The sequence below is a fragment of the Salmo trutta genome, chromosome 38, assembly GCF_901001165.1.
Source record: "Salmo trutta chromosome 38, fSalTru1.1, whole genome shotgun sequence".
Lineage (NCBI taxonomy): Eukaryota > Metazoa > Chordata > Actinopteri > Salmoniformes > Salmonidae > Salmo > Salmo trutta.
Genome location: NC_042994.1, coordinates 11,866,835 through 12,011,013, shown reverse-complemented (window position 1 = coordinate 12,011,013; position 144,179 = coordinate 11,866,835). Strand labels below are relative to the sequence as shown.

The following is a 144,179-nucleotide window of genomic DNA, read 5'->3' as shown; positions in this document are numbered from 1 at the left end:
CAGGAGGAAAGACAACGTAAAGAGAAAAGCCCTGAACACACACAAGACAAAGGCTGTTCCTCCTCACCGCCTCTAGGTATCAGTTATATTTACACTGTACCCTCCCAGAAGAGAGAGAGAGAGAGAGAGAGAGAGAGGGATGAGAGGAAGAAGGATAGGGTAGGTAGGCAGGAATGGCTGCAGGAAGCGCCAGGGAGGGAGTTTATTTGAGATTTGAATTACACCGCTAGAGCAGAGTCGCCAACCCAAATTAAACCCTTAACGGCCATATTAACACCCCTCCAAATACATAGTGGCTGGATGGGTGATGGTGTGTGTGTGTGTGTGTGTGTGTGTGTGTGTGTGTGTGTGTGTGTGTGTGTGTGTGTGTGTGTGTAAGGGTGGTGAAATAGTTTGATAAGATAGATGTTTAATTTGATAAGACGTATTTAAATAACGTACCCCCTTGATCAGACTTCAACATTCCTCGGGGCAAAAACTTCAGGACAATCAGATTTGTCAATGACAAGTCATTTTATGTAATTACTTGAGCTTCAATATGGACTACTGTATAATTATTATCCAACATTCATTCATGCAGATGAACAAATTCCTAAAACACAATAAACAAGGTAAACCATTGAAGATGTTTGTGTCCATTCAGTGATGAAAAAATACAGTAGTGCTCTTTTTATGACACGTGTGTGTGTGTGTGTGTGTCACGTGTGTAGGTGCGAATTTGCATATGTGTGTGTATGTATGTGTCACATGTGTGTGCATTCACAGAACACGCATGATGCATTCACATTGTGGGAAAGCTGAGCGTGAGAAAGAGTGCAGACAGCAGACAATGCAGCGGCGAGGGACACCCCGGCGAGGGACACCCTGGCGAGGGACACCCCGGTAATGGGATAAGTGGTGGGTTGCAAACGTGTTAACTAGACTGTGACCACTGTGTTAAGTATGCAAATGAGACGCCAGCTAGGGTCCCGGCATGGGCCATCTAGCCTACCACTGTGACACTGTGTGTGAGTGTGAGACAGTGTGTGTGAGAGAGGGTGAGGGTGTGTGTGTGTGTCACAGTGAGGGTTAACATACAGTAGCATACTATACGGGAGAGAGAGGTTTGACCTTGATTGTCTGTGGTTGTGCCAGGAAAGGTTGAAGGTCAATTCCATTTCAATTCAGTTCAGTTAAGAGATTAATTGAAAATGTATCTTCAATGAGGTTATTTTCCATGTTTCAATTGAAGTTTCAATTCACCTCCTGGATTGTGAAATTGAAATGGAATTGACCCCAACCTAACCCTGGTATCCAGTCAAAGATTATAATGGAAATACATTCAACCAACAATGACCTCGTTCCATAGAAATTGAGTTTTATGAATAACTTAAAGTATGTCTGTCGGTCTGGATACTGCTGCAGCTGTCCAAGTTCTCCTGACTTCACAATGAGATACACTATTCATTAGTGAGTATTGTACAGAAGCTCCCCACATCTCCATGCTATCCAAAACCAAACCGTTCCGACACTGTATCGTAGCCTTCAGTCACACGCTTGTGATATTTCACAGACAAACCCAGGATATTCAAATCGTACGACTTTGAGGATTCTCCTCTGGAAATACAATGCAGCCCTGATGCAGCTCCGATTGTAGGCTAAAATGGCTGAATAGGACAGGCAATTCAAGGCTGATATATTTTACGATGCCATTCACATACTCCCTCTACATCCCTCCTAAATCACAGGCAATCTTGGCAGTGGTTTGTGTTTTGTTCTGTGTTTGCATAATCAAAAACGTAGGCCCAATGACATCATTGTGGCTGTTCTGCATTGTGTCGATATGTCATGTTGTTGTGTGAAGCCTGGTATCACAGTGCAACATTACTCAGTGAGCCAATTTGCACAGTGTCTTTTTGATCTGCCAACCTTACAGCAGGGGAGTTTGTTTGTCCCTTTGTCCATAAACAAAAAAGACAAAAAGGGGACATTTATGGCGAGTGACTGAAAAAGAAAAGCAAGAAAGAAAGCAACAGCTTCCTAATGAAAGGGCCGCGACTCTTTTGAAGAAAAGTCAGGAGCACTTAAGGTTCAGAAGGAAAAACCTGAATTCTCATCCTCCTCCAACACATTTTTCTTTGTCCTTTCAGCCCTCTCTACCTCACTCCTCCATCCTTCCCCTCTCCTCCTCCTACCCCCCCTTTCTAATTTTCCCGAGGACCGAGGAGCCTGGCACATGACATTGATTTCCATCAGGCTTGGAAATAACCTCCGCCTGCCGTCCGCATTTACCTTTTTGCGTTTTTGCATATTGCTGCAAGTTTTCCATCAGCATTGGAGCGGGAGGCTGAGGCTGGGACTCATAAAGCAAATCGTCGGGATGACAAATGCGCTCAGGTGGGGCGGCGATGTGATGGCAGGGCTGGGGGGAGAAGGGATGGATGAGAGAAGGGGCAAAGAGAGAAATATAAACAGATGGGCATACCAGACAGGAGTAGGGGCGCCACTGCAGCTCTCTATTCTGTCATAATGTGTTGGTGTTTGTGTGTGTGTGTGTGTGTGTGTGTGTGTGTGTGTGTGTGTGTGTGTGTGTGTGTGCGTGCGTGCGTGCGTGCGTGTGTGTGTGTGTGTGTGTCTGATGGCCTTCCATCTGATTCCGGGGTGAGAGGGAGGAATAATAAAACACCAGAGCTCTGACACCAATGGACTGCAGCTTCCTAATTAACTCTATATAAGACAAGAGGCAGAGAGGCAGAGACTGAAAGTGAGAGACAGCGCGTGCGAGAGAGAGACAGTGAGCGAGAGAGAGAGCGACAGGGACCGAGAGAGAGAGACAGCGCGTGCGAGAGAGAGACAGCGCGCACGAAAGAGAGAGAGAGACAGCGCGCGTGAGAGAGACAGCGCATTCGAGAGAGATAGACAGCGCACGCGAGAGAGAGACAGCGCGAGAGAGACAGCGCGAGAGCGAGAGAGACAGCACAAGAGAGACAGCCCGAGAGCGACAGCGAGAGAGATAGACAGCGCACGCGAGAGAGACAGTGCGCGCGAGAGAGACAGCGCGCGCGAGAGAGAGACAGCGCAAGAGAGACAGTGCGAGAGCGAGAGAGACAGCGCAAGAGAGACAGCCCGAGAGCGACAGCGAGAGAGATAGACAGCGCGCGCGAGAGAGATAGACAGCGCAAGCGCACGAGAGAGAGAGAGACAGCGCGCGCGCACAGGAGAGAGAAAGCGTGAGAGAGACAGCGCGAGAGAGAGAGACAGTGCGCAAGCGCGAGAGAGAGAGACAGTGCGCACGCGCGAGAGAGAGAGACAGTACGTGTGAGAGAGAGCACACGCGAGAGAGACAGCGCGCACGCCCGAGAGAGAGAGACAGCGCGCATGAGAGAGAGCGCACACGAGAGAGACAGCGTGCGCGTGAGAGAAACAGCGCGTGCGTGAGAGAGTGAGACAACGTGTGAGAGAGAGACAGCGCGCGAGAGAGAGACAGCGCATGAGAGAGAGAGAGACAGACAGTGCGAGAGAGAGAGACAGACAGTGCGAGAGAGAGGGACAGCGAGCACCAGAGAGACAGGGCACGTGCGAGAGAGACAGCGCAAGAGCGAGAGAGACAGCGCAAGAGCGAGAGAGACAGCACGAAAGAGAGAGAAGGAGAGAGTGTGAAAGAGAGAGCGCTAGAGAGAGAGAGACAGCGCGCGTGAGAGAGCGCACGCAAGAGAGAGACAGCATGCGCGCGCACGAGAGAGAGCGCCCGCGAGAGAGAGCGAGAGAGACAGCGTGAGCGAGACAGAGAGCGACAGCGCACGCAAGAGAGAGAGACAGGGACCGAGAGAGAGAGAGACCAAGAGAGAGACAGCGCGTGCGAGAGAGAGTGAGACAGCACATGAGAGATAGACAACATGAGCGCGAGAGAGAGACAGCATGAGAGAGAGACAGATAGCGCGAGAGAGAGAGACAGCGAGCACCAGAGAGACAGGGCACGCGCGAGAAAGACAGCGCAAGAGCGAGAGAGACAGCGCAAGAGCGAGAGAGACAGCGCAAGAGCGAGAGACAGCACGAAAGAGAGAGAAGGAGAGAGTGCGAAAGAGAGAGAGAAAGAGAGCGAGAGAGAGGGGGGGACAGGATTTGTGATGGGATTAAAACAAGGGCGCCGATACCTCTTCACGTCATCCCAACACTAACACATCACCACATCTCATGTTACACCTCACACGCGCATCTCTTCAACTCTCTGGGGATTGAGTACACCATGTTCCTCCACTCTCTGGGGATTGAGTACACCATGTTCCTCCACTCTCTGGGGATTGAGTACACCATGTTCCTCCACTCTCTGGGGATTGAGTACACCATGTTCCTCCACTCTCTGAGGATTGAGTACACCATGTTCCTCCACTCTCTGGGGATTGAGTACACCATGTTCCTCCACTCTCTGGGGATTGAGTACACCATGTTCCTCCACTCTCTGGGGATTGAGTACACCATGTTCCTCCACTCTCTGGGGATTGAGTACACCATGTTCCTCCACTCTCTGGGGATTGAGTACACCATGTTCCTCCACTCTCTGGGGATTGAGTACACCATGTTCCTCGTCTGAGGGATAGCCTGCAGTAGCACTGGGCTGTTGTTTTGTGTGTTTGTGGTGCCCAGGTCATCTGCAGTGACGAGTGACCTTTGAGTCTACTCTGGGGGTTGATTACATTCATCTACTGTTGTTGGTCATGTCATACATTGGTCCAGCGTGGAGGGTGGGTTGTGGTGGCAGAAGGGTATGTGTGTGTGTGTGTGACAGGGAAACAGAGTGGGTGGGGGTAGGGGGGGCATAATGGGGTCAGTGAGCCAGCGGAGTGTCAGCCAGAAGGGCTAGTGGCGGTTCACTCGAGGCAACCTGAGAAATCCCTTGACTTCTTCACCTTGTATCAACACCCCAGTCAAAGTGCAGCCAGGGAGAAAATTAATTTCTTATTACCTGATTATATTATTGGGTTTGGCTTGGAGTGTCTGTTAAATATTCCACATCAGCGTTTCATCAGTAGCAGGGCAGACCAGGGCTGAGGCTAGGAGGGGAGGGCTGTAATCACCTGAGCCCTCCCCATGAATATAAAGACTGGCGTTGGCAATATGCTGGCAGAAAGTCATTTTCTACAGTGCTATTCCCTCTAGTCTACACTTGGCAGGCGCGCGCACACACACACACACACACACACACAAATCAATGCCCATTCTTTCACAATGGGTCCGGGGAGTTCAGCTCGAGCATCGAGGTGCACACACCCACACGGACACACAAACCCACACGAGCCGTGGGATTTCTTTCAAATAAACTTGAGCCGACTGGATTCATCAAGCCAGCCCTTAGTCCTCTTTTCGTTCTTTCATTTCCCCCGCTCCTCTCCTCCAAACAGCGAGGGTTAAAGACATGTGCCTCTGAGCCCCCCCACCAAGATGCTTGCCAACATTCCACAAACACACCACCCTCATGACGGAATTTAGAGGGCCATTAGAGAGGAGGGAAAATGAAAAATGATATTTTGAAGACCGCCCCTGGCAGCAACAAACCAACAAAATAAATAAATATACACAGCACAAGAAAGATGGACATTTCTAGCCCTAAATCAAATCTTAGGTTATGTACCCATGACTCACAATAGACTGCTAAGAGCTTTAAGGGGGGTAGGGTAAACAAAATGTATCATTACCAAATTCATGAGGTCCAGAAATCCCAAACGTGGGTCTGCATCTTCCTACAGGGCCATGTTATTATTTTTCTCTACCCGGGAACAAATCTGTGTGCTCAGTGACCAAGTCTCGGAAAAGGGCACATTTGCATACAGTCCATAAGGAAGCGAAAATCTGATCATATAAATGTAAATAAGGTGAGCTTAACTTATATTTTCCTTGAAAAAACAGTGATAGGATGAGTGAGAGAGGGGTGGATGGAGTGGAGAGGGCTCAGAGCGGGATGATGAATCAGAACATGCATTATTGTCAGAAATAAATTAGCTCTAGCCCATGGTGAGGGTAAACAGGCAGGAGGGTGTAATACTACCGACATACAGCAGGGGGCAGTGTAGCAACACCATCAGCAGAGCAATAGCCTATACACATTGGTACTGGAACGCATGAGCACGGTCAATAAATGAATCCCTACCAAAACATAGGCTGTGAATTCTTAAAATGAATAACAACCTGTCCATTTCCCCCCAAATAAACTACATTCACAGATTCTGCTCCAAAATAAATATTGCCGCAGCAATTTGCCTTAGTTTCACAAAAAGAACAGAGTTGTACCGTGCCTTCCTGAGCTACAGTATGTGATGTGACTGCCCAGAGAAAAACATCAACCTTCTCAGAAAATTAAAGGAAGGACACAGCCTGAGGCACCGCTGCCCATCTTAGACGGCAAGAAACAAAAATACAATCTGTGTGGATGCCAACCTGGTCCGTCCGTATAACTGCCTGTTTCATTGACATGACTTTCACGACACCATTTCCTGTTTTTTTTTGTCCTTGGTCTATGTGGCCACCCTTGGCTTGCACCTGCCCACCCCTTACCAACCCCCTACTCCCATCTCAATACAAACTGCCTTGGTAGGGTTGGCCCCTTGTCTCTCTACTTTCATTGTTTGTGATTTACTATGCATCACCATCCCCCCCATCCTGAATACATTCCACTGGAGCTGGCTGCATGCCAACAGTCCCACCCTCCTACCCTCACCCACCCCTATGGCCTTACAGTGTGCACACCCACCCATACATCACCCACGCCCCCTTAGGAGACCCATACACCCCCACCTTAGCCCTCAGGGACGGCAAAGAGGACAAACTGAGGAAGACAATACAAGCTCTCCTTTACTTGGCTCAAGGACGGTAAAGCGAAAGTTTCACCTGCCAGTGTAGCCAAACCTGAGACCTTGCAAAGCGTCTGTGACATCACAGAACCAGCGCATTCTAGCGTCCGTCTGTGTGATTTCACTCTCAATTTGTCTTGCTATCGTCACACAACACATTGCTACAGTGTTAGCTTTACCCTCCAACCAATGAGCCAGTGTGGCCCATTAGTCCCCAAAGCAGGCCCTGGGCAGCTCTTTTGTTCCACTCTTTTAGCTCCCTGTTTCCATCTGAAAACAGCAAACACTCACAACATTCACTAAGCTAAACAACCCTCCACCTCCCTGGAGATGCAGCATGCCTCATCCTTGCTTCCTGTGTGTGTGGTGCCAAGTTTAATCAAATATGCAGCTGTCTTTTAATCAAAACTAGGGTAATTTGTATACCGGCAGGGCGGCGGCGGCAGCCCCTCCTCTCCGAGGCCCGTCTGAGGGCTGGCTATGAGCCAGGAGATGGAAACCAAGGGAGTGTCCTGACGTGGTTATGAATGCCGGTAATGAGGTGTGTGTGCATGTCAAAGGGTGATAACATGGCTGGAAACAAGCAAAATCAGAATTAAGCAAACGAACAGATAGACGATGGGGCATTAACATAGATCATTAACATAGATCAACAACAAACAGGGGTACGGAACGCTCAGCTGTTCGGGGAGCGGGGCTCTCAAGGGTAAAGTGGGCAGAATAAGGGGGCGACTGGGTGTCTGGGGGGGGGGGTCCCGCTGCCACCAGACGAACCGGGGGTGTCGAAAACCACCCAAAACATAGATTTTCAAGCAGCTTATTAACAAACGGCGAAGGACAGAAAAACAAAACATTCATGCATGCTTTAAATGCGATGCCATTAACAATCCCGCAATTAATTAGCAGACAAATTACCTTGTGTTGATTATTTGCGTCGGGCGGGGGAGAGGAGCGGGCGGGGCTGGCGATCTTTTGTTTTGGTGGCGATGGTTTGTTTTGGCTTGAATGGGCTGTTTTTCACAGACGACGAGGACGGGGAGTAGTGACGACAGACTGACTAGACTGACTTCTCCTGTGCTGCGTGTCTGAGCCTCTCGAAGAGAGACTGAGGATGAGACTCACTGAGGAGGATGTGGGATAGTTAAACATGGGAGAAAAGAGAAGGAAATTTCCTCTGGTGCAATATTACCAGTACAGAATGTGTATCAGCCTATCAACTCTGCCTAGCAACGACACAGCGAGCAATCAGTACGACTACATGCAGAGTGATTGTAGAGGCACCAGACAGTCAACACTGTGACTGTATGTACGCCATCTTCCCTCTCTACCACCCAAACAACGCTTCGTCTCTACGACAACACGTCTGTGTATATACGATGACGGGTTTCAGAAGCGAACCTTCTCGGTGCCAAACGACCACGGCACAATGCCACGTTAAAGCAATACATTGTGAATACGGTGTGGCTGGCAGTCTGGCACGCATTGATGCGGTATATGAGTCCCTACAGACCGAACCCGCTGTTACACTTGGCATGAGTACCAACGTTGACTCAGCACTGGAGTGAAAAGGTGTGGCTTGGTCAGTTCCACTTCCTGAACGCCACCCTCAGCTCGACATTGGCGCTCAAGACGCCATCCCTCACCTTCCCATTGCATAGTTTCTCATGACAGACTGACTGTTGACATAAACGTGAACAAAATCAAGATTTCGTTCTGGGTTACCCAAGATTACCCATTGCATTTATGTTGTAACACAAGTATCAATTTCAATGCTTTATTTATGAGCAAAAATACTGAGTTATCCGACTAACTCCCATCCACTACAAAAGGCACAGATGGTCAACCACAGACCACACACCCTGTCAAAAAAAGAACTGAAACCCTATTGAAACGCTGCCAAATGTGCAATGTCGACGTCTGCTGCCCCCAGCCTCCAGCTTATGTACATTAGGCTGTGTGATTGTCTCATTAATGCAGACCACCCAGTGTTTCTCAGTGTACAACAGCATGTTGATTCCCCTGGTGCCGTGTAAAAAAACAACACTGGTACTGCAGCAACACGGGGGCATCGCCCTGACACACACAGCGCCAGAGAGAACTGTCCGGGAGACAAGACTAGGGCTCCCTTGAGCGCTATAAGCTCAATGGGGTTTCTCGCGCTGTCTGACAAGGGTCGCAGATACATGGTGGAAAAACAAACCAATCTACAGCTGTTTGATTACTAACTAACAAGTACGTCGCTACACTGCCCAGCCTCTCGCGAAGCACAAACACACACACACACACAAACACTCCATCGGGTCTCTGCGCCTTAAAAGTTTCACTGAATGGCAAATTAATTTAATTACACAGCGACACAAAAGCGGTGCTTTGACAAATAAAAAGTTAGGGGAGGAGGGAGTGTGTGTGTTTGGGAACTGAGTGAACACTCTGCTGCTATGGATGTGAGAGCAGCACGTTTCTCTCTCCCTCTAAGGGATACGCCGGCAGTACTGTGCTGGAAAGAGTGTGAGATAATGAGCTGCTCTTTACCTGGCAGTGGCAGACAGAGCAAAATCCAAAACGTACCAGCCAGAGGAAAGGGCGTGAGAGAGGGATAGAGAGCGCCCACCCGGCTGGCTGGTTCAGAGAAAAAGGTGAGAGAAAAAGCCAAGGCGGGCGCCATTTTGAGTGCTGCCGACCCCGACGTCTCGCCATTTTACAAGAGAAGAGAAGAGAAGGGGTATGAAAAGTCCCTGACCCACACACACTTCTAAACAAAAGCATTTGCATACCAACACAATAAGCTTTGCTCTTCACTGCCAAGAGGATTCCGTTAATTAGCCAACAGACGACTTAGGTTGAGAACAGAATGTTTTCAAGGTGTCCGTTAACGATGGTTGTGGAGTGGTTGAGATAACTACTATGTTATTCTGCGTTCATAACAAGTGGGGGAACTAAAGGTAAACTGGGAGTTGTGTGCGTTCACGTGCTTTGAACTGGTTGAGAATGCCGTTTGGCTAATGGCAAACAGGCTCCGCCAACTACAAACCAAAAGTACAGCTTTCGTGCTCGTAAACAACTTACAGTGTTTACATACACTATAAATAGATTGTCATTTATTTCATGAATAATGTTTTGTTGTTCCATTTAACTGCTGAAAATGCTGTTATCAAGGTCATTTCCTTGGTAGCTGAAGTCAGAGCTCAGCATGTGGGAGAAGTTGGAGATTAGAGAGGAGACAAGTTTCCACTAGTAATTACGAGTTAGAGGGGCATATGCTCATACCTGCGAATTTACGAGATGTTTTAAACACAGCATTAGGTACCATTCTGGTAGATGTACAAATATATCTACGATATGGCAGGTGTCATTCGTGTATACAACATTTACACAGACAGCACACCTTATTAACTTGAACACAATTGTGTATAACCCATAACCCACCTCTTTCCCCTAGTAGTAGTCAGCATCTGCATCAATGTCAGCAGAGTAGATGATTAGGCTTCTTCAGTTTTCAGGTAGCTCTTTCAAAACTAGCCTGGGAGGAGGCAGGGAAAGGCAGTGAGCGAGTGTGAGATAAACCGACCAGCTAGTTAAACATGCCAACATGGATTCAGGAACTGATGGTACTTGGCAGCCGAGAAAAGATGACAGGAGAGGTATGAATGAGTGTACCCAGTGTTTTGTGAACAAGGTGTGATTCGTGAAGCTCCGGTTTGAAGCGTTGTAACCCCGCAGGACATGACCTGTCGTGAGCTAGTTGCTATTTCCCCCACTCTACAAGCCTGTCTGGCGTTGACAACTGAACAGTTGTCAGAACTGTAATTGTATAGGCTACTGTGAAATTAATAAATCCGTTCTAGAAAACAAAAGGTAGCCTAATGTCTTCTGTTGTAGCCTATAGACCTACACTTGTTTGCCTTGGAAGATTTTGGAATAACATTGTAGCTTCTCTATTGTAGTGTATTATCCAACATTGTTTATTAGGCCTATGAAGCAGTTAAATACAAAGACCACCTTCCAATACTAGAATGTTCCCATAAATTATATTCCCCAAAGATGTGACTGATGTTTACTTACAACGGTACACCTACATCATCACCAAACTAAAAATATTTAGAAGTTGTTTACTTTTTCATTGTAATTTGGTAGGCATATTTTACCCCCATCAGCCCACTTTCCAGTATCATATTGTTTGATTGTTTTCGAAATACCTTGTAACTTGCTTCTCCTCATTACGACTTTGAAAAAATACTTCGTTATGACAATAAAACAGAAACTTCAATGGTAAAGCTTTGGTAAAAAGCCCTTCTGGTAGTTTTCGAAGTGAACTTGTTTCGCAGGGTTTCAGACATGCCAAATTGCGAATGAGGAAAGGGGCTTTTGTGATTGGTTGAGTCAGGTCAATAATTGGTCATCAACACTGACTAAGTGTAAACAATAAAAGTCTTTATTTCTTTGAGATAGCATATCAAAAATACATCTTAACCTATCATACCATAAATTACATAACAATAAACATTGTATTAACTTTTGTCATTTATGTTATGTGAGCTACATTGCTGAATGAATAGTACTCTTGGTTTTGACCTCTGTCTATGAGTTTTTAGCTGAGTGATGAATAGTAGGGAAGATATGGGAGATTGACTACACCGGGAATGCAAAACTGTCAGGGGAACTAAATATTATTTCAAGCTGTGTATATAGGCAACATATTCAACCTACCTGTAGTCCTAATCTGTATCATGTCCAAAACGACAGAATATAAATCTAGATTCATACAATTCCCTATAAATAAAGGGGAGACCATGTATGAGGGCAAGGGGATACTGCTAAATACAACCAACGAGGGTCTACATAGGTTTTCCTTGCCTGGATACCCAGACGGACGCCAACGGACGTTAGTTTCTTCTCCGTAGCGAACGACAGAGCAGGAGAATGTCAGGAGAACAAGGGGTGTGTTTAGAAGCTGGTAGCCTTCATCTAACTCAACTAAAAGAGAGTACATAAGAAGCATAAACAGAAAGGGCATGTATTTGGTTTACAGAAGAGAAAACGCATAGGGAGAAAACAAGTGTGTTCCCTACACCTAAATCTAGCTAAAAACAATGCAATAATATTATAATAACAACAACACAACAGTAAATGTCACAAATATGACATTGGCATATTGGTATAGACGGGATCATTTGGCAAGAGGTCTTACTGCTCCACACTGCATTGCTGTTTTACTGTGCAGTGCAGATGTGTTAAAATTTACAAAGAACCTAAACCCTGCCTCCCAATATCTAGCAACACTATACAGCACAACACAGACGTAGACCAGGACATTTTGACCAGGTCTTTCTAGTTTAACTAAAGTTTGATCTGCTAGACTTAAATAGCTGGTCTGTACACATCTGTATGTTAGAATAACATGGCATCCCATCTCCCTAGGGGACATCTTGTACTGTTTACACAACAGCTCTGACCTACAACGACCTACACTAGAACTTCCAGGTAACAGAAACTCTGTTTCGGCAGTTGATCATGAAAAAATAGTCATACACTTGATATTGGTATGTACAGTCCTTTATGTCAAGTCAGCCAGTGATGATGGGGAGATGTCGGAGCAGGCTCAGTGTGAGTGGATGTGTGTGTGTCACATTAGTTGCCAGCCATTAAAGTGATGGGTTGTTCCACAAAATGAGTCCCCTTTGCATCCTTTTGATATTTAAAGTACAAATTGTGCACCAATTAAAAAAGCCTGTTTAAATGAATTAAATAAAATGTTATTTTTTATATGAATAAGACTTTTGACATGTCTCACTGTGCATCCTCTGTGATTTCTAGAAAGATTTGAACATTTTTCAAGTTTTCACTATCATTGTAAAGGCCTAGTTATTTTGTTGCTTTGACAAAGTCATTTCTAAAGAGTATTATTTATTTCATGTAAAGGCCTAGTTATTTTGTTGCTTTGACAAAGTCATTTCTAAAGAGTATTATTTATTTCATGTAAAGGCCTAGTTATTTTGTTGCTTTGACAAAGTCATTTCTAAAGAGTATTATTTATTTCATGTGATTCGTGATTCATTTTAAGGGAGAAAAATAATAATAAAGATAAACCCTGTTCCTCGTTTTAAGGTCAACCCTGTTACGTAGACTGAACTCTCATTTTAATGATGAAATTGTTCATTTTTTTATTCAACAGAAACATTGAACATGAATAAGCTGAGCGGGTCGAGTATAACACGTAAACCCTTTTACCCACATATAGACAGGCAAGAAATGTTTTAACACTAAAACATGTTTTGTGAAGCTTGCACACAAGCTTCCATTCCCCTGTTACAAAGAGATTAATGGCTGATTTCAGATGAAATAGTCAACCCTGTTATGGCTTTTAATAGGCACTTACTATAGTCATTTTTTATTTAACCGTTTGAGATGGGGTAAACATGCTTTTTAAATGAAGTTGAACATGTGCTCTTTATGACAGAATGTTAAAATGAGGTAAAATAAAACTCTTCACCAAGTCACAATACCCAAAAGGGTCTCATTTTGTGGAACAACCCATGTGTGTGTGTGTGTGTGTGTTTCTGGGGTGGTTAGACGTCTACATCTCATGGGTCAGAACAGTGCTGCCACCCCGTTGGCCTGCTGTGGCTGTGGGTTGGCCAGTGTGTTGGGTGGCTGGCCATTGGGCTGGGCGTTGGTCTCATTTAGCCTGCGGACGCGGTACACCTCGTAGTGGATGCTACTGGTGATGTCCTTGATGTTCTGCATGTGGGTCCTGACAGAGAAGAAACAAAGATGGGATTTAGTGAGAAATGTTACCCAGAGAAACATCAACCCACTGGGCGCACTGGTTGAATTAACGTTGTTTCAACGTCATTTGTCAACCTATTGTGACGTGGAATCTACGTGGATAATACCTTTGGATTTTCAAACAGTACGATTAATTTCAACCAGTGTTGTAAAAATGTAAATACAATTGCTTAACCCGACTAACAGGTTGTTGCATAAATATTTCAACATAGTTTGATGACTATGTATACGTTGAAATTAAAGTTCAAATCCACATAGAAACGTAAAAAACATTTTTCATGCTATATTCAATATATTTTGGGTGGTTGAAATGATGTTGAATTTCATAATTTGATTTGAAATTTGATTTGACCTTGTTTCAATGTTGATAGTAAAATGGTATGGTATGTTCGAATCAACATCATAGTTTCAAGGTCACGCCATCAACCTAAATAGAGGTACAGCATATTGAAATGAAATGTGAAGCCACAGTCCAACGATTCCTGCCTGAACAGGGACTCCTACTGGTATATGAGGGGTAATGCACTTCAGTGAGAACGAGTCTACCATCCAGATGCCTGCCTGTATGTACCTTGCTTAGCTATGGAAACAAACTGTGTTGGTATTAGCTGAGCTATCATGTCATAACATTGATCAGCTTCCATACTCATTTGCGTAGACTACCTAGGCTACTTTGAACTATTCAATGTTACTTAACTAACTTTTCTTACACAAGCAGTATGTGAAAGTACATTTGGAGTGAGGTTGGGTTTACGTAGGCTATTGACATCTGATTCGCCCAAAGCTATACTATCATTCATCCATGGTTGATTGAAACTTTGGAAGTTATCATTAGCCCTATGAATAGGATGCCATATTCATGATATTAAAACTAGAATCCGCAACCCCGCCTCTGTTTTGATTAAAAGCTGAGGGATGGGCCTCCAGAAATGTAATCACTTTTAAATTCATAGACCGAGCTGTGGCTTGCAAGGACGTGCCATCCATTATATCAAAATTATAGTTTTAACCATGTTTTGAGGCTATACAGTGCTTGCTTAAATTTACAGTGTATACAAATATTGGAGTAAAACAATTTTAGATGTAGGGTTCTGATGGGGTACAACAGTTGAACTAAGCTCATGAGGCATTTATAAGTTATATTCTCGAAGAATCAAATTGGTATATATAATTTATTTATGAGTCCAAAAATGTATTAAGCAACTGCAGATTACCCCTTTAATATTACACTTTTACCTTTAGATAGTATTTTATGTGCATTCAGAAAGTATTAACACCCCAACTTCTTCTATGATGGAGGTGCAGACGTGCCCAGAAGCTCTCTTCCTCTCATTCACTCCCTCCCTCCCGTCATAATAGTTTGTAGCTCAAAGCGTTCAGATTCTACAGGCCGAAGTCGGCACAGTCAGCACAGACTTCAGACGAGTCCCCGTGAAGCTAGTGGGGGTCGTGAAGCTAGTGGGAGTTGTGAAGCTAGTGGGGTCGTGAAGCAAAAAATGCCCAAACTCTTTGGACTCTGCAGACGTTTTAGTGAGAAAAATAGATTTTCGGGGATGTCTCCTGTTCTGACAAACACCGCTGTAACTCTGACACCTTCCAGCGCAGATGCGGAAGGACGATTGAGAAGCAGACGTCTAGCTTGAATAGAAAGATGTGTATTGTTATGCTAATTAGATTGAAGCACAGGCACGTCAATCGAATATGGGGTAGGAGACCTTGACAGTTCCAGAACAGGAACTAAGTACTAGAACACTAGAAAGCTATGTATGCTAAGCTCTGGTTGGTTGGTTCTTTGAACAGACCTAACAGGAACAGAGGTCCAGAATAATAGAGTTGTTCTATACAAGTGTGGAGTGATGAAAGGAGCATTCACCAAGGGCCAAGAGGGGCCCCCAGGTGCAATCTGGGAAGGAAACAGTCGGTCCTCCAGTGAACGAGGAGGCTTGCACCCTCATGCCGTAGACATTACGGTTGGCTCTCTCAGGCAGGATGAAAACGACTACATCGACCATGTCCTTTGCTAGTTACGGTCACTTTCACCGTGATCCTTAGCTGATTTCTTTGTTGTTGGTGCCGTTCAGTCCCATTCAGAAATATGGCGCGCTTCAAATTCGGATATTTCCGGCCTCATGCGCCATCGGGAGTTTTCCATAGGAGTACATGGATGACGTCAGCGCTATCACCATCTACTGGTTGGAATGTCTATGACAGACACGGGTGTACTATACTGTAGTTGAGAGCATGCGTGCACTCACGCACACAAAATATCAAAATATGTTTACGTTTTTTGGGCTGCGCTGAGCATTCTTACTGCCAAGATTGGGGTCGTACCAAGTGAGCGTCCTTGACTCACTGTTGGGGGGGAATTGGGGGGCGGGGATGATGAACAAACAGGAGGAGGAGGTCTGAAAAGAGAGAGGAGGGGAAAGAGAGGAATGTCAAAGCACCTGTTCACTGCCGGCCCGTCATTGGTCTGTGTCAGCACCTGGTCCTGTGTGGACAAATGTAGTAGTCAGAATGGATCACTACATAAAATATATATCTCGATTTGTTGCAAACTTTAAAATAATTCCCGTTGGGGTTTGAACTTGATCATAAGTGTCCGGTCTGGAGCGAGATGTCATGAGCTCTACTGGTCGGCTACTGCATAGCAACCTAGCGCTGCCAAAAGCCCTGGTCTGCCGTAGAATGCCTATGTAAATTACAACTGCCAGGACGACCCCCCCAAAAAAATGTTTCAATGTCATTTTGGGCTCTAATATGTGTTGACATATTAGAGCCCAAAATGACATTGAAACATTTTTTTGGGGGGGTCGTCCTGGCAGTTGTAATTTACATAGGCATTCTACGGCAGACCAGGGCTTTTGGCAGCGCTAGGTTGCTATGCAGTAGCCGACCAGTAGAGCTCATGACATCTCGCTCCAGACCGGACACTGGGGGCCTGGTGTCTGTGCACACTTTCCCCTATTGCTCCCCGGATTCAGACGGTTCGGTAAATCGTCCTCCTCGCGTCTATTACTCCTAAATCTGTTTAGTCAAAGACAGACCAGAGAAACGTGGATGAGTTAGACGACAGATGTTGAAATCAGTTGGCTGGGATTTAAACATGTACTGGCAGGAGTAACATGCATGATTGATCCGCTGTACTGTGCAGTCCAGTCAGGCAACGGCAAATCTGTTTCAACCCATGACATGACTAGTTTGACAGGGATAGTAATGGTTGTGTGTGTGTTGAATTACCTTCTATGGTTCCCCACTTTGTTTTTCTGCCCAGAAGCCTCTTTCCATTGACCTGGTACTCCTGGTCGCTCCCCACCACAGCAAATGGGATCATCTCCTGATGACACACATACACGCAGTTTAAGACCAACAATGCTTTGTAATGAATCCATGCGTCAGTGGGGTGTGAGTGTGTGTGTGTGTGTGTGTGATTCTGCATGCGTTTACACACTGTAAACCCACCCTGATCTTATCATTGATCATCCTGTCATCAGCGTCCTCGTCAAACTCTTCCTGAGGGTAGACGTCGATCCCGTTGGCTCGCAGTCCTTCCCTGATCTGCACAAACAGAAAACAGAAACAGGTCACAATCTGACACCAGGTTGCAGTGTTACATCAATGTACTGTAGGACAGCAGTCAGGGCAAAACAATGGCCGTTTCCACCTCGTGTCATCTACCAAGTCATCCTGGTAGTCCTGGAGGTGGAGGAGTGTGTGTCCTGCCCAGTACATCACCCACCAAAGCCTTTCACTCACCACCAGGGGAAAGCCCGGGGGAAGGGAAGCTGAGACTTGTATCACGTCAGAATCCAGCGACAGTAAATAAGCCTACTCATTCTTCCAACTCAACTTTCACTGGCTGACTGCCAACAATAAAAACAGAGGTAGGCTTTGTGACATCATAAAAATTCTTCATGTAGATCTCCAGATACCCTGATTGTTTGGACCAGTGTAAGGTCACCATTACTGAAACGATAAATATACAAGTGTTTAATCTCAGAGAATATGAAATGATTGACTACATTTCGACTGTACTGTAGCTCACTCGGATTCCACCATAAATACTCTATCATGCTGTTAAGGTTGGTGTTGACCTTAAACAATCTATACTGTTCCCTAATATGGAGACGTAATGTGGAGGTTAACAACCATTAAACAAATATACAGCCAGACACAAAATGGCCGCCTTCTTCATAATGACAAAAACAGACAGGCTTCTTCTGCCAGCGGTGATGGCCTTTAAATGAATGAACGTTCCGCTCACAGTTTACACTTGGTCGATGATCAAACAGATTTTCTACATTTCTCTGTTAATACTTCTTGAAAAGTTTAAACTTGTAACTTTTTAAACTTTCTCAGCCTGAGGCCTACATTATAGGAGGAAATGTAAACTAACTACATTTATTGAAGCTACAACAGAGCACACACCCACACACTGTTGGACACAGATGGCAAAACCATAATAAAAAGCTCTCTGGTTCCCTTTGCTTGCATGTCAACTGCTGCAGGGAACAAGAAAAAAACGTCAAAAAAATGTTCAGATCACAATCCCAGGGTTGTACATTGCCCAGCCCATGCAGCCAACCAAAACAAGCAGGGTTACAAGCCCCAGAGCTTCCACCTCACTCGGCCTTGTTCTCATTGGCCGTTGTCGTGGGAACGGTAGCCAAGTCACCCAATGTGTATCCTCCTCCAGAATTAATAAAGCTGTCGCAGGATGCCAGAGTGGAGACTAGCGTCCCTCTAGAGAGTGTGTGTGCGTGTACATGTGCATGTTCCTTTTCTTCTGTGTGTGTGTGTGTGTACGTACATGTTCATTTTCTTCTCCCAGGCTGACCACTGGCCAACAGAAACAGAGGGAGGTGCAGAGGCCTCTTTAGACTGAGCTAAGCAGGTAGTTTAGGCCTGTGTATCCTGGTATGGTGTAGAGTAAACGTGACAACAGGAAGAGAAAGCAGCATTTGAGAATTCCATTGAATTCCAAACGATATAAACTTCCATTTAAATCGGCAAAGGGCCTCTAGGCTCTATACCATAAGCATGATTCAGTCATCAACAGAAAGGGTTATGCTTTCTATCATGGAGGAGTAGCTACCAGACAGCCTCTACCAAGTAGGTACCAGACAGCCTCTACCAAGTAGCTATTAGACAGTCTCTACCAAGTGTTGCATAAACCTTACTCTAAATTCTGGAGGGGAACTCCCCATCTGAGGTCCTGTGTGGTTTCTCCATCTCCTGTACCCAGTAGCTTATTTCTAATAAGAGACTAGCCTGCTACAGTAAACTGGCATCTGTGCAGACGTCAGCTGCCTCAGAGGTTTACAGAGAGCTGCAATACTGTAAATAAATCACTTCTTAAAATGCTCCTTTCTGGCTAAAAACATCCGTTAAGTTTTCTAGGGTTTCATACCGCTACTCCCCAGACTGGGCAGAGTACAGTAGTTTATCCAGATGGCTGCTGTTTGTAATGCCTGGCATGGCTTCATACCGGCCTGTGATCTTACCCTCTCGTTACCCTGTGTGTGATCTTACCCTCTCGTTACCCTGATTTTACCCTGCTGTAAAGGCCCAGGTCAGGTTGTTGTAATGCAAAAGGGACTAGTTTAAAAGCAAATCTACAGATCAATGTCATAGGTTTTTTATGTACACACACGTGCATGTATACACGTCACACACACGTGAGTGCACACAACTTACCGTCTGTTTGAAGAAGTCCCTCTCCTCCAGGGTGAGTGTGTCTGCCTTAGCGATGACAGGGACTATGTTGACCACTTTACTCAGACGACTCATAAACTCCACATCCAGAGGCCTCAGACTGGAGAGAGACAACATGGAGGGAGAAAGATGTTAATAAGGTAACTTCAAGAGAAAAGGAGATATTTTCTGATTGGTAGGTTATATTGTAATGCAGAACTGTGGCATAATTGAAAACATGTCCAAAACCTTTATTCAATCACAAAGGACATTTCTTTTGATAAAGCAGTTGTGGGGCAATAAATGTTACATCCACTGAAGACTTTTCAGTCATGGATGTTATGAGACAGATATACCACTAGGGGGCAATGATGGTCCATTGTCTATCATTTTCTGATCGATGACAATGTGATTGTGCAGCAGTGTGCCAGTATAATCCTACCTAATTCTCAAATTGAAAAGACGAATCACAACCTCTTTCCAAGGTTAAACACAAAATGTTTAAGAACTGAAACTGATATAAGCCTGTAAACAGATAATGGGCCTCAAGATTTGTCATGGATGGCAGTTTTAGGAGGTAAAATGTGGGGATAATGCAACTGAATACATATCTATATTGAGCATCATGTGACGAGAGATATTGTCCTCAACTGACCACTCACACAAAGCTTGTGCATCCTACTCTAGATCTCAAGTCTTAGAGCTTCACTACTCTATCCTATAAACCTTCTCTTTTCCCATTCTCATCTCTTTCTATCCTGTATACACTCTCCTATCTGTTCTCTATCAGAGGGGAACACATGAGAATGTTCAGGCTATAGGTAGCCTGGCAGGGCCTCTGGTTGTTCCATATGGAGTATGTCTAGAGTCTGAAACATTCATTTATTCAACATGAAAAACGACTCTCTCAAAACCACCCTTTTTGATGTTGTTCATTTTAAGACATATCGTTTGGAACAATGCACTGCAAGTACATCCCATTTACAGAGTGGGCTCTCTGATAATTCTGAATTTCTTATCAATTGTATGAGCACCACCAACACAGTGAAGTGAACGGTAAATGGATTCAAAAGGGAACTCCGTTTGCTGGTGAGTTGCTGAATGTTTAATCCTAAAAGGTGGGATGTGATTGGTTAATGACCTATAATGTTAATTTCCATGTATAAAATGGGTCGTACCAGAGAGCCCACTCTGGAAATGGGATGTGTATGAAGACTATAGTGTTCCACACAATAGGTCTAAAATTAAGGGATAAAAGCTACATCAAAAACGGTAGTTTGGAGATATTCATATTCATGGTTTTAATGTTGAATAAATGAATGTGAAAATGTGTATTTCAGAATCTGAACATACTCCATGTTAGAGCCCATTACAAGGAGTATAAATGACTCCAAGATGCCTGTATCATGGACGGTTCACAGATCATTGGTCTTACAGGAGGCATGTATAGGTTTAAACATGGCCTAAAATGGCCACTTTCATCATGATTTCCTAAAAATAAATAGTTTGTGATTCGAATGTAAAAAGCATTTCAACTTTCCATTTGGGATGCACCCATAGTCATGTGTATTTATCTCAAACTGCTCCAGCTAGAAAAAGGAAACCTTGAAGTAAATTGCTGACACTAAACCAAGGCCTAATCAATTCAGGTTGCAGTCAAGAAGCTTGACACTCAAAACACAAAGCCACAACCATTGGGCTGTAAAACTTGATGTCTCTGCTATTATTTGGTGATACGGGACATCAGAATTACTGAATATTCAGCGTAGTGTCTACCATCAAATATTTTTTTCTGCTGTGATTTCTCTATTATGGACATAATGGCACCAAAGCATGGAGCTGTCCTAGACACATGGGTTCGTTCCCAAATGGCATCCTATTCCCTATGCCTTGCAAAAGTATTCACCCCCCTTGGCATTTTTCCTATTTTGTTGCATTACAACCTATAATTTAAATGGCTTTTATTTGGATTTCATGTGATGGACATACACAAAATAGTCAAAATTGGTGAAGTGAAATGAAAAAAATAACTTGTAATATAAAAAAAATGGAAAAGTGGTGCATGCATATGTATTCACCCCCTTTGCTATGAAGCCCCTGAATAAGATCTGGTGCAACCAATTACCTTCAGAAAACACATAATTTGTTAGACTTTATTTATCTGTGTGCAATCTAAGTGTCACAAGATCTGTCACAAGCAGGCCCCAGAGTCTGCAACACCACCAAGCAAGCAGCACGATGAAGACCAAGGAGTTCTCCAAACAGGTCAGGGACAAAGTTGTGGAGAAGATCAGGGTTCTAAAAAAATATCCTAAACTTTGAACATCTCACGGAGTATCATTACATCTGTTATTAAAAATGGAATGAATATGGCACCACAACAAACCTGTCAAGAGAGGGCCGCCCACCAAACTCACAGACCAGGCAAGGGTATTAATCAGAGAGGCAACAAAGAGACCAAAGATAACCCTGAAGGAGCTGCAAAGCTCCACAGTGCTGGGCTTTACAGAAGAATGGCCAAAAAAGCCATTGCTTAAAGATAAAAATAAACACTTTTGGTGTTCACCAAAAGGCATGTGGGACACTCCCCAAAAATAATATAAGGTACTCTAGTCAGATGAGACTAAAATTGAGCTTTTTGGCCATCAAGGAAAACGCTATGTCTGGCGCCATCCCAACACCTCCCATCCCCACAGTGAAGCATGGTGGTGGCAGCATCATGCTGTGGGGATGTTTTTCCATCGGCAGGGACTGGGAAACTGGTCAGAATTGAGGGAATGATGGATGGTGGTAAATACAGGGATATTCTTGAGGGAAACCTGTTTCAGTCTTCCAGAGATTTGATACCGGGACGAAGGTTCACCTTCCAGCAGGACAATGACCCTAAGCATACTGCTAAACAACACTCAAGTGGTTTAAGGGGAAACATTTAAATGTCTTGGAATGGCCTAGTCAAAGCCCAGAACTCAATCCAATTGAGAATCTGTGGTATGACTTAAAGATTGCTGTATACCAGCGGAACCCATCCAACTTGAAGGAGCTGGAGCAGTTTTGCCTTGAAGAATGGGCAAAAATCCCAGTGGCTAGATGTGCCAAGCTTATAGAGACATTTCCCAAGAGACTTGCAGCTGTAATTGCTGCAAAAGGTGGCTCTACAAAGTATTGACTTTGGGGGGGTGAATAGTTATGCACGCTCAAGTTTTCTGTTTTTTTGTCTTATTTCTTGTTTGTTTCACAATAAAAAAATATTTTGCGTTTTCAAAATGGTAGGCATGTTGTGTAAATCAAATGTTACAAACCCCCCAAAAATCAATTTTAATTCCAGGATGTAAGGCAACAAAATAGAAAAAATGCCAAGGGGGGTGAATACTTTCGCAACCCACTGTAGTTCACTACTTTTAACCAGAGACATAGGGGCCCTGCTCAAAAGCAGTGCGCTACAGGGAAAAGGGTGACATTTGGAATGCACATATGGCTTTGGCATCGTGTCTATGTAATTGATTACAGGCCCTTGTTTCAAACCTCAACTGACTGACGATAATCCATTTGTGAAAGCAATGAATAATGAGGGAAGAAAAAGGGAGAAAGAAGAATGGGGAGTATTTGGGTTTTGGGGAGACATTTTGAAATAGCTCCAGAGCTTCTCAAGTCTAGACCATGAACCAGTTCCACCCACGGTAAGATGTATATTGCTTATAGAACACCAGAACACCAGGATTCAGAGTTATACCCTCATATTGCCCTAAAGAGCAGCATTGGCTACTCAACACATTATTTCAGTGTCTCTCCCCTCATACCATCTGTTTTTTCTGAGTGACTAAGTGTGTGTGCCATGTTGTTTCTATTCATGTGTGTGCCTCAACACCAGGAAGGCCCAACCACCACTCACCCCTGTCCACACTGCACCAAAATATGTGGCTTCCGGCTCAACCTCTACAGCCATCTGAAGACCCACAAATACTAGACCCTACGGACATGTGTGAGACTAACCAGGGTGCACACAAGGACACTTTCCTCCCTGTTAAATGAATCTAACAAACTGCAGACGTGAGTAATGGGAACATTTGCTAAATCACTAGCAGAGCGGCATGAGGCAATGTGGTTGGTATTATTAAGACATTAAGAGTGTGTGTCTATGCAAACGTTATGAAAAATTAACAAATAGCCACCACCCGGGTGTTTAATCCGACTATATTTGCTGCCAGTTGCTCACTAAATTAACTGTGATGAATCACATGCATGCTGATGTTTTAAGGTTTAATTATCCATTCCTGAAATCACAAGAAACAGCACATTTTAAACATTAAAATGGTTGTGGCCCCATTCCTAGTCATTGTTAGGCACCTCACACACTATTCCCACCTGAACATATTCAAACGTATTCTAAATGCTTTGTCATATGCACTGTCTCAGTCTCCCCGTCACTTCCTGCCTAATGTTTTCTAGACTGGGTATATAGTCTACAAAAGTATCTGCAGTCAAAGGAGTCTTTGTGAAACTTGATTCCTAAAGCGATACCCCAGTGTCTCTGTGGACAGAATGAGTTCCACATGTGGTCGAAAGAGAGAGGGAAGGAGAGGAAGGGGAAGAGGATAGTGTAGGAGTGAAGAGGGAGGGGAGGAGAAGGAGAGAGGGTAGGAGAGGAGAGGGAGGGGGCAGTTTAAAGGAAATGGTGAGGAGCATCTAATTTGTAAACATTTCTACGGTATTAAAGTTATAACTTTTTTCAATTCCACAGGAAATTAAGTTCTTCTCTTTCTTGTGATGCAAGTGTCGAGACGATGCGTTAAAGCAACAGAAAGACAATATTCGTTTTTAAAAAAAAATATATATAAAAAAAAAAAAATTGTATTTCATTGAGTGTTTAATGACCTGTCACAAACATTTCCGCAGTCATAGCTTTAACGTGAAAAAAACTACAGGCACAAGCAAGAATTTGAAAGAGTCGCAGTAGTAAAATTGAAGCAATCAATCCATCAAGATTTAAGTGACAATTGGATTTTGCACCCCTCAAACACAGGAAATAGATGGCTGAAAAGGACAGATCCTCAGGTGGACAGGGAATGTGCATTGCTAGTATAAGATTTATGCCATATTTCATTGTAGCCAACATACAGTATGTATATCTGTATCAACATTTGAGAATACTTTTCAAAATTACCTGATCCGTGACTTGGAGGTGGGGAGAGGGTATTCTTGGCAGGGGTGCCCTCTACCCAACTCTATGGTGACGTGAGTACGGAGGGCACTCGTGGCAGGTGTGCCCTCTATATTACTCAGGAATTTATACGGGCAGCCATTGAGGGTGGCTCCTTTTTAATCCGGGTGTTTCGCCCAGAGAGAGTTGAGCAGTTGAAAATGCCAAACAACTCGTTCACAAGAAACATAAGGATATTTGCATAACCCCGGTTCATTGATATTATGAGTAAGACATCTCAGTGGGATTCACCAGAATCTAAGTAGCTCAAAGGACCAATCATACACATCTGTCGGAGACAGACAGGTCAAGTGGTGAATGAGGGAGCCCCTCCCCTCATACTACAGAGCCACTCGCCTGCCCTCTGATCATTCTTGAGCGTGCCGAACTTCCTCACACTCGGGCGAGTAGGGGAATGTGGCGAGATGTCTCTCATAATATCAGACAACCGGGGTTACGCAAGTAACCCTAAGTTCTCTTTAAATGATTTGATTTGACATCTCATCTCATCTCGCTTTGGCCAACTCCCATATCACACATGCTCTCTGGAGGCAGGGAGTCTCCATTCCCTTTGATGGGAATTCCCTCTGGACAATACATCTGCTCCTATGTTCAGTACGCCCGGAACATGAGTCGGTGGTAGGGACAGTAGGTGTGACCTGCGCCACAGAATAATCCTGATGGATAATCTAAGCGCAGGGAGCGAGTGCCACCCAGGCGCATAATGTACTCCACTACAGTCGTGTTGTCCGTTCTAATCAAAACATGCTAATTCTGAAGGGAGGGTAAAAAATGTTTCAGTGAAAGAAGCACCATCAGCAATTCAAGGTAATTTATGTGAGTAATGCGGATTAGTGGGGGTCCATATTCTGTTTATTACATTTCCCTTGTGAACTGAGCCCAAGTCCGTGAGTGACACATCTGTCGTCACCACTTTCCTCGTTGCCACTACCCCTAGGGGAGTGCCAGAAAACAAAGATCAAGGGGCTCTTCCAGTGACTGGGAGCCAAGAGACATGAGGATGTCACCTCTATCCGGCGATTGACAGAACAGGCAAAACCCTCAGTAGGCCGAGTGGTACTACTGAGATTGTGGACGCCATCAAACCCAGCACTTGGGGGAACGTCTCGAACACATCTTGAACATGACCAAGCGCCCCTGTGTAACAGGGAGAGGCACTGTAGGAACGAGGCGATGCAGTCTTCTGAGTGTTGCCCGATAAGAGAGAGTACCCAGCATTATGCCAAGGTATTCTATTCTCTGTGTTGGCACCAAACGGTTCTTTTTCTGAATCAAAAGTAACACTCAGTATCTGGTGTGGCCACCCGCTGCATTAAGTACTGCAGTGCATCTCCTCCTCATGGACTGCACCAGATTTGCCAGTTCTTGCTGTGAGATGTTACCCCACTCTTCCACCAAGGCACCTGCAAGTTCCCAGACATTTCTGGTGGAGAATGGCCCTAGCCCTCACCCTCCGATCCAACAGGTCCCAGACGTGCTCAATGGGATTGAGATCTGGGCTCTTCACTGGCCATGGCAGAACACTGACATTCCTGTCTTGCAGGAAATCACGCACAGAACGAGCAGTATGGCTGGTGGCATTGTCATGCTGGAGGGTCATGTCAGGATGAGCCTGCAGGAAGGGTACCACATGAGGGAGGAGGATGTCTTCCCTGTAACGCACAGTGTTGAGATTGCCTACAATGACAACAAGCTCACTCCGATGATGCTGTGACACACCGCCCCAGACCATGGCGGACCCTCCACCTTCAAATCAATCCCAGAGTACAGGCGTCAGTGTAACGCTCATTCCTTCGACGATAAACGCGGATTCGACCATCACCCCTGATGAGACAAAACTGCGACTCGTCAGCGAAGAGCACTTTTTGCCAGTCCTGTGCGGTCCAGCGACGGTGGGTTTGTGCCCATAGGTGACGTTGTTGCCGGTGATGTCTGGTGAGGACCTGCCTTACAACAGGCCTACAAGCCCTCAGTCCAGCCTCTCTCAGCCTATTGCAGACAGTCTGAACACTGATGGAGGGATTGTGCGATCCTGGTGTAACTCGGGCAGTTGTTGTTGCTATCCTGTACTTGTCCCGCAGGTGTGATGTTCGGATGTACCGATCCTGTGCAGGTGTTGTTACACGTTGTCTGCCAGCTGTCCGTCCTATCTCCCTGTAGCTCTGTCTTAGTGTAACAATCTTCGTCGTCTGAAGAAGATGAATCATCGGACCAAAACGCAGCGTGGTAAGTGTTCATGATTATTTTAATAACGGAACACTAAAACAAAAATAACAAAGAGAATACTGAAACAGTTCCGTAAGGTGCAAACACTAAACATAAATTAGCTACCCACCAAAACCCTGTGGGAAAAGGCTACCTAAGTATGGTTCCCAATCAGAGACAACGATAGACAGCTGTCCCTGATTGAGAACCATACCCGGCCAAAACAAAGAAATACACAAAACATAGAAAAGGGCACATAGAATGCCCACCCTAGTCACACCCTGGCCTAACCAAAATAGAGAACAAAACCCTCTCTATGGCCAGGGCGTGACACTTAGGCATCTCAGAGTACGGACATTGCAATTTATTGCCCTGGCCACATCTGCAGTCCTCGTGCCTCCTTGCAGCATGCCTAAAACACGTTCACGCAGATGAGCAGGGACCCTGGGCAGGGACCCTGAGTCAGTAGAAAGGCTTCTTGTGTCCTAAGTTTTCATAACTGTGACCTTAATTGCCTACCGTCTGTAAGCTGTTAGTGTCTTAACAACCGTTCCACAGGTGTATGTTCATTAATTGTTCATTGAACAAGCATGGGAAACAGTGTTTAAACCCTTTACAATGAAGATCTGTGAAGTTATTTGGATTTTTACGAATTGTCTTTGGAAGACAGGGTCCTGAAAAAGGGCCGTTTCTTTTTTTCCTGAGTTTATTTAAGGGAGTGGGCGAGGCACAAATCGAATCTCCTTTTAATTGTATTTTCAACCTGTGTCTGTGGATGCCTGGATACAGGAGAGGCTTTATTAGTGAGAAAAAAAGAGTGAATGCATCAAAATGGGTCGCTGCACAAAGGGAAGTGTTTTAGGAGCACAGATGTGCCCCTCCCTCATAGTGGAGTAAACTGTTGGTTGCCCCTCTCTAGGGGCCCCTAGGTTGGGCACCCATTCCCCGCAGGGGAATCAAATGAGCGGGACCTCGATGTGGCTGTAGGGAAGGAACGTTTTCCCCACTGTCAGCCCCTGTTAGCGGATCCGAACTGTGTGGTCAAAGACCGCTGTGTCGCTGGGGGCTTCTCGCAGAAAGCTCTGGTGCCAGCAAATTTCCCTCTCTCTGGCACGAAGCCTTGGCTTCTGGAGGGGGTTGGCCAGGTAACCACGATTCCCAGATCTACAGAAGTTAAATGCTTCGCTCGCTTCCTTTGGAAGTTTGCACTTCTTCCGAATGATGGCGACAGGTGGTCCAAACAGTCCTTTCATCTCGACAGCGTTAAGGAAATGTGCTTTCTCCTTATCTGTTAGCCAGAGTGCTCTCTCCCCTACCACAGCAAGGCTCATGGCACAACCACAGGCTTGAATGGCACCCCTGGAGGCTCGGAGGTTGAGATTTGTGACGACCCATCTCTTCCCAAAGGTTTGGGTTAGGCTTGCCAATCGATAGGAGATTATGCATCTCCAGCATCAAATTGGCCTGGTAAGCCAGTAGTAGGGGCGTAACGTTCAACGCCCGTAAATAATGTGCAGCAGACACTTACACATTTTGGTAGATAGATGCGGAGAAGCTGTTCGTCTTAACAGGGAGAGAAGTGTACATCTTTGACGAGGTACTGGGGTTGAAGTGGTTGGCCAATGACTGCTCAACCACCGGTGGCTTGTCCTTGACATTCATTTTGGCAAAAAGTCTAGTTTGGACATTGCCAGTCAAAGGTTTTCAAAATTACATTTGGCTTCAGCCATGCACGCTGAGAGGAGTTGTTTTCCTGGGACGGTGCTAGAGGGGAGTTTACTCCTGTCATACCAGTCCCTCTCTGATGCCACCCCCATGGGTTCAGGCCACTCAATATGCTGCCCGTTTGCTGACATCAATGAGTGAATATCTCCTCCGCAATCGATGCCCAGCTAAGCTAGCAGGTTCTATGGCTCCAAAAAACAGCTAAAAAAGTGAAACGTAACTAGCGTTCACCACTTGGGCAAGTAGCCTAGCTAGTTAAGACAGTGCTGGCCGGAAAAGCTAATCCTTTTACAATGTGAACGTAGCTAGCTTTTGCCATGAGGGTTAGCAGCCTAGCCAGTTAGCACAAAGTTAGCCAAAGGAAGCTAGCGTTATGTTGGTCTTGCAACGTACAAAAGCGTGGCTCTCGACCGATAAGCAGTGACACTAGGATGGTCGTCTAGTCAATGCCGATGAAGGGTCGAACTAAACGAGAGAGCAAACTAGTAATTCAACCCTTCCAAGTAGAAAAGCTATTTGTAGGATAACTAGCCTTGCAGCTAAGCTTGCCATGTCTCCGCAGTTAGCCGTGTGATGCTAGCTACAAAAGGAGACAAAGGAATAAAGGCACTGAAGCTAATTCTAACCCGAAAATGTCACTCAACACAAAAGAGGTGAGTTGATAAGGTTACGCCACCGAGTGCAGGGTTAACGGCACATGTGAACAGTTAAACAGGAAAAAGTATCAAGTCGCGCTGATGAGAGCCAAGTAGAACTCTTCTGTGAGGAAGAGGGCAGGTGAGTTGCTCTTTGGTATGAAGGGGAAGGGCTCCCTCATTTGCCACTTGACCGGTCTGATTAGTCCTTCAAGCTACTTATGTCGAAACAAATAATTGAAAGAGAACCAGTGTGCGTCTTTGACATTTAAGTACCTGCCCTTTTATCATGTAGAAGAGGATAAGAAGAGAACTCCCTCACCAATGTTGTTCATAGGCCAAAGAGCTACAGTATATTTTCCTCTCATCCAACAAATGTAAACAGAGTTTGCATGGAGTTAAACTAGAATTTTCAAAACAACATTGGCATTTAGTAGAACAGGCGCTTTAGTCAGATGACATGAAAATAGAACTCTTTGGCCACGCACAACAGTGGTGGGTTGGGCATCGAAATGAGAATGCACGAGCAGAAATGAATCCCATACCTACTTTAAAATATAGTGGTGAATTTTACTGAACCATTATTTTATCAGGGAGTCATACTGAGACCAAGGCTTATTTTACAGATGAGCTCTGAATTACATAAATTACAGAAAATAAACATCAATATAAATACAAAATGCAAGAAGGTCATAAAGGTCATAAAAAACAAACATATGAATCAGTAATAATGTCCTCAATCAGCTTCCTGACTTGCCCTTGAGGCACCACAACATCACATTTAAGAACATTTTGAAGATTGTTCCAGAAATAAGGTGCAAGAAAACTAAAAGCTGATTTATCTAACTCAGTAGAGAGCAAAGGAATTTCCAGAGTTATCCATCCCTGAGACTGGGTGTTGTAACTCGTATGTCTAAAGTTTAGTAATGATGTTAGGTACAGTGGGACCTTTTGTAAAAGGCTTTATAAATGAAAACATAGCAATGCATCAACCTACATGTTTGGGCCATTATGCTTCCACTGGTCCTGGGGCCCTTGTTAAGCTCAACAGCATAGTGAACTTTACCCAGTACCAGGACATTTTAGCCAAAAAGCTGGTTGCCTCTGCCAGGAGGCTGAAACTTGGCCACAACTGGCTTGTCCTGCATGACAATAACCCCAAGCACACATCAAAATCCACAAAGAAATGGTTAATTGGCCACACATCTCTGGACTTGAAACCCATTGAAAACCTGTGGTTTGAATAAAGAGGGCAGTGCATTGGCGCAGACAAAGGATATCAAGGATCTGGAAGGATTCTGTAAGGAGGAATGGTCTAAGATCACTCCCAATGTGTTCAATTTGATCCCTACGTTTTTGAAGAAAAAAAAGTATTACTTGTTAAACAAAATCTCTTTCTCTGAGCCATTGTATTAGTATAAAACAATATCATTTCAAACATGTTGAACATACAATATAGCTCAGTATTAGAATGATTTATTTTATAAAGTAATTTTTTGCTTGTCTTTATCAAGGGTGTCAATATTTCTGGGCACCACCGTATGTGTGTGTTACCGTGACTGATGGACTTGATCTCGATGGTCTTGGGGATCCTCTCCTCGGGGGTGGACACCACACCCAGGGGTTAGTTAGCTATAGTTTTGGACGGACGGACGGACGGACACACACACACACACACACACACACACACACACACACACACACACACACACACCCTTATTTTAAACAACATTCCCCAATCACTGTTTGTAATGGTTTAGGATCTCCTCAGAACCCCTATGACATTTAGTATGTATACAAAACACACTCCCGCAGGGCTCCTATACAAGCACACTATGTGTGTGTGTGCGTGCATGTGTGCACATTCTCTCTTCTCTACCAGCATCCCCACGCAAACATAAATACATGGCTAACGGTACCGGTGCATCAAGTCTGACACCAACAGGCTCCTAAACAACTTCTACCCCCAAGCTATAGCTAACAGAATGAATTGGCCCTTGTATTTAATTTATTTTTTCACTGACTCTACACACTCACACTCCATCACACACAACATGCACACACATTTATACCAACTCCACACACCTGACATTAAAACTTAAAACACAGTGATATCTAAGCTGGGAAGAAAGACTCAAGGTCTTTCAACACGCTCTTTGTAGCTTCAATCACTTCTCAGTGTGTTCTCATCCTCCTAGATCCATCTGCTGGCTCAGGCTCTGCTCTGCACACTCTTGGGTTGCATTCTACCTGGCAGGTCGCTCCTACCAGGTGACGTGGAGAGGATCTGTGTCTGCACCACATGTGCTCACTACCGGTGTCCCCCAGGGTTCAGTTCTAGACCCTCTTCTCTAAACACCAAATTACTCGGCTCCATCATATCCTCACAGTTGCACCTATCAACTTTTCTCCTTCCCACCCCTTCTGACACACAGGTGGCAACATGCATCTCTGAGTGCCTGGCAGACATCTCAGCTTGGAAGTCGGTCCACCACCTCAAGCTCAACAAGAAGAAGATTCTCTTCCTTCGGCGGGGAAGGCCTGCCCGCTCCAAGACCTCTCCATCACAGTTGACGCCATGGGGTTTCCCTCCCAGACTTCAAAGAACCTTGGTGTGACCATGGACAACAATCTGTCATTTCCTGCAAACATCAAAGCAGGGACTCGCTCTACAACATCCATAGAGTACGACCTTACCACACACAGGAAGCGGTGCAGGTCCTAATCCAGGAACTTGTCATCTTCTGTCTGGACTACTGAAACTCTGTTGGCTGGGCTCTCCGCTTGTGCCATAAAACCCCTGCAACTTAACGCTAGAACGCCGTAGCCCACCTTGTGTTCAACCTTCCCAAGTTCTCCATTGTCACCCCGCTCCTCCACACACTCCACTGGTTTCCAGTCGAAGCTTGCATCCACTGGTAATTGCCTACGGAGCAGCAAGGGGAACTGCCCCTCCCTACTTTCAGGCCATGCTCAAACCCTACACCCCAACCCGAGTACTCCATTCCACTACCTCTGGTCTCTTGGCCCTCCCACCTCTACAGGAGGGCAGCTCCCGCTCAGCCCAGTCAAAGCTCTTCTCTGTCCTGGCACCCCAATGGTGGAACAAGTGTAACCGATGTGAAATGGCTAGTTAGTTAGCGGTGGTGCGCGCTAATAGCGTTTCAATCAGTGACGTCACTCGCTCTGAGACTTGAAGTAGGGTTTCCCCTTGCGTTGCAAGGGCCGCGGCTTTTGTGGCGCGATGGGTAACGATGCTTCGTGGGTGTCAGTTGTTGATGTGTGCAAGGGTCCCTGGTTCGAGCCCAGGTTGGGGCGAAGAGAGGGACGGAACCTACACTGTTACATTGATGCTGTTGACCCGGATGATTGGTTGCTGCGGAAAAGGAGGAGGTCAAAAGGGGGGTGAGTGTAACCGATGTGAAATGGCTAGTTAGTTAGCGGTGGTGCGCGCTAATAGCGTTTCAATCAGTGACGTCACTCGCTCTGAGACTTGAAGTAGGGTTTCCCCTTGCGTTGCAAGGGCCGCGGCTTTTGTGGCACGATGGGTAACGATGCTTCGTGGGTGTCAGTTGTTGATGTGTGCAAGGGTCCCTGTTTCGAGCCCAGGTTGGGGCGAAGAGAGGGACGGAACCTACACTGTTACACAAACTTCCACCTAACATCAGGAAAGCAGAGTCCCTGCCCATCTTCCGAAAACGTTTGAAACCCTACTTCTTCAAATTGTATATGTCACTTGCGCCGAATACAACAGCGTAGACTTTACCGTGAAATGCTTACTTATGATCCCTTTCTCAACGACGCAGAGTTAAAAAGAAAAATTAACGAAATAAAAAATTGAATAGTAACAACAAAATAGCAATAACAAATAGCTACTCAGACGTATAGCCGTTCCCTAGCCTAGGGCTCTCCACCGGGACACACTTAACCCATACTACAACCAGAGTGCCCCAACTGGGGGATTTTATTTGGCCTCCCAACTTTGTTATTGGACATAAGACTAAAAACACCAGCAAATCAGCTCCAAGTGATTTTAATTCAGGAAATGTGTTAGGAAGTATTCCCACGCATAATAAAAATAGATATATGCAATCGTATACAAATGTAAGCAAGGTTTGAAAAGATGTTTTAGTCAAATATTATATCCCTTTGAGCTTTTTGCGGTCAATTTGCAGTCTACAAATTATTTATAATAATGTTCCAGCCCCCTGACCATCCACTTAAAAAAAGTATAATTGGCCCGCGGCTGAATCTAGTTGATCCTGGTCATACACATACGCAGGCGCCCACACACCCACACAAGAAGTGCATGCAACACTTAAAAAAAGCGATGTTGTAAGAGCCCCTATCATGTGTGTGTGAAGGGCACAGATTTGGTGGTGGCTTTTAATTGGCCCTTTTGAGCTGTTGATGTTCTCTTAACGAGAGTCTGCTGGAGCTTGTTACAGTATGGGCATCATTACTCCACCATATCTCTGCCTGACAGCTTTCTTTCATCTACTGAAGGATGCATGCCACAATGCGTAGTGTGTACCAATCTCAGGAGCACTCGGGTTAAGGGTTCCATGCTAGTACTCAAAGAACAAACTGGAGTGTGTGTTTGTGTGTCTACGTGCATATTAAATGCCACTCACCCACAACTAGGTCTAACAAGTGTCCAACTGTAGCCACAGGACTAAACACTCAAACTCCAACACAAAACATTGAATGAAATTACTCAGACCCCCCCCCTTTAACCTACTAAAATGGAAGATTCCAGATCCCCGAGGGATCAAACCAAGCCAACAACCTGCAGAGAACAGTAAATCACACAGAGCAGCTTACAAAACACATCCGCTCCCTAGCGACGCATAAATCTGAAGATATATATTCAACTCGTCATGCCTTACAATAGCCATTTATTTTGTTTGGATTCAGACCGTTGCATTCCCCAGAAGAACATTTGGTGAACAATGATGGGAAGCTGTAAAGTGGACTGTGTGTATGTGTAACTGGCTACAATGTGTGTTGTGGGTGTGCGTGTGCGTGTACACACGTGACTGTGTGTGGCACTAGGTGGTGGAGCAACGTCCCCTACTGCAGTGGTTCTCAAACTTCTCCTCGGGAACCGCCAGACGTTTCACAATTTTTTTGTAGCCCTGAACTCACTCACAAGTCAAGGGCTTGATGAATAGTCAACAAGTTGAATCAGGTGTTCTAGTTCTGGAATAGTTCTAATACACGGAACGGCTGGGGTCCCCGGGGAGAGGTTTGAGAACCCCTGCCCTACTGTGCAGGCAGCCTCACTGAAAACTGAGAAAGCGACAGGATACAAATAGGCACTAATGATGATATTAAAGTTCAATCTATAGCCCTGGATACCACGACACTGCCAGTCAGCTCCCTCTGTGCCATCTACTGGGTTGTGTGACATCTGTGTTCTCCAAGAACACACTTCACACATACACACAATACTGTATTCCCAGCCCTGAACGTTCAACTGTCTATGGCAACGTTTCCCAAACTCGGTCCTGGGGACTCCAAGGGGTACACGTTTTGGTTTATGCCCCAGCACAACACAGCTGATTGAAATAATACAAGTTTGATGACGAGTTCATTATTTGAATAAGCTGTGTAGTGCTAGGGCAAAAAACTAAAAGTTCACCCATTTGGGGTCCCAAGGACCAAGTTTTGGAAACGCTGGTCTATGGGCCCTTGGCCATGAGCTTGTAGACATGAAAAAACATTGGCATTTAAAGATCCAATCAACTGATTAAAATGGACCAGTGAAAATATGACTACTACTCATTCTAAACTTAACTCATGCTAATGACCCTAATTTGATGTAAAAAGAAAAACTCCAATACACATTGTATTTACCTCAATTCCCCCACAGATTGTTTAAAAAAACTTGTAGCTTGGTCTTCCCCATTATGACTTTGCAAAGACACTTTGTTATGACATTAAAACCCAAACTTTGATGGCAAACTTTTCGCACGGTTTCAGACATGCCAAATTGCACTTGCGCAAAGGGGCTTTTGTGATTGGTTAAGAGAGGAGTCACCTGCACAGGTGAAAAGAATTGGCAATCAAGACAATTGTAAACAATAAAAATATCAATCTTTATTTCTTTGACCTAGCATATCAAAGATAAACCATACTCTCATCATACTATAACAAATTACACAATAACTATACAACAATAAACATTGTATTAACTTTTGTCATTTATGTTATGTGAGCTACATTGCTGAATGAATAGTACTCTTGGTTTTGACCTCTGTCTATGAGTTTTTAGCTGAGTGATGAATAGTAGGGAAGATATGGGAGATTGACTACACCGGGAATGCAAAACTGTCAGGGGAACTAAATATTATTTCAAGCTGTGTATATAGGCAACATATTCAACCTACCTGTAGTCCTAATCTGTATCATGTCCAAAACGACAGAATATAAATCTAGATTCATACAATTCCCTATAAATAAAGGGGAGACAATGCATGATGGCAAGGAGATACTGCTAAATACAACCAAAGAGGATCTCTGTAGATTTTCCATTCTCTCTGATACAACTACTCTCTGAGAACAATGGGAGTGTGTAGGCCGACTGGGAGTAGGCTATATGAATATCAAAACTCAATTAAAAAGTGAATACATAACAAGCATAAATACCTATTTATAAATCAATTCTATATATTTGCTTCTCTTTAAAACAGAAAGGACATTTATTTGGTTTAGAGAAAGGTCTGAGAGCATCTGTTCCCTGCATCCCCACCATCCAGACAATAAACAATAATATAACACGGCAGTAAAATGTAAAATGCACTATATGCATGAACATGACACGTTTAACAACATATGACATTGGCATATTGGTATAGACAGGATGGTTTGGCAAGAGGTCTTAAACATATGAAAACACAAAGGAAAAAGACAAAGGGATTTCAAAGCTGCTCCACACTGCATCGCTGCTTTTCGGGGCAGTGCAGATGTGTCCAAAAATATACAAGAACCTAAACCCTACCTCCTAATATCTAGACAACACTATACAGCACAACACAGACGTAGACCAGGTCATTTCGACCAGTTATTTCTAGTTTAGCTAATTGATCTGCTAGACTTAAATAGCTGGTCTGTACACATCTGTATGTTAGAATACCGTGGCATCCCATCTCCCTAGGAAACATCTTGTACTGTTTACACAACAGCTCTGACCTACAACTACCTACACTAGAACTTCCAGGTAACAGAAACTCTTTTGGCAGGTTATCATGTAAAAATAGTTATACACTTGATTTTGGAGTGTGTACAGTCCATATCAGCCAGTTAGGATGGGTGTGTGTGTGTGTGTGTGTGTGTGTGTCACGTGGTGTGTTTGCATGTGGTGTGTCACAGCCAGCCATTAAAGATAAAGAGATATATGTATGTATGTATGTATGTATGTATGTATGTATGTATGTATGTATGTATGTATGTATGTATGTATGTATGTATGTATGTATGTATGTATGTATGTATGTATGTATGTATGTATGTATGTATGTATGTATGTAGATGGTCAGACGTCTACATCTCATGGGTCAGGACTTGGTGCTGTGCTGCCACCCCGTTGGCCTGCTGTGGGTTGGCCAGTGTGTTGGGTGGCTGGCCATTGGGCTGGGCGTTGGTCTCATTTAGCCTGCGGACGCGGTACACCTCGTAGTGGATGCTACTGGTGATGTCCTTGATGTTCTGCATGTGGGTCCTGACAGAGAAGAAACAAAGATGGGATTTAGTGAGAAATGTTACCCAGAAAAACATCAAGCGTCATCAAAAACACTGGTCAAACATAGTATCACCATCACTTAAAACCCAGTTAATATTCACCTGATGAGAAGGTCTCGCAGGTAGGCAAACTCACAGTGCGCAATGTTCTCAACTGCAAAAACAGAGTAAAGAAAATGAAATTGCATTCTATGGGATAAACAGCAAGTGTTTTCTGATTACAGTTACTCAAATAATATTCAATACAATAGCCACGTAGCATATATTTTGTGTATCAGGGTGTGCGTAACAAGTTAAATGCCATGTGCTATTCTACACTCTGCCACAAGATGGGAGTGTTGCGCCAAAGACAGGTCAAGGAAGCCCATTTAACTTGACATCTGCAGCAAATACCTTAAATCAAGATTACACTTTCCACTACAAGTAATTTAATACATCTCAGCTCCCTTGGCAAGTCAGACAGTTTAACAAACTCTCCATGTTTGAGTGATCGATTATGTCAAGTCCACAAAATGAAAAAGGAGCGCTATTTATGTGAAATCGCAGCACAGGAAATGAAATTCCATTTCATCCCTCTTAAGGAGGGGCGGGGGAGAGGAGGGTGCTGCTGTGTAACCACCACAGTCTGTGGGTGGGTGTACTGATTCATGTGGCGGTGGGTCTCCCTTCATTTAAAACCAGGCTGGTTTTAAATGTTTCTCTGAATAACCCGTTCCTCCACCCATTGCAAACAGGGGATTAACACGTCAAACACACAGAGACAGACACGTTGTATATGTTGCTGTATTGGCACCAGCCCTCTCTGACTTATGGAACGAGAAGGAGGGGGAGGAAGAACGGTCGATAATGAGGAAGCGAGAATGACATTGGGGCAGTGGTAGAGGAAAAAGAGAATGTAAGAGACGGCAGAAAGAGGAGAGAGGGAGAAAAAGTGAGAATGAGTAAGAAAATCAGCGAGCGAGAAAGAAAGGAGAGAGAATGAGAAAGAGGAGAACGAGGTCCTGGCTATGAGAATCCTGGGCCCACAGGCTCCCTCCTCTTGTGGCCTAGTTTATGATATCGGTGCAGACGTGCCCAGCAGCTTCCTCTCTCCGATTGCTCCCTCCCTCTTCATCCTTTCCTCCCTTACTCACTCCCTCCCTCCCTCCCTCCTTCCTTCCGCCTGAGCACACTGACTGCCTGGCTGGGTTAGAGTCATTGTTCCCTCAGCCAGGGGACAACCACATTACTCACTTATCACACCCGTGCTCCCAAACACACCTTTGTCTTAGAGTTCAATTACAGTCCATGGGTGTTTAAAGAACACCTTGACAGTTCCAGAACAGGAACTAAGTACTAGAACACTAGAAACCTATGTATGCTAAGCTCTGGTTGGTTGGTTCTTTGAACAGACCTAACAGGAACAGAGGTCCAGAATAATAGAGTTGTTCTATACAAGTGTGGAGTGATGAAAGGAGCATTCACCAAGGGCCAAGAGGGGCCCTGAAGGGGGCAGGTGCAATCTGGGAAGGAAACAATCAGCCCTCCAGTGAAAAGGGTCTCTCTCTCTCTCTCTCTCTCTCTCTCTCCCACTGTGTTATGGATAAAGATGGCTCAGTAAATCCTCCTTGGGTCTGTGAGTCAGAAATGTCTTGAGTCACAGCCCAGAGAAATGTGGATATGAGAAACACGAGCTCATAGTCACAAAACACTCAATCATTTGGCTGGGATTTAAACATGTACTGGCAGCAGTAACATACGTATGCATGGTTACTGTACTGTGCAGTCCAGCCAGGTAAATCTGCTTCAACCCGTTTGACAGAGATAGTAATGGTTGTGTGTGTGTTGAATTACCTTCTATGGTTCCCCACTTTGTTTTTCTGCCCAGAAGCCTCTTTCCATTGACCTGGTACTCCTGGTCGCTCCCCACCACAGCAAATGGGATCATCTCCTGATGACACACACACACGCAGTTTAAGACCAACAATGCTTTGTAATGAATCCATGCGTCAGTGGGGTGTGAGTGTGTGTGTGTGTGTGTGTGATTCTGCATGCGTTTACACACTGTAAACCCACCCTGATCTTATCATTGATCATCCTGTCATCAGCGTCCTCGTCAAACTCTTCCTGAGGGTAGACGTCGATCCCGTTGGCTCGCAGTCCTTCCCTGATCTGCACAAACAGAAAACAGAAACAGGTCACAATCTGACACCAGGTTGCAGTGTTACATCAATGTACTGTAGAACAGCAGTCAGGGCAAAACAATGGCCGTTTCCACCTCGTGTCATCTACCAAGTCATCCTGGTAGTCCTGGAGGTGGAGGAGTGTGTGTCCTGCCCAGTACATCACCCACCAAAGCCTTTCACTCACCACCAGGGGAAAGCCCGGGGGAAGGGAAGCTGAGACTTGTATCACGTCAGAATCCAGCGACAGTAAATAAGCCTACTCATTCTTCCAACTCAACTTTCACTGGCTGACTGGCAACCATAAAAAGATAAATTATTCATGCAGATAGCCAGATTGTTTGACCAGTATGAGGTCAACGTGACTGAAAATATAACAGAATCGGAAATGACTGACCTCAATTCTAGAGTAGCTCACTCCGAGTCCACCGTAAACACAGCTAAGGCTGGCGTTGACGTTAAATGATCTTTAATGTTTCTTAACATGGAGAGTTGATGTGGAGGTTAACCACTATTACAAATATACAGCCAGACACTCAGGTTTACAAAATGTCTGCCTTCTTCTTCTTCTATGTCTTTATAATGGCTGGAACACAGACAAGAGATGAGAATGACAGGCTTCTTCTGCCAGCGGTGATGGCCTTTAAATGAATGACCGTTCCGCTCACAATTACTACTTTGACAGTTTCCACTTGGTCGACGGTGAACAGATTTTCTAAATTTCTCTGTTTATACTTCTGGGAAAGTTTAAACTTGTAACTTTCTCAGTCTTAGGCCTATATTATAAGCCAACAACAGTCGGGGGAATGAGACCAGAGCACGCACGCACGCCCGCATCGAACTGTGGACACAGAGGTTAAAACAATAAAAAGCTCTCTGGTTCCCTTTGCATGCATGTCAACTGCTGCAGGGAACAGAGAACAAGGAAGAAACGTCCAAAAAAAATGTAAGATCACAATCCCAGGGTCGTACATGGCCCAGTCCGTGCAGCCAACCAAAACAAGCTGGTTACAAGCCCCAGAGCTTCCATCTCGCCTGCCCTTGTTCTCATTGGCCGTTGTCGGGGAAAACGGTAGCCAAGTCGCCCAGCGTGTTTCCTCCTCCAGAATTAATAAAGTTCTGTCTATGGATGCCAGAGAGGGGGAGACGAGCGTCCCTCGAGTGTGTATGTGTGCGCGCGCATGTTCTTTTCTTCTGCCAGGCTGACCACCAAACACACACTGGAGCAGAGGGGGGGTGCAGAGGCCTTTTTAAAACTAAGCCAAGCAGGTCATTGAGGCCTGTGTATCCTGGTATGGTGCAACTTTCAAGAGAAAGCAGGAAGAGAAAGCAGCAATGCAGAATTCCATCAAATTCTAAATCAGCAGAGATGTCCTCTATACCATAGACACTGCGCTTTCTTTCATGGAGGAGTCGCTACTGACAGACCTCCACTAGACAGCCTCTACCGAGCAGCTACCAGACAGCCTCTACCACTAGACAGCCTCTACCGCTAGACAGCCTCTACCGCTAGACAGCCTCTACCGCTAGACAGCCTCTACCGCTAGACAGCCTCTACCGCTAGACAGCCTCTACCGCTAGACAGCCTCTACCACTAGACAGCCTCTACCACTAGACAGCCTCTACCACTAGACAGCCTCTACCACTAGACAGCCTCTACCATCTACCGCTAGACAGCCTCTACCACTAGACAGCCTCTACCACTAGACAGCCTCTACCACTAGACAGCCTCTACCACTAGACAGCCTCTACCAAGTAGCTACCAGACAGCCTCTACCACTAGACAGCCTCTACCAAGTAGCTCCCAGACAGCCTCTACCAAGTAGCTACTAGACAGCCTCTACCAAGTAGCTACTAGACATCCTCTACCAAGTAGCTACTAGACAGCCTCTACCAAGTAGCTACTAGACAGCCTCTACCAAGTGCTGCATAAACCTTACTCTAAATTCTGTTGGGGAACTCCCCATCTGAGGTCCTGTGTGGTTTCTCCATCTCCTGTACCCAGTAGCTTATTGCTAATAAGAGACTAGCCTGCTACAGTAAACTGGCATCTGTGCAGATGTCAGCTGCCTCAGAGGTTTACAGAAAGCTGCAATACTGTAAATAAATCACTTCTTAAAATGCTCCTTTCTGGCTAAAAACATCCGTTAAGTTTTCTAGGGTTTCATACCGCTACTCCCCAGACTGGGCAGAGTACAGTAGTTTATCCAGATGGCTGCCGTTTGTAATGCCTGGCATGGCTTCATACCGGCCTGTGATCTTACCCTCTCGTAACCCTGTGTGTGATCTTACCCTCTCGTTACCCTGTTTTTACCCTGCTGTAAAGGCCCAGGTCAGGTTGTTGTAATGCAAAAGGGACTAGTTTAAAAGCAAATCTACAGATCAACGTCATAGGTTTTTTATGTACACACACGTGCATGTATACACATCACACACACACACGTGCGTGCACACAACTTACCGTCTGTTTGAAGAAGTCCCTCTCCTCCAGGGTGAGTGTGTCTGCCTTAGCGATGACAGGGACTATGTTGACCACTTTACTCAGACGACTCATAAACTCCACATCCAGAGGCCTCAGACTGGAGAGAGACAACATGGAGGGAGAAAGATGTTAATAAGGTAACTTCAAGAGAAAAGGAGATCTTTTCTGATCAAATCAAACTTTATTTGCCATATGCGCAGAATACAACAGGTGTAGTAGACCTTACAGTGAAATGCTTACTTACAAGCCCTTAACCAACAATGCTTTAAGAAATGAAGAAGAAAAATGTGTTAAGTAAAAAATAGATAAGTAGAAAAATGTTAAATAAAAGTAACAAATAATTAAACAGCAGCAGTAAAATAACAATAGCGAGGCTATATACAGGGGATACCCGTACAGAGTCAATGTGCGGGGGCACCGGTTAGTCGAGGTAATTGAGGTAATATGTACATGTAGGTAGAGTTAAAGTGACTATGCATAGATAATAAACAGAGAGTAGCAGCAGCGTAAAAGAGGGGTCTGGATAGCCCTTTGATTAGCTGTTCAGGAGTCTTATGGCTTGGGGGTAGAAGCTGTTAAGAAGCGTTTTGGACTTGCACTCCGGTACCTCTTGACGTGCGGTAGCAGAGAGAACAGTCTATGACTAGGGTGGCTGGCATCTTCAACAATTTTTAGGGCCTTCCTCTGACACCGCCTGGTATAGAGGTCCTGGAGGGCGGGAAGCTTGTCCCCACACACTACCCTCTGTAGTGCCTTGCGTTCCGAGGCAGAGCGGTTGCCATACCAGGCAGAAATGCAACCAGTCAGGATGCTCTCGATGGTGCAGCTGTAGAACCTTTTGAGAATCTGAGGACACATGCCAAATCTTTTCAGTTTCCTGAGGGGGAATAAGCTTTGTCGTGCCCTTTTCACAACTGTCTTGGTGTGTTTGGACCATGATAGTTTGTTGGTGATGTGGACACCAAGGAACTTGAAGTTCTCAACCTGCAGCCCTGTCGATGAGAATGGGGGCGTGCTCGGTCCTCCTTTTCCTGTAGTCCACAATCATCTCCTTTGTCTTGATCACGTTGAGGGAGAGGTTGTTGTCCTGGCACCACACGGCCAGGTCTCTGACCTCCTCCCTATAGGCTGTCTCATCGTTGTTGGTGATCAGGCCTACCACTGTTGTGTCATCTGCAAACTTGATGATGGTGTTGGAGTCGTGCCTGGCCATGCAGTCATGAGTGAACAGGGAGTACAGGAGGGGACTGAGCACGCACCCATGAGGGGCACCCGTGTTGAGGATCAGCGTGGCGGATTACCTACCCTTACCACCTGGGGGCAGCCTGTCAGGAAGTCCAGGATCCAGTTGCAGATGGTGTTTAGTCCCAGGGTCCTTAGCTTAGTGATGAGCTTTGAGGGCACTATTGTGTTGAACGCTGAGCTGTAGTCAATGAATAGCATTCTCACATAATTGTTCCTTTTGTCCAGGTGTGAAAGAGCAGTGTGGAGCGCAATAGAGATTACATAATCTGTGGATCTGTTGGGGCAGTATGCAAATTGGAGTGGGTCTAGGGTTTCTTGGATAATGGTATTGATGTGAGCCACGACCAGCCTTTCAAAGCCCTTCATGGCTACAGACGTGAGAGCTACGGGTCGGTAGTCATTTAGGCAGGTTACCTTGGTGTTGGGCACAGGGACGATGGTGGTCTGCTTGAAACATGTTGGTATTACAGACTCTGTCAGGGACAGGTTGAAAATGTCAGTGAAGACAATTGCCAGTTGGTCAGCACATGCCCGGAGCACACGTCCTGGTAATCTGTCTGGCCCTGCGGCCTTGTGAATGTTGACCTGTTTAAAGGTCTTACTCACATCGGCTACAGAGAGTGTGATCACACAGTCGTCCGGAACACTGATGCTCTCATGTTACTTGCCTCGAAGCGAGCATAGAAGTAATTTAGCTTGTTTGGTAGGCTCGTGTCACTGGGCAGCTTGCGGCTGTGCTTCCCTTTGTAGTCTGTAATAGTTTGCAAGCCCTGCCACATCCGACGAGCTTCGGTGCCGGTGTAGTACGATTCAACCTTAATCCTGTATTGATGCTTTGCCTGTTTGATGGTTCGTTGGAGGGCATAGCAGGTTCTCTTATAAGCTTCCGGGTTACAGTCCTGCTCCTTGAAAGCGGCAGCTCTACCCTTTAGCGCAGTGCAGATGTTGCCTGTAATCCATGGTTTCTGGTTGGGGTATGTACGTACAGTCACTGTGGGAACAACTTCATCAATGCACTTATTGATGATGCCAGTGACTGATGTGGTGTACTCCTCAATGACATCAGAAGAATCCCGGAACATGTTCCAGTCTGTGCTAGCAAAACAGTCCTGTAGCTTAGCTTGGTAGGTTATATTGTAATGCAGCACTGTGGCATAATTGAAAACATGTCCAAAACTTTTATTCAATCACAACGGACATTTCTTTTGAGACGTATGATAAAGCAGTTGTGATGTTATGAGACAGATATACCACTAGGGGGCAATGATGGTCCATTGTCTATTATTTTCTGATCGATGACAATGCGATTGTGCAGCAGTGTGCCAGTATTTCAGTATCTCAACTTTAAAAGACTAATCTTTCCAAGGTTTAACACAAAATGGTTAAGAACTGAAACTGATATAAGCCTGCATATATAAAAGGTCCGCTCAAGATTTGTCATGGATGGCAGTTTTAGGAGGTAAAATGTGGGGATGATGCAATTGAATACATATCTATATTGAGCATCATGTGATGAGAGATATTGTCCTCAACTGACCCCTCACACAAAGCTTGTGCATCCTACTCCCAAATTTATAAGTCTTCGAGCTTCTCTACTCTACTGTCCTCCTATAAACCTCTCTTCCCCATCTCTTTCAATCCTGCATACACTCTCCTGTCTGTTCTCTATCAGAGGGGAATGCATGAGAATGTTCAGGCTATAGGTAGCCTGGCAGGGCCTCTGGTTGTTCTGTGTGTCTACATTCTGAAATACACATTTTCACATTCATTTATTCACCATTGAAAATATGAATATCTAAACACTACCCTTTTTGATGTTGTTCCTTTTAAGACTCATCGTTGGGAACACTACGCTCTACAAGTACATCACATTTACAGAATGGGCTCTCTGCTCATTCTGAATTTCTGAAAATTGTATGAGCACCACCATCGCTGGCCTGGCAGTGCCTCCTCCTCCTCCTTATATGCTCCCTCTCTTTTCCCCCCAATCTCTTTTCAGTCTCTCTTTCTTTTTCGCCCACTCTTTCTTTTTCCCAAATCTCTTTCTTATGGTATCACCACTCTCTGCATGGCTGGCAGTAGTGCCTCTGGTTGTTCCCCTCTCCAGCTCCTCCTTCTGCTCTCCTCTCGCCTCCAATTATCCCAGCCATGCTGGGTCACCCTGGTTCACAGACCTGGGGCAGCTGGAGTATAGAGGGGCCACCTCAGGAGAGAGGAGATGCATGCACACTGAACGGGGCGGGAACAGAACACTACACGTGTCAATATACGTCATACTACCCTCCAAGGGTGTCCGAGAGAGACCCACGTGACACGGTAAGAGAGAGAGCGAGGAGCGAGAGGGGGAGAGAGCGAGGAGCGAGAGGGGGGAGATAGCGACAGAGACAGACAGAGACAGAGACCAACAGAGAGACAGAGAACACCACTTCATGGTAAAGGGAAAGAAAAAGGAGTGTGAGAGATCCCCCCATAGGTCAATGATCCCTTGCTGCAGCTCTCCTTGGCTCCACCTATAATTTGATCTCCTGTCCCCTCAGGAATCGTGACCTCAGCTTTGTGGACTGTAAGTCAGGCACACATGTGTTTCAGGTGCATCAGTGGTATGTAGGCCTACTGTACACTGTACACAGGTCTGTAAATACATACCGTAGATGTTCGACTATGAAAATGTTCACACGCTTCGGAACAAATAGATGAGACCCGAGGTTCAAATTGACACACAGCACATGTGAATCACATATCGGTCAACACACACGCACATACCACAGATAGACATGCACATGTGCACACACAACATAGCTATACTCCAGTTCTTCACTTAAACAGGAAATGATCAACAAAAAGGTCAACACACACAAAATGCACTCCTACACACTAAACATATGTACTGTACACAGAGAGACGCCATATGCTCAAATTCTCCGCTTCAAAAAAGGAAATAGTCAACTTGGTAGCTGTGTCTGCAGAGGGAGGGCTGAGCGGTCACTGCTAACTCTCTGAAAGCTGTTCTGTGGTCAAAATGGAAGCAACCATGTAGAGGAAGGGGGGTGACCGCACCGTACACTGCTCTCTTCCCTCCACTTTCTCTGATGCCTTTAAAATCCCCTCACGGGTCAAGCGAGTCCAAGTGCAACGTTGCCTGGCGTAACCGTGGGATACCCTGGTAGTTCTCAAAGAAAGCATCCTTCATGAGGTAACAAGAGGACAGCCTAGAGGGAAGGAGTGCGGTCAACCATTCAGTCAACGACTGCTATGCACTTCCATTGACTACAGGTACGACCAAAATGGCATCCTATTCCTTATATAGAGCACTACTTTTGGCCATAGCGCACAGAGCATAGGGTGCCATTTGGGACGCATCCTACGTCGATGGAAAACCGGTCGAGCTACTAAAAGAGACCTTGAAGCAAATTGCTGACACTTAAAGTACTCCTACTAACCCAAGGCCTAATACCTTCAAATTTAAGTTTGACAATAAAAAGAGCCACAACCATTGGGCTATAAAACTTGATGTCTCTGCTATTATTTGGTGATATGGGATACCAGTATTACTTAATATTCAGCCTAGTGTCCATTACGGACATAATGGCACCAAAGCATGGAGCTGTCCTAGACACATGGGTGGGTTCATTCCCAAATGGCATCCTAATCCCTATGTAGTTCCCTACTTTTGACCAGAGACATAGGGGCCCTGGTCAATAGTAGTGGACTAAATAGGTAAGAGGGGGTCATTTGTTACGAAGCCATGGCCTTGGCATGGTGTGTTAGTAATTGGTTCCAGGCCCTTGTAGCAGACCTCAACCATAGAGAAGTCATTTGTGAGAGCAGTGAAGAGGAGAGAAGAACGGGAGTAGGGAGAATAGATCCAGAACTTTGAGCCAGGTTCAACCCACAGTCAGATCTATAGTGCTGTAAGAACACCAGGGTTTCATCCTTAGATTGTCCTGTAGAGGAGCATTGGCTACTCAACACATTATTAGTGTCTCTTCCCCCAGCCCCTGTCGTCCCATCTGCTTTTGCTGACAGTGAGTGTGTGTGTGTGTGTGTTTTATGCATCCCTATGCCGGTTGCTTGTGTTCTCTAGCCCAGTGCCAGGTTGTAGCTTCAGCCCCACAGTGAGTGGTGGTGAGTGGAGGGGTAGGACTTCCTCTTTATGCTCCTGCTCTGAAGTCTCCTGGTGGCAGTAAAGAAGATCCTACTTACTGCTCCCCCCGTTTCCAGTCCTGATTAAGAGGTCCCTAGAGGGGACAGGTGCTTGGAAGTTTCCAAGAGAGCCTGTTTGGGGGGGTGGGGGCGCACTCGAGGTCAAGGGGGTGAGAGAGGGAGGGGATTGGCAGGGGAAGAGAGGCATTTTAGCTTTTGGGACAAGAGAGAGAACGAGGGAAAAAGCCTTGGCTCGTGCTTTGCGAAAGAGGGTCTGGACAATGCACTGACTGTAGAGCTGCCACATAGGCAGACACACACACACACACACACACACACACACACACACACTTTGCAGCTGTGGTGTCATAAGGAGGAGGTGAGAGTGTGCGTCAAACAGTGGGATACACACACTCAATACACTCCAGAGAATAACTAGTGGACAAACAGCCACCTGGGTGTTTAAAACTATTCTGTTAGTAATGCAAACACGTCTAGAAGACTGCAGGACCTTGACAGAATCTTTACATGCTCTGAGACATCCTGAAGCCACTTAACGATTTCCCAGTCGATTAGAATAAAATGCTTTTAACTTTGCATGAATGTCTAGGATTTTGATGTTTATATTTCAGTTAGTTAATATGAAGTAATTCTCAAAAATGTACCATGGTCGCGGTTCCTGGTCAAATATACAAATGTATCCTAAACGCTTTGTCGTACATACATGGTCTTAGTCTCCATGGCACTCATCGTTTGCTTTCACAGTCTATACGATTGGGTACTATAGCATCTGCAGTCAAAGGGAGTCTTTGTGAAACCTGATTCCCAAAGCGATACCTCTGAGTCTCGGTGGACGAGATGACGTCTACAAGTGGTCGAATGAAAAGGGGGGCAGTCTAGAGGAAGTGGTGAAGTCCCAGACAAACAGTGTGTGTGTGTGTGTGTGTGTGTGTGTGTGTGTGTGTGTGTGTGTGTGAGCGAGAGAGAGAGAGAGAGAGAGAGAGAGCGTGTGAATGTCCATAACGCACCAGTGTCCAGTAGGTGGTATGAAGTACATGCAGCAGTGAACCCGTGAGTCTGGGATCCTCTTCTTCCTGTTGATGTTGATCTCCTCCTGCAGGTACTGCTCATACTGGTCGTTGATGAACTTCATGATTGGCTGCCAGCTGTTGGGGGGTGGGGGCACATGGGAAATGGAGTTCACAGACAGGCGACGACACAGTCATTCACTCTGTGGTAGGGATAAAAAAAAACTACAACTCACCAGTTCTCGTTGTTGATGTGGTCCCCAAAGCCGGGAGTGTCGATTACCGTTAGTTTCATCCTCACGCCCTTCTCTTCGATGTCTAGACAGAGAGACACAGGAGAAATCCATGACATGTATTACATTGTTAAATGTATACTGATTACCACAGATCCGTATGTGTGCATGTGTGTGTGGTGTGTGTGTGTGTGTTACCGTGACTGATGGACTTGATCTCGATGGTCTTGGGGATCCTCTCCTCGGGGGTGGACACCACAGACTTCCTGCTGACCTTAGACTTGAACAGGGTGTTCATCAGGGTTGACTTCCCCAGACCACTCTGACCTGTTAGAGACCAACACAGGGGGTGAACTCTAGGTCTGGACACACACAAAAACAGAGGGGCTTCTCCTCAACCGTGAGGCTCTTCTCACCTGTCGTGAATGTACAATAGCTTTCCTGACTCTGAACAGACCCCCTACGCACAAGTTATGTGAAAGACGAGACAGACATTCCAGCCTGCTGTGGGGTCATTCCAGCCTGCTGTAGGGTCATTCCAGCCTGCTGTAGGGCTAGAGGACAGATGGACCGGCCACACACTCCTCACCAAGACCCAGATGAGGACTGGCCACCCCTCAGAGCTTGGTTCCTCTCTAGGTTTCTTCCTAGGTTCCTGCCTTTCTAGGGAGTTTTTCCTAGCCACTGTGCTTCTACATCTGCATTGCTTGCGGTTTGGGGTTTTAGTCTGGGTTGCTGTATAAGCACTTTGTGACAACTGCTGATGTAAAAAGAGCTTTATAAATACATTTGATTGATTCCTCTACCTCCCCATAGGCCTCCATTAGCAGCAGGCCTGTCAGTGGGCATCGGCAGCCCAGCCGTGCAGCTTAATTAACCTTTATGCATCGGGGACACTGCTGCGGTCTAAGGGGCTTTAGGGCTGGGATTAGGGTAATACATCTCACAGAGAGGCCTTACGAGTCTGATTTACATCTCCACTGACCTTTCACATAAACTCTTGCCCCCCCCCCCATGGGTGCACGTTTTGATTTTTGCCCGAGCACATCACAGCTGATTGAAATAATCAACATTTTATGAAAGAGTTGGTTATTTGAATCAGCTGTGTAGTGCCAGGGCAAAAAACTAAATTGTGCACCCAGAGGGGGCCCCAGGACCGAGTTTGGGGGAGACGGTCATAGAGAGAGCCAAAACGGCCACTTCAAAAACCAATCAGAGTTAGGCATTTCTACAGTAGTTCAACGACTTCAAATCAAGTTTGACCCTGGATACTGTAGGTCATTGGATCAACTATATCCCTGTTTTTACAACCTTATCAAATGTCTTCTTTATCTTAAACCATCAGGGCTTGATGGACAGGTCCTATATCTATATACGGACAGATAGGGATGCATCAACAAGCAATAACACCACCCTCTATTCTAACCTGGCATTTATCATGTGATTCATGTCTCACACACCAATAGCCACTATAACATGCATGCCCACTATTGCTCATGAACTATCCCATTCACTACAGGTCTGCCTTTCTCAGACGTTACCACTCCACTTCAAGTGGGCACACGTTTCTGACGTCTCTGGTGTAGCGCTGACTGAATGCTGCTGCCCTTTGCCGAAAACAACTATGGGGATTGTGATGCATATCAATGACGGCGTGCCGACAAGAGAAAGATATAGCCTGGTCAGAGAATATGGAAGTCTGGCGTAAAAAAAATGTATTGAATTGATCTTCCTACATGACGGCAATGAGAGAAAGTAATACTTTTTTTTTTTACAGCTAGTATGTATACAAAACACACTCCCGCAGGGCTCCTATACAAACATACTATGTGTGTGTGTGTGTGTGTGTGTGTGTGTGTGTGTGTGTGTGTGTTTGTCCACGCGCTCTCCTCTACCACCATCCCCTCTGACAGCCACGCAAACACAGAGACATCTAAGCTGGGAAGAGAGACTCGAGGTCCTTCAACATGCTCTTTGTAGCTTCAATCACCGTGGTAAAGTACAGGTAACTGCCAAAATAAAGGAAACCCCAACATAAAGTGTCTTAATAGGGCGTTGGGGCACCACGAGTCAGAACAGCTTCAATGCACCTTGGCATAGATTCTACAAGTGTCTGGAACTCTATTGGAGGGATGCGACACCATTCTTCCATGAGAAATTCCATCATTTGGTGTTTTGTTGATGGAAAACGCCGTCTCTGGCGCCACTGTTCAATTCGGTTGAGATCTGGTGACTGAGACAGGTGCGAGCTGTGGTGAGCTGAGGGCAGAGTGGAGTGTGCTAGAGCTTGTCACCATTAATGGGCATCATTACTCCATCTCTCTGCCTGATGTGACAGGTTAATGGAAATACTCATAGCCTGTTATACATTAAAAAGTATTAGTAAGTTCATAGCATGTGAGGATCTTAAAACATCTAAGGTTAAAAAGATTATGCATTCTATATTAGTTGATAGAGATTGATAACATTCATATAATTGTGTTAAAAAGTTAAAATCCATCAAGCGTACAAAGGGTAAGAATTGTAAAAGGAATGTGTAAACGTTATATTGATTACTTTATTTTGTGGTGCCTAATTGAAGGGGAAAAGTGTTAATATGTGATCTACTAAATGCTCTTAATCTATGAGCCTGAGATCGATTGCTCTGGTCTCCACCCAAGTTCGTGGGGAAATCGCGGTCTTTTCCTTATTGCAGTAAAAGTTCTCAGTGACGAAACAATACCGTATCACTCTCGTGATTATTTCTCCCCTTTTTCAGGTACGTTATTGAAGATAAAACAGAGTCATTTAAATGTAATAACTCGCTAACATGTCAAGAGTGTTTAAGGTGTGTCTTAGTAACATCTTGAGGAAGTTAGAGTTAAGTTTGCAGAGAGTAATATGAGCCCTGCTCGGTTGCAGTGAAGGCTAGCTTCGTACTGAGAGTAGCTGCCATTTTATGTCGATCGTGAATGAACATGTGTGTTGTTAATAAGATATTTTGCGGTGTTATTTGTATAATGGTTTTTCAAACACTTTATTGACTGTTGATAAATTGAGTTATGGTTTACTGAGTTAAAGCTTTGTGCTTGACAGTTATATTGAAATGAGTGTATGTTTCAGTGAATTACAGAGTATACTGTGGTGACTTGAATAAGCCTTGTACCCTACAACACTAGCTCTTTCATGTACATCTGTTGTTCTGTAAAATGTGTTACTTTGGTAAAATGATTGCAGTAAAAGTTCTCAGTGAGGAAACAATACCGTATCACACTCGTGATTATTTCTCCCCTTTTTCAGGGGCGTAACACTGACAGCTTTCTTTTCTACTGAAGGATGCATGCCACTATGTGTAGTGTGTACCAATCTCAGGAGCACTCGGGGTAAGGGTTCCCCAATGGGGTTTCACGCTAGTTTAGTCCTGGAAGAACAAGCACTCACTCCAGGCTCATTTCCCAATGACAGTTTGACTTTGAAAACATTTAAATGCAGTGTATAGAAAAGTCTCTCTCTCTCTCTCTCTCTCTCTCTCTCTCTCTCTCTCTCTCTCTCTCCTCTCTCTCTCTCTCTCTCTCTCTCTCTCTCTCTCTCTCTCTCTCTCTCTCTCTCTCTCTTCTCTCTCTCTCTCTCTCTCTCTCTCTCTCTCTCTCTCTCTCTCTCTCTCTCTCTCTCTCTCTCTCACTCTCTCCTCTCTCTCTCTCTCCTCTCTCATATGTGATGTTGAGGACGTGTGTTTAAAACCATTCACTCACATCCATGATCTCAAAAGGGTGTGTTGCACGTGTGTGTTTTGCTTGTGCGTGTTCACCGTTCAACAGCACTCACCGACGATCATGATGTTGAGCTCAAAGCCCTGTTTCATGGCCTTCCTCCTCATCTGCTCCAGGATGGCATCGATGCCCACATAGCTGAAGTCGCCGGCGCCATGTGAAGCTCCCTTGGCAGGGGGTTGCGGATGTGGCGGGGCGGACATGTTGCTGTGGCTCGGCTTGACCTCTGACCCTGATAATGAGAGAGATCAGTGTTCAGCATGGAACATTTTATATAGAAGAGTTCCATGCTAACAAACATCATGATAAATCTTTTCCATCTCACTCGTCACTGTAGCTGCTGATCCAGTAGATATCACGACAGTTCACTGAATTCCAGCTGGTTATATCAAACTGTACTGAACTCAAACTACACCGGACAAATGTAACTTATCAAACTGATTCTACACAACGGTAGTGGCATGTTTGGTGACTAATATATGCTATGGGTATCACGGTTAACAACTCCACCTCACACAATAATTCAGACTCTTAACAAGAGTCCAACTGTAGCCACAGGACAAGACACTCATACACCAACACAAAACATTGCATGAAATAACTCAGAACCCCCCCCCCCCCCCACCCAACCGTCTTAAAATAGACAAACACGGATCCCCGAGGAATTAAACTGAGTGAGGCAGCCAACAACCTGTAGACTATAGCCCAATAAATTACACACAGAACAGCGGACAAAAACACATCCACTCCCTACGTCACATAAATCTGAAGACGTACATGCGTGTGTTATGGTGAACAACGGTGGCAAGCTGCAGCTGTAAAGTGGATGTAGTACTCACAATATTTCAAACTACAAAAAAAAGGGTACACAGACTCGTGTTGTAGAATAGTAGCAGTTACAAGTTACCACTCACCTGAGTGAGTGACTGGGAGGCAGGTAGATGGAAAGTGCAGTCTACAGTGAAGTAGACCTAAAACAGTCCAAAGTCGTTGAAGAGAAGGTAGCAAGGCTAACTGACAAAGCAGTGTCTGGACGAGCCTACTGAACAGACAACAAGCTACTTTCAACTGCTGCATGTACACACACGCACACACACACACACACACACACACGTTAGCTCCGGCGTGGTGGGAGGAGACAGTTGGGTGTTTTTCCCTTTTGACAGCGTGCTGTGGCATCATCTACTGCTCGAGGTCTAGAGACGCTCCAAACCACAGACAGAGACATATCACAGCCACTAAAAATGGCTGTGAATGAATTCAAACATGCGATCAGAAGATCCACAGACAAACTTCAAGACGTATGTCCATACTGTAAACACGGACCACTATGAACGTACTCCAGATGCGGGGAACCGTGGCTGTCGTTTCCAGCGCTTTACATTCTAGTACACTCGCAGTAGGAGAGAAAGTAGAACTCCCTTTTTGAGTTTGACAACGTCAGCTCTAGCTGTCTGTGACATGTCATTGTAACCAATGTAACCCTGCTCCTTGTAGCTGTGTGCCTGTCGACCTGATGAATATGGACGAGCATCAACAGCCATGTCTGTCTTTGCAGTGAAATCGTCACCGCAGTCTCCGGGTTTCCTGTTCATTGCACAAGCATCCACATCCTCTCGCTTTAGCACGCTGGGTCTGATGATTCAAGGGTTGCGTTTTGTTCCACCGGGCACACAGGAAGTCATTGTCACACTGCACCTTATTTCCTGGCCATGTCTGATAAGGACAATTGTGAGTATGCCCATAAAACATGCTGCCTCAGATCTGGCACTAAACTCAATGCCATGTATAGAAACTTCTCCGATGGCTTTCTACACAATACGTAACCATTTTGTGGAACCATTACAGTAGGGGCCTTCTTTTATTTGGACTAGGAAGGCCTAGACTTTCCACAAGGAAGCCCTGGGAAAAGTGCTGCTAATAAACTTTTAATAAAGAGTGCAACCGACTGCTCTATCGGAGCTAGAATTTCAGTGCCAAACGGGACCCTCGCCCAGTAACTACCACACACGAATCACCCACACGCCCTTCCCACCCACCCACACACCCTTCCAAACCCACACCCCAGAATGTAGGACTCCCAGTAGAATATCTGAACGCCTGGGAATCTCTGAACTGAATGCCCTTTTCTTCTCCACCAATAGTCAGAGTGAGACAACACAATAGAAGAGAATGAGTAGGTGGTGCCGGTTGGGTTGGACCACACCTTCACTAGCCAGTATCTGTGTGGAGCTGCAGTCTCGACCTTCGGTTTCCCAGACCCGGTGATGATTGATGGAGGCTAAGATACCACAGAGCGGCTTGGCTGAAACGTCCTGGGAACATGAACTTCATAGAAGTAAAAGCCGTGCCTCTTTACCGTCATCAATCAACACACATCACCGTCAGAGTATTGGGTTTTGTTTTTATATTCCCTCAACCGGCAAAGCACTCATCAACTTCTTTACGCGCCTTCATTAAGCTCACATTAAACATTCGATCAAATGGGGAAATGTGAATTCATTGCTCGGATGAAACCGAGTGCTCATTTGATGTTAAAGGGGGAGGTAAAGCATGACACAATGGCATGTACAGGGCCTTTGTTGATGTTGTGGTGCCTGCCTGCCTGCCATTGCTGGTTTGCCTCTGAAGCTAAACAGGGTTGGTTCTGGTCAGGACCTGGATGGGAGACCAGATGCTGCTGGGAGTGGTGTTGGAGGGCCAGTAGGAGGCACTCTTTCCTCTGGTTCCAAAAAAACAATAATATCCCAATGCCCCAGGGCAGTGATTGGGGACATTGCCCTGTGTAGGGTGCTGTCTTAAATAAAAAAAATACATTTTTTTCTTCGGATGGGACGTTAAATGGGTGTCCTGACTCTCTGTGGTCACTAAAGACCCCATGGTACTTATCGTAAGAGTTGGGGTGTTAACCCTGGTGTCCTGGCTAAGTTCCCAATCTGGCCCTCATACCATCATGGCCACCTAATCATCCCTAGCTTCTAATTGGCTCATTCATCTCCTCTCCCCTGTAACTATTCCCCAGGTCGTTGCCATAAATTAGGTGTGTACAGTCAACTTATCTGGTAAAATAAGGGTTAACTAAAATAAATTAAAAAGGAGTAAGGAAGTGCAGGAAGCAGCCTCTAAGAAAGAGACAGGATATAAACACTAATGACATATTAAGGGTCTATCAGCCATCCCACCCCTGGGTACCACAATGCCAGCTCCCCCTGCCATCTGATGGGTAACTTCTGTGTTCACACACACACACACAACGGAAAAAAAAGGGTGCTGATGGCAGTAACTTTACTCAGGCCTGAGAATCTGCTGTCTGAATTCTTTGTTCCTGTTTGACTGGCACAACAGATGAGAACGATCAGTTTCACTCTCCTCAACAGTGATCACTGATCAAATCGAATTTTATTGGGTCAAATACACATGTTATTGCGGGTGTAGCGAAATGCTTGTGTTTCTAGCTCCAACAGTGCAGTGTTATCTAACAAGTAATATCTTACAATTTCACAACAATACACACAAATCTAAAGTAAAGGAATGGGAATTAATGTCCACTTCTCATCTCTAGCCTAGTCTGGCCATAGGCCTAGCCAGAAACATTTCACCTCCTAAGGACCCTTCCTCATCATTTATGAGCTACAAGAAAAACAACATTGGCGTTTGAAGATCCAATTGGCGTTTGAGCATCCAGGCTTTTATAGAAAGCCTCGCCTTCCTTTTATGAGTCAGAATAGCGGCCAGGCATAAACATTGTTCTACAGAGCACTGGTAGCCTTTGAAGCCTGCTGGGTCTCTGGCTGAATCACCTGATTAAAACTGACCAGTGAAACTATGACTACTACACATTCTAAACTTAGCTAACGTTAATGACCCTAATTTGATGTGAAGCCTCCTTCAATACACGCTGCATCCAAACTGAAGACGAAGGACCCCTAAGCCCAACAAAGCAGCTGTCGCTTATTCAAACGAAGTAAGATATTTGACCTGTAAAAACACGTGCCTAGCTGACCCCTGAATGAACCCTCAAACACAACATCAAAGTATTTGTTCCACTTGTTAACACTTCAAACTGACTACCAAACACAGTGTTTACCAGAACTCTGAAAACAGACAACTGTTACGACTGGGGTTGAAAAAAGGCTAACTGACATTTCTGACTTGAGTGTGACAAGAGATTTAAGTATTAAGGGAAAGCATGTGGAGCTTTTCTGAATGGACATAGCTGAGTTTAAAGGTTCAGTCCATTCTCATTTTCCTTGCATGGATGAATGAATAAATGTATGGATGAGACCCTAACAGCTGCTGTTTCCAGACTCCACATCTAGATTTGCGCCATTGAGAACTACCTCTGATTCATCTAAACGCTGGTTCGTTACACTCATCCTAGATCAATGTGGACCATGTGGACACCCAGCACCTTGGTCAAATGAGGAGGATTCTATTTAGAAGACATGAACGAATAAGGGTGGAAATAAGATGTTTACAAGTTCTTGTGGAAAGAAGCGGTTGAGATCTGAATGTTGAAAGCTAATTATGCTACACGGTATCATAGGGGACTGCATTGGGTGCCACATCTAACCTCTCTACTGCCATGTATAATGAATATGGGCTTACACAGAGATACGTAAATCAGTGTTCTCTAGTAAAGATTGAGCTACATCTTTCAACCCCATACGTGAGGTTTCAGGCTCGGTGGTAGATTCACGGTTTCCTGTTTGTCAGTAGAGACACAACGGAAGAGGCCTAGACGAGACAGCGAAAGAGTCATCAATGAGAAATGTATCAACTCATACGCCACCTGAAGACTATAAAAGTCAACATGTTAAAAAAAAAAAATAGCACTTCTGATTCATTTCAAATGACAACTACACTGACCATTTCAAGATCTTTAACAGGGAATTTTGGCGATTATGTTACTCATGTCAGCTGACAGCAGTGTTGTACTAGTGCTACTATAGCGTATCAAACCACAAACCATCTTAAAAATGCACAGCCACCACATTCCCCACTCCCCTCAAGGGTTGGGGTCAATTCCAATTCAGTCAGTAATCCAGTCAGTAAACTGAAATTCGAATTCTCCTCGTTGAAAAGCAATCCCCTTACCCTACATGCACCCTGTGCCCACCCGGTGCTCCTGGCCAGCCAACACGGCGTTCCCAAAGGAATGTTCTCTCTCTCCGGGAATCTCTCCCACATCCCATTCGCATACAATCCGCCCAGTCTGCACCGGAGGATCCCTTACTGATTTACATGCAGCCATAACCAAATATTGTTCATTCTGACATTCATAATATCAGGCACATCCTGACCCAAATACAATATTCAAGGAGTGTAATTCATATTTCATTCAAACATGTTTGTAGCGTTATGAGACAATAGGTTGGTTGTTTGCAGAGAGATGTGCTTTCGGTTTGTTTTGGTTTCGATATATTAAATAATTCAATTTGGCGGAACTTTATTCAAAACGTGTTAACTCCAGAACCTTTCCAATTTAAACCACAACCTCTTTAGTTGCCTTTCTGTTGTGTTTTTTTCTTCTCCGTTCTTTGAGGCAAATCCAACCTTTGATGATACCAGAACTCTGGATACCACAGAGAAGGGAAACATGGATGAGCGAGACCAGGACAATGATTCCTCTCATGCACAACATGTAACTTGGCCTGATGTTGGGCCACGCTGTTTGAATTGTGTGGTCAATGATTGAGCTGGTCCATCTGGGACTGGTCTGTTGGAGAGAAAGAGAGAGCTCTGGACCAGGACCACATGTCCTCGTCTCTTCACAAGACAACGGGTCATAAAGAATGAGAACTCCAGCACCAGTCATCCAATCCAGTTTGAAGGTCTCTGGACTTCTGAGGAGATCACACCAGTTAAGCTGCTTCCTCATAACTGGTGCAACACACATTGTGACAGATCCTATTTGCATGGCTCAGATAAGAGACAGTCTATGCCTTCTCTTCAACCCTTTAGCACATGGATGCCAAGGATGTCATGCCTCTCCGTTTGGGCTTTGGGAGGACGCCTAGGCAACATCCGCTTCTTGGTCACACACCGTTATTGATCTACTTAACAACACAGTCTGCTCTTTTAAAGTCCCAGTTCCTAGGGGGTGACCTTGTGTCCCAGTAGCCTGGTCCCAGATCTGTTTGTTCCATCTTGCCAACTCCATTTGTGTCAATGTCACACCAGGACTTGGAGTTGGCGAGACAGCACAAACAGATCTGGGATCAGGCTAGGGTTTCAGCCCTGTACCGACCAAATGGTCACTCTCTCTCTTTCCCCCTCCATCTCTCTCGCTCACCTCCTCTTTCCCCTCTTTTACAGGAGATGGCATTTCCATAGCTTTGGCGTCTCTCTCTCTCGTTAAGATTTATGCCTTCTGCCGTCTTGAGCAGATTGGTGGATGGTAGGATTACATGGGGCAGTGTAGGAGAGGGCTGGCGGACAGGCACGGCAGGATGGCACCGGATCCTACTACTGGACATAGAGCAATAGTGACTACTGCAATAGGAGCGACTCATCCTCTGTATAGCTTACTGTACAAGACACGCATGCAAGAGGCATTCTAGAATACATAGAGTACAGTATTGTAAAGTCATTTACAAAAGTTCAATCAGGAAGGCTGGTCTGAATGCTGGTTTAACTTCAAGCAGCATAACATAATTCACTCTGTTTCCCATTATTCGGGCATCGTGGGAATGAATACAAATGTATCATCATCAGCATAGCATTTTGTTCTGCTCTTCCTATTAGCCATGTGTGGAATGTCATTCACCTGCTTACCTTACAGCCTATAAGCGTGGCACAATAATGCTCATTCCACATGCTTGCAAATTTAACCTACAGGCTCACTCTTGGGCAATTTAACCTACGGGCTGGGTTCACTCTTGGGCAATGATCACTTTCCTCTCTCTCAACAAAGGGGTGTAAATGGGATGTATTTATGTCAACTTACCAATGTTCTCTCAGTTCCTGTTTTTCAGCAGCAGTTTGACAACCGTCCACCTCCCCACCACCACCAGCTATAATAACCTTCAGGCCCGTCTTTGGAACTCCTTTCTGGGTTCCAGATGAACAGCAAAGGGCTACCGGTCATCGGCATCTGGCTCAGAGATGAGGCCATACCCCAAACTCTTTAATAACATTCCATCTCTGCTGTTGTATCAGTTAGACGTGTACTTGATTGAATTCGGGTATCAAGAAACATTACAATTGTAAGGTAGGAGATTATCTGGTCACTACGCCTGTTTGGTTAAACCCATGCTGTGTACTGTAAAGGTCCTCAAGCAGAAAAGAGTGGAGGGCAATGCTGGACACCCTGTTTCCCAAGAGGACCAAGTCAAGTACTGTGTCAAGTACTTAGTGGTATGTACAGGATAAACATGGTATACACCGTCCAACGAAAGGCTTACTTGCAGGTTCCGTCGACAACGCAACAATAACAACTAATACAATATAAGAATAAAGTAAATGGCTCAGTAGAATAGAAGAAACATTTTAGCAGTAAGTATAATACAGGAAGGGTGAACTGTGTGATTGAGATAAATAGGTCATGTTTTGGCTGGTAAACAACTTGGGGGTCAATGGAAGGCTGGAACAGTCCGTTGAGGTGAGGCTAGGTACACTAGGGGGACATGCGTAACTGTCCTGTAGTGCACATCCAAGAGGATATCCCACTCACTCAATCTCCCATCCGTCCTTTGAACCAAAGGGAACCAGCTGATTAAGAAGGTCAACGTGCCACTTCACTGCAATAACACCATAGCATGCGATACAGTGGGGTTGAAGAATAGAACGGTGGACAGCACACACACACACACACACACACACACACACACACAGAAGCACTCCCCCCACCTCCTCACACACGCTTCAGATGAAGGTGGGTGAAGAATGCTACTGGCTCACTTCATCTTTCACTCCTGCCGTTGCTCGTCGGCCCCCTGAGAATGTGACCTTTGGCCCTGCGCGGCCCAAAGCAGATGGTGTTAAAAGACAGGTTTCCACACGGGAACTTCTGGAACACAAAGATAAATGACCGGCCCCCTTTACCCACCACAGAGACAGTGGCAGAGAGAGAGAGAGAGAGGAAACGAGGGAGAGAACGGAGAGAACATGAGAGGCGAGGCAGGCCCATGCTGTAAATACAGTGACAGAGTGAGAAATATGGAGAGAAGGAAACAAAGTTGAGGAAAATATAAGGGAGGAGAGAGGCCCATGCTACAAAGAAAATGACAAGGTGAAAGATGGAGAGCAAGAGAGAGAGAGAGCGAGATGGAGTATATGAGAGAGGAGAGGAAGGCCCAGCATAAGTGTAGCCATTATTGTTTTGTTGAGTGCCATGACGGACACTGTGTGCGAACCAGCTGTTTTAAGTCATATACCTACCACAACACTATAAAACCCTCCAGGCCTCTGAGAAAAAGGGAAGAGAGACTGAAAGAAACTCAGCCACAGAGTCATTCAGAGCAGCATTACAGGGAACTGGGGGAACTGGTGTATGGCAGTCACAACCACCAAGTATGAAGTGGGAAGTTGGGTGGTTTAAAAAAACAATTGTATCCTCACTGAAAACTGTTACTCTTCCTTATGAGAGGAAAATGTAATTACGTTCAGAGTGGAGGCCTGAGACGATACGGTGCCCCGAGACGAGGCCGGAGACGATACGGTGCCCCGAGACGAGGCCGGAGACGATACGGTGCCCCGAGACGAGGCCTGAGACGATACGGTGCCCCGAGACGAGGCCTGAGACGATACGGTGCCCCGAGACGAGGCCTGAGAAGATACGATGCCCCGAGACGAGGCCTGAGACGATACGGTGCCCCGAGACGAGGCCTGAGACGATACAGTGCCCCGAGACGAGGCCTGAGACGATACGGTGCCCCGAGACGAGGCCTGAGACGATACGGTGCCCCGAGACGAGGCCTGAGAAGATACGGTGGGGAATATCGTTCCAAGATATTTGTTTCATTTTGTGCCTGCGTGTGCTTCAATTAGCTACACATAAAAATGTTTCCAATTAGTTTTATTAGCCAGTTACCCCCTTTATATTTCCACACATTTTGTTATTGGAAGATATGCAATTATGATCACTCCCATAGCCAAGAACAACCACAGAAGTCAAATAAATTTTCCTTTACGCATTAATAGGGGGCTTTAACAGACTTGAGAAAAAAGGGTTTACAGATGTCTGGACATTAATCAAATTGTTTGCTCATATCTCCTAAGTAGTGTGTTCAACAGGGCCAGAAACATTGATCTAATTTCCCTGTTAACGACCTGAACAGGCTCCACTACGTAAGAGTAATCACACAACAGGGTTCAAACAGACTGTTGGCTGTACCCTTCAGACAGCACAAACAGAGGCCAGCAAAGAGGACGTACGGGAATCAAAGAAATAAATCCTGTTAAACCAGAGGTAGACCTGATACTCTCCACATCTGATCTAGAGACAGCACTGAGAAATGAATGACGGCTGCAACGACTGGCTAATCCCGACCGATGTTGGTTTAACGTCAGGCAAAGGTTACGCGTAACCCAGAAGCTATTCCTCGAAAAATCATTCGAAGTGATACTGTAAATGGAGTCAATAGATCGCAAGTACTGTTTGTGTTGTTGACGAACACCGTCCTCCGTCACCCAGTACTGTTCAAAACAATCATGACGGACGTCCTATCATGTCGTCATCATGACTGTGTAGCTGTCATACGGCCGGGGGCCCATAGCCTACTGTGCACATGCTGCCACAGGCCCCTCGCCGTCTCACCAACAACAACCGTCACCTCTAACAGGAAGTGACACGTCCTCCCTCCTCTCATATACACTAACAGTACAGTTAACCTCCCAGTGTGGTCTGGTAGATGGAGGACTAGAGAAGTCTGTCATTGGAAGAGAAAAGGAAAGGCTATGTTTAGGAATACGATTCGTTATGGTGTTTATGGCATAACAGGCCACAGATCCACCTCTTAAGAGCTCTCTACCTCCAGGATAGTCACCTGAACAGGGTCAGTCTCAGTAGGGAGAAAACTTTTTTTTTTTTTAAATCGAGTGAAATGGGACAGATTTTTGCTTTCCCAAAGTGTTTTGCTACAGTGCGTGACCCACGTTCAGTCCTACCACCTTGCCTGTGAGCTGAATAGTAACTAAAGCATGAAACAAAATGGTGGACGCAGTAGGGAACAGTTATACTGTAATCACAATGCAACTACTCCCTTGTGGGCTAATGTAGCTAATTAACTGTTGGTTTGTTGTGTTGATGGTTAATAACTGTAGCGGCTAGCCCAGAAGCTGTAAACACGTTACAGCTTAACATACTTTAATATTACGTCAGTGTCTCCTACTCTAAAGCGGTGGTGAAATAATGAATGACGGACTAAACACCTGGAACAGGGTTGGTTATGTTTCCTCTTGACACCGCAGAAATATGTATTCGATGTTTAGGTATTCCTATTGGTTGGTTGAATTTACATATCAATAAGGTGTTATGACATTGGTCAGGGGGAGATGGCGAACGTAAATTCTTCCCGGTAGTGACGCGCAAGCGGTAGGGCACGTTCTGAAATACTATATTTCAAGTGTTATATTTACAATGTGTACGAGTTCATTATGTACATATCCTGATGTGTGTATATACACCGAGTTTACAAAAAACATTAAGAGCACCTGCTCTTTCCATGACATAGACTGACCAGGTGAATCCAGGTGACCTCCCAGTGTGGTCTGGTAGATGATCCCTTATTGATGTCACTTGTTAAATCCACTTCAATCAGTGTAGATGAAGACAGGTTAAAGAAGGATTTTGATTCATGGATTGTGTGTGTGCCATTCAGAGGGTGAACGGGCAAGACAAAAATAACGTAAGTGCCTTTGTACAGGGTTTGGTAGCACTGCTTTGTGTCAAGAACTGCAACGCTGCTGGGTTTCTCACACTCAACAGTTTCCTGTGTGTATCAAGAATGGTCCACCACCCAAAGGACATCCAGCCAACTTGACACAACTGTGGGAAGCATTGGACTCAACATGGGCCAGAATCCTTGTGGAACGCTTTCGACACTTTGTAGAGTCCGTGCCTCTGACGAATTGAGGCTGTTCTGAAGGCAAAAAGGGGTTTGCAACTCAATATTCGGAAGGTGTTCCGAATGTGTGGTATACTAAGCGCATACGTTACCTGTTAGATATTGGCCGGAAGTCTGGGATGTGCTTTCGTATGTTATTGCTGTAAGGGTGAGTTAGCTCGCTCGAGATTAGCCCCTGCTAATTCACAGTTATTTACATGCTAACCGCGGAATTACGAATCTACAGCCATCAACATACTGTTGTCCTGCACGTCTAGTGTGCTTCCTTGTGTCCATCGTCAGAATAAACATCAATAGACTGGGACCGCTGGCCGGCCAGTCCTTTCTTTAGAAACACAACGCAAGAGAGCTAGAAGTACGGTCACATCTGTTACACTGGTGCTGAGACCAGTTTTCTTGTCTTCGCTGCATAGCTGTTGTGTACACACACACACACACACACACAAATGTTGACTGCAGTTAAGCTAACAGTATCACTCCTTGGTCATATAGGGATACAGTGTGGCGGACACTCCAAGGCAAAGACATCTAGAACATCTGACGTGTACTATGGTGTGACGACTGGAGCAGAAAGCTACACTGCTGCTTCCTGTTCTACTGTCTACAACGATCGTTGTCTATTGGTGGATTGTGTACAATACAACCTGTCGAACGCTGGGTAAAATGGAGGTCATGTGGCCAAGAACTGGAACTACCGCAACTAGGAGCAATATGTCAACAGCAGAAACAGGGAACGGAAGAGTTAGTCACAGGAGATGGGGCACAAACGTGGTTCTTCCTTTGAGAGGCAAGTGAAGCGGAGGGGCTGGGTTGTAAGGAATGGGCCGCTCTTCCATTGAAGAAAGTCTCATGCAGAAAATGTGGCCTGACGCTTCAACTCACCTTGAACTTGCTACAAGCAATCCACCAGAGAGCAGATGCATGGGGTTGCCAAAAACAAAATCATACTTACTTATCCACTGCAATTGATCAAAGTCAAGCTAGAACAATCCCGACACAGGGAGCAATTAGGACGAACATGATTGGTCAATAAATACTCCCCCACCCATTTAAGCAGATTGATTATTCAAGCTGAATGGGGCCAAGCACAAAGGAAAGAGGAAGTAGAGAGAGGGGGATGACAGACAGACAGACAGACAGACAGACAGACAGACAGACAGACAGACAGACAGACAGACAGACAGACAGACAGACAGAGGGGGGGGGAGGTAACCTAAAAGAGGGGGAGCAGTACCCCCCCCAACTCTCCCAGAGAGCACAATGGAACAAGAGAAAGACGGATAGAAAAAAAAAGTCTGGTCTGAATATTATTATGACACCGTTCCAAATCCCTGACAAATACAGCTGTCACACACTACACGGTTCAGCTCCAAAACCCCATCCAGACAGGACACACAGACTGAACAACCCCGCCATCCCTCTCTTTCCTTTCTATCACTCCTCCAGCCTCTCTACAAAAGGAAATCACACACACAAAATCAGAGAAACAAGAAGCCGTAGCATGTTATGAATGAACAGAAAACCAGAGACACTCACCCCAGCCTCTCTCTTCCTCCTCTCTTCCCTCTCAACCACCCTGATCTCTGCTCCAGCTGGGCAGGCTCTGCTGTTGCTCCCAGGCCCCACCCCCACAGCCTGGACACATGACCCACCACTCTACACCCCAGCAGGCCAGCCAGGCGGCCAGCAGCAGGCATGCCACACCCCTCATTCAGGACGAGTTGAATGGGGAGCATTGTGAATGTGCTGGACACAGGCACAGTGTGTGTGTGTGTGTGTGTGTGTGTGTGTGTGTGTGTGTGTGTGTGCGCGCGCAGGGGGGGCAGTTGGAAATGGGAGGAAAGGAGTGTGTTTTAAGAGTGCATATGTATGAGGAATGGAGAGAAAAGAGTGTATGTGTTTGACAGGAAAGGTGAGTGTGTGTAAGAGGTGGAAACGGAAAGATTAAAAGAACATTTGTGACAGTTTGCACGTGCTTAAAAAGTAAAAAAGAATTGTAACAAAAGTGTATTCAGTGAAAGAGAGTATGTGTGTTGATGTCCATCTGTCCCTTCCCTCCCAATGCTCAGCGCAGTGTGTTTCTCCCTGTATGTGTGTGTCTGAGTGTGTGTGTGTCTGAGTGTGTGTGTGTGTCTGAGTGTGTGTCTGAGTGTGTGTCTGTATGTATGTATGTATGTATGTATGTATGTATGTATGTATGTATGTATGTATGTATGTATGTATGTATGTATGTATGTATGTATGTATGTATGTATGTATATATATATATATATATATATATATATATATATATATATATGTATGTGTGTGTGTGTGTGTGTGTGTGTGTGTATGCACACTGTGTGTGTACTGTGAGGAGGACACTGGGTCATCTCTCCTCCTGGCTCTTTCTCCTCCTGGGTTAAAATGAGTCTCATCCATCACATTAATGCCTGCCTCATACAGCCCTATGACTAAAGGAATATGTCCCAGATAACGAATGAATACCATCCCTTAGAGTCATCAGACTCAGCATGAGACTATTGGAAGCAGCTCTGTCGACTGTAATTCAAAACATTATGAACTGTATAAGAGTACAACGTGTGATTTCCTTTTGGTCTCGTACGTTCACTTGTTGCATGCAGTAACTGTGGAGCTTGGTCTTCATGTCTACATACACTGAAATACATTAGTGTGGTATTTTCTTTGGGTTTCCTAGCTACAATCACTTGTTACGTGGGCCTATCCATGCAACGTCTGTGGAATTGTGTCTATCATAAATCTGTACTCACACAATGAAAATCACAATCCTTTCAATGCCAAAACACGCTTCCTTCTTATCCGATTACTGGAATTAAGAGATCATTTGTTTTATCACAAGCGGGTGGAAAGATGGAAAGAGAAACATCTCTGTACTGCACTTATCTAAACAAGCTTTTCCCCCACATTTGCAAGCTGATGAGAGGGCCCAAGAGACGTTTTCTCATATTCAGCACAAACGCTTCCATCCTGACATGGAAGGTGGTTTGTGTATGTATTGGACCACATGGTTTGTGCACCTGGCCCTATAGGCATCCGGTCTCAGTGAGAGATAGATATGAGAGAGTAGGTAATCTTCTCCTGAACTAATACAGATTACCACCCGCAGGCTCTTCGGTTGAAGCTCTATTAGGAATACATCAGTAGTGTGTCTGTTTTTTCTTCCAAAGGAATATTCATATTGAAGCTAGGCAAGCTGCATGTGGTTTCTGATTCAATGTAGGGCAAGGTTACGCAGTATGCCCTGCATTGTCCATGATTTGTTCATCTGCAGCATAAAACACTGCAGCACAAACGTTGTTTGTTTGTTGCTCTGCCTCGTCTTGTGAGAACCCAGAGATCAAATGGGACTGAATCAATGACCGCCATACATTTAGCTGGTCCTGTGGAATAGCAGCTAGTTCGGGATGATCACCCTGTCATGATGAGCGAATTCTAATTGGAACTCAAGCTTTGCTTATTGACTGAGTCTATTTCAGTGCTCTAACTCGTCGCAAAATAACTAAGTCGCCGGCCCATAGAAATAGAAGTCCGAGAACAGGCATCCTCCGATTACTACTGAACGCTCATGACCATTGCAACTGATCCGAGTCCAGCCCTTCAGGCCTTCAGCTAATAGACCTCAGAATACTTTTTTTGGCAAAGACAAGTCTGTGGGTGAGAGATCACATTCAGACTTCCTTCCTTATCTTGATTGCATGCCACGATAACGAGATGAGACCCTGGAGCCACTTCCTTGTTTTGCAGTTGCAAACAAACATTTGAATTATTGTGCCAGAACCTTATTAAATGACCCAGCTCTTATGCGGTTGTTGCTCCGTTGGCTGAACGTCTCGCCAGAGCTTTGTTTGTCATTCTGTTTGTTTTGTCATTTACCTCACTTCTGGAGGCCATTTTGAGGCCAGCTTCGTATAATCACATCAAACTGTGTGGGCCGAACAGGCAACTGGAGACCCATGCAGGCACAACCCCAGAGGGGAGCTCTCTGATTGGACTAGAGGTCAGATCTGATTGGAGGAGGCCCACACAGTGATTAGAACACATGGAGCTGATTAACCAAGTCACCTCAATGACTCAGCAGAGAGAGTGACTCACACAGACATACAGCCTCCCACCCAGAGAGATGGAAGAAGGGATGAAGAAGGGATAAAGAAGGACAGAGGAGGAGGAGGAGGAGGGAGAGAACATCTGGCCAAGCTTATCTGGGAAGGAGAGAAACAAGCGACTTCCTGTTGAGCTGTAGCCGAGGCTGCTCTGCTCCCCTGTGGTGCAGATGGAGACAGCATGTGAGGATGCATGCAACCAGATGAAAACATGAGGCCTGGGTGCATCTCTCTAGTCCAAAGTGGCTTCCTCTCCTTGTCTCCTTCTCTTCGTCCACACTCATCTGAGGGAACCGGATAAGTGATAGCAAATTCCCACTAGGATTAGATCAGTGCAGGTGAAGGAAAGCAGACGGAGAGAGGTAGCTCCTTTACACTATTGAGATGAACTCAATCTCATGGCACACATGGAAGACATGGTATAGACAGAAAATGGCCAGTTTAGAGTTAGGGACAGACTTCTGACTGTGTGACCAGACCAGGATAAACTCTGACCTTAGTCACATGGTCAGGAAAACCCCAAGCCCTACTTGCTCTTCTCTCTCCACCATGAAGACATGATGTTCATGCAGTCCATTTACACACTGTACTACTCCCTTGGGGACTGTGCTGTACTCCAGCAACGCTACACGATCCCTCCAACTCTGCTCCTGACTCATCTCAGACCTCAGCTTGTATGTTGCTCTTCAAGGTTACAATAAACCTGGTCTTGTTTGCTTTCATCTGCACTCGAGGTGCACACACGTTCTCCCTCTCTTTTGAAAGACCCGTGCGCCTGTTGTTTGAACAGCGGCCGCAAAGTAGATAAACTGTCGGAATTTGTGGTCAGAGGTTTGTTTTAACCAAGGTGTTTATCTAGTGGATTGTTTCCTCTCAGTTTTACAGTTCCTAGCTGTGTTACATAACAGAGCCAAATAACTCCCAGATATATAATATATATACACATACATACAGTTGAAGTTGTACGTTTACATACACCTTAGCCAAATACATTTAAACTCAGTTTTTCACAATTCCTGACATTTAATCCTAGTAAATATGTCCCTCTCTTAGGTCAGTTACGATCACCACTTTATTTTAAGAATGTGAAATGTCAGAATAATAGTAGAGAGAATTATTTATTTCAGCTTTTATTTCTTTCATCACATTCCCAGTGGGTCCGAAGTTTACATACACGCAATTAGTATTTGGTAGCATTGCCTTTAAATTGTTAAACTTGGGTCAAACGTTTTGGGTAGCCTTCCACAAGCTTCCAACAATAAGTTGGGTGAATTTTGGCCCATTCCTCCTGACAGACCTGGTGTAACGGAGTCAGGTTTGTAGGCCTCCTTGCTCGCACACGCCTTTTCAGTTCTGCCCACAAATTTTCTATAGGATTGAGGTCAGGGCTTTGTGATGGCCACTCCAATACCTTGACTTTGTTGTCCTTAAGCCATTTTGCAACAACTTTGGAAGTATGCTTGGGGTCATTGTCCATTTGGAAGACCCATTTGCGACCAAGCTTTAAATTCCTGACTGATGTCTTGAGATGTTGCTTCAACATATCCACATAATTTTCCATCCTGATGATGCCATCTATTTTGTCAAGTGCATCAGTCCCTCCTGCAGCAAAGCACCCCCCACAACATGATGCTGCCACCCCCATGCTTCATGGTTGGGATGGTGTTCTTCGGCTTGCAAGGCTCCCCCTTTTTCCTCCAAACATAACGATGGTCATTATGGCCAAACAGTTCTATTTTTGTTTCATCAGACCAGAGGACATTTCTTCTTTTGATTTTCCCATGATGTCAAGCAAAGAGGCACTGATTTTGCAGGTAGGCCTTGAAATACATCCACAGGTGCACCTCCAATTGACTCAAATGATGTGAATTAGCCTATCAGAAGCTTCTAAAAAGACATCATTTTCAGGAATTTTCCAAACTGTTTAAAGGCACAGTCAACTTAGTGTATGTAAACTTCTGACCCACTGGAATTGTGATACAGTGAAATAATGCACAAAGTAGATGTCCTAACCGACTTGCCAAAACTATAGTTTGTTAACAAGACATTTGTGGAGTGGTTGAAAAACGAGTTTTAATGACTCCAACATAAGTGTATGTAAACTTCCGACTTCAACTGTATATACAGTAGATAGAGAGAGCGAGCTAGAGAGCGCGCTAGAGAGGGGGAGAGAGAGCTAGAGGGGGGAGAGTGAGCACTAGAGCGAGCGAGAGCTAGAGGGAGTGAGCGAGCGAGAGCTAGAGGGAGTGAGCGAGAGCTAGAGGGAGTGAGCGAGAGCTAGAGGGGGTGAGCGAGAGCTAGAGGGAGTGAGCGAGAGCGAGAGCGAGATCTGTTGAGTCTGCTATACTGCTAGGCTAGCATGTACAAGGATTCCATCAAACCCACGTTAGAAGCATGGAGACTCAGACATAACACATACTGTGTTTATGCAAACTATTCAACTCCACTTTCGAATCAAGGAAATTCTTAGTGATACATAACTCAACTGTGGACATGGAGCCTTAATGCAACATACAAGAGTAGTACAGACGATAAAACAAAACTTCAGGGAGAGAGAAATCAATGCAGACCCTATGCGGCCTTACCTCATCTAAACTGAGGTTTTAGGGGGAGAAGAGGAACTTATTAAAAAGCATCTTGGGATGTCCCTGATTGCCTTTCCATTTCCTCAGCGTCTAAAGTAGAGTTAAACATCATGTAGCCCTGATTGGCCTTAATAGAAACCAGTTGTCTCAGTCACACCAGTTGTGTCTCAACAGCCCTCCCCTTTCCTTCAAGTTTGCATCTCAAATGACACCCTATTCCCTACATAGTGCACTACTTTTGACCAGAACCCTATTGACCCTGGTCAAAAGTAGTGCACTATATAGGGAATATGGTGCCATTTGTGAAGCAACCCATCAGCCATACTCACAGAGGACCTCCATCTCAGGGTTAATGTGCATCTCTGCACCACATGCAGCCATGTCTTCCAATCGCAATCCCCGTCGAAGCACCACAGAACAAGCTATTCCGACGTGGAAGTAAAAATTCCCAACTGCTTCCCAAACCTAAACTCTTCACTGTGACAGCTGGGAGTGCCTGGGAGCGATTGGGATCTAATGTACAGTTTCTGTAACGCTCCCTCTTCCCGATGTTCCCAACTCGGCGTTCCTTACCCGGAGCCTCAAGTCTGAACAATAAACAGAGCTCCACCGATCGGATTGCGCTTCCGGGGGAATCCCTGCCCCTAATTCTAGGGGGTGCCGGATGACTCAGCTTGGAATGGAGGAGAAGAAAGAGAGGATGACGGGATTCTGATTACATGCTTTCTCTCTGTGCGGTCGTTCCAGAAAACTTCCCAGAGTTATGATGATAATTATCCATAATAGCAACTTTGCCATGTGCTGAACTGGGAGAGACAGAGAGAGAGAGCTTATCAGTGTTACAGTAAATTAATGCCAAAAGATCTAGTCATAACATAAGTTGTCAACGTTTTTTCCAATTATAGCTTTACTGTAAGTTGGAGGATTTAAATGGTGTATCCTGTTCCTAAAAGATATGTCAGTACAGTCTAGAAAGGGAGAATTGGACTAACTGTAGGCATGTGTACTACCTGTACTCAAAACAGCCTCTACTTTGTCTGCAATTCAATGACTTTACTTAGCTAACCAACACCGCAAACTGTTGCCCTTTCCCCTACATCTTCAGCTACTCTTGCTTGTTCCGTCTTCTGAATAATGAATAAGCAAAACCACAAATATGTTGAATTCATAATTATGTATTTTCTCATGATATTTGAATAATAATATACAAATATTTAGTATTTTATATTAATGAACCTTTTTATTCATTCATGTCTCGTCACTGAGTACAAAGCTCCAACGCTCCGCACATCGTGAAGGTGAAAGTTCACGCAGAGTTCCTCGGAGCCGAGCTACTTTAGCTAAATTGACAAAGCTAGCTATTTCCACAGGCTAATGACTCCCAATGTAGCGGTGTTAGCTGTGTTTAAGCAATAGAGGACTAGCCGCTCACCATGGAGGTGAGAAGCCAGTCAAGCAAGTAAGCAGTGTGTGCGCGCGGGCGTGCGTGCGAGCATGTGCTAACACAGTGTTGTTTGATCTAGGGCTGTTCAGAGGGGATTAGGGTTTAAGTCTAGTCATAATATTACCCCTGTCAAACACACCTCCAGGCACTGTGCCGTGCGTCAATGGGTGCGATGACGACTCCATTATGAAGAGTGGTCTCATTCGCCTCAATGTAAAGTGAGCTTCAGCTAGGAAGCAGTTGCCGCAGCTATAATCAGCATGGGGCACCAGCCTGTGCAACTGGACACCATTCTGTGTCAAAGGCCCTACAGTACTTACATTATGTCCTGAGGAAATTGATTGAATGACAGATCAAATCACGTAAACCTTGGAGGGGCCTATACGACCAAATCGATGAGATCTGTCAGTGAGACAATTAACATGGATTCATGTCTTTATAAAAAAAAATATGATTGAAGATGAATAAACAATTGATCATAAAAAGTAACTGGCTTCCTCTTCTATTGAACATCTAAGGGTCAATAACCCCCTGCAGTACTGTGTCTCTACCATCCCCCCCCCCCAATGGCTGATAGAAATAGAATCACAGAACATTGACGCCCGTTCTAGTAATTCTATTTCTATGGTGGCTGATTACTATTACGGTACCTCCTTAGGAGAGGTCCAGCAGGGAGAGGGGGTGTACTGACCCCACACATACCCTGCCCTCAATCTTTGGCCACACAGCAACAACTGTTGGTTGCGAGGCACTGCCCTCGACAATGTCCTATACATGACGTCAATATCTGGGAACCTCGTATTGTTATGGTGAAAGAGAGAGTTTAATTACAGCAAAACACCATTATCATTCCAAACATGGCCCTTATCAGCCAGGGATGAGGGATCCCTCATTAGCAGAGGGTGTTGAGAGCTGAGGCACTGACAAAGTGGACCTTCTCTTTCTTAACCAGCTGTACAGCTGGCAAAACTGAGAAATACTAAACTCATCCTGGTCAGCCCGTAGCAGCTGGATGCAGTCTATAAGCAGGACCAGACAGACACCTCTTCAAGATAAACCAGAATAAACCAGATAAAATACTGTGGTAGAGTCAGGGGAGGGTCCAGACACTGGTAGTGATGATAGCCGTTGGCCGGTGGTCAAGTGGTCAGGAAAAAGTCCTGGCCCTACCTATTTTGTACGGTCGTGACTCGTGTCAGTCCAGCTTGACCAACATTCAGAGAACTCGCTAAGGAAGACAAGGGTGGGGACTGGGAGATAGCAGCTCAGGGAGACTGGAAATAGGAGGAAGGGGGAACTGGGGTTGCTTTAGTGGAGTGTGTGTGTGTGTGTGTGTGTGTGTGTGTGTGTGTGTGTGTGTGTGTGTGTGTGTGTGCGCGCTGCATGGGAACCGTCTTTAACCCCTGACTTCCACCAGGCGGAGCAGAGTAAACAGAAGCTTCCGGAAACCTTATCTGGGGGACCCTGTCCGGTTTCCACTTCACTCAGCTCAGCTCTCCCTCAGTGGAAGCGGTCAATACACACAGACAGACACAGGCTTTCCACTGACCCAGTCAGAGTCCACGGCCTACAAAACACTTGAAATCACATCAGGGATAAATCCCACATAACACTACCACACACATTGATTCAGTTATAGTGAAATATAGAACAATGTGCGAGTGAGAGAAGAGAAAGGGGGGAGAGAAATGAAAGAAAAACAGAGTGGATAAGAGAACAAGAGATGTACTTCAAAATGCACCTTTAAGTACTGTCTATATGCCCCCAGCAACGTCCTGCATAAGATGCAATCAGTACCTGCAAGCCAGGTCCCATAGCCAGCTCCCCTAAGCCAAACCCTACACTCCACCTGTCATACTGCACCTCCTGCTGTCCACTCTGAGCTCTGCACCCACAGACATGATTATGAGCCAACACCGCTAGCCCTCAGGGGAGCTGAGTGAGTGGCCAACACTGCAGTCTAATGAGCTCACTCTGTAGTTTTCCTAGCCCGCTAACGCTAACCCTGAGAGGTCGGGAACCTGGAAACAGTTGAAGATGAGCCATGATGATATGCCTTAGCAGACGGCCTCCTCTACTCAATTCAATTTAAGGGCTTTATTGGCATGGGAAACGCATGTCAATATTGCCAAAGCAAGTGAAGTAGATAATAAACAAAAGTGAGATAAACAAAAATGAACAGTAAACATTACACTCACAAACGTTCCAAAAGAATAAAAGACATTTCCACTCTCTACTCTCTCATAATGACACAGCAGGTCATGCTGAGTGCAATTAAACTGGGAGACGCCTGACCACTGTCTGAGGTGGTGTGTGTGTGTGTGTGTGTACATGCATGTGTGTGTGAGTGTGTCATAGTCCTCGCTTGTTAGCTATGTAAAAGCAAAATGTACACCAGCCCAAACCCTGTAGCGCTCCCCTCTCCCCTAAGGTGTTGCCCCATTCCTAGTCCTGTCCACAAACTGAAAACAAATGTGAAGCCAGGATCCAGAGTGGACATGTGTTAAGAACACCCAACAAGCATCATCTCCAGGTCAGTATCGGCCTGGTTAAAATGAGTGGGGCCTCCTTTCTCTCCTCGTACCATAGTGACTTGGTGAATGACTTCATGAATGCCCTGCGAGCGAGAGAGAGAGGCATCTCTTGCTATGATGGATACCAGGGGCGTATTCATTACGCCGATTCTGTTGCAACATTGCTTTTAAAAACGGAAGCAAACGAGGGACCTACCTGAATTTGTCCAATAGAAACTCTAGTTATGCTCTGTTTGCTTCCGTTTGGTTCTTAAAAGGGTAAACGGTTTCCGTAATGAATACACCCCAGGGCCTGCTGTCAAGAGATGCTTTAATCACAACGACTTTACCTGAGATACCAATCGGAGTGCTTCAACTAAGACTAGGAAGCTGGAGTAGGTTTAAATCACATAGCGCTGTAGGTCATTCTAGTTCCACATACGTGACACAGCATGGAATGACATGGGGGAAGGGGAAACTGAATACAGTACTTTAGAATTCTAGGGAATTAGTACAAAGATTCTTACTTTGGGAATGTTTACACTCGATTTCACAGTACAGGCCCAGTGTGTGTGTGTGTGTGTGTGTGTGTGTGTGGTCAGAGACTAACTAGCGCGACGTTAGCCAGATGGGAATGGCGGCCCCCCTAATCCCTAACCTTTCCTCCTGGGGGGGTCCACTGCTAATCATGTTAATCAGCCTGGGATCTCCCTACCCTTCTGTCTCTCTCTGTGTGTGGAGGGATTCTCTGTAGAACGGGGATAGTGGGGCCCTCGTCTGGTGTGACGCTGTAGAAGGTCACATGGTGGTACAAGGGGGTAGGGGACCGGGACAGACAACACACAGGCAGGCCACCAGAGGAGAATGAAGGGGCATAGAGGAGAACAGTGAGAGGAGTGTGTCACGGGAACAAACAAACTCCTTCGTCACGACTTGTTGATCAACCAAACATGTCAGTTCAGGGCCAATGAGACTCTGAGGGTTTATACAAACATATTCAATGCTGGGTTAGAGGGCTTGAAGTGTCAGAACGGATGGCATAACCAACCACCCCCCAGGACAGAGTGGTCGAATTGAATCTCAATGGGAATACCTCTCTGTATTGTTACAGTATAATATAACAGTCATCTACAGTATAATGGACCTCTGGTTGTAGGGAGGTCAAAGGGCGGCAGGTAGCCTAGTGGCTAGAGCGTTGGGCTAGTAACTGAAAGGTTGCTAGATCGAATCCCCGAGCTGACAAGGTACAAATCTGTCATTCTGCCCCTCAACAAGGCAGTTAACCCACTGTTCCTAGGCCGTCATTGTAAATAAGAATTTGTGACTTGCCTAGTTAAATAAATGTAATATATATATAAAAAAGGGCAGTCAACCGAGGCAACCCTGTCAATCTACTGTAAAGTTCAATGTAGACGTGTGAATGGGAGCAACAGTGCACTGATTCAATTAAAGAGTCTTCCAATTTCTTCTACAGTACATATTGAAACAGGTTATTTTGCACTCTACAAACATCAGTTACCTGTTGATATTTAGAGCCACCTACAGAGATCAGAGACTGACATTTTGATCCTAGAAATGAACTAAAAATGTATCCAGATGTACTCTATTGTGGTGAGATCACACAACTGGCTGGAAGGGCCACTGACTCTGATCACATGACCCAGGCTGAGCGAGGAAGAGAGGCGAGGTCAGGACGAGGGGAAACAATCGCCCTGACGGACAGCACACGGAAGGAAGGAAGCCTGAGAAACCAGAGTGTGTGTCTCTGATGTCATTACCCGTTTTAAAAACCTGAATGGACAGGAAAACGGCTTATCACTCACAAAAACACAGCTGACGGTAACTTGGAAAACTTCACACAAGGCACGGAGTCAACAATCTGTACGCCAATGTAAAGAGTTTCATATCCACCATTATCTAGGTAATATCTTGTAATGAAAGAGGATCAACATCTCTTTTAAGTCACTTGTGAAACCATCGCATCTATCACTCATAGTCACCTATTGAAATTAGTTAGGGCCTACTTGTGTGTTATGTTGGAGCCAATTTCTCCCACTTGACAAAATCTGATGGAAACAACCCACTACCAGTCCACTACAGTGCCGTGTTGTTCACGTTTCTGCTCCACTGACGCCATCTCCCCACATTGACAGACGGAGCAGGGGTCAGAGTCACTCAGTCAGTCAGGGTGGGCCCCGGCCTCAGGCCCTCCAGGCAGGTCACCCTTCATTGAGAGCCCTAATAAGGCCCTCTCCCTCTGGGCAAATAACTAGCCCAGACCTCTGTGGCCTGAGTAGGAACCAGGCTACAAGACTCCCAGCTCCAGACCCCCCCCCCCCCCCCCCCAAAAAAAAACACACTCACTCACTCTCTCTATCGTCCCATCAAATCTGAGCTCTTAATATTGGAATACAGCCTACAAACTCGTACCGAATGATAAAGTATGGTCATTTATACCAATACTGTTCCAATCCATGAACAGATAATGCTAAAATGGTCTGTTTCAACAGGAAAAAAGCCTACAGAATTATAGTTAATTAAGGCCAAGTAAGTCATGAAATATTTGGCAATATCACTAAAAGCGACACTGGAACATACTGGTTTGTTAAATACTGAAAGCCATGATTAATTTGATAACTGCGGAGTTCGAGTTTGAGGAAGCGAACGAGCAAAAGGCTAAGTAGAATGCTTTTCTGCATGTGGCTGTGTCCAAAATGGCACCCTATTCCCTATATAGTGCGCTAGCTTTGACTAGAGCCATAGCTCCACTATATAGGGAATAGGGTACCATTTGGGACGCAGAACGTGTGCCTTTGTCCATCTGATAAACAAGCCAATGCGTCTAGCAGCTGTAGTTTCCCTGCAGCTGGCCCCATGCTGTGGGCTCCCTCTGTCTCAGGTCTAAAACGTTGTCTAAACGTGACTTATACATTCTCTAAAACGCTCTCTAAACTAGATGGCGTGAATGCCGTCTAAAGACTGTAAATGCTGACACATTAGGTCATATTTGGCTCTGGGTTTTATCCCTCAGTTTACAGGAATCTAACTTGGCTCGTGGCGGACGCCCCTTCTGGGGGCCGAGACACGCTCAATCTGCAGAGGGAGGAAAGAAGAGGAGTGGTTGTGCGTGTGTTGTAAGAAAGAGAGAGGAGGAAAGAGAGGGATAGACAAAGAAAGTGAAAAGCAAAGGAAAGTGAGTGAGTGGAACCCACATGTGTCAGATGCTGCTGACTGCTAAAACACGCTGGTTTGCTTTAGGACAGGGATGGAGAGAACTATTTATACATTCGTCCTTTGCATATGTAGGAGAATAAAACTAAATATTGTTGTTATCTCACAGTCTACCAAGAGTGCATGAATTGAAGAACAAATTGCCTGAATAGTTTTTGTACATTCAGTGACAGGGGACTGAGACGCTGGGCTCCAGACAGAGCAGAGGGGACAGGAGGGACAGGCCGTACTGACAGACAGGCCCAGGCTGGGCTTTAATCAAACAGACCTCTCCTTACAGGCCCACTCCGGGGACCCAGAGCTCTCCACTGTGTGTGATTGCATCTTCCAGTCCCTCTGTGGTAGTAGAGGAGGGCAACTGGAGGGGGATGATGTGTTGTGGAAAATGTTCTGTACCTCCACCACTGGAGGTTTGAAAACTAAAAGTGTATCCAAAATGTGGATACCTACACTACTGTGGAGGTATGTGCATATTGCCAATAGTCTTAAAAACAGAAAGCTGACATGAATGCAGGACCATGGTACACGGTTTCTATATATACCTAGCCTCACTGATCCCAGATCATGTTTATTTGAGTTGGCTATATAGCAACGAACAGATCTGAGACCAGTCTACGATGCACTTTGCTTACTCATACCACTTTTACAGTGACATCTCTCCACCAAGGCAGGTTGTATCAGACTGGAGGCACTCAGCCTCAGCATTGGAGAGGCCACTCCTAGAAACAGGCCCCAGATCAGTGGAGTGAGCCAATTACTGCCTCCACGCCTCATTGGGCCTCTCTGCTTTCTCACACCAAAGCTTCTGCTCAGCAGCCTGTGTAATGCCACAGGGAACTCCAGCCCAGATCACTCACACACACAGACACACACAGACACACACACACACACACACACACACACACACACACACACACACACACACACACACACACACACACACACACACAACCAAACACACCAGATCCTATGATCGGTGGTTAGCAGCACACACAGCAGGCCCAAAGCCTCAAAACACTGCTTTACTCTCACTTGTTTATACATGTATATACTGGTCATCTCCATAACGACTTCACAGTGACACAATTGAAAGACAATGGAAAGTTGTGGCCTTCCTACAAACCCAAGCCTCTCTATGGCTGTATGTGTTCTCCACTACTTGAAGCCCCTCACTCTGTTAAAGTGACTACATCCAGGATCACATGAGGAACCTAAGGAGTTAGAGGGTTCAGGAGAAGAAACCTAGGGTCAGAGGTTACTTACTGTCAGGGTTAGGGGACTTGGTGCGGTTGGGCGAGGAGCAGCGGATGGTGGTGACGATGGTGTTGTGGTGGGGGTTGGGGTGGTGCGGGTGGTGGACCGGTGCATGATGACCATGGTTCTCGTGGTTGTTCTTTCCATTCCCCGTTGTCTCGGGTGCTTTGGTGACGCTGATCCCTGGTGTGGTCCTAGCGGCCGGGCCGTCCCCCAGATTGGGGGGCTCGAACCTCCGGGCATGGCTGGGGGGCTCGGGGGTCCGGGCCCCTCCGCGAATCACCACATCCTGGGGTGTTTTAGCGAAGGTCACCTCCCGTTTGTGGCCCATCTCGGGGGTCTTGGAGTGGCCTAGGACCTCGGGTCGTTTCGTGCCGAATCGGAGGGAACCAGGGCTGGTTGGATCCACCTGCTTGGAGGAAATGTCGATGGAGAGCTCCGTGCGTCCCCGGGATATGGGTTCAGGAGGCTTGGAGCCGCCCCCTCCCATGATGGCCTTGGAGATGGAGCCGTTGTTGTTATTGCTGGCGCCCAGTTCACGGTAGTAGATGCTGGTGGGGGACATGACGGGGCGGTGGTTGGTGTTGTTGGGCGCCCGGCGGGAGCCTGGCGAGGAGTTGGCCGAGGTGTCCACATCCTCCACCTCAAACGACCTCTTTAGAGCTGCATGGAGGATGAGATGAGACAGACACACTCCGTCAATGAGTCATCCATACTTGACCATTTCTGACATTGCTGATAATCAGAGTGCACTTAGGGCCGGTTTCCTAAACAAGCATTGCGGCTAGTCCTGGACCAAATAAATACGACAGCAAATATATGAACAGTGTATTCTTATTCCAGAGGAGCAACATGAACTGTATTGACGTCCCTGGCATCATAGCTGCTTGAGGTTAGTGGGTAGAGAGAAGCTGGAAAAGCAATCTCGGCGACATCACAAAAGGAAAATGGCAGCAACAAGCAATTAAGCCAAGCTCAACTCATTTCAATAACTCTTTATTAGTGGTGCCAATCTGTCACTACATTCGACTGCATATGACACAGTGTGGTACTTACTGTATGTTATAAAATGTGATCCAATTTATACACCCACTTGCACAGCCTCAAATGGCCTTATATAAATGAAAGTCATATATCAGCCTTGTATTCTCTACATGCATTCTTTAATATTGTATGAGTTATGGATGAGTAGTAGTGGTAGTAACTGATGCATAGCCTATATACAATGCATTCATACCAAATTAACAAAAGGAGACACGCTTCCCCCAGGTTACTGGTGGCTTTGTGAGAAAATCCCCCAAAATACGTTTGAACCAAAACATGAGGCTAGTTTACCTCTTGGAAGTCAACTTGAATCTCATGGGGAAGATGCTAAGCTAGTCACTGTCCTCTCTGTACCACTCAACACAACTCCAAGCTGATGATCAGTTCTGTTATGGCCTAAAGAGTGTGTGTGTGTGTGTGTGTGTGTCTGTCTACACGCGTGTATGTATGTATGTATGTATGTATGTATGTATGTATGTATGTATGTATGTATGTATGTATGTATGTATGTATGTATGTATGTATGTATGTATGTATGTATGTGATTGTCTCCTGCTCTCTGAGTCCCTTCACTGCTCGGACTGGGTTTATGGAGAGGGCAATGGGATAGGGGCTGAGTACCCCCTCTGTGGGTATGTACACCCTCTGTACACCCACAGAGGGGGTACTCAGCCCCTATCCCATTGCCCTCTCCATAAACCCAGTCCGAGCAGTGAAGGGACTCAGAGAGCTGGAGACAATCACACCAAAGTCTTTCCTCAAAACATCAGTTATGGGCCTAATCTAATTTTACTGCTATAAACCTCTTCATTTTATGTCAGCGATACTTCTTCTCCCCCTAAGACAAATCCTCTTCTTGCCAAACTATAATTTATCGTGCTGGAGGAAATGTCTTGCTCTTCTCTGACTGTCCAATGGCATTTTTCCAGTTCAAGATCCTTTTTATGGCCTCGTAAGTGTCCATGATGTCTATATGCTGTTGTATGATTGGTGTTGCTAGCACCCCTTCCCTCTGTATCTCTCCATTTAAAACACTCACTCCTGCTATGGTTACCGTACGTCTTTCCATTTTATTTTACTTATCTGCCTTTCCTTGTTCTTGCATTCCCTGTGCATTGAAAAGCTGGCTAACCAATGTTAGCATAGCAGCATGAGCAAACTGCTAAATCTCCTAACTGCATTTGAAAGGTCTCATGTGTACATACTGTAGGTGTTAAATGCTCTTAACAACCCCCAAAACACCTTTTGAAAGGTTCTTAACTAAACATTTATTTCCAACGACTAACTGTTATTCTCTCATGCTTCCTCCATCACGCTCTCATGATTTGGGGAATATTGGCGTTAAATTCCGGAGTCTACGAGGCATTATAAAAACGTTTTAATCCTCCATTTTAAGGATGGGTGTTGCTCCGGCTGTTACTAAAAACAGGTCCCATCTCCCATATCTTTAATTCGAATGGGAGACCCAATCCCATATGCCGCTTATACAAAACATAAGTCATTTCCATGTCCAAACCACTTTGCCACTCTACTCCATCCCCCATCACCCCCCTTTCCTCCCTATTGTGTTTTATGATTGAATGATTCCAAGGTTCTGGCTACTTTCAACTCAGTCCAGGACTAGGACTTGACTGCCAAATCAGTCTGCTGCTTAGTGCTTAGCAAACAGTGAGCTGGGAGACCATTAGTGTATTCAGTGATCTGAAACGTTCTGAACGTCGCAGACAGAAATTGAATGAACAGAGCTGACACGATTCCCTATTCTATCTGAATGTTCTGTATCGTTACATGCTCTTGAACATTGCAGGGTTGCAATGCATAGAGAGACAGTCAGTATAAGCCTAACACTGATAGTAACAAGTCCTATCAGAGAGAAACTGTACAATGTATGATTTAATGCTCAATGCTGGGTGTAAGACCACTGTTTCATAGAGACTGTCAGACACGCATAACACCGATAGGACGTAAGTGTTATCATAACATCCAAGATATCTGCATAGGATTTAATATGACCTAAAAATGCAACTTCCTCAACAGACACCATATGCCTGAGAATGACTTGGAAAGAGAGAGACATTACGGGGATTACTATAGCAAATAGGAACGTTCCGCGACTCAGTTCTACCACGCGGTTTTCCATGGTTTTCTATACATTCAGAGGTCACTCTTTCCAACATCATTCCACTAGAAGACAAGAGAAGAAGGATCACGTATTTCCGCGGAAGCGTCCAAGGATATCCCTGTCATGGATTTCACACGTTCTGGATTGACCTGGGATCACGGAGCGCCAGTATCCCGACGTGAGCGAAGGCCAGGCGGACGATACCGTCTCATCCCCCAAGTGAAATGGCATTCCCAGACAATGAGCTGGAAATACAGAACGTCTCTGTGGAATCTCCTTAACAACAGAGCCTACTTCTCTCTCTCTCCCTGTGTAGCCTACTTCTTAGTGTTCAGTGTCTCACAGTCTCTTGTGAGGGGATGACCATAACAACAGCCATAGGGCCAGGCATTTTTTCTGACCAAGAACAAATCTGGGCCCTAGTCCAGGCCTATAACTGGGCCAACAGAGTTTTTCCTGGCCAGATGTTGTGGTCAGAAAAACTCCGGGTCCTAGCATAGCACAACACATTAAGATGGAGGCTCTCTCCCACCTGGGCTAAATAGTAGGGCCGGGTAGATACCAGCATCGCAAAAATATTTCCATAGCAAAAATGAAAACACGAAGCAAACTCAACTCTGGTCCTTTAAAAACCAGCTGTATGTAAAATATTGTGTAGTAGCTTGGAAAAGAAATGCATGTGACTCTGGATGACAACATAATGTTTGTTTTCCAACATTAGGACTGTTTTCTTAAAGAAGTTACATCCGCTCGGTGTTTTGTTACCCTGCCACGACACTAACGAGTATCGCACTACTGGTATCGTCCTGGGCCTACTAAATAGATTTAAAAAGTGGACAAATCCCCTGCTAGGCCCAGGTGCTAGCCTTGACTTCCTGTCCCGGTGTGCATTACTGGCGTTAGCTCATCTCCTCAAGGACACACAGATAGAGTAATGGACAACAGATACTGTACAGCTCTGATGCAGCTAGAAAGAGATAGGCTTATGATAATTATACAGCTGTGCAGGTGCTTTTATCTAATGGTTTGAGTTAACACAGTCATAGTGTACACCTGTTATTTACGAAGCATGTGACAAATAAAATGAGATTTTTATGAGAAATGTAATTATGCTCCAACCAAAACGAGCCATCAGAACCATAATGTATTGTTTCCTGTTTACAGTCTCACGGTAGATATAGAAAGAGACTGACTTCCTGGTTGTGTTGGTTCTGACTGAGGTCAGAAAGATCAAAGTCATCGCCGCATCCTGTTGTGGGGTTTAGTGAGGCTGGAGAAAAGACTGAACACTAGTAAAAGAGAGGTCAAGAGAGAGAGAGACCATAGATGTATAATAAAACTGACTAAAAAGGTCAAGACATGAGGTTGGGTTCTCTAGGGTCCACTGTTGCACTACAGCTCATCAACATCAGGACACTGTCCTACTAAACAAGGCCAACGGACGTCATGGTGGCCCTCATGTTAAAGTCCCAGGCCTTGTTCAATACTCCTTCTCTGAGACGCTTTGTGAGTACGGGCCCTGAGCTCCATGGCATGTCGTCTGAGTCCTGATGTGACCGGCTGGATCAGCTTCCTCAAAGAATGGGGTCTAGACGGGGGCCAGACGGCCTTCAGACCGGCCTCTTAGAACTGAAGAGTGAAGGGAGCTCTCCTGGGGACCGCAACTCTGAGGCCCAAATGCTAGAGTTTCATCAGTGTGTATGTGTGTGTGTGTCTAGTCTAATTTATGTCTATTGGGCCGGATGTGCAAGTGTGTGTTTTGAGGGTTCTTTAGGGCAGAAAAGGCCAACTATACTGTAGCAAATATATAGTATTACACACCATCTATGGGATACTGGAGAAGATATTGCCAAATAATATTGCTGACCTTTCTCTGCTCATATAACACCATGGTATTAAGTCTGTAGTCAATGGTTGTCTCACTGAACAATCTCTTACATTCCAGACTCGCTCACTTCCTGATCAGTATCACATGACGGTGGAATTATGAGGACACTGACAGTTACTGTAATAGTGCCAGATTATGGTCTATGAAAACATAAGAGGCATGATGATATAATGCTAGCATTTAAAAAACGGTGCAGTTTCAGACATATACTACTGCACATACAATGCCAAACCCACTGGCAAAACAAAGACTACGACTTGAATTAAATGTCTATTCAAGTTTGACAACACTTTATCTTGATACAGTAACACAAACTATAATGGTGAAGTTGTACGACATACCCACATAGCGGTTCTGCCAGTGTCAACAGAAGCGGGCTACAACGTCATGCAGCGAGATTTATAATATTATAGAAACCTTTCAAACCAAGTCTGACAAGGCAAGGCCATCGAAAGACCGATAAAGTTACACAAATCCTCCCCCTATGATATTTCACTTGATCAGTCCAAAGCTTAGCCACCGCTAATGTTAGGGTGTCAAATATATACTTCCCCATGTCTTCTCTGGACACGGTTGGGTTTAAGCTGACACACGGTGTGACAAATAGAGAGAGAGACAAAGCGAGAGAAAGGAAGATATGGAAGAACTCAAAGTGAATGCAGCTGTTGGTAGTTCAGTAGTACTTGGCTCTATACCTTTCAGCCTGAACCCCTGGGTGCTTGGCAGGTAAGGCCTAGTTCATTCCTTTGAACAAGCAACAGCCACAGGTTAACGAATAGAAAGCCTTCTGTACTGCAGGCTACTGTCTTCCTGATTTACATCACTTGTTGACCACTGGAGCCGTTTCCAATGTTAGAAGTAGCAAGAGAGGACGGATTCCAGACAACACCTGCAGCTATTTCAAACTCCACCATAGCAAACAAATCCTGAGAGGACTATTCACTCTTTCGTTGATTCTCTAATGAGTTGATTCAATTCAAATCAGAGAGCAATAATAGACCAAGGCTTATGACTTGACGTTGATCTTAGATGCACTCAAAAATAAGAAATTCAAATCCATACCAAAGCACTAACATAAAACCACACAATCTAAAAACACACACACTGTCCACAAACAATAAGCCTCTGGAAAATCCCCACACTTCTAGTTTGAGCTGAGAGACAGACATAACATAGACCAGACTGGATTTGCAAGTAAATGGCAGAGTAGTCCGACGTCAGCTGTGCTTCAGCAGCAGTGTGTGACCAATAGTGACGTTTCTACACGGCCCCAGATCAGATACCAGAGAGAATCAGATTCAAGCAGAATTCACAACTGCCTGAGAGGACAGGGTGGCTGACATCATCCTGTGACCATGGAACTGATATGGTATTTTTCATCCATTTGATGATATAGTACTGCTAATGGAAAGTTAACAGCACACTGTACCTACAAATCTGAGCAACACAAGCTGCATCGTAATAAACTGAGTTTACAAAGAAAGTGGTACACAAGCCCCCAAAGATGGTCATAAAAAGTGCATGGACACTCTACCAAATATACATAAACACATGCCACTTTAAAAAGAGAGCCCAGGCAATAGAACACATGTTTACTTTACCTATTTTTGGCAGGGTAACACACACACACACACACACACACACACTCACTCACTCACTCGCGGTGGAATTTCCTCTCCCTGCCCAAACAGCGGCACGCTCCCTCAGAACACATAATCACTCACAAAAAAAACGACCTGGACATAAACCTACAGATGTGGGAGATGGAGTCTGGTCTGTCCAATATGGAGAGATCACCACAATTCTTTCTGTCAAAGAAAAAGGTCTTACCCTCATGCCCTGACTGATATTGTTTTAAGCTTCACTGACTCAAAACTACTTCCTGAAGCAGGACCACACATCCAGAAGTGTAATTCTAAGGGAGTGAATGCACATAGGCTGATCTGACCAAGAGAGCGAGAACCAAACGCTCATCCAGTTTTGGACTGTGTCCATATAACCCTAAAGAAATTCAAACGGACAATACTGACATGTTTAACTATGTTCAGTTACACATTCGGATTCGCAGATTTGACGGCGTAAACACACTTTCAGTTCAAAGTGTGTGGGTTTTGGTTTTACAATCCTTGTGGGGATGAAAAGAAGAAACCCACACACTGCTCTTTAATAAGCTTTACGTATCGGCCTCCAGAGCACTCACAGGGATAGTAAAACAAGGAAAATTCAGACAAATGGGTACATTTTGTCAAGCCCACAACGGATAAGGCTTTTTTAGCTTCAGCGGTTAGGTTTAGGCTTACAATTAGGGTTAGAGTTAGGTTTAGGATTAAGGTTAGATTAAGGATTAGGGGTTAGGGCAGGGTTTCCCAAACTCGGTCCTTGGGACCCCAAGAGGTGCATGTTTTGTTTTTTTGCCCTTGCACTGAACAGCTGATTCAAATAAATCAACTAATCATCAAGCTTTGATCATTTTAATCAGCTGTTTAGTTAGGCCAAAACCCCAAAAGTGCACCCCTTGGGGTTCGAGGGCTGAGTTTGGGAAACGATGGGTTAGGGAAAATAGGATTTTCAATGGGAATCAATTGTTTGTTCTCAACAAGGATAGCAAAACAAACGTGTGTCTGTGTGTGTGGCATCGGTCAGACCTCTCACAGCTGGAGGGAAGGACACACTCGGACCGGAGGAGGAAGAGGAAAGGAGGAAGAGGACAACAAAGGAAATCAATGCTAGCTTCACAGGACAGCTAGGAAAGCAAAGGAGAGAAAGAGGACACACTGAGGAGTTGTGAATGAATGGGGGTCTGATGCAGTGGCCAGATGTGAGGCTTTACTATGAGTCCCTTTAATGCTTTCAGCTGGAAGGTTTCCTGTGGTGGAGTAGCACTGTCAATACTGGGGTACTCTACTGACATAACTAGGATATTTTTTATTTTACCTTTATTTAACAAGGCAAGTCAGTTAAGAACATATTCTTATTTACAATGACGGCCTAGGAACAGTGGGTTAACTGCCTTGTTCAGGGGCAGAACGACAGATTTTTACCTTGTCAGCCCAGGGATTCGATCTAGCAACCTTTCGGTTACTAGTCCAATGCTCTAACCACTAGGCTACCTGCCGCTGCATATAACCAATAACAGACTCGGATTAAGAGACTGAGGGGAACACATGCCCAATGCGCGTGCAAACACACAAACTCGAGAAACAAAAACAGAGCGAGAGACACCAGTGCTGTTAAGTGAAGAAGGCTAGTGACTCGATTGTAAATTGGATCTAGAAATAGTCTTTTTGACATCAGTCATCTTCAGTCACCACTGGCTGTCGATAGGAACGTCTGTGACAAATAAAAGAGTAATCAAAACAAGACAAACCTTCAAAGTCAGAGATAATTCCGTCTAAGTGAGCAGTAACCTTGGAGTCAGACATCTTGCTGGTTTGATATCCAAGTAAACAGAATTCCCAAATCCCTTCCCAATCAAGGTAACGTTCCAGAGTCCCTCTATTGATTCTAAACAAATCCCAAATTAGGAGCCAGTGTAAAAAGCCAGAGTGCTGAGTAGTAGATCTGATCCAAGACCACAGCTTTCTTAAAGGAGCAACTTCTTTTTTCTCCTCTGCTTCCTCCTATGCCTGGCACTACATCGCAGCACTCAGTCTTCAGAGAGTGAAAAGCAAGCCCTCCTCTCCTCCCCTCAGAGAGAAACTCCCTCCCTTCTTTTTGTGCATCTCCCTGCCTGCCGTCTCCCTCTCAATGAGTGCGTGTGCGTGTGTGCGTGCGTGCATGACGGTGTCAAGTCTGATTCCATAACATTCTACAACATGTAAAAACATATGAGCCAACAGGGGAATTGTCACACAGCCACTTAAATCAACTTCCTGGCCTCATGTAATCAACCAGAAAGGTCCCTTTCCCTCAGCCAACCAGTCAAAAAGTCAGGCCCTCAAAAATGGCCTTCATAAAACTCAAGCCACTCAGTCCCACTCCACTCGAGCTAACATGAACTGACCACCTCAGAAAGTACCTCAGTAGTTATAGATAATTAGTGCTAGTGAGGCAGAATTCCATGTTTAAAGAACACTCACTTCTCTGGTACTTTCCTGACACAAAGTCTGACTGCATCTGTAATGGCACCCTTTTCCCTATATAGAGCTCTGGTCAAAAAGGTAGTGTGCACTATATGAGCTCTGGTCAAAAAGGTAGTGCACTATATGAGCTCTGGTCAAAAAGGTAGTGTGCACTATATGAGCTCTGGTCAAAAAGGTAGTGTGCACTATATGAGCCCTGGTCAAAAAGGTAGTGTACTATATAGTATAGTCCAGGCTTCATCACATCCGGCCGTGATTGGGAGTCCCATAGGGAAACGCACAAATGTCCCAGCGCCGTCCAGGTTTGGCCGGGGTAGGATGTCATTGTAAATAAGAATTTGTTCTTAACTGACTTGCCTAGTTATATGAAGGTTAAATAAAAAATATAGATATATATTTTTAGGGAATAGGGTTCCATTTCAGACTCATCCTTAGACTCACTACCTCTCTAATTAAAGAACACTCCCTTCTCTGGAAGTAGGCCTACCTGGTGGCTGGCGTCGCCTCACCCTAACACCTTCAGGTCAGGAGTTGTCCTGCTGTGTTTTATTGTGTGTTCTGGTTCCTCTGTATGGCGAGTGTCTAGGGACCAGGGCCAGAGGCTGCCAGGTAGAGAGAGTGTGTGTGTGTGTCCAAGGACTATGGAGTGTGTGTGTTTATGATATATACCAGTTAAAGGACTGGAATACCTCTGCTAGACTGCTTTTACCACTTGTGCTGTGTTGGAAAGGTTACAGTCTTCTATGGATTGTGTAGGGTGCCTCTCAGCGCTGAAAGCAACCATGGGTTGAGTCTGCCTAATAAGTACTCACATACCCACATTGTGTGTCATACATCCGGTAAAACCTGACAGCTGTGTATAGGCGTGTGGTGTGTGCCTGCGTGCATGTGTGTTACATCCTCACTAACCCATGCCTGTGCATTCACGTACGCATCTTCGGTCAAATGTAGCAGTGTGTGGCCCCCTGGTACTCAGACCCAGTGGCAGTACTGTAAACCATATACCACACAGCCCCAGTCCTCAATTAAACCTAAAACACACAGTGCGAAATACACACCTCCCCAGCCAGCATATATTTATCTAAACACGCACGCAAACACACACACGCACACACAGATGATGGCTCCCTCCCAGGCATAGAGAGACTGATTCTCAAAACAACATCTGGAGCGCGTGTGTGTGTGTGTGTTTCAGTACCCCTGAAATAGCCCAGTAAACAGTGTTTGAAGGCTCAGGGCTAAACTGTAGAAAAATCCCCACCAAAACAATACAGCCTGGTCCTGGATCATGGCAGAGAGAGGAGACAGGAGAGCTGTGGTGTAGATGCATGTTGTTTGTGTAAAAGGGTGCCGGTTTGGGTCAGTACAATGTACTTATAGGATAGGCTGGTCTAGGACTCTTCACATATTCACACTGATTACTTCACGTCATCTCTCTCCAGTATGATGTGGGTTAGCTTTGCCACTTACTGTGTAGGCCTCCTAATACTTCCCTGGTTGTACCTGTAGACTTGGTTGTCAGGCCAATTTCAGACGAATAGGAACACACAACCACAGACGTTTATCACGAGGAAGTGAGAAAACCAGTCGCCCCACATCAATTCCATTTATGAGTGCGTGTGCGAGAGATTAGACAGTTCCTCTAAAATGACACCTTTTAAAAACGGCATTGTCCTGACCTTTCAGTCCAGACAGCGTGGCAACAGTGCACTGATGACGGAATTAACAGAGCTAAATAAACTTGGCTTCGATAAAATCTTGAGTAGAGAAACTACTCAATTAAACTGGATAATAACACACACACACACACACACACACACACACACACACACACACACACACACACACACACACACACACACACACAGAGAGAGAGAGAGAGAGAACGAGCGCGTGAGAGAGCGAGAGAGCTGTCCAACTAGAACTTGTAAACACGCCAGGCCTCCTAGCCTGACTGGATAATTTCACACTTTGCCCATCAGGCATAAAAAAACACACTCTGTGCGATGAAGTGTGCCTTTTCACACGTCATGTTACGCTGCGTTTAGACGAGGGACGCAAAAAAAAAAGTCATACCAGTCGTCATCAAATCAAATTTTATTTGTCACAGGCGCCGAATACAACTGGTGTAGACTTTACTGTGAAACGCTTGCTTACAAGCCCTTCCTAACTATGCAGAGTTAACAAAAAAATACAAAAAAATAGTAACACAAGAAGAATAAAATACACAAGAATGTAGCTATATACCGGGAGTACCAGTACAATGTGCAGTAGTACTAGGTATTTCAGGTAGATATGTACACGAAGGCAGGGTAAAGTGACTAGGCATCAGGATAGATAATAATAAGGTATTTGAGGTAGATATGTACATGAAGGCAGGGTAAAGTGACTAGGCATTAGGATAGATAATAATAATGTATTTGAGGTAGATATGTACATGAAGGCAGGGTAAAGTGACTAGGCATTAGGATAGATAATAATAAGGTATTTGAGGTAGATATGTACATGAAGGCAGGGTAAAGTGACTAGGCATCAGGATAGATAATAATAAGGTTTAGAGGTAGATATGTATATGAAGGCAGGGTAAAGTGACTAGGCATCAGGATAGATAATAATAAGGTTTAGAGGTAGATATGTACATGAAGGCAGGGTAAAGTGACCAGGCATCAGGATAGATAATAATAAGGTATTTGAGGTAGATATGTACATGAAGGCAGGGTAAAGTGACTAGGCATCAGGATAGATAATAATAAGGTATTTGAGGTAGATATGTACATGAAGGCAGGGTAAAGTGACTAGGCATCAGGATAGATAATAATAAGGTATTTGAGGTAGATATGTACATGAAGGCAGGGTAAAGTGACTAGGCATGAGGATAGATAATAATAAGGTATTTGAGGTAGATATGTACATGAAGGCAGGGTAAAGTGACTAGGCATGAGGATAGATAATAATAAGGTATTTGGGGTAGATATGTACATGAAGGCAGGGTAAAGTGACTAGGCATGAGGATAGATAATAATAAGGTATTTGAGGTAGATATGTACATGAAGGCAGGGTAAAGTGACTAGGCATGAGGATAGATAATAATAAGGTATTTGAGGTAGATATGTACATGAAGGCAGGGTAAAGTGACTAGGCATCAGGATAGATAAAAATAAGACAAAAATAAAGAACAGAACATAGCGAGACATGGCAGACGGCAAAAGTTTAAATATTTGAACTCTGGCGGCAAGTCCCATCTACCGTGGCGGCTGACGGCATTCACCGCCAACCTCAACGGCGTTTACTGTCGTGCACTCATTGAAAACAATGACATCTGGTTTGCCATCTACCTCGTACCGTCTAAAAGTACCATTATTGTAGCATTCCCTACAGGTGACATTAGCATTTTCCACACCTTCAATGAATGTTCCACTGGTGCAAGGCCCAGTCAGACCTGTAGATCATACAAGGGTCACACGGGAGCTGGCCCTTGCCATGAGACACCTTCAGGACTACCAGTATCCATTGACGAATATAACATGACTAAGCTAACCCCAGATTTGACCCCTGTTCCGTCATTTCCATATAATAGCCTAGTACCAGCCAAACTCCCAACACCAAAAGGTGGGGCTTCCATAGAGCCTGCCCGCCCAGTTCCCTACTTTCCTGTTCTCAATGTCCAGGGCCATGTTCTTTGGGCTCGGTCTTATCCTCGCGAAGAAATAATAATATTAGCAGACAATAAAAGGTAGGTTGCAGAGAGGTGGGAAGGTTGAAGTGTCGACAGCTGACTCATGGAGGAAATCCTGTACACCGCTTTTATGGAACACAAAGAGCCTTGCAACTTCCTCTACAGGGGTTAGCCATTGGGTAGTGTGCATGTGGAGTCTTGCATGGGTTTGTTGTGCTGTGTCTTAAGGGTACTGCATTGGCTATTGTTAGCATTCACTGCACTGTTTACACTGGGCAAAACCCAAACTAATGCAAAGGAATATTCACACACAGAGCAGCCGAAGGATGAGTAAGCTGACATGTGACACACTGAACAGGCCTTGTGTTAATCCAGAGTATGTAAGAACCAGTGTTCAGAGCAAAGCCACATCTCCACCTCCCTCCCTCCGCATTGACCTCAACTGGTCTATCAACTCACACCTCGGCCACCAATAGCCTGCCATGGCTGCGATGAGAGCGTCACTCAACAGGATATCCTGTACTGATCATCTCTATTTAAAATGTCACAATACAGACATGGAATTTCTGATTTCCTCTCATTTCCACTATTAAACATGGGTTTTCATTTTACCACTGAAGCAGCAGCCAGCCACATTGGAGGGAGCCAACTATCTGCCATTAGAGCACAATGTGCTGCCAATCCTTAGAGATCAATAAGACGTCACATTGAAAATATGATCTTAAATCCAGCACAGCCGAGGGTAGAGAGGCTACACCACGCCCGTAACTGAAGTCTGAAACACTACAGAGACAAAACGGAGAGTGGAGACAGAGGCTCATAACACAGATCCAAAATGTCCCGCTAAGACTTAATACTGTAGTTCATATCGCTCTCAAAACAAGTTACGTGTTTTTTTTTTTGGGGGGGGGGGGGGAAGAGTTGATTGTCATAGCAACATATCTAAAAACAACCCTATTAAAATACAATTAACAGGAAGTTGCTCAACCCAGGGCTTCCTGGGTGAAAGGCGACTGCTGCCACCAAACGCTCGAGCTGTGGAAAAACCTCACTTCTCCTCACCCCCACCAATGTCCGACTTTGCTATATTCTTCCAAATCACACAAGAAAGAAATCCCTGTCTGCAAAATATGAATCATCCACATGGAACTTTTCACACAACTCAGTGAAATGGTGGTGCACTCCACTGACTGCCTGCAGAGACAGACGGCTAAGGAAAAACTCACATAGCAACACTGCCTCCCTGTGGTCTAATCTAGAACTATACAGAGTCTGCACAGCAGATCAGATGCACGGAGCTGATGCGGAGCCATCTCATTAGCAGCTGAATGAAGGCTAATTTTCAGAGTGACGCTCACTTTGATGTCCGACGCTAATCTCCACAAGCCTGTTGGATTAGCTTTATCGTTTTAATCCAGACTGAGCCCATATGGGCCAGTTTAGAAGCCCCTCCACATGAAAAACGTACCTAAAAAAACTGAAAATCCAATGAAAGACCTGATAAGGCAGATCTATGGATCAGAGATAGCTTCAGTCATAGCACTGTGTGTAAACAGAGAGAGTGACATTAACAGGGGACGTGGAGGAATATCAACCCTGAAGCCGAGAGCAACAGCGGGGAGGACACAGCATGACAAGACACCCATTCTGACAGGACACAGTGTGCGGGACGTGCTAGGCTTTCCTGAAAAGACGCTGGCGGAGGCCACAACCGCAAAAAAAGGCCTATTAGCGACGACATGAGCTCATGCCTCATCCCATAACTAAAAATAGACTTTCCCATCATTCATAGTTCATCCAGATGACTGAAATCAAGCATGAACTCCCCCGTATGCATGGCTATGACATTATTCAGAGTTAATCATGTCTACAGTCTAGCTCCCACATCAGGGTCAACTGTAGTGAATCATTATTCCATCATATCCAATGCAATCCTACTGCAATGCCTCAGTCACAAATTGCATAGTTGGTTTGTGGCTTTTCCACATTTCTTTCCATAGGAGTGTCCAGGATACCTTGTAGTCATGTGGCTTTAGACACTTCTTCACACGATGCCCACTCCCCTCTCATGCACACACTCATGCAGACAAGCTCATTCAGTAAAGACAGCCGTACAGTATCTCACAGCTGAGTGTCAGAAAGAGACAAAGACAACCACCAGCTGTAGAGTAAACTATTACAAGTCAACCCTTAAAAATTGAGAGAATTCAACAACAGAAAAATCCAAAGTGAAAAGACTGAAATCATCATTAGAGCCGATGATCATATTCTTGACGAATTTACTAGCAAGATGAATTAGTTAGTCCTGAACTCTTTCAAACAGTAGTGAGGCAAGCGGACTCGACAGACAGAGTGCCCCAGCGTCTACTGTATTGCCCGACTAAGCAAACAGAACCCCGAATGACTCGTGGCTTCCTCTACACAGGCGAGGCAGCAAAGTTACCAAGTGAGTTAGAAAAGAGTAAATTAAGCAGCTTTCCTTCAACTATGCAGAAGAAGAAAAAATGTTTGAGAGCCCAGAACTTACCGGCTATTCTGTCTCGCTCCATTACTTGCTCGCAGCCTCAGATAGCCACATGTAATGTCTGTCTTTTCTCTCCCTCCCTTTTTTTGCTGGAGACTTCCCCTTTTTCTGTCTGACTTAGTCACCTCTCCCTCCCTCCCTCCCTCCCTCTGTAGTGCTAATGTCTTCAATCTGCCGTGATAATGCAGTGTTAGAACTGATCATATGGAAGTTCTCGCTCTTTTTATTTGTTTTTATTTTTCTCTAGGGTCCAGGAACTCAAGCATCCCGCTACCTCCATTCAACATCCCCTAATCAGACTCTCTCACACACACACACACACACACACACACACACACACACACACTTACTCTGATACTGTATGTGTAGGGACCTTCGACACCATTCGAAGACGCCAAGGTAAATGTCGGGTAAGCGGACGAAGAACGCTCTCAAAACATTACACTCAACTGAGTGAGTTATAGAGGAACTTTAACATTTCCTGACCAGAGACTGTGCATTCTATCCTCCCAGAGTATCTTCAGTTCTATTGACTGGGGTTTAATCAGGAAAAACAAACACCGGAGCCACTTAACAGACCTGGAGCATTCCATAGTGCCCACCCCTAACCCCACTCCCTTTCCAACCACTCCCCTGACGCCAGGAGAGCAGGACGTACTCTGACCTCTGACCCTCCACCTTGCTCTCCGGAGAGGCCAAGGGTCACTTAGCGAGCCGCCGTCTGGGCGAGAAAACGGCCAAACAAACACACCCGTGTGTGTGTGTGTGTGTGTGTGTGTGTGAGAGTGTGAGTGAAAGGGAGAGGGCGGCCCAAGTTACAAGCACTTCACTTCCCTGCCCTTTCCATTTGTTCTCAAAGGGACATCCGATCCCTCCCTAGATACTGCAGAGTTAGTGACTTTAGCTAGCCAGAGTTAGCGACTTAGCTATCTAGATTGCTTTAGAGTAAACATGACTGAGACAAACCCTTTGGCTCTTTCAGGTGAATGTGACCTGTCCTGGGCAGTTTTAGTTTAGTCTACAGGAACCGCGGCTGGGTGAGGACAGTGATATGCTACAGTTGCGATATGGCAAGTTGTTTCTCTTGGCTCGACCCGATGACAAACGCCCGGCTTCATCGGAGGTGAGGTGTTGATACAAGAGACAGGGCTGGGGATGGTGTACGTGTCGACAGGGATTTCTTGTACGTTGTCAACAACTTCAACTGGAGCCAAACTTTACAGTCTCTCTGCCAAAGAGTGTGATCAGAAGTGAGTTCACAAACATTCATAATAACCTTCTCTGGGTTTTCCCTCTTTGTCAGATCCTCTTTTTAAAATGCTGCATCAACTGTATGAGGGACCCAGGGAAGTTGGAACCAGTCATGAAAGGCTGCCCCATGGCCAATAGAACACGGAGTTGTGGCACACACACACACACACACACCAACACCCCACTCTACACACACACTGGATCCTAGTGGGAATGAGACCGGCACGGATGAGCAGTGGGGTTATCTGTATCTACATAACGAGATTCTGTTAAAAGGGTCCCTTCTAACCCAAACCAGCTCTGTGGAGTTGTATGTCTCTCCCCCTCTGCTGCACCTCCTTCCTCTGGCTCTCCTCACTCCCCCACTGCTCATGTCATATGGCCATATGTCTGTGTGGGGGAGTAGAGGGACTGGATGGAGGGATAGGGGTGTGTGTGTCCATGCGTGTACACACACACACACACGTGTACTGTGTGGTTACTAAAGGTCACACAAAGAAACAGATCAGATCTACACTCTGGATAAATTCTCACTTTTTTGATGCTGAATTAAAGAGGAACTCAGTCATAAGGAAGAAGCCAACTTCCATCCACATGGTGTTTGTCAAAGTTACCCAAGTCTGTCAAAAATAGAGGCCCGGTTTTAAGGCCCCTGGCTGATTCCACCAAATCCTGCACGTGTGTGTTTTAGCATGCGTGTGTGTGTTGGGGGGGTGTCTCATGCTGCTTAGTCCTCAGACATTTAAAGCAGAGCTAATCAGGGTCAAGACTAGCAACATAAAAATATATATATTTTCTGTTAAAGCTGTTGCACAATAACAAAGTTAATAGAATGCAATGACTGCTTATGACGTGTTTAAATTAAGGAGAACTCTTTAGGGCAGCCAAATGGCAGCACTAACCCGGTCTACCCTGGACCTAGTCAGTGCTCAGCTGGTCAGGCGAGATCGAGTCAGACCCTTGGCCTGAGCCGAAAAGCATTGTGGTCTCTCACACAGACTCATGCAAGCAGGCACGCATGCGGCCACACGCACCAACACACACAGAAACACAAGTGACAATCTGTGACTTCCTATTTGTGACACTCAGACAACTAACAAAACAGCAGTATCTTTTGGTGTCATACTTTTTGATTTATGATATGTGTACAGTATTTAAACAGTGGTGCTGCGGTAAGCCAGCTCTGATTCAACGTTGGTTAACTATAAGCCTCAACTGTAGTGGCTCGATGCTGAGACCTATTTGAAGAGAGGGAGACCAGCCCCAGTGTCCATCTGTGGAGAGAGAGACAAGCTCCAATCTGTAGAGAGAGGAGAGCGAGACCAGCTCCAGCGTCCATCTTTAGAGAGGGGGGAGAGCGAGACCAGCTCCAGTGTCCATCTGTAGAGAGATGGTCTCACTCATACGTTTCACCATCTCCCCTCTATATCATCCCAACCTGCCTGCTGGAGGAGAACCTCTCACCACACTAGTGCTGTCCCCAACTAATAAAAATTAAAAAAAATCAGTGGAGGCTGCTGAGGTGAGGACGGCTCATAATAATGGCTGGAACAGAGTGCCATTACCACTAGCCCGTCCTCCCCAATTAAGGTGCCACTAACCTGCAAGACACACCCTATATGTTTTATTATAATCCACTTTATATGCATTGAGCTTGACTTATGCTTTAAGCTCACTGTTTGATGAAATAAGACACAAATGACTCAAGAGGGAGCCAGAGATCAAGATAACCAGAGGGAAAAAAAACTTACCCTGTCCCGACCATCCAACTCTCGCTGGCTTTCGCAGATTCTGCTGTTACTCTCCTGAAGCTGCCGGTAATAGGCTACACGAGGAGTCGGCCAACTTTCTCACGTGGAATGCCAAATGTATCTTACAATTTCTACTGATCTGCGTACCAGTTGTGGTTTTCATATGCACATTTACGTGGAACAATTATTTTATTTATAATAATGTCTTCGTATCTCAAAACCATTGTCATGTGGTTCATCAAAATTCTATCCAATTCTAAATGAAATGATATAAACCTAAAAAGTAACTTTATTGCCATGTAAAAATAGCCTATAAAGCAAACAACTAAAAAGATTGCAGCCTGCAGTGGCTACACACCATTTTATGATGTTTGACATTTTTTCTTTCACACCGAGTGGTTTATCAAAAGGGAGAGAGCTGGAAAGATTTTTCAAATACATTGAGGAATTATTGTTAGTCTCAATGGATGTAAAAACAGACTTAGCTTCCTCGCTGTTTGAGGTGAAGAAAACATTACTTTGAGAAGCCTATAAGCCGGCGTACTTCTATGCGTAATCAGGTGCGCGTCTTTACTCAACATTGTCTTTTGTTTGGAGTGCTCCTGTCAATGACTAAATTGACAGAATTCGTAAATGGAACGAAATAAACCAAAACGTGTTTCTTACAAGTGTAGTATAGGTTATGCGCTCTGCAAACAACGTGTCCACTCCGACAATGAGAACGGTAAACGACTGGAATAATAATATATTGAATGCATTAACAGACATTACCGTAACCAAATAAACGTTGTAGATTAGAAATTATAGGAATTAACAGTAAAATGTACTTCTGGTGAGCTACTGTATGTAATGGGGAATTGATAGACACTAACAATGAAACTCAAACAATGAAGTTATGAAACAATGAATGTTCACAAATTGTCAGGAGAGAGCTCATTCTGGAGAGAGAAGTGCATTGTGCAGCCACACTCCCCTTCTTCTTGGACTGTGCCATCCCCATGGCCTCCGCAATGGATTAGTTCACCGAGATGGGCGTGTGCCAGAAATCTTTTTTTTAGATATTTACTACTGCTTGACCAAAAAATATCGACTAGTCTAATAATTGGGGTCAATCATACACATTTCTCTCTATATCATTTGTATTTCATATACCTTTGACTATTGGATGTTCTAATAGGCTCGCTCAGGAGTTGATAGGCTTGAAGTCATAAACAGCGCTGTGCATCAAGCTTTGCTAAGAGCACCAAGCTTTGCTAAGAGCTGCTGGCAAACGCAGTAAAGTTTGAATGAATGCTTATGAGCCTGCTGCTGCCTACCACCGCTCAGTCAGACTGCTCTATCAAATATCAAATCACAGAAATACGAGCCTTTGGTCATTAATATGGTCAAATCCGGAAACTATCATTTCGAAAATAAAATGTTTATTCTTTCAGTGAAATACGGAACCGTTTCGTATTTTATTGAACGGGTGGAAAATATTGCTGTTACATTGTACAACCTTCAATGTTATGTCATAATTATGTACAATTCTGGCAAATTAGTTCGCAACGAGCCAGGTGGCCCAAACTGTTGCATATACCCTGACTCTGCGTGCAATGAACACAAGAGAAGTGACAATTTGCCTAGTTTAATATTGCCTGCTAACATGAATTTCTTTTAACTAAATATGCAGGTTTAAAAAAAGATATACTTCTGTCTATTGATTTTAAGAAAGGCATTGATGTTTATGGTTAGGTACATTCGTGCAACGATTGTGCTTTTTTCGCGAATGTGCTTTTGTTTAATCATCCCCATTTGGCGAAGTAGGCTGTGATTCGATGATAATCAATGCGGTGCCTGTTAATTTATATGCAACGCAGGACAAGCTAGTTAACCTAGTAATATCATTAACCATGTGTAGTTAACTAGTGATTATGTGAAGATTGATTTGGTAGTTGATAGAGCATGGTGTTTGCAACGCCAGGGTTGTGGGTTCGATTCCCACGGGGGACCAGTACGGGGAAAAAAATTATGAAATGTATGCATTCACTACTGTAAGTCGCTCTGGATAAGAGCGTCTGCTAAATTACTAAAATGTTTAAAAAAAAATGTAAAAATGTTTTATAAGATAAGTTTAATGCTAGCTAGCAACTTACCTTGGCTCCGTGCTGCATTGGGTAACAGGTGGTCAGCCTGCCACGCAGTCTCCTCGTGGAATGCAATGTAATCGGCTTCCAAAAATGCCGATTGTTATGAAGACTTGAAAATCGGCCATGCAGATTAATCGGTTGACCTCTAGCATACACACACGTACACGCGCGTGCACACACACACACACACACACACACACACACCCTGATTGAGGGACCTTGATTTGATCCAATCACCCGACTCTCTCCGCTCCCGACGGCAGCCACATGCTCATCCCCAATCCCCATATTTCCCACTGATGGTGTCCAAATGCTGGGGGAGAGGGCATGCGTGAGTGGGGCTCACTGGGGCTATGGGGGAATCTAAAGACTCTCTCACACGTGCACTAATTCCCACTCGCTAGATTGGCATTTCCTGCCACGGGGCAGATAGAAGGCAATTGACCCGGTGTAAAGAGGCGGATTGAGATGATGTAGAGTCAGTGTGGTTGAGTTAATGAACGAGGCCTGCGTTCAATAAGACAGTGATTAGACTTGGTATTTGACAGTTCTGTTTGCTAGCAATTTCTCATGGTTTTCATTGGTTAAAGATGATCTGGTGTAAACCAGTCAGTGTGAGAAGTTACACTTCCCAGTTCATAACCAAATAGAGAATGAATGTCATGGCCAATATATAGCTGAATAAGCAATGTCCCAAAGGCTGAGTAATCACTCTTGGAATGGCTGCTCACAGGACAAAACAGATACAAAAGCTGGTATCTACAATCTAACCCAGTCCACAAGACAATCATTTCTCAACTCTAACTCAAAGACAGACCTTTTGCTTTCCAAAATCCCCCCCCCAACCCCAGGTCAGTAAGATGTTAAATCAAAGTGTTGAAAAAGTGCTTGGACTGCAGTCCGTCATTCTGTCCTTCCCAGTGTGGCTGTGGTAGTACTGGGATATCTGCTGGATATTTCCTCACCATAAGTTAGTAATTAGAGCCTGGAGGAAGCTGGCAGCAGACAGACCAGAATGGGATATATCCTCACAGTGTCGGGTCCAGGCCCAGGAGTCTCCGGCTCTACATTGCCCAGACCTAGCCTGAGTCTCTGATCTGTTTGTGTTCCAACTTGTTTGGCGTGACACTCATAGCAAGGGAGTTGCCAAGACAGCACAGACAGATCTTGGACTCAGGCTATCAGATCCACACTTAGCATTTTGAATGGCTGATTGTTTTGTTAGTTCTATCAACTCTAACAGATGGAGTTAAATACTGACACATGTTGACATTGAGAAAATGAATCATCAACAGTGGCTTGGATGCCTTATCAATTCACTAAGTACTGCCTAACACACAGCAGGGTACAGAGTGTGTGGACAAACAAGACTGAGGGCTAGGTAGTCAACAATAATGTGTGTTTTGGGATTCCACCCACCCACACACCTCTGTCCTGTCTCTGCGAATTAGACTAAACGGAGTCATGGCTTCGGGAGTGAGTGAGCGAGTGAGAGAACGAGAGGGAGAAATGGAGAGGCAGAGAGAGAGAAAGAGTTCCTGTGGTTTCTTGTGGCTTGTGTCCCTGTAATCAGCATGGCAGGCTCCTGATGTCTAAATCTGCTGCACTGACCCAGACAGTCTCCACACACACACACACACACACACACACACACACACTGGTAGTGTCTGTGCATGTGGAATTTGGTCACAGAGCACTCCCAGATAAATACAAGACCTCAGAGCGTTAAATATGCCCTACGTGGCTTCTACTGGGATATTATGCAACTATTAATTGACATGGCCATCCACATTACCTACCATAGTACTTTAAAAACAACTCTTTAAAACACATGCCATTACTCAGTCAATTACTGGTTTAATTGCATCTGCGGAAATGCAATAAACAGTTTTGGAGAAAAATCTGTTCTCTTGATTAGATGACTGACCCAGTCTATATTACCCTCTAATATGACTGTCCACGTTATGTTTACAAGCTAATCTGCATGGCAATAATGACTAGCTCATTAGTTATGCTTTGTTAATGACAGCTGCTCTCAACAGAAGGTGTATGTTTTATATAAGTTCTATAACTAAATAATGATTAACACTAGAGGATTGCCCATCACCCTAAGCCATAGTGACATGGCCCTGTTTTAAGTGTGTGTTAGAGGTCGACCGATTATGATTTTTCACCGCCGATACCGATTATTGGGGGACCCAAAAAAGCCGATACCGATAAGGTCGGCCGATATTTTATTTTTTATTTATTTGTAATAATGACAATTACAACAATACTGAATGAACACTTATTTTAACTTAATATAATACATAAATACTATCACTTTAGCCTCAAATAAATAATGAAACATGTTCAATTTGGTTTAAATAATGCAAAAACAAAGTGTTGGAGAAGAAAGTAAAATTGCAATATGTGCCATGTAAAAAAGCGAACGTTTAAGTTCCTTGCTCAGAACATATGAAAGCTGGTGGTTCCTTTTAACATGAGTCTTCAATATTCCCAGGTAAGACGTTTTGGGTTGTAGTTATTATTAGGAATTATAGGACTATTTCTCTCTATACCATTTGTATTTCATATACCTTTCACTATTGGATGTTCTTATAGGCACTTTAGTATTGCCAGTGTAACAGTATAGCTTCCGTCCCTCTCCTTGCTCCTACCTGGGCCCGAACCAGGAACACATCGACAACAGCCACCCTCGAAGCAGCTTTACCCATGTAGAGCAAGGGGAACAACTACTCCAAGTCTCAGAGCGAGTGATGTTTGAAATGCTATTAGCGCGCACCCGCTAACTAGCTAGCCATTTCACATCGGTTACACCAGCCTAATCTTGGGAGTTGATAGGCTTGAAGTCATAAACAGCGCAATGCTTGAAGAATTGCGAAGAGCTGCTGGCAAAACGCACGAAGGTGCTGTTTGAATGAATGCTTACGAGCCTGCTGCTGCCTACCATCGCTCAGTCAGACTGCTCTATCAAATATCAAATCATAGACTTAATTATAACATAATAACACACAGAAATACGAGCCTTTGGTCATTAATATAGTCGAATCCGGAAACTATCATTTCGAAAACGAAACGTTTATTATTTCAGTGAAATACGGAACCGTTCCGTATTTTATCTAAAGGGTGGCATCCCTAAGTCTAAATATTCCTGTTACACTGCACAACCTTCAATGTTATGTCATAATTATGTAAAATTCTGGCAAATTAATTACGTTAGGAATAAATGGACTTCACACAGTCCGCAATGAGCCAGGCGGCCCAGACTGCTGTATATACCCTGACTCTGCTTGCACAGAACGCAAGAGAAGTGACACAAATTCATGTTAGCAGGCAATATTAACTAAATATGCAGGTTTAAAAATATATACTTGCGTATTGATTTTAAAGAAAGGCATTGATGTTTATGGTTAGGTACATTTGTGCAACGACAGTGCTTTTTTCGCAAATGCGCTTGTTAAATCATCACCCGTTTGGCGAAGTAGGCTGTGATTCAATGAGAAATTAACAGGCACCACATCGATTTATATGCAACGCAGGACACGTTAAATAAACTAGTAATATCATCAACCATGTGTAGTTAACTAGTGATTATGTTAAGATTGATTGCTTTTTATAAGATACGTTTAATGCTAGCTAGCAACTTACCTTGGCTTCTTGCTGCCCTCACGTAACAGGTAGTCAGCCTGCCATGCAGGCTCCTCGTGGAATGCAATGTAAGGCAGGTGGTTAGAGCGTTGGACTAGTAACCGGAAGGTTGAAAAAACGAATCCCCCCCTGAACAAGGCAGTTAACCCCCGTTCCTAGGCCGTAATTGAAAATAAGAAAGTGTTCTTAATCTGACTTGCCTAGTTAAATAAAAGGTGTAAAAAAATATAATAAAATGGGCAAATCGGTGGCCAATAATACCGATTGTTATGAAAACTTGAAATCGGCCCTAATTAATCGACCTCTAGTGTGTGTGTGTGTGTGGGGGGGGGGGGGGGGGGGGGGGTTCTAGGCTTTAAGCTGAAATGTCATCCGTGTTACACAAATCAACATCTATCTATATACACTGCTCAAAAAAATAAAGGGAACACTTAAACAACACAATGTAACTCCAAGTCAATCACACTTCTGTGAAATCAAACTGTCCACTTAGGAAGCAACACTGATTGACAATAAATTTCACATGCTGTTGTGCAAATGGAATAGACAACAGGTGGAAATTATAGGCAATAAGCAAGACGCCCCCAATAAAGGAGTGGTTCTGCAGGTGGAGACCACAGACCACTTCTCAGTTCCTATGCTTCCTGGCTGATGTTTTGGTCACTTTTGAATGCTGGCGGTGCTTACACTCTAGTGGTAGCATGAGACGGAGTCTACAACCCACACAAGTGGCTCAGGTAGTGCAGCTCATCCAGGATGGCACATCAATGCGAGCTGTGGCAAGAAGGTTTGCTGTGTCTGTCAGCGTAGTGTCCAGAGCATGAAGGCGCTACCAGGAGACAGGCCAGTACATCAGGAGACGTGGAGGAGGCCGTAGGAGGGCAACAACCCAGCAGCAGGACCGCTACCTCCGCCTTTGTGCAAGGAGGAGCAGGAGGAGCACTGCCAGAGCCCTGCAAAATGACCCCCAGCAGGCCACAAATGTGCATGTGTCTGCTCAAACGGTCAGAAACAGACTCCATGAGGGTGGTATGAGGGCACGACGTCGACAGGTGGGGGTTGTGCTTACAGCCCAACACCGTGCAGGACGTTTGGCATTTGCCAGAGAACACCAAGATTGGCAAATTCGCCACTGGCGCCCTGTGCTCTTCACAGATGAAAGCAGGTTCACACTGAGCACATGTGACAGACGTGACAGAGTCTGGAGACGCCGTGGAGAACGTTCTGCTGCCTGCAACATCCTCCAGCATGACCGGTTTGGCGGTGGGTCAGTCATGGTGTGGGGTGGCATTTCTTTGGGGAGCCGCACAGCCCTCCATGTGCTCGCCAGAGGTAGCCTGACTGCCATTAGGTACCGAGATGAGATCCTCAGACCCCTTGTGAGACCATATGCTGGTGCGGTTGGCCCTGGGTTCCTCCTAATGCAAGACAATGCTAGACCTCATGTGGCTGGAGTGTGTCAGCAGTTCCTGCAAGAGGAAGGCATTGATGCTATGGACTGGCCGTCTGTTCCCCAGACCTGAATCCAATTGAGCACATCTGGGACATCATGTCTCGCTCCATCCACCAACGCCACGTTGCACCACAGACTGTCCAGGAGTTGGCGGATGCTTTAGTCCAGGTTTGGGAGGAGATCACTCAGGAGACCATACGCCACCTCATCAGGAGCATGCCCAGGCATTGTAGGGAGGTCATACAGGCACGTGGAGGCCACACACACTACTGAGCCTCATTTTGACTTGTTTTAAGGACATTACATCAAAGTTGGATCAGCCTTTTCCACTTTAATTTTGAGTGTGACTCCAAATCCAGACCTCCATGGGTTGATAAATTGGATTTCCATTGATTATTTTTGTGTGATTTTGTTGTCAGCACATTCAACTATGTAAAGAAAAAAGTATTTAATAAGATTATTTCTTTCATTCAGATCTAGGATGTGTTGTTTAAGTGTTCCCTTTATTTTTTGGAGCAGTATATATATATATATATATATATATATATATATATATATATATATATATATATATATATATATATATATATATATATAGCTGAACTCTGACACACTGGCTAATGATGTCACAGAGCGCACCACAGTATTTTCGGCGGTTTTGACGGCATTCCGAAACAAAACGTCAGTGGGCATTCCTGCACAGCGAGGCTAATCATAGAGGCATCTGGACCTGGGGAGACAGGAGACAAATTAGCCATAATAAGTCATGGGTTACTTCCTGTAGGGGGTTTAAGATTAGGCTAATGAAAGCTTAAAGCTTCTCCAGCAGGAAATAGAGATAGAAAAACCCACTACTTAGCCTATGGTTCTCAAAGGTACTTGGGGTTCTGTGAATTTGCATATCCTCACAAATGGTTCTGAGTGGGTGTTCTGGTGTGATACTCACCAACGAGAGAGCTTAATAGGTCACTTAGCAGACACTTTAGAATAAAGAGAGAATAGTCAACATTAACAATGACACAGGACGAACATTAACAACCAATGGCCCATGTGGGAAATCTAATCCACAACCCTTGTGTTGCCAGCACCATGCTCGAACTCAGTGAACCATTAGAAGCACTATCCACAGTGAGTTGGGGTTGGTCCAGTACAGAGTGTCTCAGACTCAGGGAATGAGCTGGCTTCACTGTAAGGCAGCATTGTTAAGGAGACATAAAGAGCATTATTGACTCCTCATCTGCTGCTTGGTCACTACGGGACCTGGATCTGCCGTTGTGCTACTGAGTAGGAGGATGGCTGACACACTGGAGCCTAATGAGAAAAAGTAGATACAAAATGTCCGTATTACATACAGGATTGCTCAACTCGTCCACCCACATGGAGGGTTGATAAACAGCATCCCTTTACTACGGTGTTGCTCAATTCTGGTCCAGGGACACTCACACAGTATGCAGGCATTTGTTCCAGCCCAGCACTAATCTGATTCAGCACTTACACACCTGATGCAACTGGTCAATGGCTCGTTGATTAATTGATTCAAGAGTTAGTATTCGGCTGGAACAAAAGCCTGCACTCCCTGTGTGGTGGTACCCTGGACCTGAGTTGAGAGATTCTGGCCTACTTTCAACTGCCTGTGCCCAGGAACCAGAGATGCCTAGTGGTCCCAGTTGACCTTCATGATCTGACAAACACAAACACGGTTACAGATTAGTAACTCGTACTCACTAACAATACATTTATTTCTGGTCTCTCTTTCCTGTTAGTACTAACTCAGCTGAAGACTAGAATACTAAATGCTGTAGGTCAGGATAACGATTTTAGTGATGACAAATCATGCAGATGGGGACGTTACACTTCACCAAAACATTTGATTTGCTATTAAGTCTTTGAAAGGCTTGCTGCTAATGCACATTAGAGACCTGACACCCACTTCATTATGGAGGCCAGTATTAAAAAATAGCAAGTGTAACAAGTTCATAACACACCCTTAAGCAACTCATTCAGTGTGCGGACGAATCCTGAGAGGAGTCAGTGTACAGTGCAGCTGACTGGGTTCACTCATGTGTACAGACAGAGAGATGGGGAGTGCATTTACTCAGCTGAGCCCCCACCATACTTTCATTTGGAGAATGGTACTGGAAAACAGGCAACAACATGGGTACATCCAGCCCATTAGTTCTCAATGTGTATCCCAGACAGACAGACAGAAGCTTCTGTCCAGATGAAGATTCCCTGGCCTTGCCTTCATAGGAGACATCAGACACAAAACAAAAGTCTTGCTCTGTGTGGAAAAAGATATCTAATAATATCTACAGTTGACGTCGGAAGTTTACATACACTTAGGTTGGAGTCATTAAAACTCATTTTTAAATCACCACAAATTTCTTGTTAACAAACTATAGTTTTGGCAAGTTGGTTAGGACATCTACTTTGTGCCTGACACAAGTAATTTTTCCAACAATTGTTTACAGACAGATTATTTCACAAATAATTCACTGTGATCACAATTCCAGTGGGTCAGAAGTTTACGTACACTAAGTTGACTGTGCCTTAAAACAGCTTGGGAAATTCCAGAAAATGATGTCTTTAGAAGCTTCTGACAGGCTAATTGACATAATTTGAGTCAATTAGAGGTGTACCTGCCTCTTTGCTTGACATCATGGGAAAATCAAAAGAAAATCAGCCAAGACCTCAGAAAAACAATTGTAGACCTCGACAAGTCTGGTTTACCCTTGGGAGCAATTTCCAAACGCCTGAAGGTACCACGTTCATCTGTAAAAACAATAATACGCAAGTATAAACACTATGGGACCACGCAGCCATCACACTGCTCAGGAAGGAGACGCATTCTGTCTCCTAGAAATTAACGTAGTATGGTGCAAAAAGTGCAAATCAATCCCAGAACAACAGCAAAGGACCTTGTGAAGATGCTGGAGGAAACAGGTACAAAAGTATCTATATCCACAGTAAAACGAGTCCTATATCGACATAACCTGAAAGGGCGCTCAGCAAGGAAGAAGCCACTGCTCCAAAACCTCCATAAAAAAGACAGACTACGGTTTGCAACTGCACATGGGGACAAAGACCGTACATTTTTGGAGAAATGTCCTCTGGTCTGATGAAACAAAAATAGAACTGTTTGGCCATAATGACCCTTGTTATGTTTGGAGGAAAAAGGGGGAGGGTTGCAAGCCGAAGAACACCATCCCAACCGTGAAGCACGGGGGTGGCAGCATCATGCTGTGGGGGTGCTTTGCTGCAGGAGGGACTGGTGCACTTCACAAAATAGATGGCATCATAAGGATGGACAATAATGTGGATATATTGAACGAACATCTCAAGACATCAGTCAGGAAATCAATGCTTGGTCGCAAATGGGTCTTCCGAATGGACAATGACCCCAAGCATACTTCCAAAGTTGTTGCAAAATGGCTAAAGGACAACAAAGTCAAGGTATTGGAGTGGCCATCACAAAGCCCTGACCTCAATCCTATAGAAAATTTGTGGGCAGAACTGAAAAAGCATGCGCGAGCAAGGAGGCCTACAAACCTGACTCAGTTACACCAGCTTTGTCAGGAGGAATGGGCCAAAATTCACCCAACTTATTGTGGGACGCTTGTGGAAGGCTACCCAAAATGTTTGACCCAAGTTAAACAATTTAAAGGCAATGCTACCAAATACTAATTGAGTGTATGTAAACTTCTGACCAACTGGGAATGTGATGAAAGAAATAAAAGCTGAAATAAATCTCTCTCTACCATTATTCTGACATTTCACATTCTTAAAATAAAGTGGTGATCGTAACTGACCTAAGACAGATAATTTTTACTAGGATTAAATATCAGGAATTGTGAAAAACTGAGTTTAAATGTATTCGGCTAAGGTGTATGTAAACTTCCGACTTCAACTGTATGTCCACTGGTTGTTAGTAATGGAAGACTGAGGAGAGTAGATGAGGGAGAAGGACCCCCGCTAACCACAGGGACGGGAAATAGACCAGCGCTAACCACAGGCACGGGAAATAGACCAGCGCTAACCACAGGGACGGGAAATAGACCAGCGCTAACCACAGGCACGGGAAATAGACCAGCGCTAACCACAGGCACGGGAAATAGACCAGCGCTAACCACAGGCACGGGAAATAGACCAGCGCTAACCACAGGGACGGGAAATAGACCAGCGCTAACCACAGGGACGGGAAATAGACCAGCGCTAACCACAGGCACGGGAAATAGACCAGCGCTAACCACAGGGACGGGAAATAGACCAGCGCTAACCACAGGGACGGGAAATAGACCAGCGCTAACCACAGGGACGGGAAATAGACCAGCGCTAACCACAGGCACGAGAAATAGACCAGCGCTAACCACAGGCACGAGAAATAGACCAGCGCTAACCACAGGGACGGGAAATAGACCAGCGCTAACCACAGGGACGGGAAATAGACCAGCGCTAACCACAGGGACGGGAAATAGACCAGCGCTAACCACAGGGATGGGAAATAGACCAGCGCTAACCACAGGCACGGGAAATAGACCAGCGCTAACCACAGGGACGGGAAATAGACCAGCGCTAACCACAGGGACGGGAAATAGACCAGCGCTAACCACAGGGACGGGAAATAGACCAGCGCTAACCACAGGGACGGGAAATAGACCAGCGCTAACCACAGGGACGGGAAATAGACCAGCGCTAACCACAGGCACGGGAAATAGACCAGCGCTAACCACAGGCACGGGAAATAGACCAGCGCTAACCACAGGGACGGGAAATAGACCAGCGCTAACCACAGGGACGGGAAATAGACCAGCGCTAACCACAGGGACGGGAAATAGACCAGCGCTAACCACAGGGACGGGAAATAGACCAGCGCTAACCACAGGCACGAGAAATAGACCAGCGCTAACCACAGGCACGAGAAATAGACCAGCGCTAACCACAGGGACGGGAAATAGACCAGCGCTAACCACAGGGACGGGAAATAGACCAGCGCTAACCACAGGGACGGGAAATAAACCAGCGCTAACCACAGGGATGGGAAATAGACCAGCGCTAACCACAGGCACGGGAAATAGACCAGCGCTAACCACAGGGACGGGAAATAGACCAGCGCTAACCACAGGGACGGGAAATAGACCAGCGCTAACCATATGGACGGGAAATAGACCAGCGCTAACCACAGGGACGGGAAATAGACCAGCGCTAACCACAGGGACGGGAAAATAGACCAGCGCTAACCACAGCGACGGGAAATAGACCAGCGCTAACCACAGGGATGGGAAAATAGACCAGCACTAACCACAGGGACGGGAAAATAGACCAGCGCTAACCCCAGGGACGGGAAATAGACCAGCGCTAACCCCAGGGACGGGAAATAGACCAGCGCTAACCCCAGCGATGCAAAATAGACCACCGCTAACCACAGCAACGCAAAATAGACCACCGCTAACCCCAGCAATGCAAAATAGACCACCGCTAACCACAGCAACGCAAAATAGACCACTGCAAACCTGAGGCAAGTGCTTTTTAGCCTTTTTGGTGCAGGTGCTTTTTCACATTTCTCCCCATTTCTCTCAACATCTCCACTTGTGACAACTACACAAGCCCAGAATTGCCGCTAGAACAGAGCATCATCATAACTCATGAAGAATCAGCTCAGAAATACAGGCAACCGAGCCGGAGGCGGTCCCTTAATCAGGACGCATCCATGCAATGCTTGAACTAAGCAGAGAAGCCCCTGGGTGAGTTTCCCTTCAGAGTGGGCCTCTGTTTCGCCTCAAACTCACAAACAGATCACTGGTATCAGTATAAGCAGATCTGAAGGGTTTGGATAGGTTTGAGCAGTGTAGTGGGGGACCTTCCACCATATTGCTAACAACTTACAGATTTAACATTGAAAGGATAGGTCCAAGGAGAAGGGTTAGGGAGTGTTTTGGGACGGGCTGTCTGGTTTGTCTCAACACCACCACTAAGAAAGGGCTGGTATCAGTATCAGGGCTCTCCCAGGTCTCTGGGATGATAAACAGAGACAGGAGCCGACATACAGTAATAATCACTGATAACACTCCATAGACTGCTGAGGATAATGCTATGTAGGAAAAGGTCCTGCTTTAAAGGCCATTCTCCTTCCCTCTGAAAGGTCACACACTGACTTAATGATGCTTAGCCTGGTCCCTGATCTATTTGTGGTCTATTGCCAACCGTGATCCGAGCATGAATCCCAACACACTAAAAAAACACTGTGGCATCAGCATGTGTTATTTTCCGATTCTCTGATCCACTTGATCCCAGGAGCCCGACCTGTGGTCCTGAACGTTGGGAACGAGTGGGAAGCACAGATGGGGTCTGAGAAGAGCCAGTGAGCAGAGGTATGCTGTGACACACACACCACTATGTGTATTAATAGAGCACAGCCATCGAGAGGGCCAGCACATCACAGCCATCGAGAGGGCCAGCACATCACAGCCATCGAGAGGGCCAGCACATCACAGCCATCGAGAGGGCCAGCACATCACAGCCATCGAGAGCAGGAAGGAGAAGGACAGAGGGATGATGCATAATGAGACCGACAGAGGCCTTAATTGCTAGAGAAGTCCAGGGGGCTCTCCTCTAGATGGAGAACACTCAGTCTGCATACACACACTGGTCAGAGGGGAGAGAAGAAACATTTAAAAAAGAGGGAGAGAAAGAAAAGAAAGGAGAGAGTCTGATAATAAAAAGGAGAGAAAAGGAGTAGAGGCGACTGACCTGTACTGCTCCCTGCGTCTAAGTGTAGGCTCTTTGACTTGTATAATGACAAGTCATGCAAGTAATGAAAATCCAGGGAAATCCAGGCATATGGTACACATGCAGACATGTCGGGAAAAACACTAGCCCATAGATCATTAAACTAAAATATATTCAGAAATGTATATAAAAGGGGTTCAAATTAAAATAATTAAAATACAAAGGAATCAAACTAAGTGCTGAAAATTCAGACAGACATGCACTCAAAAATATCACATCAGCTACAACAAGCTTCCAAGATCTTTTTGAAATAAAGCGTATTGGAATTGCGGGGTGGGCGCACAATAGTGTATTCCACAATAATAACACATTTCCCAACATACCTGAATTCGCAGGACTTTTCTTCATGTTCTGGTCGTTTGGGAGACAATTTAGTCAACGTTTTCTCCAAAAAGTATTCGTCCAAGTATTCTTGTAGTATATCCCGCTGGTCCTTTCACTGTTCTCACTGTTGCCGAGGCTCATGCGTAACCGTTCGCCGTATCCCAATTCAAACCACCGAGTAGCCTACTCTAATTTATCGTAGCCTAGCCTGTATTATTTATTGTCGCTGGATGTTTCACCAAGCCTGATGTGCACTTCGTGGGATGCTCCGAGTTTCAGACCACACGAGCGTGCATCAGTGGCACGAATGGATGTTGATGTGCCTTTTACGCACGTCCCATTTATGACCATGCTGTTATTTTAGTGTTCCGCTTTCCATGCATGACATCATCCGTGCGTAAGCATCCAATCAATCCATGTGAAGAGAGAGATCGCAGAGATGACGTCACAGGTTGTTGACCAAGGAATACATTTGTTTGAGCTCAATGGAGTCCCCAAAATGTCGCTCTACTGACCATTACATGGAAGATTAAGGAGGTTCTATTCGTAAATTAGAAAACATCCATTGCATTTTATTGTGGTGTAAAATGTCACAAACACCCTATTTAGGCCTATAAATATTAGATGGCTCAGATGTTTCTATTACTGAACAAAAATATAAAACGCAACATGCAACAATTTCAACGATTTTACTGAGTTACAGTTCATATAAGGAAATCAGTCAATTGAAATAAATTAATTTGGCCTTAATCTATGGATTTCACATGACTGGGCAGGGGCGCAGCCAAGAGTGGGCCTGGGAGGGCATAGGCCCACCAAATTGGGAGCCAGGCCCAGCCAATCAGAATGGGTTTTACCCCACAAAAGGGCTTTATTACAGACAAATATTCCTCTGTTTCATCAGCTGTCCGGTCTCAGATGATCCTATAGGTGAAGAAGCCGGATCTGGAGATCCTGGGCTGACGTGGTTACACGTGGTCTGCGGTTGTGAGGCTGGTTGGACTTACTGCCAAATTCTCAAAAATGACATTGGAGGTGGCTTATGGTAGAGACATGAACATTCAATTCTCTGGCAACTGCTCTGGTGGACATTCTTGCAGTCAGCAAGCCAATTGCACACTCCCTCAAAACTTGAGACATCTGTGGCATTGTTGTGTGACAAAACTGCATATTTTAGTGGCCTTTTATTGTCCCCAACACAAGGTGCACCTTTGTAACGATCATGCTGTTTAATCAGCTTCTTGATTTGCCACACCTGTCAGGTGGATGATTAAAAAAAAAATTGGGGCAAAGGAGAAATGTTTGCTAACAGGGATGAAAACAAATTTGTACACAACATTTTAGATACATAATATTTTTGTGCATATGGAACAATTCTGGGATATTTTATTTCAGCTCATGAAACATGGGACCAACACTTTACATGTTGTGTTGATATTTTTGTTCAGTATAGTTGTAGTAATAATTAAACTAATTCAGGCCTAAAAATGTTGGCCTTTCTCCAGCTGAAATGGATTTTACCCCAAATGCAATGTCTCATAATTTCTTTAGGGCACTGACAAAAACTTTAGCTCAACTTTTTCTCATAAAAGTTTCTCATTTCTCATCGGGGTGGCAGGTAGCCTAGTGGTTGGAGAGTTAGACTTGTAACCGAAAGGTTGCAAGATCAAATCCCTGAGCTGACAAGGTAAAAATAAGTTGTTTTGCCCCTGAACAAGGCAGTTAACCCACTGTTCCTAGGCTGTCATTGAAAATAAGAATTTGTTCTTAACTGACTTGCCTAGTTAAATAAATAGAAAATAAATCACATGGGAAAGAGGAGAGTTCAATATGGTTGAGGTTAGTCACTTACACTTTTATGCTCATAGCTTAAGTTTCACATTTCACTTGAAATAGGCAGGTTAGCTCCTATTGTCTGGGCCTTAACTAATCCACACTAGCTCTCGAGAACCCAAGGAGGCTTATAGTCTTTTAGGTTGTTAACTGAATGTATGGATCACAACTGACTACATGTCAACTACAATCCCGACGCTCCGTTTTAACGTTTAGAAACATTCATAAACCTAGCTTGCAATACGGTTTTGGACACCTTTGGAACTTAACTTTTATACCAGAATTATTTTGAAAAAGAATCTCAAATACAAAAGATACTCTTACTGTAAGCAGTTTAGAAAGTTTCACCCAGCTGTAGCAGCCTTCAGCCATGGAATGACACATCCTCTCACCGTGCACACACATTTCCATTGGACCATTCCATTCCACATTTCCAGTCAGGTCAGAAGCAGGTGTTACTCAAAACACAGCTGGCTGCAACTTTGCTATACTGTGTAATGTATACAGTAAGTGTATCTTTTGTGTTTGAAAAATGTTGTCATTCATATTAAAGTTAAGTTAGAAATGTTTCCAAACCTGTTTTGCATGCGAGGCGTATTTGCGATTAGACAGAGCATTTGGGCAGCGTCTAAGAGTCAGGGCATTTCCATGACAAGGCTAAAGTGGATGTCCAATGACACAATGTAGTGCAATTGAACTGGAGTCATGACATTATTTGGGCTCCTCTTGTGAAGTCTAAAGGAAACATTTACCTTGATGAAATACAGTACATATGAATTTAAAATGGTTAGTTCCAACGCTGACCTTTTAAAACAACAACATTTTGATCCAGACTGCCTATACTTGGTCTGCAGAGGAGGCTGGTGGGAGGAGCTATAGGAGGTCGGGCTCATTTTAATGGCTGGAATGGAATTTATGGAACGGAGTCAAACGTGGTTTCCATATGTTTGTGTTTGATACCATTCCATTTATTCAATTCAAGCCATTACAATGAGCCCGCCCTCCTATAGCTCCTTCCACCAGCCTCCTCTGGTAGTCAGTTTTTGCTATGAATGATGTTGACCTAACTGCCGCCTCAATGTGCAAAAAATAAAAGCCATATTGGCCTCATGCAGCCAATCAGAATTGATTAGGCTGCTGATTGTAAACATAAAACAGCTGCCGATTGTTTAAAACAAAAGGCTGTGACAAAATACCCACTGGGCACAGACATCTATTCAACTTTGGTTCAATTTCATTGAAAGGACGTGGAAACAACGTTGATTCAACCAGTGTGTGACCAGTGGGTAGGCTTCTGTTGGCCTACTTATGGGCATTTTAGTTTACAAGCTGTGACTACATTTTTAGAAGTTTGCTGTAAAAATGTATTCAAATTATTTTAGCCATTTTTCTCACAGCAAACGTGAATATCAAATAAGCCCATTGAACGCATAGACATTTCTGTGTTCCTGAGCTTAGACGTTTGACACCTGACAGATCTTACAAATCCCGGATAGGTTTTTTAAGTATCAGCTAACCATATGTTGTAGAAATATGTCAGTTGATGACAGTCGATGACGTGGCATGCAACCATTGGTTAATGCAAGCAACGTCTGAGCAGGGGAGCGCAACCATTGGGCTTGTTCGACATTGCAGGCTTCTGCCGAATAACTGATCTACAAATCCCCTTGCATTATAAATAACAACTCTTGGACATTTGTAGATCAGTCAGTCGGTCACCATTTACCCACAATGCATCATGGATTTGATGCTCTCGAACATGGCCAATGGCATCTCCTCATACCCTTATACAGGTCTACATGATCATGGTTTTGCTGCCCTCTAGTGAGCATACATTTAACTACTACAGTTTCTGGTACTGTCTGCAAAATGACTGTCTTGTCTGGTTTACAAGGGAGAGGCCACAGCAGAGCATCGATCACTGTTTTCATAGTATTGCCTGGTGTTATTAACAAAGTAAAGTTCAGCTAATTAAATGTACACATTGGTTCATTGATATGGGAATGGTTTAGGTGCTAAGGTCGAAAGGCTGTCCTTTTCTCTCAGCTCAGGGTTTAACACCATTTTACAACGTGCTCCAAAGCAGTTTGTTGTGTCCGATATGCACAGGCAGTTGATTTAGGCTGTCCTGGTAGACTCTCTTTAGTCCCAGTAAAGGGGAGAGTTAGGCTCTGTTCAGAGCTGATGAAGGGGGAATCCCTAATATGCTGTTTAGCGTAGACGGGTTGGTTGTTTAGCAACAACTGACTCCAGCGCAACTAGGGGGCAAAACAGACGGGGTTGGCTTACATCAGGGTTTCCACAGCTCGGTCCTGCTCTAGCACTACACAGATGACTCAAATAATCAAAGCTTGATGATGAGTTGGTTATTTGAATCAGCGGTGGAGTGTTAGGGCAAAAAACTAAATGTGGGGGGGGGAACCCAAGATCGAGTTTTGGAAACCCTGGACTAGATCATGTTAAGCTCATTCCACGGAAGGCTGAGTGTCTGGGTTTTCGCTCCTCTCTTTTACTTGATGAATTAAGGTCACTAATTAGTAAAGAACTTCCCTCACCTGGTTGTCTAGGTCTAAACTGAAAGTTGAAAAAAAACTGCAGACACTAGGCCCTCCATGGAATGATTTAGGCATAGTCTTAGCTGAAGTAGGAACCCAATTGAGGGGCTGAACTTCAGACTCGCTGTCATTTTTGTGAGTTTTTGTATACTGATTGTTGAGTTTTTGTATACTGATTGTTGAGTTTTTGTATACTGATTGTTACTGCTACGGACAACGGTTTTTCAAGACAAGCCATGTATCCTGAAATTCTTCATCTGCAATAAATTCAAGTATTGCTTTTCTGCAACCACGGGCCCTCCTCATTCCTACCTATCACGTCCCTTGGCTACTCTGGATCTGCTATTCTACAACCTGTCATTTTCTAGCACTGACTGCTTGCTCTATTTCCTGTCTCTTGTCAGTCAGGCCAACCACAATCTCTCCAAAACATCTTAGGTGTTAGTTTCACTCAACTGCATGTGTTTTCATGGTTGAGAGACTAGATGTAGGTTAATATGTAGATTTGATGCCTTTCTAATTATGTATAGATAAATAATGTATTCATATGTACTGTATGCACAGTCTTCCCTGTAGCTCAGTTGGTAGAGCATGGTGTTTGCAACGCATGGTGTTTGCAACGCCAGGGTTGTGGGTTCGATTCCCACGGGGGGCCATGTATGAAATGTATGCATTCACTACTGTAAGTCGCTCTGGATAAGAGCGTCTGCTAAATGACTAAAAATGTAAATCTAATGTAAATGTATGTTCAGCTGAATGGGAAATCATTTTTTGTATAGATCATTTTTCTTCCATACCTTGAAAGTGGAAAGGAAATGGGAGCTGAAACTCTCTATCTGGATTCCAAGTGTTTCTGCCCTATCCTTCCTGTCCTCTTACTGGACGGAACACCTGCTCCCAGTATCACCTCCTACCTTACCCAGTGCATTCTAAATAGCAAACCTGCCTTTTAAGTTTCTCACCTCCTTCTTTACATATAGGTTGAAGTTTATGGGTATCTTCAGCCTATATTAACAAAAGGGTACATGACAAGGCAACAGAATGAACAGGAAGATGTAAAGTCTCACAAACGACAGGGAAGCTTCACCACACTTTTCACACATGATAGAAACATACTTTATGACGGTAATAACACATACGTCAGGGGCATGCAAATAGATGCAGCTGCACGGCAATTTTTGTCGGAGCGAAAGGCAGTGGGGCCGGAAAATAATTATAATAATTTGTACATTGCTAAATGTAGGCCTCAGTTTAATCTTGATTTGAAGCTTGAGTGATGCAGCTCAACTTGAAAGCAAATTTCAAGTTGAAGTCGGGAGTTTACATACACTTAGGTTGGAGTCATTAAAACTCATTTTCAACCACTCCACAAATGTCTTGTTAACAAACTATAGTTTTGGCAAGTCGGATAAGACATCTACTTTGTGCATGACACAAGTCATTTTTCCAACAATTGTTACAGACGTATTATTTCACTTATTTCACTTTATCACAATTCCAGTTGGTCAGAAGTTTACATACACTAAGTTGACTGTGCCTTTAAACAGCTTGGAAAATTCCAGAAAATGATGTCATGGCTTTAGAAGCTTCTGATAGGCTAATTGACATAATTTGAGTCAATTGGAGGTGTACCTGTGGATCTATTTCAAGGCCTACCTTCAAAGTCAGTGCCTCTTTGCTTGACATCATGGGAAAATCAAAAGGAATCAGCCAAGACCTCAGAAAAACAATTGTAGACCTCCACATTCTGGTTCATCCTCGGGAGCAATTTCCAAACGTCTGAAGGTACCACGTTCATCTGTAAAAACAATAATACGCAAGTATAAACACTATGGGACCACGCAGCCATCACACTGCTCAGGAAGGAGACGCATTCTGTCTCCTAGAAATTAACGTACTTTGGTGCAAAAAGTGCAAATCAATCCCAGAACAACAGCAAAGGACCTTGTGAAGATGCTGGAGGAAACAGGTACAAAAGTATCTATATCCACAGTAAAACGAGTCCTATATCGACATAACCTGAAAGGGCGCTCAGCAAGGAAGAAGCCACTGCTCCAAAACCTCCATAAAAAAGACAGACTACGGTTTGCAACTGCACATGGGGACAAAGACCGTACATTTTTGGAGAAATGTCCTCTGGTCTGATGAAACAAAAATAGAACTGTTTGGCCATAATGACCCTTGTTATGTTTGGAGGAAAAAGGGGGAGGGTTGCAAGCCGAAGAACACCATCCCAACCGTGAAGCACGGGGGTGGCAGCATCATACTGTGGGGGTGCTTTGCTGCAGGAGGGACTGGTGCACTTCACAAAATAGATGGCATCATAAGGATGGACAATAATGTGGATATATTGAACGAACATCTCAAGACATTAGTCAGGAAGTTAAAGCTTGGTCGCAAATGGGTCTTCCAAATGGACAATGACCCCAAGCATACTTCCAAAGTTGTTGCAAAATGGGTTAAGGACAACAAAGTCAACGTATTGGAGTGGCCATCACAAAGCCCTGACCTCAATCCCATAGAAAATGTGTGGGCAGAACTGAAAAAGCATGTGCGAGCAAGGAGGCCTACAAACCTGACTCCGTTACACCAGCTCTGTCAGGAGGAATGGGCCAAAATTCACCCAACTTATTGTGGGAAGCTTGTGGATGGCTTCCCAAAACGTTTGACCCAAGTTAAACAATTTAAAGGCAATGCTACCAAATACTAATTGAGTGTATGTAAACTTCTGACCCACTGGGAATGTGATGAAAGAAATAAAAGCTGAAATAAATAATTCTCTCTACTATTATTCTGACATTTCACATTCTTAAAATAAAGTGGTGATCCTAACTGACCTAAGACAGGGAATTTTTACTAGGATTAAATGTCAGGAATTGTGAGTTTAAATGTATTTGGCTAAAGTGTATGTAAACTTCCGACTGTAACTGTGTGTGTGTGTGTGTGTGTGTGTGTGTGTGTGTGTGTGTGTGTGTGTGTGTGTGTGTATATATATATATATATATATATATACTGCTCAAAAAAATAAAGGGAACACTTAAACAACACAATGTAACTCCAAGTCAATCACACTTCTGTGAAATCAAACTGTCCACTTAGGAAGCAACACTGATTGACAATAAATTTCACATGCTGTTGTGCAAATGGAATAGACAACAGGTGGAAATTATAGGCAATTAGCAAGACACCCCCAATAAAGGAGTGGTTCTGCAGGTGGTAACCACAGACCACTTCTCAGTTCCTATGCTTCCTGGCTGATGTTTTGGTCACTTTTGAATGCTGGCGGTGCTTTCACTCTAGTGGTAGCATGAGACGGAGTCTACAACCCACACAAGTGGCTCAGGTAGTGCAGCTCATCCAGGATGGCACATCAATGCGAGCTGTGGCAAGAAGGTTTGCTGTGTCTGTCAGCGTAGTGTCCAGAGCATGGAGGCGCTACCAGGAGACAGGCCAGTACATCAGGAGACGTGGAGGAGGCCGTAGGAGGGCAACAACCCAGCAGCAGGACCACTACCTCCGCCTTTGTGCAAGGAGGAGCAGGAGGAGCACTGCCAGAGCCCTGCAAAATGACCTCCAGCAGGCCACAAATGTGCATGTGTCTGCTCAAACGGTCAGAAACAGACTCCATGAGGGTGGTATGAGGGCCCGACGTCCACAGGTGGTGGTTGTGCTTACAGCCCAACACCGTGCAGGACGTTTGGCATTTGCCAGAGAACACCAAGATTGGCAAATTCGCCACTGGCGCCCTGTGCTCTTCACAGATGAAAGCAGGTTCACACTGAGCACATGTGACAGACGTGACAGAGTCTAGAGACGCCGTGGAGAACGTTCTGCTGCCTGCAACATCCTCCAGCATGACCGGTTTGGCGGTGGGTCAGTCATGGTGTGGGGTGGCATTTCTTTGGGGGGCCGCACAGCCCTCCATGTGCTCGCCAGAGGTAGCCTGACTGCCATTAGGTACCGAGATGAGATCCTCAGACCCCTTGTGAGACCATATGCTGGTGCGGTTGGCCCTGGATTCCTCCTAATGCAAGACAATGCTAGGCCTCCTGTGGCTGGAGTGTGTCAGCAGTTCCTGCAAGAGGAAGGCATTGATGCTATGGACTGGCCCGCCTGTTCCCCAGACCTGAATCCAATTGAGCACATCTTGGACATCATGTCTCGCACCACAGACTGTCCAGGAGTTGGCGGATGCTATAGTCCAGGTCTGGGAGGAGATCACTCAGGAGACCATCCGCCACCTCATCAGGAGCATGCCCAGGCATTGTAGGGAGGTCATACAGGCACGTGGAGGCCACACACACTCCTGAGCCTCATTTTGACTTGATTTAAGGACATTACATCAAAGTTGGATCAGCCTGTAGTGTGGTTTTCCACTTTAATTTTGAGTGTGTGACTCCAAATCCAGACCATTGATTATTTTTGTGTGATTTTGTTGTCAGCACATTCAACTATGTAAAGAAAAACGTTTTTGGAGCAGTGTATATATATATATATATATATACACACACAATGCTGTGAAAAACTATTTGCCCTCTTCCTCATTTCTTATTTTTTTTGCACATTTGTCACACTTAAATGTTTCAGATCATCAAACAAATTTTAATATTACACAAAGATAACCCATGTAAACACAAAATGCAGTTTTTAAGTGAGGATTTTATATATGATTTTATTTGGACCTGCCTCCTTGTAGGCAGCTCCAAGGAGCTGAAATAGTCAAACCACACAGACACACCGTGGTGAAGAAAGCACAGGATGCTGATGAAATTTGGCCTGTCCTCGAGGGCCCTAACAGTCTTCTACAGGAGCACCATCGAGAGCATACTGTCGGGCTGCATCACAGCCTGGAACTTGTGGAGGTTGAGGAGCATCAGCCCTCGGAGATGGAGGAGCAGCCCTTGGAGTTTATGGCTGTTGCAAAGCCAGAGGTAGATTTCCTCAGCCTCACAACCATCTTCTGGTGACACCATAGGTTGCCAACGAGGAGGTGAACACTGAGGTAAGAAATAAGAGCCATCTGAAAAGGTTTATTATTATGATAGTCTTTTTAAGCAACCCTGCAGCTTATGTGTATCATTTTGGACATAGACAACTTGACAATGTAGAAATTACTTTGACATGTTTTGTAAAACTGATACTAGGTTCCGATAGTTATATACGGTATGTCTGTCTGTTTGCAGAATGATTCCACAGAGAATGTATACCTCAACCAGCTGGGTTCACCAAGGAGCAATGTGCCTGGAGATGAAATCTGAGCAACTCTCTCAGCGAAGATAACTGTAACAAAGATGTCCTCCTCCTGCAAGAGGTGCAGAAAGAGGAGGCTATGATTTTTACCTGGCCCTATACATGGCCCTCCACTGTGTCCAAAGTAATATCAAATCACAAACTTATATTATAATATTACAAATGAGCAACGACTATTTTCTTTGGATGTCTGTGGTATGTTTTGTGAAACAGCTACAATAAAGATTGTCGTTATTCCTACTCTTACAGTGCTCTCGTCTGTCTGTTTTCAGAACATTGAGTGTCTGCTGAAAGCCGTGGTGAGTAACTCAAGAATTTATGTTAGCGTGGGTCTCAGGCCTGATGTTCTATATTTAAGGCAACACAACCCATCTCTATTGAATATTATACAGCAGACATGCTTTTGAAATGTTTGACTTCTGTGTCAAAACAGTTATTTAGGCAATGTATACAGTAAGTACATCAACATTGCAAATTGTCGCAATACTCAACTATATTTCATTATTTATGGAGGACGGAGCTGGAGGCAAATAGCCAAAGAAGAAAAAGAACGCCATTAGGACTTCTTCAGCCGCCTCTGGAGGATCATAACGTGTTTCTCTGGATCTCCAGAGGAGTACTATACTATTATAACTATGAGTTTTACAACATTTTTAAATCAGAAGAGAGTACCACTTAGGCCTTGAGCATTCTGATTAAGAATGAGATTTACACAAAGACAAAGGAGTAGTGAGTGAGAATAGGGATACAGCCTGCGCTCCATATTCGTATGCCATGCAGGGTAGGCTCTGTCTGTTTGGTCGTTGAGTTATTCACTCACTGGTTTCTGAAAATGATGGCGTGTAAAAGAGATGCATCCATGTTCCCCTGAGGTGTTGGGTATAGTTTCGCATGTGTCTGCTGCCACCACATCAGAAGCCACTGTCACCAGCAGCACACGGAGGTCTGGCTTACAGGATATGTGTGACATTAATAGAGTACTTGACTTATGGTTATGATTTTGGATATGATTGTAGAAGATAGTATGTTGAAAAAACAACTTCATGATGCTGCTCATGTATATTGACATATAAATTGGACATTTATTAGAAAATATTAAAACACGTCTATATGTTACTCTTGGCGTTAGGCTCTGCTCCTTCGGGGTAGCTCACTGCCAGAGCATGCATTATGATAACATAATAATAAACAGTGAACAAGGTATGCTATACCAATCCCCCTGACTGAAACAAAAGCAGTGCCCAAACAGGTGGAGTCTGGGGTGGGTGGTCAGAAAGCAGACATGCAGGGCGAGTACTGCATGTTACAGCATAGCATGTCGACAAAAACACCAGTGCATAGCTTGCACGCAGCAGCCATCATGGAATGAGTGTGTATTACCTGGTTGACTAAATAGACCGCCATATTACAGTAGAGTGAATCTAATTGGTTCAAGATCAGCTGATACAAATACTCTGTCTGAACTCGTCTTCGATTTATTTAGGTAGAAAACTTTCCAAACATACAATATACTGTAAGCAATATAGCTGAACATCACCAATGCGTACCACATACACATATACAAATAAAACATAAACATGAATAGACAAGTTGAATATCCATGATTATCAATTATGTATCAATATTTTGATTAAAAGGCAAATGGTGAGATTATTTTTCTTCCTTTAAAAAGATACAATACATAATTACAACTATTTTAAAGTGAAAAAAGCTGTTAGGAAGTTGAAACATAAGTAAAAAACTGACTCATAGTGTAAGAAAAATACTACGTCACTTGGTAAAAATGAATAATTGTTTTTCCATCAACAAGACACACTCATTACTCCGTATCAGCATGAACAATGTACACAGACCACTATGGTTTTAACCTTCTAGCTATCTCAACTAAAACCATAGAATAATCAAATGTAATGTTGAGGAAACACTGACTTCGTCACTTTTTGTTTTTAGAAGAAACATTGTGTTGGAAATTCCAAATTGTTTGCATAGTCAACTTACATAACACACACACACACACACACACACACACACACACACACACACACACACACACACATTTACCCCAACAGACATGCCACCAGTGGTCTTTTCACAGTCTCCAGGTCCAGAAAAGGGAAGCATACAGTATTATACAGAGCCATGAGTGCATGGAACTCCCTTCCATCTTATATAGCGCAAGTGAACAGCAAACCTGGTTTAAAAAAACAAATAAAGCAACACCTCACAGCACAATGCCTCTCCCCCATGTGACCTACTTGTTGTGTTTATGTACTGACATGTATGTGTAACTGATAGATGAACACACACACACACTACATGTTAATGTTTTTAAATGTATGTAAATCGTAAAGTCTTTTGTCTGTAATGTCGGACCCCAGTAAAAGTAGCTGGCGCCATTGGCGTCGGCTAATGGGGATCCTAATAAATCTAATAAAATAGGATGGTGGGGATCCAATTTCAGCATTGAAACAATTTAGCACATTTTGAGAGACAGAACGCAATGTTTGTACAACCCCCCGTTGTTGCAAACCAAACGTTAGGCTATAAGCAAGGGGAAGTAATGTCTAGATGCTTTGTACAGTGGCGATCCAGCTAATCAATTGGCCGGCTGGGCTGATGAGACAATGGATGCGCAGGGATTTCTCAGGTGGAACAGAAAACAAGATGCCCATTTTTGTGCTATAGGTCTACCCGTGCTAAACTGGTTCTTTGTATGGCTTAGAGCGCGCGTCTCAACCAATTTTTTTTGTTTCGCCTTTATTTAACCAGGTAGGCCAGTTGAGAACAAGTTCTTATTTACAACTGCGACCTGGCCAAAATAAAGCAAAGCAGTGCGACAAAAAGAAACAACACAGAGTTACACGTGGGATAAAGAAAAGTACAGTCAATAACACAATAGAAAATCTATATACAGTGTGTGCAAATGGAGTAAGGAGGTAAGGCAATAAATAGGCCATCGTAGCGAAGTAATTACAATTTAGCAAATTAACACTGGAGTGATAGATGTGCAGATGATGTGCAAGTAGAAATACTGGTGTGCAAAAGAGCAAAAAAAGTAAATAAAAAACAATATGGGGATGAGGTAGGTAGTTGGATGGGCTATTTACAGATGGGCTGTGTACAGCTGCAGCAATCGGTAAGGTGCTAAGAAAGCTGATGCTTAAAGTTAGTGAGGGAGATATAAAAGTCTCCAACTTCAGCGATTTTTGCAATTCGTTCTAGTCATTGACAGCAGAGAACTTGAAGAAATGGCGGACAAAGGAGGTATTGGCTTTGGGGATGACCAGTGAGATATATCTGCTGGAGCGCGTGCTACGGGTGGGTGTTGTTATGGTGACCAGTGAGCTGAGATAAGGTGGAGCTTTACCTAGCAAAGACTTATAGATGACCTGGAGCCAGTGGCGCTGAATATGTAGCGAGGGCCAGCCGACGAGAGCATTTATATGTTTAAGGTAATGACTAAAGAATTCCACCCTGAAACGTAATTATTAGATTATGTAACATGTATTATGAATAATTAGACTAACGTAATTATTAGACTATGTAAAGTAAAATGAATAAATGTGATTAGACTAAAAGTCCAATAAGGTTTGGTCAAGACAAGTTAAGGGTGAGAAGTGTGTGACTAAGAAAATACAGAGGACGATTAAACTATTCATGACCTGACCTGGTGGGAACTCTAAGAAACTTAGGACAGGAAAGGGAGTCCTGTCAAGGTCCCTCTAATCTCGGGAGGGAGGGAACGGCATGGAACTGCCAGCTTGGTAGTGATAAACGAGGAATGTGGACTGTGGGAAAGATACAGCCCACCTACTGTTTGTGTGTCTGTGTGTGTATGTAAGGAGGTGGGGGAAATGGGAGTTATAAAATGTCATGTCTTTGCAGTTTTGACTTTAGAACATTCTCTGAATAAACTTTACAGACCTTTTGCAGAAGCTGAGTCTTTGCCTAATTATTATTAAACCCGGGGTCTTACAAACCTTGGGGATTGGTCAAAGCTTAAATTATTGTTTAGTTATCATCATTGGGATTGAAAATTCTCGTGACAAGCATACAGGTCACAGTGGTGGGTGGTATATGGGGCTTTAGTGACAAAACGGATGGCACTGTGATAGACTGCATCCAGTTTGCTGAGTAGAGTGTTGGAGGCTATTTTGTAAATGACATCGCTGAAGTCGAGGATCGGTAGGATAGTCAGTTTTACGAGGGTATGTTTGGCAGCATGAGTGAAGGATGCTTTGTTGCGAAATAGGAAGCCGATTCTAGATTTAATTTTGGATTGGAGATGCTTAAATGTGAGTCTGGAAGGAGAGTTTACAGTCTAACCAGACACCTAGGTATTTGTAGTTGTCCACATATTCTACGTCAGAACCGTCTAGAGTAGTGATGTTAGTCAGGCAGGAGGGTGCGGGCAGCAATCTGTTGAAGAGCATGCACTTAGTTTTACTAGCATTTAAAAGAAGATGGAGGCCACGGAAGGAGTAGTGTATGGCGTTGAAGCTCGTTTGGAGGTTTGTTAGCACAGTGTCCAAAGAAGGGCCAGATGTATAGAGAATGGTGTCATCTGCGTAGAGGTGGATCAAGGAATCACCCGCAGCAAGAGCGACATCATTGATATGTACAGAGAAAAGAGTTGACCCGAGAATTGAACCCTGTGGTACCCCCATAGAGACTGCCAGAGGTCCGGACAACAGGCCCTCCGATTTGACACACTGAACACTATCTGAGAAGTAGTTAGTGAACCAGGCGAGGCAGTCATTTGAGAAACCAAGGCTGTTGAGTCTCCCGATAAGAATACGGTGATTGACAGAGTCGAAAGCCTTGGCCAGGTCGATGAAGACGGCTGCACAGTACGATCTTTTATCGATGGCGGTTATGATATCGTTTAGGACCTTTAGCGTGGCTGAGATGCACTTGTTAACAGCTCGGAAACCGGATTGCACCGAGTAGGAAGGTACATTGGGATTCGAAATGGTCAGTGATCTGTTTGTTAACTTGGCTTTCGAAGACTTTAGAAAGGCAGTGCAGGATGGATATAGATCTGTAACAGTTTGGGTCCAGAGTGTCACCCCCTTTGAAGAGGGGGATGACTGCAGCAGCTTTCCAATCTTTAGGAATCTCGGACGATACGAAAGAGAGGTTGAACAGACTAGTAATAGGGGTTGCAACAATGGCGGCGGATAATTTTAGAAAAAAAGGGTCCAGATTGTCTAGCCCAGCTGATTTGTACGGGTCCAGGTTTTGCAGCTCTTTCAGAACATCAGCTATCTGGATTTGGGTGAAGAAGAAGCTGGGGAGGCTTGGGCAAGTAGCTGCGGTGGGTGCGGAGCTGTTGGCCGGGGTTAGGGTAGCCAGGAGGAAAGCATGGCCAGCCGTAGAGAAATGCTTCTTGAAATTCTCGATTATCGTGGATTTATCAGTGGTGACAGTGTTTCCTAGCCTCAGTGCAGTGGGCAGCTGGGAGGAGGTGCTCTTATTCTCCATGGACGTTACAGTGTCCCAGAACCTTTTGGAGTTAGAGCTACAGGATGCAAATTTCTGTTTGAAAAAGCTAGCCTTTGCTTTCCTAACTGACTGTATGTATTGGTTCCTGACTTCCCTGAAAAGTTGCATATCGCAGGGACTATTCGATGCTAGTGCAGTATGCCACAGGATGTTTTTGTGATGGTCGAGAGCAGTCAGGTCTGGAGTGAACCAAGGGCTATATCTGTTCTTAGTTCTACATTTTTTGAAAGGGGCATGCTTATTTAATATAGTGAGGAAATTACTTTAAAGAACAACCAGGCATCTTCTAATGATGGGATGAGGTCAATATCCTTCCAGGATACTCGGGCCAGGTCAATTAGAAAGGCCTGCTTGCAGAAGTGTTTTAGGAAGCCTTTGACAGTGATGAGGGGTGGTCGATTGACCGCGGACCCATAATGGATGCAGGCAATGAGGCAGTGATCGCATAGATCTTGATTGAAAACAGCAGAGGTGTATTTGGTGGGCAAGTTGGTCAGGATAAGCTCTATGAGGCTGCCCATGTTTATGGATTTAGGGTTGTACCTGGTGGGTTCCTTGATAATTTGTGTGAGATTGAGGGCATCTAGCTTAGATTGTAGGACGGCCGGAGTGTTAAGCATATTCTGTTTGGTGACCTAAACTGGGACGAACTCTGAAGATAGATGGGGGGCAATCAATTCACATATGGTGTCCAGGGCACAGCTGGGAGCTGAGGGGGGTCTATTACAGGCGGCAACAGTGAAAGACTTATTTCTGGAGAGATTCATTTTTAAAATTAGAAGCTTGAACTGTTTGGGCATAGACCTCGAAAGTATGACAGAACTTTGCAGGCTATCTCTGCAGAAGATTGCAACTCCTCGCCCTTTGGCAGTTCTATCTTGACAGAAAATGTTGTAGTTGGGGATAGAAATCTCAGAATTTTTTGTGGCCTTCCTAAGCCAGGATTCAGACACGGCAAGGACATCAGGGTTGGTAGAGTGTGCTAAAGCAGTGAGTGAAACAAACTTAGGGAGGAGGCTTCTGATGTTAACATGCATGAAACCAATGCTTTTACGGGTTACAGAAGTCAACAAATGAGAGCGCCTGGGGACACACAGGACCTGGGTTAACCTCTACATCACCCGAGAAACAGAGGAGGAGTAGGATGAGGGTACGGCTAAAGGCTATTAAAACTGGTTGTCTAGTGTGTTGGGGACAGAGAATAAAAGGAGCAGATTTCTGGGCGTGGTAGAATAGATTCAGGGCCTAATGTATAGACAGGGGTATGGTAGGGTGCGGGTACAGTGGAGGTAAAATCTAGTGACAATAAGAGAGGTTGCATCTCTGGAGGCACTAGTTATGCTAGGTGAGGTCACCGCATGTGTGGGAGGTGGGACAAAAGAGGTATCTGAGGCATGTTGAGTGGGGCTAGGGACTCCGCAGTAAAATAAAACAATGATAACTACCGTTAATAACAGTATACAAGGCATATTGACATTAGAGAGAGACATAAAGCGAAGCATAAAGCAATCACTGGTGTTGAGTTGGAGAGCTAGCTAAGACAACAATGGGTAAGACAACAACAGCTAATCAGCTAAGACAACAACAACAGGTAAAATGACGATGAATGGGCAGAGAGGGTCAGTTAACTACACACCGGGCCTGAGTTCGAGGCTGGGGCCGACAAATAAACAAAATAAACAAAATGGAGTACCGTGATTAATGATCAGTCCAGCAAGCATCAGCTATGTAGCCAAGTGATCATAGGGTCCAGTGAACAGCAATAGATGAAACAGGGAAGCCGTTAGGTAGTCGTTACTACTCTAGCAAGCGGGAGACACAGTGTTCATAAAGTTAGCAGGCCGGGGCTAGCAGAAGCGTCTTCGCCGACGTCCAGCAAAGGCCGGTTGAGGGCACGTTGGACAGAATTATGTCGGCAGACCAGTCATGATGGATCGGCGGGGATCCGTGTCGACAAAGGGTCCAAGCCAATTGGCAAAATAGGTATTGTAGCTGGAGTAATTTTGTTTGCTAGCCGGGAGATGCGCCTGGCTCAAGGCCAACTGGTGCTAGCTTCGGGACAAGGGCATTAGCCACTATAGCCACTCGGTAGCAGCTAGCTAGCTGCGATGATCCGATGCAAAGGTCCAGAGCTAACGGAAGGAATCCGGTGATGTAGTGCAGAAAAGCAGTACAATATGCTCAGGGTTGATATCGCGCTGTGCAGACTGGCAGGTATTATCCAGGCTGAAAGTGGCTGGTGTCTGAGCTAAAAGGCCGCTAGCAGTGGCTGACAATGACTAAATAGCTAGTAGCTAATTAGCTGGTTAGCATCTGATGGCTAGCTTCTGATGGAGGTTCTAGCTACAGTTGAAGTCAAAAGTTTACATACACCTTAGCCAAATACATTTTAACTCAGTTTTCACAATTCCTAACATTTAATCCTAGTAAAAATTCCCTGTCTTAGGTCAGTTACGATCACCACTTTCATTTAAGAATGTGAAATGTCAGAGTAATAGTAGAGAGAAAGATTTATTTCAGCTTTTATTTATTTCATCACATTCCCAGTGGGTCAGACGTTTACATACACTCAATTAGTATTTGGTAGCATTGCCTTTAAATTGTTTAACTTGGGTCAAACGTTTTGGGTAGCCTTCCACAAGCTTCCCACAATAAGTTGGGTGAGTTTTGGCCCATTCCTCCTGACAGAGCTGGTGTAACTGAGTCAGGTTTGTAGGCCTCCTTGCTCGCACACAATTTTTTCAGTTCTGCCAACAAATTTTCTATAGGATTGAGGTCAGGGCTTTGTGATGGCCACTCCAATACCTTGACGTTGTTGTCCTTAAGCCATTTTGTCACAACTTTGGAAGTATGCTTGGGGTCATTGTCCATTTGGAAGACCCATTTGCGACCAAGCTTTAACGTCCTGACTGATGTCTTGAGATGTTGCTTCAATATATCCACATCATTTTCCTTCTCATGATGCCATCGATTTTGTGAAGTGCACCAGTCCCTCCTGCAGCAAAGCACCCTCCCCCACCATGACGCTGCCACCCCCGTGCTTCACGGTTGGGATGGTGTTCTTCGGCTTACAAGCGTCCCCCTTTTTCCTCCAAACGTAACGATGGTCATTATGGCCAAACAGTTGTATTTTTGTTTCATCAGAGCAGAGGATATTTCTACAAAAAGGTACGATCTTTGTCCCCATGTGCAGTTGGAAACCGTAGTCTGTCTTTTTTAATAGTGGTTTTGGAGCAGTGGCTTCTTCCTTGCTGAGCGGCCTTTCAGGTTATGTTAATATAGGACTCGTTTTACTGTGGATATAGATACTTTTGTACCTGTTTCCTCCAGCATCTTCACAAGGTCCTTTGTTGTTGTTTTGGGATTGATTTGCACTTTTTGCACCAAAGTACGTTCATCTCTAGGAGACAGAACGCGTCTCCTTCCTGAGCAGTATGACGGCTGCATGGTCCCATGGTGTTTATTCTTACAGATTGTGGCAAAGAAGGGGGTCGAGTGATAAATGGTAGATATGTGAGGGCAGAACTAATAAACGGGCTCTGTCCGATCACTAAAATGGCCACCCCAATCAGAACTACAGATCACAAAATGGCCGACTGCCAAAACTACAATTCCCAGAAGCAAGGGGAACCCTCAGAAGGTGGAGCCGACCCACAGATAAAGGGTCAAGAAAAAACAGGAAGAGAGAGAGAGGGCGGGAAGGATCTATGAACCATAGAGAAAGAGACAATCTACATTGGCTGGATTTACCGTGTACGAGCTGGACTGTTTTGGACTTACCTGTTTGCGTTTAGACCTGGACCTACCGAGAACCAGATTTGTGTACCGAACCCTGCTATCCTTGACCTTACCTGCGGCCTGGGTGGACCAGGACAGAGAAACAAACACACAGGTACTGTCATGTTCGAAAGAACTTTCATTCTGGGCTGACTTTGGTGACTGTTTCCCACTTAATTTGTGACAAATGTTCCTAACTTTGAAGAGGTTTGCCACACGTGGTGGAGAATGTGGGCAGTAGATTAACCATACCGCTGGTTAGGTAGGAAAAAAAATATATGTTTAGTTAGCACTCCAAAGGGGAGTCAAGTTATTTTTTTTTGTGGCTTTGTTTGGTTAGGACAGTTTTTTTCAGGAAAATTAGTATGGAGGGAGCCATACAGGCCCTGTTACAAGCGGCGGCCGCCCAACAAGAGGCAACTAGAGCTCAACAAATAGCTCATCAGGATGCAATGCGAATGTATCAGGACACGTTACAGGTCCAGCACCGCACCAACCAGCTGCTCAGAGAAGAGCAAGAGAGAAACACCCGGGAGTTAAGAGAAGGCCTAAAGGGGCTAGCGGACCAAATTGGGGCTCAGTTACCAGCTGCAAATACCCAAAGGTGGGCCAATCATTTTCTTCAAAAAATGACAGCGCAGGATGATGTGGAAGCATATCTTACCACCTTCGAAAGGACGGCAGAGAGGGAGAAGTGGCCGAAAGAAGAATGGGCAGGGCTTCTGGCACCATACCTGGCAGGGGACGCTCAAAAAGCATATTTCGACCTGGAGTTGAAGGATGCACAGGATTACGATAAACTAAAGGGAGAGATTCTGACTAGACTGGGAGTGACCGATACCGTGAGGGCACACCGCTTCCACCAGTGGTCCTACAGACCGGGACAACCCCCCCGAACACAGATGTTCGACTTGATTCACCTGGCACGGAAATGGTTGCGACCGGAGACGCATTCGTCCGCCGAGGTCATTGAGACCATTGTACTCAACCAGTTTCAGCGAGGTCTACCCCAAGAAGTGCGACGATGGGTTGGCCAGAACGAGGTACTTTCCGCCGAGAAACAAACACACAGGTACTGTCATGTTCAAAAGAACTTTCATTCTGGGCTGACTTTGGTGACAGTTTCCCACTTAATTTGTGACAAACGCTCCTAACTTTGAAGAGGTTTGCCACAAGATGAACGTGGTACCTTCAGGCGTTTGGAAATTGCTCCGATGGGTGAACCAGACTTGTCGAGGTCTACCATTTTTTTCTGAGGTCTTGGCTGATTTCTTTTGATTTTCCCATGATGTCAAGCAAAGAGGCACTGACTTTGAAGGTAGGCCTTGAAATACATCCACAGGTATACCTCCAATTGACTCAAATGATGTCAATTAGCCTATCAGAAGCTTCTAAAGCCATGACATCATTTTCTGGAATTTTCCAAGCTGTTTAAAGGCACAGTCAACTTCTGTACGTAAACTTCTGACCAACTGGAATTGTGATACAGTGAATTATAAGTGAAATAATACGTCTGTAACAATTGTTGGAACAATGACTGGTGTCATGCACAAAGTAGATGTCCTAACCAACTTGCAAAAACTATAGTTTGTTAACAAGACATTTGTGGAGTGGTTGAAAAACGAGTTTTAATGACTCCAACCTAAGTGTATGTAAACTTCCGACTTCAACTGTATAAGGTCTAAAAATAGCAGATCCATATCACATTGGGTGAGGCGGGTTACTGGAAGGTATATTTCATTTAAAAATGGAAAAGGAGATTGAAATATATACAAAAAAAGATGAAAAAAAACAACAAATTTACATGGGACAACGACAAACACGTCCGCACTGCTACGCCATCTTGGATTAACAATGCTTGTTTTGACCAACCCGTTGTAGAAGACACAAAACCACATCGGCCTTAAGAATTCTGATTTAAGAGTAAGATTTATACGTTCAGAAAAAGTTTGACTTTTAAGACACACTTCTCTCTCAACATGTCTCTCCATAATAAATAACTAGTAGAGTGTGTGTGCGAGAGTGGGGATACAGCCTGCGCTCCATATTCGTATGCCATGCAGGGTAGGCTCTGTGTGTTTGGTTGTTGAGTTATTCACTCACTGGTTTCTGAAAATGATGGCGTGTAAAAGAGATGCATTTATGTTCCCCTGAGGTGTTGGGTTTAATTTCGCATGTGTCTGCTGCCACCACATCAGAAGCCACTGTCACCAGCAGCACACGGAGGTCTGGCTTACAGGATATGTGTGACATTAATAGAGTACTTGACTTATGGTTATGATTTTGGATATGATTGTAGAAGATAGTATGTTGAAAAAACAACTTCATGATGCTGCTCATGTATATTGAAATATAAATTGGACATTTATTAGAAAATATTCAAATACATTCAATACGTTACTCTTGGCGTTAGGCTCTGCTCCTTTGGGGTAGCTCACTGTCAGAGCATGCGTAATGATGACATAATAATAATAATAATAATAATGACAATAATAATAAACAGCGAACAAGGCAGGTGGAGTCTGGGGTGGGTGGTCAGAAAGCGGTAGAGTGAATCTAATTGGTGCAATATCCGCTGATGCAAATACTCTGGTTTCCTGTCTGAACTTGTCTTCACTTGGTTGAGATAGAAAGCTTTCCAAAACATACAATATAGCTGAACATCCCCAATGCGTACCACATACACAAATACAACATAAACATCAATACACAAGTAAAATTACACATGAATATATCAATACTTTGATTAAAAGGCAAATGGTGAGAATATTTTCTTCCTTTAAAAAGATACAATACACAGTTACAACTATTTTAAAGTGAAAAAAGCTGTTAGGAAGTTGAAACATAAGTAAAAAAACTGACTCATAGTGTAAGACAAATACTACGTCACTTGGTAAAAATGAATAATTATTTTTCCAACCACAAGATGCACTCATTACTCCGTATCAGCATGAAACATTTTTACTCAGATCATTATGGTTTTAACCTACTAGCTATCTCAACTAAAACCATAGAATAATCAAATTTAATGTAAAAATGGCTTATATCCTGATGTACCTGATGAATTTTAGGCAGCTAAAATATTTGTACCTATGATATAATAAAAGTCTTAACAAACAGTTCTCATTTTAACTTTGTGGCAGACACCATGCACAGGAACAGCTTTTCACCTAAACACTAGAGAACAACACAGCCGACACTATTGTTCAGAACTAAAACCAATATAAATCTTATGACCTGATGTATTGAAAAAAGTTATAGAGAGGCCTCCATCACTATCAACTGTACACCTTATGGACTAAAACAGGGATATTCAACTGCCGGCCCACGGGCCAGATCCGGCCCATTCAGTAATTTAGACTGGCCCTTTGATCAATTCTGACCATTCATAAAAGATCTGCATCAAAATCCGAAGTTTAGTGCCAAAATGAAAAGCACTATGGTTGTTGTCTTATTTATTGAGATACTTCGTTTTCAGATGATTTTCAAATCACCAAATTACTTCTAAGAATCTTTTAATAGTTAAAATGGTGAGCAAGCATTGAGCCTTTTCCTTTTCAATGAGGAGAACATTTTTTGGTTGCACCTAAACTCACGTTGATCGAGCACTTTCCACTTCTTCCCTAACTACTTTTAGCAACATTTCATTAGAAGAAAAGTGCCTTATTTGTGTGTGTGTGTGTGCGTCGCATGTGGAAAATGTCCGGCTCCCTGCAATTAACCTTTTTTACATCTGGCCCCCGTAAGAATATAGTTGAATAGCCCTGGAATATAACATTGGCTGTTCCCTCCTATACTTTCCATAGAGATTTTATTCACACACATAAGCATGGTATGGTGCGACACACACAAACAATTTACCACAAAGACTTGCATTGAGGCTAGAACTGTGAAATACAGCAGAACAGGCTTTTCAATTCTGAGCAAGCAAAGAAGCAATATTCAGAAAAAGCATTTCAAGAAGCTACTCAGTGGTCCTAGTTCCTCCGTTGGTAGACACAGAGTAGGGGTACGATTCTACCTGCTGTGTGGCTGGTTGATAATTGTGATTCCTGGCCATTTCTACATAGACTGAGTCAGGAAAGACCTGGGGTGTGGATCCTCCCTGGTTACAGCACCTCTTCACCTGTGAAACAGGAATGTTGCTTCAGTCATAGCTAATCAAATGGCTACCGAGACTATTTGAACCGGTACCCCCTGTAAATAGCCCAGCTTTTCTTATTTACTGCTGCTCTTTAATTATTTGTTTTTCTTACGTCTATTTCTTCCTAGGTATTTTATTAAAACTGCATTGTTGGTTAAGGGCTTGTAAGTAAGCATTTCACTCTAAGGTCTACTGTCACGACTCCCGCCGAAGTCGGTCCCTCTCCTTGTTCGGGCGGCGTTCGGCGGTCGAACGTCACCGGTTTCCTAGCCATCGCCGCACCACCTTTCATTTTCCATTTGATTTGTCTTGTTTTCCCGCACACCTGGTTTAATTCCCCTCATTGGTTCGTTACGTGGGTCTGCTGTCCGTGACCGGTTCATCTATTGGGTCCAAACGTCACCTTCCTCTGGTCATCCAGGCATCGGTCGGACGGTGCGCTGTTTGAGTGGAAAGTACTGGTGGCCTACCTTGGCCAAGGACGTGAGGGTTTATGTTTCCTCCTGCTCGGTGTGCGCCCAGTGTAAGGCTCCTAGGCACCTGCCCAGAGGTAAGCTACACCCCTTACACGTTCCACAACGGCCATGGTCGCACCTGTCAGTCGATTTCCTCATCGATCTTCCCCCCCTCACAGGGGAACACCACGATCCTGGTCGTTGTGGATCGTTTCTCTAAGTCCTGCCGTCTCCTCTCTCTGCCCGGTCTCCCTACGGCCCTACAGACTGCAGAGGCCTTGTTTACGCACGTCTTCCGGCACTACGGGATGCCTGAGGATATAGTGTCTGATCGGGGTCCCCAGTTCACGTCGAGGGTCTGGAGGGCGTTCATGGAACGTCTGGGGGTCTCGATCAGCCTTACCTCGGGTTTCACCCCGAGAGTAATGGGCAGGTGGAGAGAGTGAACCAGGATGTGGGTAGGTTTCTGCGGTCTTATTGCCAGGATCGGCCGGGGGAGTGGGCAACGTTCGTGCCCTGGGCCAAGATGGCTCAGAACTCGCTCCGCCACTCCTCCACTAACCTCTCCCCCTTCCAGTGAGTACTGGGGTACCAGCCGGTTCTGGCACCTTGGCATCAGAGTCAGATCGAGGCTCCTGCGGTGGACGCCGCCCATGTTCACCTCCAGCGGGCCGTGCTGCCAGAAAGCCAGCGCAGACCGTCACCACAGTGAGGACCCGGTGTTCGCACCGGGGGACCGGGTCTGGCTCTCAACCCGAAACCTGCCCCTCCGCCTGCCCTGCCGGAAGCTGGGGCCGCGGTTTGTGGGGCCATTTAAAGTCCTGAAGAGACTGAACGAGGTTAGTTACAGGTTACAGCTTCCCCCCGATTACCGTATTAACCCCTCGTTCCATGTGTCTCTCCTCAGGCCGGGGGTGGCTGGCCCGCTCCAGGAGTCTGAGGTGTGGGAGGTTCCTCCGCTCTCTCTGGACATCGAGGGGGCCCCGGCGTACTCCGTTCGCTCCATACTGGATTCGAGGCATCAGGCGGGGGGCCTTCAGTACCTCATGGTATGGGCCGGAGGAGAGATGCTGGGTTCCGGTGGAGGACGTGTTGGACCCTTCACTGCTGCAGGAGTTCCACCGTCGCCGTCTGTATCGCCCTGCACCTCGCCCTCCGGGTCATCCCCGAGGCCGGTGTCGGCGCGCGGCTGGAGCCGCATGTCAGGGGGGGGGGGATATTGTCACAACTCCTGCCGAAGTCGGTCCCTCTCCTTGTTCGGGCAGCGTTCGGCGGACGACGTCACCAGTCTTCTAGGCATCACCGCTCCACCTTTCATTTTCTATTTGTTTTGTCTTGTTTTCCCGCACACCTGGTTTAATTCCCCTCATTACTCTACGTGTATATTATCCTCTGTTCCCCCCATGTCTGTGTGTGGTATTGTTCGTTCGTTACGTGGGTGACGCTACAGGCTGGTTTTGCGCCGGGTATTGTTGTAACCCGTGGTTTTGTTATTTTTGTAATTTGTGCGCTATCTCTTTTTTCCTTGGGCCGGAGTGTTGTGACGCAGTTGTGTCCGGCTGTTTTCCTCTGCCTGAATAAAGTGTGCCTGTTCACTCATCTCTGCTCTCCTGCACCTGACTTCCTTCGACCAGTTTCGCACACTCCAACATCTACACCTGTTGTATTCAGCGTATGTGACAAATAAAATTTGATATCTTATAATGCGCTACAAGCAATCAATTTTTACTAATTCAACCACTTTTTAATTATTCTTGGACATTGATAAAAACAATTATGCATCTGAATTGCCCTTTGCCCATTTCAGTCATTACAATGACTGGCATTAAAGGGATATTGTGTTGTGACAGTGTTTAGAACAAAAAGTAGATCTGTATACTGGTATTATGATCCCAATGTGTTTAGTAGGACTAGGACAACTTGTTAATAAAGGACAATGTTTTGACAGATATATGCGATTGACCCATCACCCGGGCAACCATCAGCACACTCACCCATGGAGGGAGACAGATGAGGAAGATGGCACACAGCAGGATGGTCAAGAGGCTGGTGATGACGATGATGATGTTTACCATGCCAGATGGGCATGGCTTCTCGTTGGCTGGGTGAAAGGGGGTCAGCGTTACTGCAGTAGCTGTAGGACATGGCAGCTGTGGGGCATCGTCTATGGAAGAAATCACCAAATGAGAAAATCTAATCAGTATGCTGCAGCACTCACACAAAATAACTATCAGATACAGAATTGTACAAAAGAAAAACCACTGAAGAACAGTGTTTCTCAGCTTTTTTGTATCGGGACCAGCAGGCTATGGTTGTTTATATTGAAACTAACACTTGAGAGTTGACTCAATTGGTCTGAAACACCTCAGGGACCGCTGCCAGTCCATGAACAACAGATTGAGAAACACTAGTCTGGATTCTATATTACACAATTTTTTTCTACATGTGAAATTGACTGTTCATTCATGAGAAGAGTAAAACACATCACATCTAGAGTGTAAACATACACCTACCATTCACCACGACCAGAGTGGAGTCTCTTCCTTGGTTAATATCATTTTCAGACGTGGTTTCATTGAATTTTGTGTAAACACACCAGTAGACACCTGTGTCCTGTATGGTCAGGTTACTGACGATGATGGTCAGTTGGTCCACAGGTCCCTCAGTCTTCACTCTGTCCCAGTAGCCTTTCCTGGGGGTCAGCTTGGAGTCACGCTGGTAGTAATACAACACCTCCCTGTCCAGCCCAACATACAGGTACATTCCATCCTGGTCTTTTAGAGTGGTGGAGCACTTCATGGTAAACTTCTCCCCTGTCTTCACCCAGATAATTGCTTCTATAGAAAAGAGAGGGAAGGAAGAGAAACCAAGGTTGTTAGATTCAAAGATGCATATGTACCATACTGATGATTTAACACAGAATCAACCTTGATTGGTGGGAAGAAACAGCTTGCCTTACCTGCTGCTGTGGTCAACTCATTGAATGAGAAGTAGAACAACAGCAAACACTTCAGCAGTGACATCCCCACAGCTGGCTGTATACCGCTGTCTGTCATCTACTTATAAAGACAGGAAATAGGAAACATCTGACATCACAGTCCCTCACAGTCAACCACACCTTCATGTATTACTGCAGTGGTTCCCAACCTTTCGCGGTTACTGTACCACCAACTGAATGTTGCCCTGCCTGGAGTACCCCCTTATGCATTTTACCAGTAAGGCTATGGTCTAAACATGAGTCTTCTTATGTTCCTACTGTGGATAGGCCAAGTACCTCCATGGGTCCTAGTACCCCTGGTTAAGAACCACTGTATTACTGAACACTATACACAATCTAATTTAGACTTATTTATTGAATCAAATTGTCAATATATGTTATTACAATTTCAATGGTTTATTGTGTTGGTCATAGAATATGTTGAGTGGAGAGTTCAGATGGATTGCATTGTTATAAAAACACAACAGCAGATCCAACTGAAAACTCACATATCTACAGGCATGTTAAAGCATATCAAAGTTACATCATGTTATGTTCATGTTATTTATCTGTCAGATGCTGATTTTTCTCAATGTTAATCAAACTCACCTCATATCTCTTCTCACGCTTTGCATCAGAATTTGAATGCGAGGAGAGAATTCCCTCTAGTGGACTTGTTGCTTCTGTTCAGTGTCACGTCTAACTTTAGTTCACTCAATCCAGGGTTGTAAATAATGTGGAGGGACCACCAGAACATTACATTTACATTTACGTCATTTAGCAGACGCTCTTATCCAGAGCGACTTACAGTAGTGAACGCATACATTTCATACATTTTTTTTTTTTTTTTTTCTGTGCTGGCCCACTGTGGGAATCGAACCCACAACCCTGGTGTTGCAAACACCATGCTCTACCAACTGAGCTACAGGGAAGGCTAACATGTCCAATAAGAAATGAATACAACCCTGTACTGTCACTGGGCTAAAAAAATGACAGTCTTTAGGTACTTTAACCACTTATATAACATGTATTGATGGGGGGAAACAAGACATTCTTTGTACAGTAATTGTATAACTGTTTCTTACTATGTGTTTCCTGCTTTTGGTTCCTTGAGCTAAACTTATTAAAACAGTTTCAATCTTAGAACATGAAAGAATACAGATTATTCTCTCCATCGATTATGATTTTAATTTGTTTAAAGATTGTAATAATTAAAAACAACAATTGAAAACCTTCCTTTCATGCCATTTACTAAACCTTCCATGTAACAACTTTCTCACTGCCTTACAGCAGTTCCTGCTTAGTACTGTGTAGAGAAGTATAGAAGAGAAGTCGAGTAGTAGAGAAATAGCTCTGTAGCAGCCTTTACCTCTAAACCAAGCAAAAATGAAATAGTGAACTGCACATACAGAGAAAGAATCCCTCCTATAACTGTACGTAATTTACTCAACAGCCTCATTTCTGGTTTACACCCTTTAGTATATTACATTTCTATTGCACGGTTGGTCCTTTTGGGTCTGGTATTTGGTCAGTTCAGTGATAATTAAGGTAGAATGTAAACAATAGGCCCCTATGATCCCCAATGATTTCCTCAAATCATAACGAGCGTCTGTGCGCATTGACGTGTCACATGATCAACATGATGAAATTATTTATAACAACTTTTTTATTCCTGCTCAAAGCCAAATGCTTTATTAGCAAAGTAGCCTCCTTGTGTATCATGTGCTTTCTTTATCATCATTGTTTATCACTTCAATCGAAAATTGCTTGTTACAATTCTGAGGAGTATTTTTTTTTATTGCAATTTATCAGGGGGTGCTGCAGCACAGCCAGCACCCCTACTTCCCACAGCTATGATTTCAGTAGCAGCCCCGTTTGAGTTTTTTGAATCCCGCTGGTCCTGAATCACTCATCTCTGAAATTAGTGTATTTTACTGGTCATTTTAATAATGTTTACATACTATTTTACCCATTTCATATGTATATACTGTGTTCTAGTCAAGGTCATCCTATTCAACTATTGCTGTACATATACTATTCTATCCACGTATTCTTCAGATATACTATTCTATCCACGTATTCTTCAGATATACTATTCTATCCACGTATTCTTCAGATATACTATTCTATCCACGTATTCTTCAGATATACTATTCTATCCACGTATTCTTCAGATATACTATTCTATCCACATATTCTTCAGATATACTATTCTATCCACATACTGTCCACAATGTCTATACATACCATCACATACTGTACCAGTCAAAAGTTGACACACCTACTCATTCCAGTGTTTTTATTTATTTTTACTATTTTCTACATTGTAAAATAATAGTGAAGACATCAAAACTATGAAATAACACATATGGAATCATGTTGTAACCAAAAAAGTACTAAAGATTCTTCAAAGATGCCACCCTTTGCCTTGATGACAGCTTTGCACACTCTTGGCATTCTCTCAACCAGCTTTGGGACCGCAGTGTAGAACATGGGAAGCTTTAAGTTCCTCGGCGTACACATCACTGACAAAACGGAAATGAATGAAAAACACTAAAAAACACTGTGGCATCAGCATGTGTTATTTTCCCATTCTCTGATCCACTTGATCACAGGAGCCCGACCTGTGGTCCTGAACGTTGGGAACGAGTGGGAAGCACAGATGGGGTCTGAGAAGAGCCAGCGAGCAGAGGTATGCTGTGACACACACACCACTATGTGTATTAATAGAGTACAGAGAGGGCCAGAGCAGAGGTATGCTGTGACACACACACCACTATGTGTATTAATAGAGTACAGCCTAGAGAGGGCCAGCATGTCACAGCCACAGAGAGCAGGAAGGAGAAGGAAAAAGGGATGATGCATAATGAGACCGACAGAGGCCTTAATTGCTAGAGAAGTGCAGGGGGCTCTCCTCTAGATGGAGAACACTCAGTCTGCATACACACACTGGTCAGAGGGGAGAGAAGAAACATTTTAAAAAAAGAGAGAGAGAAAGAAAAAAAAGGAGAGAGTCTGATAATAAAAAGGAGAGAAAAGGAGTAGAGGCGACTGACCTGTACTGCTCCCTGCGTCTAAGTGTAGGCTCTTTGACTTGTATAATGACAAGTCATACAAGTAATGAAAATCCAGGGAAATCCAGGCATATGGTACACATGCAGACATGTAGGGAAAAACACTAGCCCATAGATCATTAAACTAAAATATATTCAGAAATTTATATAAAAGAGGTTCAAATTAAAATAATTCAAATACAAAGGAATCAAACTAAGTGCTGAAAATTCAGACAGACAGACAGACATGCACTCAAAAATATCACATCAGCTACAACAAGCCTCCAAGATCTTTTTGAAATAAAGCTACTTGGAATTGATTGGCGGGTGCACAAGAGTGCATTCCCCACTAGTGAAATAACAAATTCCCCAACAACCCGAATTCGCATCACTTATGTCATGCTCTGGTCGTTTGGGCACGATTTAGTAAACGTTTTCCCCCCCAAAAATAAATGGAGTATTCGTCCAAGTATTCTTGTACTAGATCCCACTTGTCCTTTCACTGTTCTCACTGTTGGAGTCTAACCCGTAACGGTTTGCCGTAACTTTTGTACCAGTGAGTAAGAATCTCTCAAATACAAAAGATACTCTTACTGTAAGCAGTTTAGAAAGTTTCACCCAGCTGTAGCAGCCTTCAGCCATGGAATGACACATCCTCTCACCGTGCACACACATTTCCATTGGACCATTCCATTCCACATTTCCAGTCAGGTCAGAAGCAGGTGTTACTCAAAACACAGCTGGCTGCAACTTTGCTATACTGTGTAATGTATACAGTAAGTGTATCTTTTGTGTTTGAAAAATGTTGTCATTCATATTAAAGTTAAGTTAGAAATGTTTCCAAACCTGTTTTGCATGCGAGGCGTATTTGCGATTAGATAGAGCATTTGGGCAGCGTCTAAGAGTCAGGGCATTTCCATGACAAGGCTAAAGTGGATGTCCAATGACACAATGTAGTGCAATTGAACTGGAGTCATGACATTATTTGGGCTCCTCTTGTGAAGTCTAAAGGAAACATTTACCTTGATGAAATACAGTACATATGAATTTAAAATGGTTAGTTCCAATGCTGACCTTTTAAAACAACAACATTTTGATCCAGGCTGCCTATACTTGGTCTGCAGAGGAGGCTGGTGGGAGGAGCTATAGGAGGACGGGCTCATTGTAATTTCTGGAATTGAATTTCTGGAACGGAGTCAACAACGCAGCCACTGCTAGCTAGCCTACTTCACCAGCCAGCAGTACTGTATCATTTTAGTCATTTTAGTCAATAAGTTGTCTTTGTCATAGTTTGATAATTGTGTAGTTTAGAGTAATTATCGAGGTTAGCTGGCCAGCTATTTTCGTCCCCCGTGACGCCATTTCCAAACCTAGCCAACTATTACCGACGAGCAGCATTGTAGAAACTAAATACATTACAAAGGAACGTCTTGATTAGTGTTATGTTAGCTAGCTACATAGTTGCCTTTTGTATCATGATAAGGTGTAGTACTGAAACTATCGAGGTTACCTAGCCAGCTACACTTTCAAACAAAGTCAACAACGCAGCCACTGCTAGCTAGCCTACTTCACCGGCCAGCAGTACTGTATCATTTTAATAATTTTAGTCAATAAGATTTTTGCAACGTAAGCTTAACTTTCTGAACATTCGAGACATGTAGTCCACTTGTCATTCCAATCTCCTTTGCATTAGCGTAGCCTCTTCTGTAGCCTGTCAACTATGTGTCTGTCTATGCCTGTTCTCTCTACCTTTGACTCATTCCTCTCTGCCTCCTTCTTTCCACTCCTCTCCTCTTTTGACCTCACCCTCTCACCCTCTCACCTTCCCCCCCTACTCACAAGGCAGGCAATACGCTTGACCTCATCTTTACTAGATGCTGTTCTTCCACTAATCTCATTGCAACTCCCCTCCAAGTCTCCGACCACGACCTTGTATCCTTTTCCCTCTCGCTCTCATCCAACACTTCTCACTCTGCCCCTACTCGGATGTTATTGCGCCGTCCCAACCTTCGCTCTCTCTCTCCCGCTACTCTCTCCTCTTCCATCCTATCATCTCTTCCCTCTGCTCAAACCTTCTCCAACCTATCTCCTGATTCTGCCTCCTCAACCCTCCTCTCCTCCCTTTCTGCATCCTTTGACTCTCTATGTCCCCTATCCTCCAGGCCGGGTCGGTCCTCCCCTCCTGCTCCGTGGCTCGACGACTCATTGCGAGCTCACAGAACAGGGCTCCGGGCAGCCGAGCGGAAATGGAGGAAAACTCGCCTCCCTGCGGACATGGCATCCTTTCACTCCCTCCTCTCTACATTTTCCTCTTCTGTCTCTGCTGCTAAAGCCACTTTCTACCACTCTAAATTCCAATCATCTGCCTCTAACCCTAGGAAGCTCTTTGCCACCTTCTCCTCCCTCCTGAATCCTCCCCCCCCTCTCTGCGGATGACTTCGTCAACCATTTTGAAAAGAAGGTCGACGACATCCAATCCTCGTTTGCTAAGTCAAACGGCACCGCTGGTCCTGCTCACACTGCCCTACCCTGTGCTTTGACCTCTTTCTCCCCTCTCTCTCCAGATGAAATCTCGCGTCTTGTGACGGCCGGCCGCCCAACAACCTGCCCGCTTGACCCTATCCCCTCCTTTCTTCTCCAGACCATTTCCGGAGACCTTCTCCCTTACCTCACCTCGCTCATCAACTCATACTTGACCGCTGGCTACGTCCCTTCCGTCTTCAAGAGAGCGAGAGTTGCACCCCTTCTGAAAAAACCTATACTCGATCCCTCCGATGTCAACAACTACAGACCAGTATCCCTTCTTTCTTTTCTCTCCAAAACTCTTGAACGTGCCGTCCTTGGCCAGCTCTCCTGCTATCTCTCTCAGAATGACCTTCTTGATCCAAATCAGTCAGGTTTCAAGACTGGTCATTCAACTGAGACTGCTCTTCTCTGTGTCACGGAGGCTCTCCGCACTGCTAAAGCTAACTCTCTCTCCTCTGCTCTCATCCTTCTAGACCTATCTGCTGCCTTTGATACTGTGAACCATCAGATCCTCCTCTCCACCCTCTCCGAGTTGGGCATCTCCGGCGCGGCCCACGCTTGGATTGCGTCCTACCTGACAGGTCGCTCCTACCAGGTGGCGTGGCGAGAATCTGTCTCCGCACCACGTGCTCTCACCACTGGTGTCCCCCAGGGCTCTGTTCTAGGCCCTCTCCTATTCTCGCTATACACCAAGTCACTTGGCTCTGTCATATCCTCACATGGTCTCTCCTATCATTGCTATGCAGACGACACACAATTAATCTTCTTACCTGATAACCAGGTGGCGAATCGCATCTCTGCATGTCTGGCAGACATATCAGTGTGGATGATGGATCACCACCTCAAGCTGAACCTCGGCACGACGGAGCTGCTCTTCCTCCCGGGGAAGGACTGCCCGTTCCATGATCTTGCCATCACGGTTGACAACTCCATTGTGTCCTCCTCCCAGAGTGCTAAGAACCTTGGCGTGACCCTGGACAGCACCCTGTCGTTCTCCACTAACATCAAGGCGGTGACCCGATCCTGTAGGTTTATGCTCTACAACATTCGCAGAGTACGACCCTGCCTCACACAGGAAGCGGCGCAGGTCCTAATCCAGGCACTTGTCATCTCCCGTCTGGATTACTGCAACTCGCTGTTGGCTGGGCTCCCTGCCTGTGCCATTAAACCCCTACAACTCATCCAGAACGCCGCAGCCCGTCTGGTGTTCAACCTTCCCAAGTTCTCTCACGTCACCCCGCTCCTCCGCTCTCTCCACTGGCTTCCAGTTGAAGCTCGCATCCGCTACAAGACCATGGTGCTTGCCTATGGAGCTGTGAGGGGAACGGCACCTC

At 44.8% G+C, this 144,179-nt stretch overlaps 3 protein-coding genes across 9 annotated transcripts; all 3 read right to left on the bottom strand.

Moving 5' to 3' along the window:
• Positions 1-13,412: 13,412 nt before the first annotated feature.
• Positions 13,413-19,471, bottom strand: LOC115177942 (septin-9-like). The gene is made up of 4 exons (XM_029738937.1): positions 19,308-19,471; positions 17,073-17,168; positions 16,817-16,947; positions 13,413-13,575 (listed from the first exon to the last, which is right to left on the bottom strand). Exons 1-4 carry the CDS (start codon positions 19,440-19,442, stop codon positions 13,413-13,415), a joined length of 525 nt encoding a protein of 174 aa, XP_029594797.1. The 5' UTR covers positions 19,443-19,471.
• A 15,696-nt stretch (positions 19,472-35,167) lies between these two features.
• Positions 35,168-111,024, bottom strand: LOC115178846 (septin-9). Of its 7 annotated transcripts, none has more exons than XM_029740208.1 (11): positions 110,770-111,024; positions 78,099-78,752; positions 51,928-52,104; positions 48,322-48,450; positions 48,127-48,208; positions 47,891-48,028; positions 41,454-41,571; positions 38,886-38,981; positions 38,664-38,760; positions 36,933-36,984; positions 35,168-36,810 (listed from the first exon to the last, which is right to left on the bottom strand). In XM_029740208.1, the coding sequence occupies exons 1-11, from the start codon at positions 110,792-110,794 to the stop codon at positions 36,633-36,635; spliced, it is 1,746 nt and encodes a 581-aa protein (XP_029596068.1). In that variant the 5' UTR covers positions 110,795-111,024; the 3' UTR covers positions 35,168-36,632. The 7 variants fall into 7 exon arrangements, with proteins under 7 accessions (XP_029596068.1, XP_029596069.1, XP_029596067.1 ...); XM_029740209.1 differs by lacking the exon at positions 110,770-111,024 and adding an exon at positions 93,429-93,497; XM_029740207.1 differs by lacking the exon at positions 110,770-111,024 and adding an exon at positions 86,511-86,736.
• A 21,007-nt stretch (positions 111,025-132,031) lies between these two features.
• LOC115178263 (uncharacterized) lies at positions 132,032-137,337 on the bottom strand. The gene is made up of 4 exons (XM_029739353.1): positions 137,249-137,337; positions 136,803-137,126; positions 136,284-136,453; positions 132,032-133,816 (listed from the first exon to the last, which is right to left on the bottom strand). The coding sequence occupies exons 1-4, from the start codon at positions 137,310-137,312 to the stop codon at positions 133,655-133,657; spliced, it is 720 nt and encodes a 239-aa protein (XP_029595213.1). The 5' UTR covers positions 137,313-137,337; the 3' UTR covers positions 132,032-133,654.
• Positions 137,338-144,179: the final 6,842 nt, after the last annotated feature.

Coding starts and splice junctions, on each gene's coding strand:
- LOC115177942 (XM_029738937.1), bottom strand. CDS start 19,442: ATGTTGTCTCTCTCCAGTCTGAGGCCTCTGGATGTGGAGTTTATGAGT. Junction 17,169..19,307: donor GGGACTTCTTCAAACAGACG/GTAAGTTGTGTG, acceptor CTGTTTGTGCAG/ATCAGGGAAGGACTGCGAGC. Junction 13,576..16,816: donor ACACAACCATTACTATCCCT/GTCAAACTAGTC, acceptor CTTCTCTGTCAG/GACCCACATGCAGAACATCA.
- LOC115178846 (XM_029740207.1), bottom strand. CDS start 86,565: ATGTCTGACTCCAAGGTTACTGCTCACTTAGACGGAATTATCTCTGAC. Junction 38,761..38,885: donor TGATCAATGATAAGATCAGG/GTGGGTTTACAG, acceptor GTGTGTCATCAG/GAGATGATCCCATTTGCTGT. Junction 36,811..36,932: donor CTGCGAGACCTTCTCATCAG/GTGAATATTAAC, acceptor CTTCTCTGTCAG/GACCCACATGCAGAACATCA.
- LOC115178263 (XM_029739353.1), bottom strand. CDS start 137,312: ATGTCACTGCTGAAGTGTTTGCTGTTGTTCTACTTCTCATTCAATGAG. Junction 137,127..137,248: donor TGAGTTGACCACAGCAGCAG/GTAAGGCAAGCT, acceptor TCTTTTCTATAG/AAGCAATTATCTGGGTGAAG. Junction 133,817..136,283: donor TCATCTGTCTCCCTCCATGG/GTGAGTGTGCTG, acceptor CCTGTTTCACAG/GTGAAGAGGTGCTGTAACCA.